General features: G+C 64.2%; 4 protein-coding genes across 7 annotated transcripts in view; 3 read left to right on the forward strand and 1 right to left on the reverse strand.

The window, feature by feature from the left end:
* Nucleotides 1–19,473, reverse strand: part of GPSM1 (G protein signaling modulator 1) — a 26,948-nt gene extending 7,475 nt beyond the window's left edge. The window contains exons 1-11 of one of the 3 annotated variants that reach the window (XM_039219643.1): nt 19,285–19,473; nt 11,935–12,156; nt 11,088–11,223; nt 10,369–10,511; nt 9,646–9,769; nt 9,337–9,452; nt 8,431–8,586; nt 7,561–7,669; nt 6,294–6,417; nt 1,297–1,367; nt 367–543 (exon numbers count right to left, since the gene is read on the reverse strand). In XM_039219643.1, coding sequence (XP_039075574.1) covers nt 367–543; nt 1,297–1,367; nt 6,294–6,417; nt 7,561–7,669; nt 8,431–8,586; nt 9,337–9,452; nt 9,646–9,769; nt 10,369–10,511; nt 11,088–11,223; nt 11,935–12,156; nt 19,285–19,349 — 1,443 coding nt within the window. In that variant the 5' untranslated portion in view covers nt 19,350–19,473. Of the gene's footprint in view, nt 1–366; nt 544–1,296; nt 1,368–4,725; nt 4,799–6,293; nt 6,418–7,560; nt 7,670–8,430; nt 8,587–9,336; nt 9,453–9,645; nt 9,770–10,368; nt 10,512–11,087; nt 11,224–11,934; nt 12,157–14,316; nt 14,481–19,284 lie in introns of those variants that run through there. The other 2 variants (XM_039219642.1, XM_039219644.1) reach the window with 2 other exon arrangements.
* Nucleotides 19,474–30,560: 11,087 nt separating this feature from the next.
* On the forward strand, nt 30,561–67,629 carry CCDC187 (coiled-coil domain containing 187). The gene is made up of 24 exons (XM_039219657.1): nt 30,561–30,914; nt 31,449–31,978; nt 32,077–32,175; nt 34,482–34,577; nt 37,757–37,906; nt 38,450–39,495; nt 39,752–39,846; nt 42,227–42,807; nt 43,125–43,269; nt 46,331–46,552; nt 50,832–51,066; nt 51,415–51,564; nt 52,416–52,513; nt 52,636–52,727; nt 55,984–56,069; nt 56,623–56,810; nt 57,767–57,854; nt 59,148–59,294; nt 60,202–60,365; nt 62,632–62,795; nt 63,191–63,321; nt 63,604–63,713; nt 64,205–64,281; nt 64,698–67,629. The coding sequence occupies exons 1-24, from the start codon at nt 30,853–30,855 to the stop codon at nt 66,428–66,430; spliced, it is 6,489 nt and encodes a 2,162-aa protein (XP_039075588.1). The 5' UTR covers nt 30,561–30,852; the 3' UTR covers nt 66,431–67,629.
* A 4,966-nt stretch (nt 67,630–72,595) lies between these two features.
* On the forward strand, nt 72,596–99,892 carry QSOX2 (quiescin sulfhydryl oxidase 2). Its single transcript, XM_039219630.1, has 12 exons — nt 72,596–72,914; nt 85,226–85,326; nt 86,154–86,202; nt 86,946–87,051; nt 87,180–87,270; nt 88,586–88,731; nt 89,786–89,920; nt 90,179–90,308; nt 92,159–92,281; nt 92,961–93,111; nt 95,487–95,675; nt 97,481–99,892. Exons 1-12 carry the CDS (start codon nt 72,596–72,598, stop codon nt 98,026–98,028), a joined length of 2,088 nt encoding a protein of 695 aa, XP_039075561.1. The 3' UTR covers nt 98,029–99,892.
* Nucleotides 99,893–101,570: 1,678 nt separating this feature from the next.
* LHX3 (LIM homeobox 3) lies at nt 101,571–108,793 on the forward strand. Of its 2 annotated transcripts, none has more exons than XM_039219668.1 (6): nt 101,571–101,658; nt 105,635–105,806; nt 106,367–106,569; nt 107,064–107,215; nt 107,292–107,463; nt 108,375–108,793. In XM_039219668.1, the coding sequence occupies exons 1-6, from the start codon at nt 101,571–101,573 to the stop codon at nt 108,791–108,793; spliced, it is 1,206 nt and encodes a 401-aa protein (XP_039075599.1). The 2 variants fall into 2 exon arrangements, with proteins under 2 accessions (XP_039075599.1, XP_039075598.1); XM_039219667.1 differs by lacking the exon at nt 101,571–101,658 and adding an exon at nt 103,519–103,612.
* The last annotated feature ends 26,726 nt before the right edge of the window (nt 108,794–135,519 follow it).

Genomic DNA, 135,519 nt, shown 5'->3' on the forward strand with positions numbered 1-135,519 from the left:
CAGCAGAGGCCCCTTCCCTCTGTCCCCATCTGTCTGACCACCCGCCCATCAGCCGTCCCCCCACACCCCATCTATCAGTCTGTCCGGCTCTGTCTGCTGTGCACCCGGGGCAGGGCTGCTGGCCGGGCCATCCCCCAAGCCCATCCTCCAGAGCCCCATCCACAAGGCCTCCTGTCCAGCTCCTCAGTGGCCAGGGCCGTGCAGAGGCCGGACGCGGCTGGCAGGGCGCGCTCTGCACTGAGTGTCCCGCGCCGTCGATAGGCGCTGTGCCCACCAGGCCCTGGGGCAGAACACGGCCACGGCCTCTGCCCCCGGGGGTGGCCCAGATCGGCAGCTCGGGATGGCGCCCAAGCAGAGGTCGCCTACCGTGCGAGGCACCTGCACCCGGACGTCCGCGCTGTCCAGCGGGGAGTGGCCGCCCTCGCGGGGCCTCTCAGCAGTCTCCAGCCCCTCCTGGTACTTCCTGCTCCTCACGGGAAGAGGGAGCATGTCCCTGCCCGGCCCCCGCCACTCCCCCACCTGGTGGCTGTCTCCATTCTGCTCCTGGGGAGGGGGAGAAAGGCCAGGCATGGGTGGGGGCTGCCGGCCATCCCCAACCGATGCTCCCACCCCAGGACCCTGAGCAGGAGTGGGGGGGGGGGGGCTGGTGGCTGCAGTGGCCCTGTCTCCCAGGCACACCCGGGCAACAAGGTGCCTCAGGGAGGGGGAAGAGGGCCTGAGGCAAGGAGGCTGACCCCCCCACTGAGCAGCCTTGAGCCTTGTCCCACCACAGACCTCCCCAAGGGCACCCGCAAGGAAACCCAGTGCACCCCTGGGAGCCAGAAGCTCAGAGAGGGGAGCTCACTCCCGCAGGGCTGCAGAGCACCCACCTCCGGCAGGCACAGAGTGGGCCCAGAGCCCCCCCACCCAGTAACAGCTCTGCTTCCCCATGGGGCAGTCTCAGTGGACAGGGAGCAGACGGGCCAGGGGAATGGCTGGGACACTGGGGACTGTGGTGGGCTGGGGGCTTGGGGGCCTGCAGTGTGTGAGGACTGTGGCTTGTCCCCGGGGCAGACATGGCTGGCGAGACCCCGGGGTGAAGTGGGAGGAAGCAGGGCCTGGTGGGGGCCTCTCTGGGGGCAGATGGCCAGTCCAGGGTCTCGGGCTGCAGAGAGAGTGTGCTGTCCCCCATGGCGACGACGGGGTACAGACGGAAGCTGGGGTGGGAGAGTCCAGCACCCACTACACCCGCCTCATCGCCCTGCTGCCCACACCCGGCTCCCAAGGGCCCCGGCCGCCGCCCTCAGCCGCACTCACCCGCTCCAGGGGGAGCCTGAGCAGGCCCCAGGTCTCGGCACTCAGCCTCTGCGTCCTCTTGGGCCTGGCACCTGGAAGGCAGGGGCCCGGTCAGCCCAGTGCCGACCCCCCACCAAGAGCTGCCCGGGGCCAGGCCGGTGCGCCCTGGGGCCCGCAGACGAACCGCCAACCTCATGGCCCCCAGGAAGCAAATAGAGGGTCTGCGTGACCTGGTGCGCCCCAGCGACGACAGCCAGGCGTGGAGATGGGGGTCGGGGGGGCCGGCAGGGGGCTGGCTGTGCTGCTCCCCGTCAGGTCTAGGACCTCTGACCCCGCCCGCGTGGGGCTTCCCACCTGCCTTAGTTCACGGTTTCCTCTCCTGGAATGTTCCTCCTAGCTCCGTGCAGATGGAGCCTCAGATCCCGCCCAGCTGCCCCCATGCCTGCTCTTACAGGACTCCCTTCACCACTCACCCTGCATGCACACGGGCAGCCCGGGGTGCTGAGCGCCCTCCACCTGCAGGCATGTACTGGGCTCCACCCGGGCACCCCAGGGGCCCCTCGTCCAACTGGGGGGCCGCGTGAGGCTGGGTGAAGCGAGCAAGGCCTCTAGCCTGGCCCGATGCCCCAGGGGTCACGTCTTGGCAGCACTGGACCCTGCACCCATCACCCTCCCTCAAGCGCAGTGCCGCCGTCAGGTCGAGCCCGCAGGCATGTCGTAGGCAGCACAGAGGAGCCCATGGGGAGCACCTGTGGCGCCTGGCATATGTGGACACCCACATCACGGGGAAGGCCACCCTGGCCCTGGGTCCCACTGGTGATGCCCGCAGCAGACGGCATGGGGCATGTGCCCCCCCAGCGGCAGTGAGGCCAGGCAGGGGCCCCTCAGCACAGCCCGCGCCCCCACCCCGGGCCCCGGTTCTGAGCCCACACCCACTGCCCAAGACACAGTCCCCGAAGAGGGGCCGGTTCAGGAGGTCAGGCGTGCAGACCCGCCGGAACCAGATGCCCAGGGATTCCGGGAACGGGGCCGGTGTCCAGCACCCTCCGTAGGAGACCATGTGGGCAGCTGCTCGCTACTCTCCAGAGGCTGTGGTGGAAAAGCAGTGATCTTAGAGGAGGGGCTTCTGTGGCTGCTGTCCCGGGAGTCCGGGGAGGGGACACCAGGCAGCTCCTGGAAGCGTTAAGGCAGCTCCACAGGTCCCGCCCTCCCCCAGCAGGGCCCCATCCTCACCCCCCTTTGGCCACATGGTCTGCACTGGGTCTGCCTCGGCCCCCTGAAAATAGCCCCTGGCCACAGGCACGGAGCCAGAGCCTGGGCACACAGCCTGACCCCGTGTTGTGAGGCCCCGAGAGGGGCAGGGCCCCCACTGCCCATCCCCGTGCCAGATTAGACAGGCAGCTCTGAAGGGACCATGGGGTCATTCCAACACCACAGTGTCCGGGGGCTGCCTAGCCTGGGGAGTATCAGAGGGGACAGCTGAGTGGCCCTGTCCGGACCGACAGGCCTCTGTGCATGGCCCTTTACTCACCACAGCCAGCAAAAACCCGGCTCCATCTCCCGCCATGGGCTGGCAGGAGGCCCCTTTCTCGGCCACCCCCTGACACCCTGGGGGTCTGACTTGACTTCCCCACTCCGTCTGCTGGGGCCCGCCTGGCTGGACCGGCAAGCCCAGGCCACCGCGGCGGCTGCAGTGCTCCTCTGAGACACGGCTTGTGTCCAGCTCCAGGGTGGATCCCCTCCCGGCCCGGTAAATGCACCCTCTGTGTGGAGTGGGCTGCAAGCACTGGGGCGTTCAGACCAGAGCCACGCTGGCGGGCTTCCCGCTCCGCCCACCCCAGAGGGGAAGGTCTGGAAAGTTCCCTGAGCACCACCCCACTCCCGCCTGAGTCTGACCAGCATCATTTCTACCCCCACCAGGCTGGCCCGGCCCCATCCCCCCCTCCAGCACACAGCTGCCCCGCTCAGCCTCCTAACTCTGCCTTCTAGCTGCTAGGCCGTGTCCCCCCTCCCCCAGCTCCTTCCCGCCTTCCATCTCAACCTCCAAACTCCTGGCAGCTCCGCCTTCAAACCAGATCCAGAATCTGACGCCTCCTCACCTCCTCACCTTGCTGGGACCTGAGTGTCACCCCCCCCACCTGCCTCCCTGCTCTCTTTGTCCCTTATACATGCTGGGGGCCACAGGGACGCCCAGGGCCTGGGTGAGATCGTCACCCAGCTCACTCAGCAGGGCCCCCTGGCATGGGGAGGGGCTTGCACAGGGGGAGAGGCTCCCCCAACCCCCACCCCGTGCTCCTCCTAGCCAGCCTTCCCCAGGCCTTAGGGCCTTTGCGTGGCTCTCCTCCATTTAGGCTCAGGCTCGCACCCTCCTTCCCTTTTAGTCTTTGTACAGATGTCACTGCTATGGGCCAAACATTTATGTCCCCCGAATTCCACGCTGAAGACCCCAACCCCAACATGATGGCATCAGCAAGTGGGGCCTGAAGAGGTGATTAGGGTTGGCCAAGGGGGTGAGGGCTCCGCTGATGGTGCTGGGCCCTTATGAGAAGACACTGAGGCGCCCCCTCCAACCGCACAGCCAGCACCCCGTCTGCGTGCTGGGAAGGGGGCCGTCACCAGGACCCGCCACGCTGGCACCCGGCTCTCAGGCCCACAGCCTCCGGATCCGCAGGGAAAAAACATCCGTTTTTGTAGCTGCCAGTGTGTGGTGTCCGAGGCCGAGCCGAGGGAGACAGCGGCCTCCACGCATACCCGTGTCACTCCCACCCAGCCGGACGGCGTTTCTTTCTCCGCAAGCCCTTCTTCATTTCCGAGCCTTATTTATTTGTTTACCATTGTCTGCCACACACTCATCATCCCTGGCTACCTCTGCGGGACCTGTCGGTGTGCCCTGAGCCTGGCTTCAACAGGGCTTGGGACACCTGGGGGCCTGGGAGGCCTGACCCAGGCCCAGGAAGCAGTGACAGGGAGGTTCCCCCTGCCCACCCAGACTCGACCTGGGGCCTATGCTGGGGTGGGGGCTGCAGGCAGACTGCATAAAGGGCCCTTGTTTCTATCAGGAGAGAAAAGCCCCCTGGGTCCTGGCCTCCCTCCAGGAGCCAGCCGCGGGCCACGCCCCCACAGACACGCCCACCACAGACACGCCCCCGCGGGCCACGCCCCTGCCCCAGGCTTCTCTCCTCCCCGAAGCAGCCTATGGCATCCTCCCTGGGCTCCAGATCCCAGGCTGGGTTCACACCCTTCCAGGCGCTTATCTGGTCCCCCTTCAACCCTCCCCCAGCAAACTGCCAGGCTCTACACACACAAGGGCAGCATCCCCACCCCCGATGGGCAGTTTCCAGGCCAGCACCCACACTCAGTGTGCAGTGGACAAAAGTGGGTGAATAATGCGGCCCCTGAAGGAGACTCCAGGGGAGCCCCGTCCACCGGGCACTGGCCCCCTACACTCACCGCAGTGGGGGGTTCCTCCACAGCTGCCCAGACTCAGCAGCCGCATCCCAGGGCCTGGGGCCTCACACCTGCCTCCACGGGCCAGAGCAGGCTGCTCTGGAGAAAGGCCACTGCCCAGCATCGGCTGGTGGCCCAGCGCTGGCAGCCTGGCAGGGAGGGAGCTTCCGGGGGCCCTGGCTGGGAAGGGTCTGGACACAGGGCAGAGCCGCGGGGCCGGCATGGGGAGGACAGAAGCTGCCTTGTTCCCAGCACAGCCCAGCCCTCCACCCGTGACGTGCCCCCCTTTCCTCAGCTTGGAGAAAACGGAAAATGGCCGGAGAACCTGGAACTGGCCACGCCCCCCCGGGAGACTTTCCAGAAGCCCTCTGGGCCCAGCCCTGCCCCCACCCACTTCTGGGTGTCTCAGAGGGTGGCCTCGCAGGGCCAGGGGCTCCAAACAGAGTTGCCCACCCCTCAGAAAACCCCTGCCCAAAGGGTAGCTACCATCTTGTACATCCTGGAGCAGGGTGGGGGGCAGAGAGGGAGCCCTCCTCCATCCCACCCCCTGCAGCCACAGCACCCCAAAACAAGGGTGGCTGGGAGTCCCAGAAACCTTTGCACCCACACTTCCATCTCAGCCCAAGTGGGGGGGACACATGCCTCCCATTGCTCAGGACAGGCATCGTTAGAAACCCCGGCACCCCCCTCCCCCCCCCACTGAGGCCAGGGGCCACTTCCCGGGGCCTCATTCTCCGCAGGCCTGATGGGCTCCGGGCTGGGGCAGGTTGAGTAGCCCTGAGGAACACAGCCATGAGGGTGTTAGGGCCAGACTCCCCCAGGCTGGGGTTTGTGCAGGTGGGAAGGGGGCAGCTAGCCCCCTGCCCAGAGCCTACTCCACACCCGCCTGCAGCCACTGGCAAAGCCAGCTCAGGGTACCCCCTCCCCCCATTTATCTATTTGCTCTGCAAGGAACATTTTGCCCCTGGGTGCCTAGTGATGTTGACCCGTATGGGGCTACAGGCAGCCTGGGACTGAGATCCCAGGGCCTCACCTGATTAGCACCCCGAGCACGGCTCAACATCGCTGGCTGACTCCGCCTCCCAGTGCCCCTCTCCTCCTCCTCCTCCTCCTGCTGGCCAGGTGATAAACCTGGGGGGCTCAGGGTGACTTCAGGCCCTTGCTGCCCCAGAGACCGTGAAGCACTGGCCTAAAGGCTTCCCGTTCAGGACGCACCTTCCCCCACACCATCCCTGTTCCTGAATACCCCATGCTTTCCAATCTCCAGATTCCTAACTTGACCTGGGGAAGCAGGGCCCCCCATCTGTGCTCCAAGCACCCTGGACACTCAGTCACCTCCCACGGCCCCGGGAGCTCCAGGGCAGGGCAGAGAGGTGGTGCAGACAGACCCCCGGGACCAGGGCCCGCCACCCTCACCGGGCAGCCCTGCTAGTTTTCCTGGGGGCAGAGCCCACCTCCTGGCAGAGCACCCAGAAGCCTGGCACTGTCCCAGGGTCCAAGCACGACCCACACCCCACACACCCCGGGTGGCTCTCCCACCTCACCCCTGCCCACCCAGCCCAGGAACTCACCCTGGGCCTCGTAGCCAGCCAGGTCCGGCTTCTCCGTGGCCGCTGGGCTGCTCAGCCGGCCCAGCACCAGCTGCAGCTGCGCCACGTTCATGCGGGCTGTGAGCTCCCCGTTGCGGTCCCCGATCTGTAGCCAAGCAGGGCCAGGCTGGTGGGCAGGAGGGCTGGGGGACTCCCAGGGACAGTCACTGAGCCCTGGGCCTCCCTGTGCCCCAGGGGTGCAGTCTGCTGTTTGTCCCAGATGGCGCCCTTGACACCGCAGAACGCTGGGGCCTTCAGCAGCCAGCCCTGTGCCCCATAGGGCCCTCCGTCCTGAGCGTACTCCCAAGGGCAGGGGGCCTGGTCCAGGTCCTTCCTCGGCCCTTAGAGCCCCGCGTGTACCCCTCAGCACCCCCAGCTCAGAGCAGAGGCTCAACAGGAGGACCCGTCGCAGAGAAGTGAAGTGCATCGCGCGGGGCAAGCCAAAGGCTGAGCGGGGCGGGGCTGGACCTCAACTGGAACGCAGGCCCCTGGCGTGCCCCTGCCTATGCTCAGGGGGCTGGGGGCCGGCCCCGCTGGTGGCCCCGATGAGGAGGGGGGGGCTCTCCTGGCCCAAACCTCCCCGCCCTGCCCCACCACCTGGGGCAGGGGTCCCCTGTGGGTCTCACCCACAACACACAGGGGCCGTGGTGGGTCTGGGCAGGTGCTGGGCATGTGCTGGAGGGAGGGGGCCATGCCGCTGCGGCCAAGGAGAAGGATGGGGTGAAGGTAAGAGGAAGGCAGGCTAGAAACCAGGGGGCTGGAGGTCACCTGTGATGCTCGGCTCTGGGCTACCCTGACCACCGTAGGAGGGTCTCAAAGACCCCATCTACAGTCCCCAGGAAGGTGTCCAGCTGAAGGCTCCAGGGCAAGAGCCCCCCAGAGCAGCCTGTGGTAGGTCATTCCCACCTCGGCCGGGCCCAGTCCCATCGGGGACAGAAGCTGGCTGTGCCCTGCCCACAAGGAACGCTAACACTCCATGTGGAAAGCAGGCCCCACTCCCCTCCCCCTCACCCCTGGCTACAGCAGATAAGCAGCCACCAAGCATCTGAAGGCAGGAGGGTGGGTGGGCCCCCGCCCAGTGCACACGGACAGCCTAGAGAGGACAGAGGGGCAGGCCAGGCTAGAGCCCAGGGCGCACAGAGACTCCCGGTCCAGTTGGAAGCGGCCTGGGCAGCACCTGGGGGGCCTCCAGAGCCAGCTGGGGCAGCGGTCAGGGGCTGGGAGGGGAGGGCAGACCTCCCTGGCTTACCTCCTGGGAGATCTCCAGGTGCTTCTTGGCAAAAGTCAGGGCCTGCGCCGGGCTCCCCATGGACACGTAGGCATTCCCCAAGCTCCAGCATGCCCGGCCCTCTCCCACCCTGCCAGGGAGGGAAACCAAGTCCCGTCTGCAGCCCCCAGGCAGCCAGGCCCATCCGGGCGGGAGCACAGCCCGAGGGGCCTCGCTCGCCCCCTAGTGGCCGGTGAGGTGCTCACCCCTGTGGTTCCCTCCACCCTCCGAGGCCTCACTCGCCCCCTAGTGGCTGGTGATGGGCTCACCCCTGGGCTCACCTCCCTCCCCCTCCCCCCCCCAGCTCCCTCCATCCTAGGGTGTGGAGCAGTCCCTTGCATCATTAATCTTTCAACTCAGGTGAAAATCACAAAATGTAAGTTTAACCGATTAAGAACTGCTCAGTGCGTGGCAGTGTGTGCTTATAATCCACAGCCATCACCGAAACACCTTCGTCACCCACAAGAGCAAGTGCTGAGTGCTGGTCACTTCGAGACCCCTGCCCCAGCCATGGCCCACCCCACACCCGTGTGTGCAGCTGTGCATCTCAGTCCTGTGTCTCCTCAGGCACTGATGTCACGCAGACATGGGGAGGCTCAAGGGGGCCACCCCCAACCAGCTGGTGCCACAGCGGCCGGCTCAGCATCCACTCAGTTTCGCCTGGTCCCACTTAGCGGGCAGTGTGGCCCAACGATGGAGGGAGGCTGAGGCCCAGGCAGGCCGCCCTGCTCAGAGTCACTTCGCGGTCAGCGGCAGGCCAGGGCCTTGCTGTAAGCAGCTTGCGGCTTGGCCCACGGGGCCCATCCGGAGCCCTCGGGGCCTGCCCAGCCCTCCACGGTCCCCAGGGCGCACCTGTCGGCCAGCTCCTGGGCGATAAGCAGGTGCCGTAGGTGGTACTCGGCTGCGCGCTCATAGTCCTGAAGCAGCGTGTAGGTGTTGCCCAGGCTGTAGCAGGCCTGCGCCTCCACCGCCTGGTCCTTGAGCTGCCGGGACAGCTGCAGCGTCTTCCTGAGAGAGGGGGAGGGTCAGCCCCCACAAGGAGGGTTCCAGGAGCCCTTGCCGGGGCGGGGGGCTCGGTGAGGGGGAAGCAGTCTGCCTGCTCACAGACTTCCAGCCCCGGGATCCCACCGGGGTTTCTCTGCAGTCTGGCCACGGCCGGACGCACTGGCCAGTCACCTCACCACCCGGAGCCTCTGCCCTGCAGGGAGGATGGGGGGCGCAGCACACCCCAGCTTGGGCGCCTGACGCACGGGACCTGGCGCTGAACACCCGATCTGTGCCTGGTGGTCGCTGCTCTGCTCCTCAAGCCGGGAGACAGCTGGCTCACAGAACATCCCGGCACAAGCCAGGGACCCCCCGGAGCCCATGCTCTGCACCCTCTGGGTCCGTATGCAAATGATTATCCCCACAGCCCAGAGAGACTGTGGGGAGCAAAGACCACTCTGGGGTTCCCCCAATAACGGCTCCTGGGAGGCCCTCAGCTGAGGTTAGCTGTGCTCCTGGCACAGAGTGGCTTCTGGCCGCACTTACCAAGTAAAGGGCACCGTAGTCCTTCCTGTCCCCGGCAGCCCCAGGACCCGGGTTTGTCAGTCTGCCCTTCCGGGATGGCCCAGAACCTCCCACCCCCGTCTGGCCCCTGAGGAGGCTGGGAGGTCAGGCTCTCGTCCTGAGCTTGGGCTGGGGTCCAGGTGGCCCCCTCCCTCCAGCTGGGCGGATGGGGCCGGGCAGGGGCGGGGCGGGGCGGGTGGGCCTGCCTACTTGTAGTACTCAGCGGCCACATCAAAGCGCCCCAGGAAGATGTGGGCGTTGCCCAGGTTGCTGTATGCCCTCCTCTCGGCCGCCTTGTCTCCAAATTCCTTAGCGATGGCCAGGCGCTGAGGACATAGACCGGAGGCCTGGGTGGTCACGGAGCAGCCCCGGGACCCGATGTGGATGGCAGGTGCGGCCTCCCCGCCCAGCGTGGCCAGCCCGAAGCTGCATGTCCGGAGAGAGCAGCCTGGGACCCTGCGCCAGGCCCAGACAACTCAAGGCCGCTGCCCGCCCCCCACCGCCCCACAGTGCATTCACCTCCTTATGGAAGGTCGTGGCCTCCATGAAGCTCCCCAGCAGGTAGTGCGTGTTGCCCAGATTGCCGTAGGCCCTGCCCTGGGCCGCCCGGTCACCCAGCTCCTTCACGAGGGACAGATTCCTCCTGGGGGTTGCATCTGTCTGAGCCGGGGGCCTCTTGGCACAAGGGAGGCAGGGGCCTGTGACCCACCCGCTCGGCTAGCAGGCAATGAGCAGGCAGCCTCTGCTCGGCTCCCGCTGGGACGTGCCCCAGAAAGAGGGCGGCTTGGGACCCCTCTGGCCCTGGAGCCACTAGAAGGGGGTGCTGTTGGAGCTCCAAGGCTCAGGTCAGGGGCTCCCCCGCCCCACACTCTGGTTTCAGGTGCAGCCTCCGTCCTCCTGCGCCAGGGCTCCCCCACAGGGAGGCTCGGCCCAACGCCCCGGCCCTATTTCCAGCCACACGTTTTCTAAACGCCACACATGGCTTTTGCTCGGCAGTTTCCCTGCTTCTCTGCGCTGCTATGTGGGACTTATGTGCAGGAAGCCCCGAGGGCCTGAAGGCGGGGGCGGGCGGGGTGGTGAAGGGGAGCCGGCCTGGCCATCGCCATGCGGGGGTCTGCAGAGAGGTGATGGGGCCGGAAGTGGGTGCTCCGTGTCGGGGTCGCACACCCACCGCAGTGGCTCAGAAAGCGCTCCGGCCAGACCCCGCCCCCACCCGTCGGGGCCCCCGCCTGCCCCACTCACTCATAGAACTCGGAGGCTCTGCGCAGAGGCTCCCGGACGTGGGGCGGCAGGTGCCCGGGGTCCTGCGCGGCGTTCCAGGACAGCTGCTTGCCCTTGGCGTGGTACACGTTGCCAATGTTGTACAGCGCCCTGGCCTCCCCGACCTGAGGGTGGCACCGAGGTTGAACCTCTACAGACACGGCCCCCAAGAAGCCCACTGGCCCCGGACCACCGTGCCTGCAGCTCCCCAAAGGCAAGGACCTGAAGGGGGGCCATCACCAAGTGCAGATGTGGGAGTAGGCCCGGCACCCCAAGAAGGGGTGGGGGCGTGCCTGCACGTGGTTGCCACTCTCCGGGCACAGGGCAGGCGAATGCCGCCTCCTAGGGAACAGGCCTGGCCCCTCTCGGATGCAGGGGGGAAGGGAGGCGCTCTCGGCCAGGCCCAGACACCTTGAGCTGTGACCGGGGGCAAGTCATCTTGTTTCCGGGCCTGTGAGGGAAGCGGGGGTGCTTCCCTTACGGGGCCGTGGGGGGGAAGGTCACACACAGAGCAGGAGGGTCAAGTGTCCGGTGAGGGGCGGGGTCCCTGGCTGCTCTACTCCAGCTGCTACGCTACCCAGCGTCCCTCCGGAACCCGGAAGGAGCGACCAGGGCTGTTGGCAGATTTGGGGGAGCTCAGTGAGAGGGAGAGCCCACTGGAAGATGGGGGGCCAGGCCTCAGCCCGGGAGCGCTGACCTACCTTGTCCCCCTGCTCCTGGGCGATGTCCAGGTGCCGCTGGCAGCACACGACAGCCTCGTCGAAGCGGCCGAGGACCTTGAGTGTGTTGCCCAGGTTCCCACTGGCCTTGGCCTCCCCCATGCGGTCACCGATGGTCCTGGAGGGCAGGAAGGGGTGAGGAGCCTGGCCAAGGGCGGGTGGGACGCTGAGCCCAGCCAGGAACCCGGGCGAGGGCCGGCAGGACCAGCCTGGGCCAATTGGGGCCATGCTGGGCAGGGGTCTCGCCTATGGCAGGTGAGGTACCCTTGGGCAGCCCGGGGGCAAGGAGCCTAGCTGGGGGTCACTTCTCTGCTGGGCCCCGCCCGTGGCTGTTGGGGCTCAGAGAGACGCCCAGATGGAGACCAGGAGAGCTGGGTGGCCCGGCAATGTGAATAACTGTCGACACACTGGCCAGGTGTAAGGACACTGGGGCTCGCTGGCCGGGCAGGGGCCAGTGGGCGGGGCTGGGGAGGAGCCCCGAGAAGCTCCGCCCCCACCCGGGTTGGGGGGTCCAGCTGCTGATGGGCAATGAAGGAAGGGTATTCAGGGACCAGAGCAGCTCAGGGAAGGTCTGGAGGCCAGAGGGGAGACGTGCTCCTGCGTGTTCCTACACAAGTGGGGGCCCCCTCAGTCCCTGAGACAGGCACACGTGCTCAGGGGCACACTCAGGACACCAGGCCACACCCACGCGCACCGGCATGCAGACACACACGCCCCTGGGGGCACGTCCCAGGAGCCCGCCCTCTCCCAGGTCGGGGCACCTGCGGGTCAGGGGCACCCAGCACCCCACTCCCGCTGTGACTGCCCCTCCATGCGGCCGCGCACTCACCGGGCCAGCAGCAGGTCATGCCTGTGGTACTCCAGCGCCCGGGCGTACTCCTTCAGGTAGAAGTAGGCATTGCCCAGCTGGCTGTAGATGGCGCTCAGCGTCTTCAGGTCCTCGGTGCCCACCTGCACTGCCGCCTCAAAGAAGGCCGCGCCCGCCTTGAAATCCCCGGCCTTGCAGAGGCGCTCGCCCTCCAGGGCCAGCTCCAGACACGAGGCCTCCATCCTGGGCAGAGACAAGAAGCCACAGCCTGGCCCTCACGCGGTCAGGCAGGGGCCCCGTGCTCCTCCGTCGTCTCGGGCGAGGCCACGCCTGTGCACACAGACGTCCGCATCTCGGGAGAGATGCCCAGAAGCAGGGGCAGGGGCTGACGGTGTGGCGCTCACCTGTGCCCACCCCTCCCGGCACACCCCCACCATCAGGGCTCAGGGGCACCGGGCAAACGCACGAGTCCGTGACCCTCAGCCCACGACGGCCAAGCTCCAAACACAGCCTCCCCTCAAGGCTCAGCCGCCGGGGCAGGGACCCCCCAGGGGCCTGGGGCCATGTCCACCCCCCAGAGCAGCTGCAGTGGCCCGCGACAGCCCGCCTTCCTCACCAAGGCCGACCGAGGCTCAGAGAGGTTCAGGGAGCCAGGCAGGGCCACACGGGCAGGACCTGACCCTAGCCCTTCCCTGTCCCCCATCCTCGAGGGGCCCCCCACGCTCCACCACCCTCTCTCCAGGGTCACGGCTGAGGGTCAGCCAGCCCCCAGAGCTGAGAAGCGTCCAGCTGCTGGCCATGACGGCCTGACGGACAGCTGCTCCCCCTACGCCCCCGGCGCTACTGCGGGCGCGTGGGACAGAACCGTGTCCCAGGGTAGACCCGACCCCTGGGACACTGCTCCAGCCTCCTGCCCATGAACCCAGCCCAAGTCCACGGGCCCAGGGCCCCACACGAACACCAACGCCCTGGCTGGAGGCTGGGCCGCCCCTTCGTGCCTCCGCCTCTGGGCAGGGGCTTCAGAGAAGCCGTCCCTTACCCTTGGGCCCTGCTAGCCCCCGAGGTGGGGTCTGGGCCCCCCAGCTGCTACCCTGGGCCCTGTTCACTGGGGGCCCCATGACCTTTGGCAAGCTGCCCTCAGGACACGGCTGTCAGGGGAGCCTCGTGTCTGGCGGTCACTCAGGCTGGCCCTGGTTCTGGCCCTCCCTGCTGGGGGCTCCTGGGTAGGACACTTCATCGCTCAGAACCTCAGCCTCCTCTTCCACCCTATTCCAGCCGGTCCTGTGAGCTCCAGGCTCAAGGCCTGGCCCGCTGCCCTGCCCTAGGGCGGGAGAGCAGTCAGCGGACGACACAGCACACAGATGCCGTGGGGACGGGGGTAGCGGGGCCCCAAGCTGGAGGGGGGGGCCCCCGGCAGGTGGTGGGAAGAGCCCAGTGACCATACTCACACCCCTGGAAAAGTGGGAGACGTGGTCTGCGCGGCCGAGGGCCAACCCAGGTCCCCAGAGTCCGTGGAAAGCCCACAGGGTAACTGAAAGTGTCCACAGCAAAACAGCGCATGGGTCCCCAGGCCCTTGCCCCCTCTCTGCCTTGTTAGGGTCCGGCAGCGACCGGCCGTTCCTGGGGCACAACACACAGAGCCCTCGACACACCAACAGGTTTTATCCAGGGTGCTGCTTCTCAACCACTCTCACCAAACATGCCCTTGATGCAAAGCCCGCCCCCAACCTCGACCCCAAGGTGGGGGCCGCGCCTCCTGGGAAGGTGGGCTCTAGGACCCCAGCACCGCCCTGCCTCCCCCAGATCCAGGCAGAGCCTGCGTGGCCTCCCAGAGAGCGGGGTGCCAGAACGTCGGCCTCCTACCCATGACGCCCAGAAAGGCTTCCAGATGCCTCCCGGCAGCCCTCTCCCACGGCCAGGGCCGCACACCCCACCGTCTGACACCCAGAACTGACCTCTCCGCCCTGATGACTTGGGAGGACTGGGGCGTGGGTCTGGGACATTGGTGTTTCCAGAGCCAAGCCCGCCCCGCTGGCTCTGACAGATAGGACTCGGGGCGCGGCCTCCCCCACCCTGGTGTCCCTGCCTAGCTAGAGATGGGCATCACCACCACCTCGAAGGAGGCCTCTGGTGTGGGAAGGGCCTGGGGCCCAAAGCCAAAGAGGTGAGGGGTTCACTGATGAGGTGTCCAGCGCGGCCAACCCAAATCACAGATGGGGGGGGTCTGGCCCGGGCCCCAGAACGGGAGGAGGCCCCCTGGAGAGGCACCAGGCAGGCGTCCAGGGCTGGAAGCCCCGCCCCCTCCACTTACCCCAAGAACCTCGCACCACATCTGGACCCCAGCCCCCCCAGGCACCGCCCATCACCCAGGTGCGCCCCCCACTCCCCTCCCCCCCACCGCACCTCTTCCTCTGCAGGTGACGCATCTTCTCCACATACAGCCATAGCTCCAGGCCCACGGGCAGCAGCAGTGGGCGGGGGCGGGGGGCTCCGTACACCACTTTGCACACGGCCTTCTCTGCCAAGCTCAGGGCCACAGGCTGGCCCTCCGCGGAGGCAGCCGGCATCGCGGGGCACCAGGCTTCCCTCCTGGCTGGCCAAATCCCACCCCACCTTGGCCGTTGGTGCTGGGGACACACCGGGCTCGTGGCTCCCTGCCCCCCACCCCCACCCCAGAGTGGTGGGCTAAAGGCTCCGGCGTCCTAAGTTCCAGGAGACCCTGGGTTCTTGGGCAGGTCGTCTGGGGCCTCTTGGGGGCTGAGATGGATCAAGGGATCAGGGCAGCTCAGAGCCGAGGATCAGCAGCGTCAGCAAGCAGGGCAGGGCCTGGATGGGCCGGCGGGTGGCGGGGAGACTCTTGCTTCCAGACCCCCTGCCCCGCTCAGCAACGGGCTTCAGGGAGGCAGAGGGTCCAAGGCTGTGAGGCTCTAGGCCCTGGGAAGACGGTGGGGGGGGGGGGGGTGGCTCTGGGGTCAGAGGGAACTGGGGAGCCAGGGAGGGCCTTGCTCCCTAAAACCACCTGGAGTCCGAGAAGACGAGGAGTGTGAGGGGCCCAGGGCAAAGGCCATCCAGATATAAGACCCCAAGGCCAGCGCCAGCCTGTGGGCCCCGCAGGCCCTGCCCACTCAGGCAGGCGGAGTCTTGGGAGGAGCCGGGCAGGTGACGACAGAGGCGGGTACAGGGGCCTAGCCGCCTGCCCGCACGCACGAGCGTCCAGGTGGTGAGCTGCCACCTGTCCATGCCTCGGACAGCTCAGCTGAGGGGCACGGGGCAGGGCCTGGATCACCTCCTCCTCACCCTTACCTTATGAACAAACTGGACCCCCAAGCCGCACCCCCTCAGAACCACCGCAGGGGCCCCCTGAATGCAGGCCACCCTCTCCTGTCTCCCGAGCCCTGCAGGCCTGGCCAGGCGCACCTCCCTGCTCAGGGTAGAGGACCCCAGAGCTCTGCCCCCCAACACCACCTGCCAAGCTGGCCTTCCCGCCCCCAACCGACACATCCACCCTGCAGGGCTGCCTGGGGCCTCTGGACAGCCTGTCCCCCTCAAGGGCCACCAGAACCCCACTGTCAGGGGCTCCAGGCGGGGCTGGCCAGAGTCCAGGGCCCCAGGGCCGTGCTCTCAGCTCCCCAGCAGCCTCGCCACCCGGACCCCTCCCACCTGGGAACAGAGGCTTCATTGTCAACCTGTGGCCTCGAGCCTCCCCAGGAGAGACCAGACCCCACCCCTCTGGGACCAGCCTGTGGGGGTCCTGCCCGCCCAGATGGGGCCACCACCCCCTGCACCGAGCCACTCTGATGCCGCGACCACCCTGTGTACCCTTCCTTTCAAGGCCCACCAGGCCAACCTTCCCAGTGGACAACCACAGTGGCCGGGAAGCGGGTTCTGTCCCCCAGGCTCCCACCGCCTGCCCACCGGCTTACCGGTTAATAAAGGTATCGACTCCCTGGGGGGCCAGCCTTGCTGTTCCAGCCACCGCATGGTGACCACACCCCCAGCCTCGCCTGGGCATCCGAGACAGCACCCCAGGAGAAGCCACCAGCCCAGCCGCACCCAGACCAAACTGCCCTGCTCTCCACGGGGGCTCCTGTCCCCGCCTCTCTGACTCTGTGGGGCTCTCCGGTGCTGGCCACCGCGGCTGGTCCCCAGGCCAGGCCCCGGCACCCGCTGCACATGGCTAACGGGGCGCTGTGTCCCCTGAGCCCCATTTGCTGCTAAATAAGTCACCGTCTTCCTTCTCCAGGGATGTCACCCACAGTCTGGGTCACTGCGCAGAGGCCCCGGGGCCCCCGCCCACCCCTCCTGTTGCCCCCAAAGCAAAGCCACACTGACTCCCTTCAACAAGGAGATTTGGGGACAGCACAGGGTGGGCAGCATGGTGGGAACCAGAATTGCCGGCGGAGGGGCACCAGGCTCAGGAAAGCACCTGAGGTTGTGCTCCCAGGGAGCACTGGGGCCCGGCCATTATTCCCCAGAGACCCTGCCGGGGCCAGTGCCCAGGGGCACCCGGGGAAGGAGCTGGTAGGGACAGGTGGGCGGCAGGGCGGTGCGGTCTGGGTGCCCAGCCCACTCCTGAGGGTGCGCCTGCCACGTGCCTCATGCCTGGGGCACACCTCTAACAGGTCGCCCCACAGTGGGGGTGCTCACCGCCCCTCTCCCCTTCCCAGTTCCCGGAGCACTCAGCTGCTGGCCTGAGGGGGACAGGGAGAGGGCCACCCTTGGCTTCCCCATTTTTAGGGGCCTTTTGGCCACCTGCCCCTCCCCTGCACCCCATCCCCCAGGCCCTTGCGCCAGAATCCCTGCCCCAGGCAAGTGGGCCCAGCGCTGAGCGTGATCGTCCCCATCCTCCTCTGCCTCCCTGACCCGGCCCCTCCCAGCGCCCTGCGTGGGGACGTGCTGGGCTCAGAAGCACAGTCACGCTCAGGCCCTCCCGGGCCCAAGCCCATTTCTCCCTGAACCCCACTTTATAAGAACTGAACTGCTTTTGTGGGGCACCCGGGTGTCTCAGTTGGTCAAGCATCGGACTTCAGCTCAGGTCATGACCTCACAATTCTTGGGTTTGAGCCCTGCATCGGGCTCTGCTGACAGCTCAGAGCCTGGAGCTGCTTCAGATTCTGTGTCTCCCTCTCTCTCTCTCTGCCCCTCCCCCACTCACTCTCTCTCTCTGTCTCTCTCTCTCTCTCGAAAACAAATAAACATTAAAAAAAGAAAAAAAAAGAACTGAACTCTCGGCACTGGGCGGGAAACTGGCATGGGCAGGGGAGCCCCTGGGGGCGGGCTGGGCCTGAGCTGGAGGCCCCCCCACTCAGCCGTCTGCAAAGTGCTCCAACCAAGCTGATGCTGTCACGGGGCCCCCACGTTCCGGGCTGCCACAGGTGGGCTTCCCCGGCCCGAGTCAAGGAGGTAGACAACCCTGTCTGCCCAAAGGTGCCGCCACCCGACCCTCCTCTCCAGCCAGCAGCACCCACCTGTCAGATGCCCCCCTCCCGGCTCCCCCACTCCCTCCCTTCCCGCCAACCTCCGAGAGCCAGCTCTGAGCGCCACCAGCCCTGCCCGCGGCTGCACATACTCCCTGAGGGCCTCCTCGCGGGCGCCGCCGGAGCGCCGGTGGCTGTGCACCCCAGGTCTGTGCTGGGCTTGCCCCTTCGAGCTCAACGCAGGTCTTGGCTCGCCAGGATGCCAGGCTGGGCCCGGGGCCTCTCCCGGCATCCCCTCTGAGCTCGGTCCCTGCCGCACTCCCTTGGGCCAGCGTCCTGCCTGGCATGTCACAGCACCAGCCCGTACCCCAGACCCCCAACGAGACTGCGGACGCGGCCTAGCCCCTTACGGACCCCAATACTCAGCGGCGCAAGGGCTCCAGAACTAAAGCTACCCCTGACACACGCGCGTCCACACACATGCCCACGCACACACGCACACACAGCCAGGAGCCTCCAGATCAACCCCTGCCGTTCCCACCGGGGTGCCACGGAAGGGATCCCCCGGGGCAGGCCTCCAGCAGCAGCTGCCAGCAAACCCATCCGCGCACCCCTCCCCCTATGTGGGGCCCAGGAGCCAGGCCGGGGTGGGGGTGGGGGGGCAGCACTCAGTCCTGGGACCACACAATGGGGGCTGTGTCTCTGATCAGTGGCACAGAGACTGAGGTGGGAGGAGCTGGGAGCCCCCCCCCCCCACTGCCAGGGCCTCCTACTGCACGTGGGGGGTGGTGCCCACAGAGGCCTGCTGCTGACGCACCGCCCAGCCGGGGCTGGAGAATCCTCTCGGGCAGGGCTGGACCCCTGGAGGGCCCCGCAGCTGGGGACGCTGCCAGGCCTGCGTGATAATCATGTCCGGCCAAGCTGGGGACCTGTCAGGTCCCCTGGAGGCAGCCAGGCCTGCCTCTGGGGGTTGTGGCCAACCAGTGGCCCCTGCCCAGCACTGCTGTCCTGGGCACCTGTGCCCACTGGCAGTCTGTTCCCCTAGGAGGACCCTGGGCCCACCCGGGTCGGGCACATGGCATCACTTGTGGACCACCCCCGACAGTCACCAAGCAGGCATGCAGGGCAGGTGGGCAGGGCCGCCCCATCATCCGTGACGAGAGCATGAAGCACAGAGCACGGGGTGCTGGCATCATCCAGGAATCTGCCCAGAGGCAGGTGTCTTCTCAGGCCGCCACACACCCACCTGGCTGGCGCTGCAGCCCGGGTTCGGGCCTGCGATCCCCTGAACACAGACTCGTGTGGGTCCACGGGGAACAGGGCCCCACCCATGACAAAGCCTGGTCCCTTCAGCCATGCTGCCTCCCGAGAGCCCAGACCCTGGCCGAGGGGAGGTGGTGCCAGGCTTGGAAGTGCCACACACCTGCTGTGCCAGGCGGCCCAGCTGTTGGGGGGGAGGGGGGAGCACAGCTGCCAAAGAAGCCGGGGGTCTCCCAGGCTCTGTCCCAGGGCCGTGGGGGGGCCAGCAAGCAGCAGCCCAGCCCACCACCCTGACCACCCGCTAATCCTGGACTCCAATGGGCACAAGGCCTCGGTGGACCCCCATGCCCGCATGCCCTCCCCCACCCCCGGGGTCCCCCACCCCTTCACCTCCTCCTCCCCCGCACTCGCCAGGGGGGTGCGCCCCCTACCTCTGCATCCCCTCCCCCACCCCGGGTGGTCCCCCCACCTTGTATCCCCTCCTTCCTCGCACCCCCCCACCCCGGGCGCCCCCCATCCCAGCACCCCTTCCTCCCCCCGCGCCTCCACGACCGCCAGCCCGCAGGGAGGGCGCGTCCCCGCCACGTTGCGCGCCTGCCGCAGCCTTTGTTCTGGGCCTCCCGCCTCCAGCCGCCGGTCCCGCCCGTCCGCCGGTCCCCGCACGTCCCCGCAGGACCCCGCCGACCCAGCCTACCTGGAGTAGAGGCGCCGGGCCGGGCCGGGCAGCTCGTCAGCGGCGGGCGGGGCCGGGCCGGCCATGGGGCCGGGGTCGCCGAGGGCCGGGGGCCGCACAGCCCACGCTCGCGCCGCCCTGCGCCTGTCCCCGTACGCTGTCCGCCGCCCACCTTCCACCGTCAGCCCGTCTGTCGGTCCGTCCGCCCGCCCGCGGGAGGCGCCGAGGAAGTGATGCGCGCGGGGCGCCGCCCCTCCCGCCGTGGCCGTGACGTCACCGCCGCCCGCGCCGGGAGGGGGGCGCGGACGGAGCCGTGGGCCCCTCCCCCCTGCGCGTGGCCGGGGAGAGGGGCGGCGCCTCCGAGCGCGCGCGCGCGCCCCCAGCGCCCCCCCCCCCGTCCCCCCCCACCAGGGGGCACGGGGGCGAGGGCCTGGCGCTGGCCTGGCTGCCGGCCCGGGTTCTCTGGGACCTGCGAGGCGCCTGGGTGGCAGTGCCCTGCTGGCCTCCCCATGCCCGCGCCGGGGCTGTGTGAGGCCTCCCTGCCTTTGTTTGGCAAATGGCCAGCCGCCCTTGATGGTCCTCTGCCTTCCTCACCCCTTCTCGGGACCGGCAGCGGGGTGCCCGCCATGGGGGATGACTGTCCCTACTTTAGAGACACTGGTGGCAGCTGATGACGGACACTGTCGCGTGCCCCCAGGTGAATTCCCTGCTCCGAGGAGCCAGGAGATCCGCCCTTACCAGGACCTGGGTGGCCTGACCCTGGGAGCCCCCGACCCTTCTGTTGCTCGCCCCTGAAACCTGGGGTCACCACATTGCCCTCCCCACCTTGTGAAATGCGAGGACCCTCTCTCGGCCACCCGCCTGGGCCTCCTTAGGGCCTCCTCCCAGGGCCTGGGTGCCTATGGGGCTCCTCAGCCTCAGGCCCACAGCGGGCGCTCAGGGCACCCCTGGATCTCCCCGGCTTTGTGCTGCTGGCCTCGATCCCAGCCTTGCAGGTGCCTTCAGACTCCCAACCTGGGCAGAGTCACTGTGTCCCACGGGACAGGACAAGTCTGGGAGCAGGAAGCGGGCTCCTGTCCCCGGGGCACCGCCGCCCCTCCTGGGAGAGCTGCCCTAAGGTCAGGGAAATGCCAGGGCCTCCCCGCTGGACCCTCTGCAGAACTGCCGCCCACAGGCCCGCTGGCTTCAGGCAAAGGCAAATGGCAACAAAAACAAACACAAGATAAAAAAGAGCCTGTTGGCCGAGGGCTAGTTTGTTTTTCCAGGCAGCGGGAATGAGAACCGTCTGTGCCCGGGGCGCTGGCGGCTTGGCGGCCCAGCCTGCTCGCCCTCCCCCACGACCACAGGAGCCAGGCAAGGCCTTGCTGCCTGATTTGTGGGTGCTGCTGGTGTGGGGGAGGGGCAGAGGAGGGCAGTGGGCAGGGCACCCACCCTCCTCCAGGCCCGCCTCCTTGGGGTGCCCCCTGAGCCTCCTTCTAAGGGCAGCGGCCGCCTTGGGCCCCACCTCTGCCGGGCCTGAGCTGAGTGTCCCCGGGAGGCCACCGCCGCTAGCCCCCATGGGTCCCATGGGTCTGCGGCCAGGGGCCTGGTGCCAGAAAAGCCCTCATAGGGATGTGACGCGAATGGCGGAATTGAGGAGAAGCGTGTGGCTCTGTAGCAGTCACCACAGGGACTTCTTGAAGCAGGGAGCCAGGGTCCCTGGGCTGCAAGAGCGTCAGCTTTATATCAGAACTTCCCCGGGGGAGAGGAGCCTTCCCGGATGCCGTGCGGTGAGCCGGCCAGGCACCTGCCACCCAGTTACCTGCCAGCCACAAGTCCCTCTCCTTCTCTGAGCCTCCGTTCGGCCACCTGTGGGAATGGGAGCATCACTGGTCCCCAGAGAGAGGGGACTCCTGGGTGACAGGTCTGGGTCAGGAGGAGCTCCTGGAGGCCACCCCCATCCATCACCACCTGCCACACACCTGCCTCCCTCTCGCCCACGTTCCCTCTGCGCGCCCTCCCCAGCTGTGCCTCCCTCTTCCCAGCCTCCCGGGGGGGGGGGCACCTCCTTACGTTCTGCCTTGTAACCACCCACCCACTTGGTGATGCCCGTGCTCCAGCACGACCGAGTGCTCCCGTGGGAGGCCGTAGGCACCCCCCCCTCCATCCATCCCTAAGGGGCCTCCTTCCCAAAGGAGCGCTAGAGGGAAGAAAAGCGCTTTCCCATTGGGACACATCCTCGGAGGGGTGCAGGGGGCAGGCAGAGGTAGCGGTGCTGGGCCCCGGCCAGTCCGGAAGGCACCAGCGCTCGAAGGCCGACACCCGGGGTTTGGTGCCAGCACGCCCGGGGTGCTGCCCTCGTCAGGAGTGCACAGCCCCGCCTCCCCCTGCGGACACCTGCCACGCGCCTGCCCTTCACCGCCCGGCCTTCCCTGGCGCCCTGCCTCGTGGGCACACCCCGCCCGCCGTACGGGTGTGCAGGCAGAGCAGGGACGTCTCAGGCCTCCAGGCCGGGCTCCAGGGCAGCTGACTTAGCCCTTCCCAGATCAGTCCCCTTGGACCCGCCTGGCGGGAGACGACAGAGGATGGGTGCTGGGTCCCTTCTGAGCCCCTGGAAGCAGGGAGGCCTGGTGGACTCTCAAGGCTGCAATGGGCTCCGGATAAAGGCCAGGCCGGCTGGAGGTGGCCGCTGCCTGGGGCCATCCCAGGGACAAAGGACAGCACCCAGGCTTCCGAGGGGGTGGCCACCTCCGAGGCCCCCCACGTGTTTGCTGCGGCCAGGAGTAGCCTGGGGTGTCCCCGCAGCTTGCGTGGTAGCTCCCCGTCCACGGCCTCCCAGACCCGCTTCCCCCCTCCCCTGCAGGAGGACTGCCCCTGGGGGGCCCAGCGGGGGCGCAGGCGTGCTGAGCCGAATCAGGACCTAAATGCTCCCGACCAGTCTCTGCCATGGACTCCAGACGGAGAAGGAAAAGGGAGACAGGGAGGAGAGAGAGATTCGCACACACACGGTCGGGTAAGGTCACTCAGGTTTACTACATTCCCAGTGACGCCATTACCCTGAGAAACAACTTATTGTCCTGCAAAGTTGTAGGGCAAGTGCCCCCCACCCCACTGCCCTGAGTACCCCTGGGGTCAGCCATAGCCATTTCCTCTCCTGGGAGCCTCAAAAGTGCCTGGAGAGTGGGGTCTGCAGAGGAAGTGGGTCCACAGGCGCGGGCCGCGGGGAGCCCGAGGGAAAGGGCCCGCCCGCCCCCGGGGCCCAGGGAGATGACGCGCGCCCAGGAAATAGCTGGAGGTCCGAGGGAGGTGAGGCGCCGCCTGTGTCAACGAGCGCCATGTGGCCACGCAGCGCTCCCGCGGCTCTGGCTGGCAGCTGCGGGCTTTGTCACCGGGGCCCACGTGCAGCAGGCACGCGCGCCCTTGGCCGCGGCAGGTCTGTCTGTGGGGGCTCCTCCCCGGCTCGTGTGACTGAAGACCCCGCCCCCTGCCTCTCTAAGCCCCCCAGGCCTGGCAGATGGGGCACACTGAGAGCGGGAGAAAGGCAGACAGAGGGGCGCCCGGGGGGCTCAGTCGGTGAAGCGTCCGGCTTTCGCTCAGGTCATGATCTCGCGGTTTGTGGGTTCGGGCCCCGCGTCGGGCTCTGTGCTGACTGCCAGCTCAGAGCCTGGAGAGCCTGTTTCAGTCTGTGACTCCCTCTCTCTCTGACCCTCCCCTGCTCACGCTGTCTCTCTCTCTCTCCTAGAAATAAATAAAAACATTAAAAAAAAAAAAGGCAGACAGAGACACAGAGTGATAGGGAGACAGAGAGAGACACAGAGTCACAGAGACAGAGGCAGAGAGATGGAGAGAGAGGAGGTCCTGACACCTTCAGGGGAGAGTCGGGGGGTCTGGGTTCCCAAGGCGGTGTGTGGTGGGGGGGGGTCTTCACATGAGCCTAAGCCAGACGGAATTAGGAAAGCAAATCTCCTGCCCCAAATAAATCCAAGGAAGCCCCCCCCGGGCAAACAGAAAATACAGTGGGTTTTTCCCTTTTAGGGGCTCTCTGCCCACAGCTCCCCATTCCAGGTGCGCCACTGGGGACAAACGCCACTTGCCTGCATTTGCGTCCACCCCACACCCTCCCGCTGGCTGACCTTGGCCAAGCTCCCTGACCCTTGGGGTGCAGAGCGCAAATGAGACGCTCGGCAGATACCACTGAGATGGGGTGAAGGCCTCTGTGTTCACCTCATTTCCTCCTGAGGCTCCCGGGGAGGGTCCTCCCTGCCTCTCTCAGCTCCTGGGGCTCCAGGCGCCCCTTGGCTGCTGGCCGGGGCCTCTGCCCTGCCCTCAGCAGGCCCTACCCTTCTCCTCTGGAAGGGCCTGCCGTCGATGCAGGGCCACCTGTTCCAGGACAGTCCCTTCCTGAGGCCCTTCACTTAACGGCATCTGCAGACCCTCCTTCAAATCGGAGCGTGTCTACCGTCATAGGGGACGTCTTCTGGGGGTCCACTCACCCACTGCACCCACGTCCCAGGGTTTACTCTCGACCCTCGCCACACGACTCGGGTCACGTAACACACGTGACTTTGTGGCCTCGCTTTCACGGCGCATCGTACCGTGGGCGCTACCCGGGCATCGCAGGAAGGTTTTCACGGGCAACACAGGCAGGGTTATGTGACGTGCATCCCGGCCCCTGCTGGGGACGCTCCGCCGCACCCTCCTCTCACCGCTGTCCGCTGGAAGGCGCCAGACACCACCAAGCCCTCACGGGTCCGTGAGGAAACCTCTCTCCGTGGGGACCCTGTCTAGAAGGTAGGGACAGCATGGGGCTCGGGACACTGCAGAGCCATGTGGATGTGGCCGCTAGAGCAGGGGACATGCAGGGGAGCCGGCCTGGGCCTCTCCTCTGTCAGGCAGAAGCCTGGGGATTAAAGTCCTGCAGTGTGGCCCCTGACGTGGGCCTAGAATGGGTCATCATGCACCGTGCAAGCGACAGCTGTCACCGTGAACTTGCTCCTGTGCGACCTCCTCCAAGCCCCCGGGCTGGGCCCCTCAGGCTGCCTGGCCCACAGGTCGGGGCAGACGCGGGCACCCCGTGCGTGGGGCCAGTGAGCCGGGGTCTGCCTGCCTCCCTGGCACAGGGGCTGCCTTTGAAGCCAAGACCAGAGGGATCACGGGTGCCTCCGAGGCCACCAGGCCGAGGGACGGGGCTGGCCTGCTGGGGACCTGGAAAGTTGGTGGGAGGGAGGAATCCCCAGGGCCAGGGCTTACAGGAGGGGCCCCACCCTGTGTACCCACCCCCTCCCCTTCCCGTCCCCTGGGGCCTGGGCCCTGGAGCGCTGGGTGCTCCCCACCTGAGCGTCTCCTGCTGCACCTGGGGTGTGGTCACAGAGCCAGGAGGAAGCCAGGTCCCCGTGGAGCCACTCGCTCCTGCAGGAGCCCCCCCCCCCCAGCGCCCCGCCACACTCACACCTGCTTCTCTGTGGAGGCCGGACTCCCTGAAGGCCCCGCCTCCTGCCGGGTGCCCTTCCCCCTGCCCTTGCACCCCCACCCCTGCTGTGGGCAGCCAGGCCGGCTGGAGAGGCCCGGGGCTGGGACGGCACGGGTGCACCGCGGCACAGGGTGGGGGGAGAATGGAGGGGTGCCTGGGGGACCCGTGTCCACTTCACCATGAGGATGGGGGCTCATGGGGGGCAGCGGGCAGGGGTGCCCACCAGGTTTACCTGGCAAATACCATGGGCAATCTCGGGAGGCACGAAGCACTGTCCCTGGGCCGGCCAGACGGGTCCCTGGACGAGCTGCGGGCTGCCTGCCTCGGGGGGCTCCTGGGTAATGTCCACCATGTGTCCAGCAGCAGTGAGGAAAGCAGGAGAGGGGACCACCCCTCCTGCCGGCCCCCTCATGGGGTCCTTTCCCAGAGTCTCTGCCCAGCGGTTCCCCCACGAGGCAGCTGCGGTTGCCATGGAAACCCGGCTCTCCCAGCCCTCTGTGGCCTCAGGGTGGGGCTGTTTTCACAGCTTGATTCTTCCCAGCCGTCGGGTCCCTAGTTCCCTAATTCCCAAATCATCTGGTCAGGTCTGTGGGAGACGCTGAGCCCTGGGGTCCTGTGAGGGGTTTGCAGATTCCCCTGGTGTGGGGCGCCCGCCTCTGGGGCCCTAATCAACCTAGGGGCAATGATTGAGGTGTAGGGGGCCGCAGACTCAGGGTGGCACAGCGGGAGTCCGCGTGAGGCCCTAGGGAGCCCCTGTCTGAAAAGCATCTGGAATCCTCTGGTTCTCCAGACTGCAAACCCCCCAGGACGGAGCACGGACTCTTCCTGAGCGGGTGGCCCGAAGAGCGAAGACCAGGCCGGAGGGAAGGAGGGAGAGGGACCCCAGGCCTCCAGGGCCCCTCCCTCCCCCTGCAAGACCAATCATAGCTCAGAGCCAGGCTGATCGGAAATTAGGAAGAGGACCCGCTGGGGACAAACCAATCGCATGCATTTACTTTTGAGCCCCTTGGGAGCCCCATTAAAATGACAGCAGCGAGTTTCTCTGTTTGCTTTTCAGGTTATAAGCTCCCAAAGACAAAGAGAGCAGGAGGGGGGAGGGAAGCAGCGCAGGCGCCTTGGGGGACAGGGGCTCTGGACCGCCCTGGACGCACCGCCTTCCTGCCCCCAGAGCCGCGGGGCCCAGCGAGGAGGAGTGCCCAAGGTGTGTGCCCCCTGCCCACGTGCAGGATGCGCCACCGAAGTTCCACGCGCGTGGCACTGTTCCCTCGGGGCTCCAGGAAGCCAGCCTGGAGGAGGAGCTTGCGTGGAGGGACGCTGGGGTTTCTCTGGCAACGTCAGGGCGGGCCTCCCGGCCTCCTGCACACCTGGAGGTGCGGGGCCCTGGCGCCCATGCTCCGCTGGAGGCTGGCCTTTGAGCCACGGCTGCTACCCGGCGCCCACCCACAGACGGGGAGCCCTGGGCTTTTCAGCGGGTGAGTACCCTGCAGGGGTCCCCCTGAGCCGCCAGGCCTGCCCCAGGCCCTTGGGGGAGGCGTGGGAGGGAGCGCAGGCAGGTTGGGCAGGGTGGTAGCCTGCCCTCCGGCACGGACGTGTCTGGGCGCCCCGTAGCCATCTTCCTTCTGTCCCACTCTCCCGGGGAGGGGTCTTCCCATTTGGGGACCCCCTCAGAGGGCTTGGGGCCTCCTTGGGGGCAAAGCCAGGCTGCCCCTGGGAGTGCGATGCCCTCCAGCCCTAACCACGGGGCCGCCCTGCCTCTGGGTTCACATGCCGCTGCAAGGCTAACGTTAGACTCCCCCCTAACGAACTGCCCTCAGTTTCCCCATCTGTACGTGTGGTTCTGCATTTGGCCTCACTTGGCGAGTCCGTTATCTGACAACGAGGCCAGCTCAGCTCAGGTCCTGTCCCACTAACTCCTCGGGCAAAGGGCCCCGGCCCCTCAGGCCGTGCTGTCCGGCTGGAAGGCCACCATCAAGGAGTGGGTGCTAGGGCTGACTCAGCGGGCAGGAGACCCACAGCCGTGGCCCCCAAAAGCCACGGTCCCCAGTTGACTGTTCTGAGCCCTTTGAGGATGGTTTTCGTGCCCTGGGGGGGGGGGTGTCTGCGTCCACGGGCTCCTTTCCTGGGGTTGCGGGTCTCTGCTCCCTGACTGTTTGCGGGAAGTGGTAGCGAGGGCAGGTCTCTGCTCTGTGTTGTGCGACTGTGGGCAAGGTGACAATGCCTAGGCTGTGGGGAGGAGCCCCGGGTTGCCTGGGAAACACACTGCGGGCAGGCCCCGCCCCTGGCAGGGTGCCCCAGGCCGTGCCCGGCTTGGGAGACGCTGTTGCCCACTACTGGGCACTGGCCGTGTGACTCGGGCCTTGGAGGAGACCACGCAGGCCTGAGGATGGGGGTGCGGGGCACGGGGAGCTCCCTGCTGACTTCCCTGTGGGTGTGGCTGTGAGTCCCTCTTGGCAAGACCGAACGGTGGCGCCAGCGTCCCCCGGGCGGTGGGTTAAGTGGGTTCTGGGTTGTGTAGCCGGGAGGTGGCGGGGAGGGGGTACGGCAGCCTCGCCTTCGGTTCATCTCCTTTGCACCTGTGGTCACCTCTGCCTGTGGAGCCCGCCGCTCGCGGCCTGGCCGTGTGTCCGCGTGTCCGTGTGTCCACGGCATTCTCTCTGCCCCGCCTCACCCACCGGTGCTTGCGTCTGCCTTTCCCGCTGACGCCCGCCTCCCAGCCTCCAACCGTCTAGTCTTGTGTAACCTCGTTCCCCCACCTTGCCGCCGCCACCCTGGGGGCCTGGCGCTCTCCTCGGGGAGGGGCTGGTGGGGCCGCTGCGGCTGCCGTGGCCGGGAGAGTGGAGAGGCTGGGGGGCCCCGGGCAAAGAAGGCCTCTGGCAGCGGAGGTGCAGCTACCTGCCCCACAGACGTGGCAGCGAGCACGTGTGCTGTGCGTGCGGGTATCACGGGGGCGCGGCTCTTGTTGCCCGCACAGCACCTCTCCAGATACGACCCAAGTGGGGGTCGGCCTCCAAAGCGCTTCCGTCTGGACCTCTAAGGCCCTGCACCCCACCTTCTCGGGGCCCCTGCTGCGTGGTGGCTTCTGGGCAGGGCCTGGTGCAGCTGGAGACTAATCAGGGTGAGGGGCCGGCTCGGGGGTGTTCACTGCGGGGATCGCTGCTTCCCCGGGGCTGGGTCTGCGCACGTGGCCGTAGGCGCCACGTCCAAGTCCGGGCCAGTGCCGGCTACACTGCGGTCTCAACCCTGGGGCCCAGGGTTGTGGGCACCCACGGGCCTGTCTCCTTCATGGTCCACTGACTCTGTCCCCAGGCCCGCTCGGTCTGCTTTGGGCTTGTTTCCCTGGGGACGCGCTGGGGAGAAGTGAGCAGTGCTGCTGTCGCCCCGCCCCCCCCCGCGCCCCCACCCCACCCCTCCGGCCAGGCGGGGCTGCGGAAGCAGGGCCCGGGGCCTGGGCCAGAGCCACATCATGGTCTGCACGGGACCGTGGGCTGCGGTGCTGTGGGGGCCCAGCAAGGGACGGGGCGCCTGTTCCACACAGGGCCCTGCCACGCTGGGGGCTCTTACAGCCACGAGCATGTGCGCACAAGGCCACTCCTGCACCCCCCGCAGCGGTCCCTGGCCCCCAGGGGGAGGCAGAAGAGCGGGGACCAAGACAGACCAGGGGTGAGGGGACCTCGCTCAGAGAGAGTGGCATTGGTAGGTGTGAGCCAGGGAGGAGGCAGGGGTGGTCAGGACGGGGAGCACATGTGGCAGCCAGGGCGCCTCGGGGTCCACACGGAAGCAAACCCCCAGCAGGGCCTACCTCGTAGCTCAGGATTAGCCGAGGTGCTGGGGCCTGATCTGCGTGGGGCGCCCCCCCCCCCAGGCTGTGCCCTCTGCCCGGGGCCTTGCGGGACGTGGCACCCACGCTGCTCGTGGCCCCGGCCGCTCGTGCTCACCCCGGCAGGTTCAAGGGAGCGGAGGCGGTGTGTGCCCACGTGGGTCCTGGGCAGAGAGAGGGCCTGGGGGCTCGAGTGTCTCCTGACGCGGAGCCGGTCCAGAAGCCCGGACGGTGAACCAGGTCTGTGGGGGTGTGGCACGCACGGAGGGGGTGGGGGCCCGGGGTCGGGGAGGAAGTTCTGGGCTTGTCGCCGCTCACCAGCGATGACGAAGCTGGTGTTGTTTTCACGCGCACACATTTGTTTGTGATTTCGCTTTTATCAACTCTGCGGCGGGTGTTGAAGCCGACTGCTCCGTCGTGTGTGTGTACGTATTTATGTTTATTTATTTTGAGAGAGAGAGAGAGAGAGAGCAGGGGAGGGGCAGAGGGAGAGAGGGGATCCCACGCAGGCTCAGCGCTGTCAGCACAGACGATGTGGGGCTCAAACCCACGAAGTGTGAGATCACGACCTGAGCTGAATTCAGGAATCGGGCACTTAACCCACTGAGCCCCCCAGGCGCCCCCATTGCATTTATGATTTAGCTGCTTCCTGAGGAGGGAAACTGCTTAGTACCTGCTTCTGCTCTGAGACCCCTTCCCTCTGCTCTTTAGGGAGCAGGGCTAGAAAGTCAAGGGGATGCTGGGGGACAGTGGGGAGGGGGCCTGAGGGCCTGGCGGGGACGTGGCCGCAGTGATGGGGGGGCTCCATCGGCAGGGCAGCAGGGGTCTCTGCTGAGCTGTCTCTGCGAGTCTCCTCATTGTCCACGCTGTAAGGGTGGTGTGGGGGACGCTGTAGTCACCCCCGAGTGAAGCCACGGTGTTCCCAGTCCCGCCACCGCCGCTTTTAGCAGAGGCGGCCCGCAGGCCCAGGGTACCCCGGCACCTCCCAGGAGCACACTTGTGCCCTGAAGCGAGGCTCCCCTGTGCCACCCCAGTCAGCCCTCTGTGACACTGACCCCTCACAAACATCGTAAAAGAACACAGGGTGGGACCAGCCGCATCGTGGCCTCAGCGGGGAGCCGGCCAGCAGGGGGGGGGGGCTCCGGCAGAGCCAGACAGCGGCCACGGTGCCACGCAGGGGGACCTGCATGCCATTGGTCGGGGCCGCCAGGTGTGGTCGGGGGCCCGGGGGCCAAAGGCTGGATCTGGGGTGCTGCTGGCCCTGTGGCCCAGAGTGCAGAGTCGTCCCGACCGCAGGAGGAGCCGCGCGGGAGAGAGGGGACAGCACCCCGCATGCAGGCGGGTCCCGTCCCTGGGGTGCGTCCTCTCTTCTGCTGCTGGCTGGACATGGGGCCGTGCCCACCGCGACAGGGCCCTGCTGGGCTCAGCACCGCGCCCTGTGCCCTGCCCCTCCACCAGCCGTGTCCGGGCTTCCCAGGGACAGGCTCTTAGAACACGCCTCCAGGAGGCCCTCCATTCTGCCTGAAAATAGGGGGCCTCTTGCTTTCTCCGGGGCATCCTGAACTCGAAGTCTTCATAACCCCCTCAGCCCCCCCCCCCGCCCCCGCTGGTGCATGCCGGCCGCCCTGCTCAGCGCCCCCTGCTGGAGTGAACTCACCAGATGCTCACAATACCCAGAGGCAGGGGGCAGGGTGGGGTCTCTGGTCGCCCAAGGTTACTCAGCTGGCTGGGGACGGAGCGGGGATTTGAAGGCGCTCTCCTCCTCGGGGGGGCCATGCCAAGCTTGGAGCCAGCTGACTGCAGAGTCCACATACTCCCCACCACACCGTCCTGCCAGGGTCGTCGAGGAGGTAACAGGACGCCCCCTGCAGGTGGGCCAGGCTGGGGCGCGCCTGGGCTGGCTCCTCTCTCCGCACCCGGGCTCCCCGGGCTGCGCGCTTGAGCCTGACAGCAGCTGCTGCCCCCAGCCCCCCACCGTGCCCCCACCCCGGCCGAGCCCGACCGCGGCCCTGGCCAGCTCACCCACCGCCTGCGCTCCCGTGTCCCTGTCCCGGAGGAAGGTGGGGCCTTGCCCACGGCCCCAGCAGGAGCCCAACACCTGTGCCCAGTCGCTGAGTGATGTGGGGTTATTGTGCTGTCACAGGCCACCCAGAATTCTCTCCCGCCCTGCTGAGAGGCAGCTCCTTAGAAAGCCCCCACCCTCCGGCCATCCCAGCCCAGGGCCCGGCAGCCCACCATGTCCGCCCAGTTTCCACGACCATCCTGAGGGGCTCCATCGTGGTCCAGGGGACTGGGGCAGGCCAGCCAGCCCAGCCTGCACAGGATGGACGCCGGGCCCCAGGCCAGCAGGCTGCCCCGTGAAAGCACCATCAGACCCCAGGGCAGGTGGTGACCGGGAGCTCCCCTGACTCTGCCCTCGGCCTGGCCCTGGGGCCACGTCAGTCTCGGTCCCAGGAATGCTGCCTGCGGCCGAGGACACATGACCCAGCCCCACCCCAAAGACAAGTTTGAGGCCCGGGGCAGGCCAGCCGCGGACGCAGGTGCCTGTGCCCGCCCGCTGGGCCAGGCGGGGGCTTCCTTCCCCAGGAGGACAGCCCAGTCAGCATGAGGCTGGAGGACTCAGGGGCCAGAGTGCCTCTGCCGCGTGCCTTCTCCAGAGCCTCAGTTGCCCCATCTGCACATTGGGCCGATCGTGGTGCCCGCCGCATGGCTCCAGGTGGCCGTCTGAGAGGACGTCACAGCAGCGCCGTGCATGGGGCATTTCACCGGTCCCTGCACCTTTCTCAGCTGTGGGCATTCTGAGACAGGAGCGGGAGGGGGCAGAGGGGCGCTGGGAGGGTGGGCAGAGTGTGAGACGCTCTTCTGCTCAGCGCGGCCCGTCTCCACTCCTGACCGGCCAGTGTGCTCCTCTCTCCCCAGGGACTGCGGGCTCCATCCCCCTGTGGCTGACGATGGTGTCATGGCTGCCCTGAGGCGGACCCGGCCCTCCCAGCCACCAGGTGACTCCCGGGGGGCTCACCACATGGCCTGGTCCCAATACATCGAGCAGCCCGGCCCCCAGGAGAGGGCCTCCAGCCTCCCGCTGTGGTCTGAAGGCGAGGAGGCCAAGGATGGGGACAGCTCGGTGTCATCCGGCCGCCTCTCTGGCTCCTCCGGGGGCCATGGGTCCTGCACATCTCTCCCGGGGCCCTGGAAGGAGAGGCCCCCACAGGCGCAGGGAGCCCGGCAGACGCCCAGGGAGAGCAACCCGCGGCTGGAGCTGCTCAGGGACAAGATCCGGGCCCAGGCGCGGTGGCAGGCCAGCTGTGCCTCCCTGGGCACCTCGACGCCCTCCAGCGCCTCACGTCTCTACAGAGCCTGGAAGCCAGACCCCCGCAGGCAGGCCGGAAAGCTGGCGCACCCCGACCCGGCCCCCTGGGGCATACTTGGGCCCGGGGCCTCCGTCAAAGGTGCTGTGTCTGAAGCCTTTGGAGCGGCTGCCGGACGGGGAACTTTTCCTGGAGCTTTGCAGAACCTGTCTCACGATGCCCCCCTCACCTTTCTCCAGGCTCGGGCTCCCTGAGCGAGGCTCTGTGTGGAAGGGAAGACAAGGCCACCGCAGGCCCAGGGCGAGAGCCCTCCAGGGCCCCCCAGCGCCAGGCCGCAGGTGAGGGGCTGTGCAGGGCCCGCTTTCCCGGCAGCCAGTTTGGACGCTCGGGTGGCCGTCAGGGCCGCACGGTCCGGAACTGTGTGACTGGCTCTCTTACAATCGCCCTCAGATGGGGACAGTGGAGAGGGTCCCAGCCCTTTATGAAAGGGCCGAGCAGGGATCTGGGCCCAGGCTGCCATTCTCTGGGGGCAGGACTTCCAAACCTCGGCCTCCCCCTCAGGGAAGGAATGCAGGCAGGCCTGCAGCGCAGGCTGGAGCTCAGCCCGCACAGAACACGTGATGTCTTTCCTGCGCGGTCACGCAGCAGCCACAGGGCCGGGCCTGAGCCCGCCCTGCGCCCGAGGCCAAGCCGTCTTGCAGGCAGGCTTCCCCCGGATGGCCCTACCACGTCTGGGAGGTGCTGAGGGCCGCTCGGAGGCACGCGGGCTTCCTGGAGGCGGGCACACTCCAGGGGCCAAGGGAAGAACTAGGTTTGGGCTCACTCTTTCAGTCAATAGATAGCAGGGGTGAGGAGGGAGAGGCAGACAGGAGCCGCTCTTGGATTTGAGGAGGCTGGATCGCACCCCTGACCACGGGAACCGGGAACTGCAGTTTCGGGCAGAGGGCCACGGTGAGCCTGCGCTTTGGCAGGCTGCCACTGTTTGCAGGGGGAGAGGGGACAAGGGCGTCTCTCGCGTGCAGAGAGACAGCCTCACTCCAGCAAGACTTTGGGGGCCCCGAAGTGGGGCAGGGGAGGGCCTCGGGGGCAGAAGTCAGGCTGCCCTGGGACGCCCGAGGCTCCTGGGGTCTTCGGCACAGGGGAACAGTGGGTTTTCCAGGGGCGATGGTGGCACCGAGGGTGGGGGAGGTCGGTCAGTATGGGATATAGGACCCCTGGGGCGGCAGCCACAGGGCCGGTTTTGGCTGTGTCCTGCCCCAGCTGAGCGCAGATGCAGGCCGAGGCCAAGGTGCCTACTGATCAAAGCCAAGGGGGTGGGGCCCAGCTCCGGGGGGGGGGGCTGCTCTAGGCCGGCTGTGGCTCACAGAGATCACCCTGCCTTTCTTCTCCTCCACCCACGGGACCCCTGCGGCCTCAGTTCACCTGTCTACCCCCATCCCACGGAGGCCACTGGGGCCGCCCCGCCAAGGACAGGACGTGGCCATTGGTCACTCAGCACCTAGTGTCACCAGCCACCAGTTCTTGAAGTCATGTCTCCCCCTCCCAGCTTTAGAACCCTCTGGAAGCAGGTGTGCGGCAGGGCTGGGGTCTTTTCTTTTTTTCTTTTTTACTCATGGTAAGATCCATGTAAGATTTACCGTCTTAGCGACTCCTAAGGGCACAGTTCAGGGGCATCAAGCACATTCATGCTGTCGTGCAGCCGCCCCCTCCGTCTGTCCCCAGAACGTGTCTGTCTTCCCAGATAGGACTCTGTCCTGTTGTTACACACAGACCGGCCCCACCCCCCCCGCAGCCCCCCAGCCCCCACTCACTGCGGCTGTGGCTCTGGCTCCTCCAGGGCCTCCTGTGAGTGGATCCTGTAGAATCAGTGCTTTTGTGGGGCCTGGGGGCCAGAGGCCCCTCCTGCCGGCGGGTTGTGGGCACTGAGGACAGAGGCACCGGAAAAGGCCTGGGGGCCTGGAGAGTCCTTCCGGCCAGTCTTTCCCCGAGCGCCCCTGCCCTGCTCACCCATCACTGGCTGATTGGCTTTTTGGTGCTTCCCGGACACAGCCCCCACCCCAGCCGTGGACAGGGACAGCGAGGCCAGTGGCAAAGGGAGAGGGGGCCACACTGGCACTCAGGAAGCTGCCCCACTCCTGTTGGCCACTGTGCTTGCCTGGGGACTTGGACAACCTCCCCCCCTCGGGGTCTCCGTGTCCCCACATGTCCAGCCAGGCTGGACCCCACCATGCAAAGCCCCTCCCGCCGCCTCCCCTGCCGGGCCCATGTCCCGTCTGGCCCGCCGCCTCTCCGTGGCAGCCCACTCACCTATTTATTCAGTCCACAAACACGAGAACGAAAGGGGCGGAGACGGAGCAGGAGACTCAGATGGGAGGCTGTTCCTGTCCTCAGGGCCTCGCGGCCCCAGGCTCTTGGGAATTTGTGACCGGTTGGGGCGTGAAGGGGGCCCTGTGCAGACCACCAAGGGGGCAGACAGTCACGTGTGGCCCTCTGGCCCCACGCTCAGCTGCCCACCGTGGCACGGGCCCGGGGAGTGGGCAGGACGGGCGCGTGGCTCTGCAGGGGCCCGGGGCCACCAGCGTGGTTGGCCGTGTGTCCCTCACTGCTCACCCTCCGTCCCTTCCCTCCTCTCCTCTCCCTGAAGCTCCACGGGAAAAAACCAAAAGAATGAAGAGTAGTCCTTGCAAAAGGGAGAGAGCTCCCGGGTCACCCACCGCCAGAAGAGCTGTCAAGGACAAAGGTAAGGTTTGTGCATTCGGGCCCCGGCAAGGCCTGGGGTAACGGGGTGTGACCCCAGCTCACTAGGTGGGAAACGGCTTCCCGTTCTGGTGCTGCAGACGGCTGGCCGCCCCGGGGGCCTGGGGCGCTGTGTGCACAGGGACCTGGGACGGGCAGGGGCCGAGCTAGAGTGGGGGGTCTGCCCCGCATGGAGGAGAGCTAGGGTTGGCGTCCGCACCTCGGGGGGACTGTAGACCCCGGCCGTCACCGGGGGGCTGCGTGGTCCCCGCCTGCGCAGGGTCATCCCCGTGAGGAAGTGCGAGTCCACACCCCCCGTGCGGTAGGCTGTCCTTGCAGCTCCCCTAGACGGAGACGGCCTGTACGGACACGGAGCCACTCTCCGCGGTGTAACGTGCCTTTTCATAGTCTGTTCTCCCCGGCATCGCTCGTGGTGGGGGCAGGGGCGCTGGTGAAGGGAGGGGTCGCCCTATGTGCCTGGCTTGGGACCTAGAATCCAGGCAGCAAGCCGGGAGCACCCTTCCCCCCAGGGCACCCGGTGATAGGAAAGGCCTTGGGTACTGTCACTGTATCCCAGCCCTCTGGGGACGTGGGGCCGTCACACAGGGGTGCGCGTCGCCGATCACACCCCAGGAGAGACAGGGAGAGCTGGTGATGGTGGCAGGCCTGAGGCCGCACCCTGGGGCCTGGGCGGAGCGGGGAGGAGGGGGTTTGGGGGGTTGAGTCCAGCAGGGACCCAGCTGCCCTGGCTGGGCCGGTTTGTGGCCCTGCCAGTTTGGTGCGGGTGGAACGAGGGAGGTGGTATTCCTCTGGGGCTTAACTGTTCCCGGCAGTCACCGTAGAGTGGTGGCACTCAGCACCGGCTCTGTGGGTGCCTCCTGCTCTCTGGACATCAGCCCAGGACCCTCACAGCACTCCTCTGGGGTAGGCAGGCTTGCTCCCATTCCGTAGATGGGGACACTGAGGCTCAGAGAGGCTCAACAGCCTGCCCAGTGGCAGGTGCTCTGCCTGTCTTTCTGCTCCACGCCATCACACCGCCACCTCCACTCTGGGACAGCACGGGTTGCCGCCGGCCTGGGTGGATGGACGTGTCCCTCCTTCGCCGCTGGCTTCAGGGGCCCTTGAGGGAGGCGGGGGCGGCCGCGGGGGCAGACACATCTATTCAGCAGGGTAAGAGGCGACGGGAAGGCAGGGTAAACCTCCACTGGAGCCTGACAGTGAGGGATGCTGGGAGCCAAGGAGAAGGTTCCGGAAGGCCCACTGAAAAGGCACAAAATACAACAATTTTCTGCATCATTGTCTCCCCCCCCACCCCTCAGCTTTTTGGTTTGTTTTATTTTAATGGCTCGCTTGAAAAATGACCTGCTTTCTGTCTGACACTGGGTCAAAGGGCGTGCCACCGGCTGCATCCATCATCGTAACCACCGTGTCACCCTGACGGAGCTGACCATTAGTTTCTGTCAGTGACCAAGTCACAGCTGAGCTAAGGAGAGATGAGCTTGGGTTCAAAGGTCAGAGCCGCAGGACTTGGGAATTGGATGAATTAGAAATTTGCTGTAGTTAACAAAAAATTAAATCACAATAGTTATAAAATATTCATCCATTCCGGCTGGAGGAAAATGAAGCCCAATATTTAATTTCAGATTATACCACCTCACTTTGCATTTTTTATCATAGATTAAGTCGGCCGTGGAACTCTGACAGGGCACTTGGGGACTCCATCCATTTCCACAGATTAAAAACCCTCTCGTAAAAAAATTAATTGCCATTAAACTGCTCAGCGGAAGAAAAAAATGTGCCCATCAGGACCCATTTATTGACCCGGACCCCTCTGGCGGGCTGATGGGGATGAGCGGCCAGTGATGGAGGGGGCCTGTGGGGAGGGTCCCGGCAGCGGGCAGCCCCCTCGTCCAGGGCGGGGGTCCCTGCGCCGGGATGCCCGTGCACCCTCCAGCCCCCGGGCGCGGCCAGCAGGCAGTGCGGCCTCAGCCCCGGCTGTGGTCTCAGAGCAGAGCCCTGACCTGCCCGGCGCACCCTGTTTTCACGCCGGCCGTCCTGTGGGGAGACGGGGGAGGGTCACTCCCCCGAAGCCCACGGCTAGTAATCAGCAGGGCCGCACTGAAACCCGGGTCTGACACTCCTGAGACCTCGCTTTAACCCTGGGGTCCCAGGGCTCTGGCCTGGGGGGTGTGGCCTCAGGGGGCGCTTCCTGGAGGGGTGTGGCTTGCGGGGGGCGTGGCCTCGGGTTAAGCCCTGGAGGGGCGTGGCTTACAGAGGGCAAGCTCTCGCGGTGGTGCAGCCTTGGGGCATGTCCCGCGGAGGGTGGAGGCCTCGGCTTCGGGGCGTGGCCTGGGGGGGCGTGGCCTGGGGGGCGTGGCCCCTTCCCCTTCCTGCAGCAGCCGCTTCAGGCTTCTGGCTCTCTCTGGGTTTGGGCCTCGGGAGAGGGATCCCGAAGTGCTGGGGAGGGTCCTGACCCCGTTGGTTGCCTGGCCCTGGGGGTCACCTCTCCAGCTGGTCTCCGCTCTAAGGCACTCTTGCCTGGCAAAACCCGGCCTGCGCCAGCGCCCTTGTGGATGGGTTTGTAGTGATGGTGGGGCTGGTATTGGGATTTGGTGAGTGTAACCTGGGCTTATGAAGAACTTTGATAAGTGATGTTTCTCAGGTGATGACATTTGTTAACAAACCCTCATTTGCATTTGGGATGTGACGGGTGTTTGTCCGTCCACTTCGGGACCTCTTGTGCTGGCCTGGGCATCTTCGTGGGGGCCACCCGCTTTGCTGCCCAGCCACACCAGCGTCAAAGCAACCGATTCGACGCGGCCCAGTGCGGATGGCCCCCCACGGGCCCTGCCTGTGCTGGTGGCCCTTCATTATCCCTGTCTCGTGACTATGGGCCCGTGTTTACTGAGCACGTCCGTGCACCTGGGCCTGTGTCGCTCACCATACAGGCAAAGCCGCGGGGAGCAAGCTTCATCGCCCCATTTTCTGAGGGTCGGAGAAGTCAGGTCACCTTCCAAAGTCATCCTGGGACTCAGTCCTGCCTCTTGCTGCCTGGTGACCGAGGCTCACCCCAGCTCCTCTGGAGCGTGTGAATCGGGGCTGCTGGGAGCCTGTAAGCTCCCCGTCTGGGCCGGTGTTCTGAGCCCCGACCACTCGGCTGTGTGTGCATTTTCTCTGTTTAAGATTCTGAGTTGGTTGGCGTTTGTGCCTGGAGGAAAGGACCAGCCCTGGCGAGGGCCCTGCTTGGGCCCCCTCCGGCCCTCCCCAGGCTCCAGAGCGAGGCTCCCTCGAGAGACCTGGCCTCCGCCGCCGCCGCCGCCGCCACGGAATTAGGTACCCGGGGCCTCGGCCTCTGGCTCCTCCCTGCTGTGCCGTAGCGTCTGGGCGGTGGGCGCGGAGGGCGAAGGAGGGACAGCCCATGCGGGAGCAGCCTCTCCCCCGCAGCCTGTCACACGCCCTCCAAACCTGCCAGCAGACAGGACTTGGGGGAAACCATTACATGTGAAAAGCCTAAGAAAAGGATTTCTGTCCCCAAGAGACACCGGTCAGGCTCCCAGGAGGCGAGGCGTTCCCGACTGAGGGAAGGCAGGATGGGAGCCCAGGGTTCCCCCGCCCCATCACGCTGTGTTCACCACATCTGGAGTGGGCAGCTCTGCGCCAAGTGCCCGGGCACAGCCTCGAGTCACCAGCATGTGGCATACGTGCCTGGAGGGCTTCTGCAAACCCATGCTGGGTGCAGGGGCCAGGAGGGGCTGGGAGCGGGCCCGAGGGCACCTCTGCCGTCGGGTGGGGGGGGGCGTGGAGGGGCTGGCGGTGCTCCCCGCCCCCACCCCGGCTCCTCCAGCTCCTGACACCCGTGACCGCCTGTGTCTGCAGGAGACAGCAGGAGAGCTGGGGCCGCTGAGAGCCCCCCTGCGCGCCCCCGGATGCCCGGTCCAGCCTCTGCCCGCGGTGGCCTGCGGGCGTCTGCCGACACGGCCAACCTATCTTCCTGCGAGCAGCCCGTGACCATCCAGCACGCCTTGGCCGTCCTTAGAGACCTCCGCCGGCAAATCCAGGCTGGGCTGGAGCTGGCCCGGAGCCACCACCCCAGGGGAGGGCCAGAGCTGGGGCGCTCAAAGCTGGGGCTGCAGGACCTGGCAGGGAAGAGGAAGCAGCAAGGCCCCTGCAGCACCCGCCGCGTTCCGAGCTCCTTCTCGGAGAGTCCCCAGGCTGGGGCGGAGCGGAAATGCGCCTCCTCAGAGAGGCCTGGCAGCTTCCCCACGAGGCGTCGCTGGAGCGCCTTGGCTGGGTGGGAGTCCTATCCCCAGATGACCTGGGCGGCCCAAGGACAGAACCCCTCCTTGCAGAGGCCGGGGAGCCCCCCTGAAAGGCTGACCTCCTTCCCCCAGCGGCCCTGGAGCGCCTCGGCCGGGCAGGCCTCCCAGCCCCAGGGAGCCTGGGCCACTCATGAAGACTGGGAGAGCCCTGCCCGAAGACCATGGAGCCCGTCGGCCCCGCGGCCCCGGAGCGCCTCCTTCACGCGCAGCACGGGCACCCCGTGCAAGGGCACGGGCTCCCTCCTGCCCCCCTCGGAGCTGAAGCACGGCTGGCTGAGGCCGGCCCGAGGGGCCCCCGGGATCGCCCCCGGGAAGGAGAACGAGGTGAGGGTGCCGCCACCCTGCCCGAAGCCCCGGGGGGTCCTGGGTCACCCCCACAGCTCCGAGTCCCTTCGGGAGTTCATGCGCCAGAAGACGCTGGCCCGGAGGCGACAGGCCCTGGAAGAGAAGGCCTCGGCCGTGCGGGCGCTCGAGCTGCGAAACCAGAGGCTGCAGGATGTGTACAAGAAGCAGAGGGAAGCCATCCTCGGCAAAGCCGTCCCTGTGGTCTCCCACAAGACCCCCGGCATCGTGACCTTTTTCCCGCATTGTGCACAGTCCAAGGTACTCGCCTGGCGCCGGTGAGGAGGTGGAGCTGGCCAGCTCAGCGCCGAGCGTCCGGCGTCCCCAAGTGCCTGCCTCCCTGGGAATGGTGGGGCTCTGGAGGGGCCCCACTGCCTCTGTCCCGGCCCCTAAAGAGGGGACCCCCAAGGGGTGCAGCCTGAGACGCTGTGGAGGTCAGGGCTAGTTCTGGGACTGAGACAGGATCTCAGGGGCTTCTGGCCGGGGCGAGCTCTGACTCTGTTCTCCTCTGCTTTAGGGCCTGGAAGCCCCCGGGAGCCTGAGGTCGCCTGTGCTGGAGTGGAGCAAGGTGACCTCCGGCGTGGTGCTGGGGGACCAGGAAGCCCCGGGCAGGTGGGTAGGCAGGCAGGGGCTGCAGTTCCCGGGTGGGGCTCCCCCGGGCGGCGGCGGCTTCCCCTGGCGGTCAGGGCTGCCCCGGATTCCGCACCACATTAAGGGAGCCATTTAGAGCGCCCGACGCGGGGACATGGAGCACGTCCCCAGTGCTGCGTGACCACGTCCTCTCTCTGCACACAGAGCATTGCCTCACCCCGAAACGGAGCCCCCGCACCCCTCAGCATCGCTCCGGTTCCTCGCTGCAGCCCCAGCTCCCCCTGTCGGCCTCCCCCCACAAGGCCCATGTTAGCGAAGTCTGGCGGCGCGGGGCTGCTCGCATCTGGCTTCTCTATGAGCATGTTTTCTGGGCTCACCCCTGTCGTCACGGCCAAAGCCTGTTCGGCGGCCTGACGGGCACAGTGGCTCATCCAGTGGTCAGTTGGTGGACGTTTGGGCTGTGTCTCCCCTGGCTGCTGTGATTCGTGCTGCTGCGAATGAATTCATTGAACTACTATTTCGTGTCCCTCGTTACGCACCTGGGAGTGAAATTGCCAGGCAACTTCATGTGAAAACTCTGTTTAAGTTTCCAGGGAACTGCCAGATGGTGTCCCACGCCGGCTGCCTCACTTTGTGTCCCCACCAGCGACAGAGGAGGGTCCCAGTTTCTCTGTGTCCTGCCAACTGCTTTTCTGGTTTTTCCCTCTTGTTTTTCCCTCTTGTGTATTTTAATGGAGCTGAGCAGGGGTCTAGAAAGCCCCTCCCCGGGGTGGCATCTTAAAGCTGGGGGTCAGGAGACCATCCCCCACTTAGCTTGGAGCACGTCACGTCTGGGCACATTGTGACGAGGATTCGGGTCCCAGGTGCGCAGCTGAGTGAGCGTTCACTCTCGGAGCCTCACCCTGAAGGAGAAGCCGGCCACTGCCCAGGGCGGACCCCTCCCTCAGTGGAAAGGCCGGCAGAGGGCTCCTGGCCACCTTGACGTGATGCCCGCGGGTCCATCCCCTGGACAGGGAGTGTGGGTTCTTCATCTTGTGTTCTTTTTCCCGTCCATGTTTAAAAAAAATTTTTTATTGTTTTATTTATTTCTGAGAGAGAGAGAGAGACAGTGTGAGCAGGGGAGGGTCAGAGAGAGAGGGAGACACAGAATCGGAGGCAGTCTCCAGGCTCTGCGATTTCAGCTGTCAGCACAGAGCCCGACGCGGGGCTCGAACCCACGAACCGTGAGATCATAACCTGAGCTGAAGTTGGACGCCCAACCGACTGAGCCCCCCAGGCGCCCCTCCATCCATGTTTTAAAGACAATCTGGGGAAATACACATAACACAGATTTACCGTCTTCAAGCGCATTCACAATGTCGTGCAGCCGCCCTGCGTCCGCCCCCAGAACCTGTCCAGCTTCCCAGACAGGACACACGTTACACGCGGCCCCGCTCTCCGTGCCTGTGGATCCGACCCATCTGGGGCCTCCTGGGAGTAGATCCTTCAGGATCGGTCCCCTGCACCGGGCTCACCTCATGGCGCCCGTTGTCCTCGGGGCTCACCCACGTGGCAGCAGGGGTGGGATTGCCTTCTCACGGAATGCTTCCTGTTTCTTCACATCCTGTCGACACTGGCTATTTTTAATATCTTTCCATTTATTTTTATTTATTTTTTTTTTGAGAGAGAGAGAGGGAGCGAGTGGGAGGGAGGGGCAGACAGAGGGGGAGAGGGGGAATCCCATGCAGGCTCCGCGCTCAGCACAGAGCCCGACATGGGGCTCGACCCCACGACCCTGGGATCATGACCTGAGCCGAAATCAAGAGTAGGACGTTCACCGGACTGAACCCCCCAGACGCCCCTTTTACTGTTAAGAAGCAGGCATCTGACCGCTGTGAATGTGTGTCTTGCTGTGATCTTGATTTGCGTCTCCCTGACAACCAGCGATGTCCCGCTTCTTTGTCGTGTGCTTATTGCCTCTGTGCGTCTCCTTCGGAGAAATGTCCACTCAGGTCCTCTGTGGGTTGTAGATGCTGAGTGGCAGGTGTCCCTTATACGTTCTGGGTTCTGACCCTCACAGGACATGTGGATTTTAATAACTTTGTCCCGTTCTGCAGGTCAGCTTCTCACTCATGATTGTGCCCTTTGATGCACACGAGTCGTATGTTTTGAAGGACTTTGATCTATTTTTAATTTTGGTGCCTCGGCTCTGGTGTTAAACCCCAGACTGGCTGCTGGGTCTCCGTCACGGCCGGGTGTGGTCCATGGCTGTATAGACGCCCCGGAGCCATCCCGCCAAGCCATAAACAGTCACCGTGAATGGACGCCCTTGTCACAGATGCTCATCCCTGGTTACACGCCTCGAACTCACCGCCCAGGCTGCAGGCACCAGTCCTGACCCCTCCACCCTCTCTCCCTGCAGCTTCTGCCTGTGTTTGAACAGAGCCCTGAACCGCACTGAGAGCCTGGAGACAGGCGGCCCCCGGGACGGCGCCCCCATGCTGATGTCGGCCCACTCCTCCCTGGGCCCCCTGAAGCTCCAGGACCTCGCCACCCAGCACCCGCGCCCAGGGGTGTGCATCTACCTGGACCCCGAGGAGAGCGAGCACCTGGGCATGTCGGGGCCCCTGCACTTCCGCTACAAGCAGGCCCGGCTACAGGCTCTGGAGACCATGGCCAACATCCTGAAGCAACGGATCGACATCCTGACGGCCAAGCTGTACAAGTCGGAGGCACTGGATGCCCTCGGGGACCCGGTGGCCGGCCCCTCACCCTCACAGCCCAGCAGCATGGCTGCTGCCCCCTCGCCCCCAGCCCCCGTCTGCTCCGGAACGTTGGTGCCCAGCAGGGGCAGAGGGACAGCCCGGGACCGGGCAGACACGCAGGCCTGGCCCCTCGTCCCACCCCCCTGCTTCTCAGACAGCAAGACGCTGTCGTGGAGCCCGGACTGGGAGCGGCGTCAGAGCGTGAGCCCGGGGGCCCTCCGCGACAGCCAGCCTCACGGTAGGTGACCAGGTGACCGCAGCCCCAGCAGCGCCCAGGGGACCCCGCCCTCCCCGCAGGGGACACACCGATGACAATGCCACAGCGGGTGTGCGGGCCACTTGAAAGGATGTAGGGGGCGGTCCTGGCTGAGCCCGGCCACAGGCCAATCTTCCGTCAGCTGCAGCCCCAGCTGTGGAGGGGTGAGGCCTGGCCCTGGGGCTTTTGTGCCCACCACCTCCCTACCCTGCGCCAGAGACGGGCAAGAAAGCAGACACAGCCCGCCAGAACTCCTGACGTGGGGCTGGGGGTGTCTCTCCCTTGCCCCCCCCCCCCGGCAGTTTCTCCCCTCCTGCCCATTCCGGGGAGTGAGCCTGGTGTCCATCTCTCCAAAGCTTTCACGGAAGACGAATGTTTGGAGCTGGATAACAGGCTAGCAAGAAACATGGATGCCTTCCAGGCCCTCCGCCCCTTCATCAGGAGGTGAGCTTGCGCCCTCCACGCGCCCCGGGTGAGCCGCTGGCCACGCACAGCCCGTGCACAGGGGTGCACAGCAGTCTGGGTGCAGCTGGGTTGGCGGGGGGGGGGGGTGATGCAGTCCTGACCCCACCGTGAGAAGCCCCCCGGCCTGGGTCGGGGCCTGCTGGCTCCGGTGCTGGCCAGGGCAGGGGGAACGAGCCCAGAGACTCCTCTCTGGCTGGGCTGTGGGCGGTGGGCCCCTGACCCAAGGCCCCCGCTGATGGGTGGGCGGCCCCCGGGATGCACCCCCTCCCCACACACCTCTTCACTGGCTCCCGGCCTAGCAGACACCGTCAGCCGCACCTTCCCGTGTGATTGGCGGCTGGTCGAGTGTCCCCCCGCCCAGTTCCTGTGTCCCGTGTCTGTGTTCTCGGGAGCACCTGGCCACAGACCCTTGTACTGTCTTGTGCGGGGGCCTCCCTCCACCCCCGCCCACCGCCCAGCTTCCGTCCAATTGGTGGACCTGAATGATTACTGCCAGTAGGGGGCAGCATTGGGCTGGGCTTCTGGTTCTTGGCCAGCCATACTCCCCCCCCCCATCCCCCGAGCTGGAGGAGAGGCGGGGATGAGAGAATTCTCAGACATTAATCATGGGTGCCCCCGGGCTCCCAGGGACACCCCACATCTGCGTGTCCCACTGCTGGATGGCCACAGGGGCCCTGCACCCAGCAGCTCACGTGACTGCAGGGCATTCCCACCCAGGGCACCCCCACACCTGGGCGATGTGTCTTCCCATACCCGCCCCCTCCCCGCCCCCCCCACTCCCTCCCAGACCAGGCAGTGCTGAGTCGTGCCCTAGACGACCCAGCCACCCTGCTGTGGGATCAGGGCCCAGGGGCTTGCTGGCCCCTCAGTGTGTCCAGAAAAGCTGCCGGGCAGCCCTTGCCACCCTGCTCGCTTCTCTGTGGTGGAGTCAGAGGAGGAAGGTCAAAGCTCCGTCCAGCTTGTGGCCCCCAAGTTCTCCAGACCCAGGGCCTGGCCCATCTGCTGCCTCTCAGGCCAGCTTTTGAGTTTCTGAGTCCGGGTGGGACCACCCCCCCCCCCCCCCCCCCGCCACCGTCCTCTCCCTGCAGGGACCGTGGGGTTCAGTGCCGGCTGGGGCCCCAGCCCATCACCAGCACCCGCTCCTGCCCTCCAAGGGCCCGTCCACCCCAGCTCTGGAAGGAAGGGTGGTGGGGTGCCTGCCGCTACCCACAGGCTTCCCTGCACCTCAGGCAGTACTTTCAGGACACCGTGAGATGTATTCCCACTCCCATTTTACAGACCGGAAATCTGAGGCCCAGACGGGTGACTTTGCCAAAATCACATGGCTCATGGGAGGACAAGCCAAAAGCCAGACTCAGGGCTGGACACAGGAGCCCAGGGTTCTTCGACTACTCCCATTCCCTAGTCAAGCGGTTCTCATGCTGATCCCAGAGGACTCGTTAGAAATGCAGAGTCCTGGCCCGCCCCCCGCCTCCCGAACCCAGTACCCTAGGCCGGGCCCAGGGGCCTGTCCTGCTGGGGACGCGCTACACTGGGGTCCGCGGACCACTGCCCTGGAAAGTCTAGGCCAGAGGCCAGCAAGCCACAGCCCGTGGCCCGCTGCCCGTGTTGCTAAATAAAGCTTTATTGGCACACAGCCCCGCTCGTGCTTTACAGAGTGAGTGCGGCTGCTGTCATGGCCAAATGGCAGCGTTGTGTCCACGAGGCAGGGTCTGTGTGGCCTGCAAAGCCTGAATGTCTCCTGTTCTTCCCTTTATGAGGAGCCTTTGCTGACCCTTGGCCCAGACAGTTGAGGGGGACACTGGTGGCAATGGCCTTGAACTTAGCCTTTGAGGAGAGCCACTCAGTGGGGCCGGCGTCCTGTTCAGGAGGGGGTAGGAGGGAGCAGGATGAGAGGCCCCTGCAGTGACGGTCCCTCTTGTCCCCTTATGGGCAGGCACCCTGCAGCACCCCCTGCCATGTCCCACGGGTCTTCCTGGATTCAGCCCCTGGGCCCGTCCATTGCCGACTCCCCCCAGGACTGCTTCCTCTTTCTGGGACCCTCTGCCACACCATCTCCCCTGCAGGGCCAGGGGCTGCAGAGGTGGGGGCTGGGCGGTCCAGCAGCAGGTGCTCAACAAACACGTGGCTGCTGGAGCCCCCCCGCCCCCCCCCGTCTCCCCGGCCTGCAGTATGTCCTTAGTCACTCCAGGGGTCCTGAGTCCCCGTGCCGGCACAGACGGCCACACCCTGACAAGAGATGTGAAGTGAGGCAGAGCTGAGCCCCCCCCGCCGACACAGGCTCCCCGTCTCCTGGGCTCGGGGGATGCCCCACCTTCCGCCCTATGCTAGTGCCGGCCAGCCTGTGGGTAAGGGGTTAGCTCACCCGAAGGGCAGGCAGGTTTCCCAGCCAGTTGGCCTGTGTGACCCTTGCCTCAGTCCCCTGGCCGGCTTGGGCCCCTCCCTGGGACGGGGCAGCATTTCGGGCCACGAGCAGGTAGTGATGAGGGTTGGCATGCCTGCCCTGCTCCGCTCCGGGCCTGGCGACAGAGCTCCTTAGCAGATGACAGAGGGAGGGACTGACAGACATGAGCAGGCCCCGTGTCCCCCGTTCCCAGATGGCCGCCTCCCCCCTAGGGCCCGGCGTGGGGCAGACCCAGAGCAGGCACAGGCTTCCGGGCAAAGGGCACTCTGGTCCCGGGCGCAGCGTCCAGTGATGGTAGCAGTGATGGTAGCAGCTGAGCCTCGGCCTCCGTGCTCCGAGGGCTGCTGGTCCCCCGGGCCTGGGTCTGACGCCCTCTGAGCTGGGGGACGCTGCCGGCGTGGATCTGTGGGTGCCGCCTGCTCGCTGCCGCCATCCTGGCGCTCTGCTCACGGGCCCATCCCCCTCTCCCCCTTAGGCCTCTGGCCCTGGGCTTCGGCCCTGGTCACTGTGAGTCTGAGAGCCGCTTCGTTCAGGCCAAAAGAACCCGGGTCCCTGCCCCCCAGACCCCAGCGGCCTCAGACCTCATGGACTGTTCCCTGCCGCACCCTGCTCACACGTGTGTTTGCGTGTCCCTAGCTCACCCGGGGCGACAGCCATGCTAGACGCCACCTGTGGCTCCCTGAAGCTGGAGGAGATGCCGCCGGCCAGAGGGGCCCGCTCGGTCACGCCCTGGACCTTGCGAAGCTGCGGTAAGGGCGAGCCCGCAGACAGGCCCTGGGCTGGCTGGTCGGGTGGCCGGGGGGTTCCGCTGGGGACCCCCTCCACTGCCCGAGGCTCCGGTGAGGCCCTGCGGGTGTAGAGAGATCCTTTTCTATGTGGAGAGCATCCACGCAACAGTATTAAAGTTTTTTGGAGGCTTTCGGGACCCAGCTGCTTGCTCTGTGCTCCTGCCACGCCTCTGTCGTGACCGAGAGAGCAGGTGCGCGCCGGGCAGGGCCCTGCCTGGTGCCTGGCCCGGCCGAGGGCCGGCGCTGAGGGGCGTGGGCGGGCTGTGGGGGCGTGCCGGGTGCTCAGGGATGAGCCGCGGGGTCCTGGCGCAGCGGCTGGGAACCGGGACTGAGCGGCTGGGGAGGTGTGTGGAAGGGGGCCCGCTGGGCTCATGGCCTGGGCCCTCTGAGGGAGGAGGGGTCTGTGCCCTCCCCCCATCCCATGGCCAGCCCGCTCCCACCTCCTTGCTTCTTGCTCTGGGAGACTCTCCAGCCTGTGCTGGGGGCTGCGGGGAGCCTGACCCCCGGCCCTGCCTCTCCTAGCCTCCCGAGGCACCAAGAGCCTTGCCTGCCCCTGAATTCATTTGTTCATTCTGGTCTCTGCTCTTCCAACTTGTCCCCACTGAGGCCCCGCTGTGCCCAGTGCTGACCCGGGATCAGCCGTGCCCTTGACCCGCTGTGCCCGGTGCTGACCCGGGATCAGCCCTGCCCTTGACCCGCTGTGCCCGGTGCTGACCCGGGATCAGCCCTGCCCTTGACCCGCTGTGCCCGGTGCTGACCCGGGATCAGCCATGCCCTTGACCCCGCTGTGCCCGGTGCTGACCCGGGATCAGGCCCTGCCCTTGAAGCACCTGCGTTTTAGTGCGGGGCAGGCATCAGGAGATGCTTGGTGACGGCACACCACATGTCAGGTTCTGAGAGATAAGTGACAAGGAGAATCTTCCAGGAAGCTGGTAGAGATTTCCACCGTGTTTCCAGCCCCAGAAAATGCAGCCCAGAGGGGGCAGCAAGCGGCCCAGGGACGAGCTGTGACCAGGGCTTGGACACAGGTGCCAGCACTGTCTACCCCTTGCTGTCCTTCTGGAAGGCTGGCTGAACGGGGGGGGGGAGGCGGCTGGCTGCTGTGAGAGTCATGGGTGATCCCCCGTCGCATGGGGCCATCTGCCTCCTGGCCAGGTCCTACAAAGGGTCAGGCTCTCGCTTTCCCTCCGACAGGGGCAGCCCTCTCCTTACCCCTCAGCCCCATTCAGTGTCCCCACAGGGTGGCTCCTTGCTCTGGGAGGGACATCCGCTACGGAGGCCACAGTCCCAGAGTCCCCTTGAAAGGCTCGGCCGGGCGCAAGCACCACAGTCTCTGCAGTGAGGCTGGGGTGTGGACCTGGAGGCAGCTGCTTCGGTGGCCTTGGGGGACAGTGGGGAGGCCCCCCATCTCCTCCACACCCAGGGTCTTGGGTGCCCGGAGACTCAGTGGACCCACTGCCGGGATCTGGGCACAGCTATAGGCTCTGGGAAGCCGGGAGAGCTCAGGTGCCCCCTACCCCTGTTGACCATCAGATGGGGTGATGTGGGGACTCGGAGTTGAGCGGAAAGCACTTGACCTTGAGGACAGCCACTGCGGGCTCTCTACTTTCACTGCTGTTGGGCAGCTGTGGGGCATGACCCCTCCTGGGACACAAGGCACATGTGCGCCCCACACACTCGCTCCCCGAGCCATGTCTGCCCAGGGTGTGGGTGCCAGGAGATGGTCTGCATCTGGGGGGTGAGGCAGGGGGCCTTGGGGGGAGGGGCGTGAGAGCACAGCTAGGGGCGGAGAAGGGGACCCTCTCTAATCCCGAAGGGAAAACCACCAGTCACTGGTTGGAAGGACAAAATACTTGTGCTGTGGACCCACAGCACCCAGTGTGAGCTTCCTCAGCGACTCCCTCATGGGGCCGACAGGGCAGCCTGGACACCGGGGCGAGGATGGACCTCCCTGCAGAGCTGCTCCCTCTGCAGGCACCTCTCAGCCCGGCAAGGGGCTGGGCCTAGTTAAAGGGCTCCCTATGCCAGCCGGCTGTGTCCCCAGGCCTCCCACACACCGCTTCCAGAGAAAGACAGGATAGAGCTGTCACCTTGAAAACTGTCTCAGTCCCCTGCTCCGTGCCCACCTCCACAAGTGTCCCCTCCAGAGCCTCTGAGGTCTGGTTGGGGAGGAGCTGTTGGCCTGGGGCTCCGGCAGCTTCCACAGGCTGAACCGCAGCAGGCTAGCTGCCGGGCCTTGCAGGAAAACCTGCTCCTCTCCCTGGCTCCGCCTTCAGGCTGCCTCTCCGGGAGGCGGGGAGCCGGACGGCGTGCGGGGGAGGCTCGCCCCGGCTCTCTCGGTCCCTCCTGCGTCCCTCCTGACACGCTCTGTAGGGCAGGGGCTGTCTCTCCGTGTGCGGACTGAAATTCTCTGGCAGGATCTCTTTATCCTGGGACTGCGGGCGGCCCCCGAGTCACTGGAAACCTGAGTTGCTCCTGCCTGGTGTGGCGGAGAGCAGGATCTCCAGTAGCCCGAAGCCAAGCAGTGAGCACGGCTCCAGCCAGACACCTCCTCCAGGAAGCCTCCCCGATAGCGGGGTCCCACTTGCTCTGCAGGCCGCGAGAACTCACTGCTGTTCCAGCCAGTGGCCGCCACGCGCATGTGCCTGGGGAATGTTTGCCAAGAGCAGGAGTGAACTGAGCGCCCTGAGCACCCCAGACCGGGCACCGTGTGCCACACATGGGTCTCGCTGGCCTCACTGTGCCTGGGATCAGGCCCGTCCCTGAGCCCCTGCTTATGCAGAAGTCTGATGCTCAAAGAGGCACCATGGCCTCGAGCCAGACCCATGGCGGAGCGGGGATTCGAACCCAGCTTATCCCGCTGGACCAGCGCTGGCCCGCACAACTGCCTTTCGAGACTCCGCCATCCAGCACCACGTTGTCCGGTGGAAGCTTCTGGGTAGAGGGAAGCATTCAACATTCTGGCTTATCCAGTAGGGCAGCCATTAGCCATAAATGACCGTCTGGCCAGTGAAATGGGGCCAGTGGGACTGAGGAGTGGAATGTGACGTTGACGTCCCTTTCATTTAAGTTACAATGACAGCGACATGTGTGGCAGCCGGCGGCTGCGGCCGTGGCCCCGCAGGGAACCCAGCTCAGGCTCAGTGGCTCTCCCACCCCGCGCGGCGGGTCCTATCAGCCTCCTTCTGGCTTCAGGTGATGACTCCCCGATCCCTCACTGCAAACATGCTCACCACTATAATCACCGTCACATGCCCATTTCGGGGACGGCTTGCTTTCCCCCAGGCCACCGCTCAGAGCTCAGGGGCTCGCAGCCCGTGTCTCCCTGGCGACCATCTAGGGTGCTGGCGCGGTGTGGCCGGGGGTGACAAGGAACACCCCTCCCCGAGCCTTCAAGCCTCGCGCGTGCCCGCAGGAAAGTGGGTGCGCACTCAGGCTGGCGGCGCCTCGGGGGTCCCGGGCATCTTCTCCAGCTTCGGCTTCTCTCAGTGGCCACAAAACAAAAGCAAAAGAGGATTTTTCCTTCTCGAGGGAACTTTGGCTCAGAAGAGACACTTCAAATGGGTCTCCCGGATGCGTCTTCATTTCCCGGCTGGCAGGGGGAGGGGAGGGCAGGCCTGTGCTCAGCACAGGTCACACCTAGCTGCTCCGCCTGGCCCCGGAGCCTCAGAGTTTTTCTCACTGCCGTGGCAATGCCCAGGGGCTGGGTCAGTCGCTCCGCTCCAGCCGTGGAAAAGCTGAGTGCTCGGATCTGGGAGGCGAGCGCAGGCTGGGGGTCGGTATTCTTCCTGCACCCTGGCCAGCGACGACGGAGGGGCTCACCCCAGAGCCACCCACAGACCGGACGCCTTCCTCTGCCCCGTTCCACCAGCACCAGGCCCAGAAGACGGGAGGCAGGCCATGGAGGGAGCCCGCCGGCCGCCCCTCCGACCATGGAATCGCCCCTAGAGGCAGCCTCAGGGGGTCCAGGAGCACCTATCACGTGCAGAGCCCGAGTGGCCCTTGGGGTGACCAAAGGGAAAGAGGCGCCCTTGGGGCCTTCCGGATCCAGGCGCGGAGGCTGCGGTTTTCGTGCCCCTTCTCTCCGCGCCGGGCCCCATGCCCCTGTGTTAACAGGCGCCCGGCCGGTTGTGGTCATGATTTCGGTAGTAACCGCGGCCACCCAGCCAGCCTGTGTCGGGTCACCTCACCACCAGGGAGGTGGGAACCTCTGCTTTTCCCACCGAGGCTCTGAAGGGCTAGTGATTTGTTCTAGGGCACCGGCGAACGCAGGGCCAGCCCAGGCCTGCCTGCTGGCGAAGCCGGGGTTCACGGCTCCCGCTCGCGGCTCCCGCTCGCTGTCTCTGCAGCCTCAGGCGCGGCTCCCCGCGGGCGGTGGCTGAGGGTCAGGCAGAGCCGTCCGCCTGGGGCCGCGGCCGTCTGCCCCGGCCCTCGCTGCCCTGGACGCTCGGGAAGGGGCTGTCGCGCTGGGACTCTCCCTGGCAGCCGCTCACCTGCCCCTTCTCTGCGGCTTCCACAGGTCGGCGTTCCGAGCACCCTGCCAGCATCCCCCAGAAGTCCCTGGGCTTTCTCAAGTCACTGCAGGTGTGTCCCGCCCCGTTCTGTGAGGCTGACGGCAGCTGTGTCCCCTTTAGGCCTCCTTGGGGGGCCCTGGGAACAGCCCCGCCCCCCGAGGCTGAGCAGAGAGGCTCCAAAGCAGGGCTGTAGGAAGTGAGAGACAGCTCGACCCGCAGGGGGAGGCCGGGCAGAAAGGAGGGGAGCGTGCAGTGGGGGACAGGCAGCCCAGGCCGAGGGTCTCCCAGGAAGAGACGGGGAGGGGGGCAAGCTGCGGGCTGGGGGGGGCCACGAGTGGGGGCTTTCGAGGCCACCCCTCCGAGAAGTATCCCATTCCCAGAGATGGCTCTGGGAACCATGATGCCCTCACGGGCTCAGGGCTTTTGGGGAGCACGGGGGCAGCAGCCTGAGGCCCCCCAGCCATCCCGGGGCTCGGCGGCCCCGCAGCTGGGCCGGCAGCGGGCAGAGCGGGAGGTGTGGGAGACGCAGAAGGCGCTGGACGAGCTGCTCTTCAAGCACCGACTGCAGGTCAGCCGGGCTCTTCACGGGCAGGGGCCCCGCGTGGCCCTCCTCGGGGGGGGGGGGGCCACCTGCCTTCGTGGAAGGTCAAGCCGGGGAGGGGGTGGACACAGTGCTGCCTGAAACGGGGGCCCTGCCGGTGCCCGGGAGAGGAGAGCCAGCGGCCGCACGCAGATGCTCGGGGGACGCTCTGCTCCACCGCTGACCTGGGGGCGCCTGGCTGAGGGGACAGACGACCGCCTGGGCCCCCACCTGCCTGTGTCCCGAGTGGCACCCAGGTTGTGGGCTCTCCGTCCGAGTGCACAAGCTGATATGTGCAGGACACTCACAGCCCTGCCGGGAGGGGAAGGGGACCCACGTCTCCACACACCCCCACCCCCGTGCCCCGCGCTCGCTGGTTGGGACGGCACCCCGGCATCCAGCCCTGGGGCAATGACGAGCTTTCTCTTCTCTGTGTCTTTGGTCAGGGGACTGCTGGATGGACTCACTCATAGTGCATTTGGGGAGGCATTCCCAGGAGGGTGGCCCAGCCTGGCATGTGCCTGTGTGTGTGGGCAACATACCCGCCCGGCCCCCACTTCCCTCTCCTTCCCCTCCTTCTTCCCAGCACCACCACCGCTGCAGCCGGGACGCGGGGCTACGGTTCCCGGTGTCCTTCGTGGCCAGCCCCCCGGCCATCTGATCCCCCCACTTTGGGGCGCTCCAGCCCTGGCCTTGCTCTGTGTCCACGGGCACCTGCCGCCCTCCCCCACCCCACCACGTCCAGCCCTGTCTGGGGGGCAGGGAGGGACCGTCAGCCTCCCGTGGAGGCCTCTGAGGTTGGGGCCCCCGCGACACACCCCACCTTCCTGTTCTTACAGCAGCTGATGGGGAAACACTCCACTGAGGCCAGGCCAAAACCGGCGTCGGAGTGGGGGGAGCCGGCGACTTGTCTGAGCACCGTGACAGCCAGACCCAGGTGGGGCCCGAGGGGGGCGGGCCACCACCACCTCCCAACACAGAAGACGGAGGGTGTCGGGGACGGCACTGTGGCTGGTGAGGGGGGCTGTGCTCCAGTGGTCCCCACCCTGCCCCCCGCAGATCACACCCCACCCAGGTCAGAGCCGCGGCTGCGCCCTCCCAGGACCCTCAGGAAGGACAGCAGAATCAGGAGGGGAAGTCGGCCCCTGCAGGTGAGAGTCCTCAAAACCACACACACAGCGGTGCGCACACGCGCGCACACACACACACACACAGCGGCACGCACACACGCACACGCACGCACACACAGCGGCGCGCGTGTGCACACACACGCACACACGTGCGCGCACACAGCGGTGCACGCGCGCGCGCACACACACACACACACACACACACACAGCGGCGCACGGCCCAGGCAGTGACGAGAGGCTCTCCCGGCGCCCTCTGCGTCTCACCCAGGGCTTTCCTGAACTCCACGATACCTCGTTACTATGCTCAACACCTGGGCGGCTTTTAGCGAGTCTGTGCACACCCGTTCCCGGGGCTCCCTCTTGCTTTGTGTAGACAGGATTCCGCCCCTGGATCGCAGGCCTTCTGCCTGAAGGACCTGCTTTAACACTCCCGGCGTGGGGCAGCTGGCAACATATTCTTGTAGCTTTTCTGTGCCTAAGGATAAACTAGTTTCATCTGTGTTTCTGAAATACCCTTTGCGGAGTGTAGGGCCCCGGCGGACGGTGTCCCCCTCCGGCTGGCAGAGGCGCCCCCATCTTCCGGCTGCGCTGTCCCTCACCCCAAGCTGCTGTCAGCCTCGCTCTTCTCCCCCTTTCCTCGGGTCACAGCTTTGTCTCTGTTACGGCCTTGGAGCTACTTGCTGCGAGGCGTTTGCATGCACTTTCTCTTTATGTGTCTGGTGCTGGGGTGCGTTGCCATCCGGGCACCTGTGGGTTTATCATGTGCCTCCTGCTTGGGGATGTTCAGCTGCAGTGTCTTCCGTCTCCTGGTCACCAGGCCTCCACTCGCTGGGTCGTTACGATGCCTGAAGCCACGTGCTCACAGGGCTCTGTTCTTCATGTTTGTTTCTTTTTTCTTCTGTGTTGCCTTGTGGAGAGTTCCCACTGCTGTGCCTTCAAGTTCAATACTCTTTTCTTCTGCAGAGACTGATCTGTCAATCTCATCCAGTGTCTTTTCCTTCTCGGGTATTTGGGTTTTCATGCCTAAAAGTTCCATTTGGACACTTTATTTTTTATATCATCCATGATCCTACTTAACTTTTTAAACACATGGGATACAGTCATAAAAGCTTTTTTTAAAATTGTTTAACGTTTATTTATTTTTGATAGAAACAGAGGATGAGCGGGGGAGGTGCAAAGAGAGAGGGAGACACAGAATCTGAAACAGGCTCCAGGCTCTGAGCTGTCAGCACAGAGCCCGACACGGGGCTCGAACCCATGAACTGTGAGATCATGACCTGAGCCAAAGTCGGATGCTTAACCGACTGAGCCACCCAGGCGCCCCATGTTTGTTTATTTTTGACAAGAGACAGAGCATGAGCCGGGGAGGGGCAGAGAGAGAGGGAGACAGAATCGGAAGCCGACTTCAGGCTCTGGGCTGTCAGCACAGAGCCCGAGGTGGGGTTTGAACCCATGAGCTGTGAGATCATGACCTGAGCTGAAGTTGGATGCTTAACTGACTAACAACCCCCACCCAGCACCCCCAAGTTATAACAGCTTTTAAAGTCTTTGTCTGGCTAATTCTACCACCTGGGTCAGTTTCAACTGATTGTTCTCGTTATAGCTCATGACTCTTCTTTGCACGCCTGACGCATATTTTGACGTTTACCTTGCTGGGAGCCCCACACACAGTTGTGAGCTTTGTTCTGGAAGCCTTCCTGGTATTGTTTCCCTAATCTGTTAGGTGGGTTTGAAGGAGGGCTCAGTCTGGGACCAAGGCAGGACCTTCTGTGTGCCCCGCCCTGAGACCCGTGGATCACAAGGTTTTCCAGCCCAGCTAGGGGAGACAGGCATAGCCCCCAGGCTCTGCTCCTTCCAGATGCTTCTCTCCCCAGCACAGAGAACTTCCTCACATGCTTTTACTGCCAGTTCCCACTGAACGCTCGTGGGGGACGCTCCAAATCTCCAGGTTCACTCAGTGTAGCTGTCTTCTCTCTGGTCCTTTTCCCACAAGCTTTAGATGCCTCGGTCTCTCCAGACTCTCAGCTCCATCTCGTCTCTTCTGGGGGTCCAAGAGGCTCTGCCTCAGTTTCCCCTTCTTGCAGTGCAGCCTAGAAACACTCCCAAGGCAGTAAGCTGGGGCAATCAGGGGTCTCACCTAATTTGTTTTCTCTGTCTCAGGGATCACTGTGCTATATGGCCTGATGCCCAGGCTCTGAACAATTGTTCTTGCACATATATATGTGTGGAGATTCATATATGTGTGCATGCATATACATAAGTAATTTTTTTTGTCTTGCTGCTTTTTTAAATGTTTATTTATTTTTTTTTTTGAGAGACAGAGAGAAAGATAGAGTGCGAGCAGGTGAGGGGCAGAGAGGGAGACACAGAATCGGAAGCAGGCCCCAGGCTCTGAGCTGTGAGCACAGAGCCCGACGCAAGGCTCAAACTCACGAACCGTGAGATCATGACCTGAGCTGAAGTCGGACGCTTAACCGACTGAGCCCCCCAGGCGTCCCTATTTTGCTACTTTTTGAAGTCATTTTTAATGTTTTTTTTATTTATTTCTAGGAGAGAGAGAGAGACAGCTTGAGCAGGGGAGGGTCAGAGAGAGAGGGAGTCACAGACTGAAACAGGCTCCAGGCTCTGAGCCGGCAGCCAGCACAGAGCCCGACGCGGGGCTCGAACCCACGAACCGCGAGATCATGACCTAAGCGAAAGTCGGACGCTTAACCGACCAAGCCACCCAGGTGCCCCTGAAGTCATTTTTAGTGGCACAGTAAATCCACGATCCGCTCCCTTTTACTCTCTTGGCCGGAAGCACAAGTCCTCAAGTTAACTTTCTAAAACCATAGAGTCCCTTTTCCATCCACCCAGGGCAGAGGGACAGCTAGCAGCGGCCAAGGCCAACAGCTGCCTAAGCACCTGCAGCCTCAGCGCCGGCGTGATGCTGGGCCTCGAAGGGGCCACGCTCCGGCTCTGGGCCTCAGTCTCTCCTTCCTGCAAAGTGAGGCAGTGGGACCAAGTCATCCCGAGGCCCCTCAGGGTCTGGTCGTTTGTATGATCAGTGGGCTCCACGCAGCTTCACATCGGGACAAAAGGGACAATTAAGCCCCCCTGGTGTGGCCTTGTGAAGATCTGGGGTGAAGCTGTGCGTACGTGGAGGGTATTAAACTACTCCAGACCTCCTACCTTCGAGAGGCCGTCCTGCAGAAAAGGCCACCGGAGCCCTTATGTGACCCAGCAGGCTGCCCAGGACTCCTACACGGCCCCACCACCAACTGCTTTCTGTCCTCAGAGCTCAGGCAGGAAGAGAGCCCAGCCCGAGCCCCCACCCAGCTGCCTCTGGCCAGGGTCTACGGTCAGGACAACCCCAACCACCAGGTACAGGGAGAGGTACTCTGGGGAGGGGGGTTCACGGGAGGCACTGGCATTAGCTTTTAGACCCAAATACTCCCTCAGCTGCCTGGAGCTGACAGGCGCTGAGACCCCCTCTCCTAGAGCCGGCACTCAGAGGATCTCTGCTGCAGATCCTGGGCTGGGGGGGGGGCACCTCCTACCCTTCCAACTGACCCCTGCCCAAGCCCCTTCCTTCTGCCTGGTGTGGTAGGTGAAAGCAGGCATTTCAGCAAAGTGCTTCAGGCAGGGCTGGCCCCCACCCATCAGGTTGCACATTTCAGGGCAGGTGGCCCAGTCTTTCCTCAATCCTCTCAGCCTGAATCAGGCTGGGCACAAGACCAAGATGATGCGGACCCCGCCTTGCCCTTGAGAGCTCACAGTCGGGTGGGGGGTACCCCGCCCCAGAAAAGGAGGCACGACTAGGGGAGGGGGGGAGCGCGCAGTCTGGGAGGGCTGCAGCCTCCTCCCCTAGGCTGGGCACCGCTGCCGCCCAGCGAAGCTGGTCCTGGACCGGCCCGGTCGGTTTGCCCCGCCGCAGCGGAGCCTGCCGGGGCCCTGGAGCACGAACCCCGGAGCCTTCGGCCGCTTCACGCTGCACATGCTCGACCTGAGCCTGCGGGATGAGGAGCTGCGCGCGCGGCACCAGGCCGCTATACTGCGCCTGCGCGAGAAAGTGCTGGAGGAGAAGATGCTCACCGAGCTGGCCTGGCTGGAGCATCAGCGAGAGTGAGCGCACGCGCGGCCCCGCCCCCGCCCGGGCCCCGCCTCCCGCCCGGGCCCCGCCCCTCAGCCCCGGGTCGCCCCGCCCCCGCCCGGGCCCCGCCTCCCGCCCGCCCGACTCCTGCACCCGTTGCGGGGAACACCCCGAACCGAAGCAGATAGTAATGGGTGTTTGCGGAAAGTTATATAAGGCACTCAAGTCCCCAAAACAAACACGTAACCATTTAAAGCACCCGTAGTCCCACCTCCCCCAGACAGCCCCTGCGAATTTTCCAGGCTGTCGTGCCAGCCCTCGTTGCGGGAGATACACGGGGCTGTTTTACAGCTGTCCAAGTTCACGCCCCGCTGTCCTGCGACCTGGGTTTCCACTCGCAAGTCACGAAAGCTTTCGGAGCCCGTGTAGCCGCTGGATCGTGCGGGGGGGGGGGCGCGGGGCCCCGCCCCGACTGACCGCACAGCTCCTCAAGACCCCGTGGTGGGGCCTCCGCTGGCCACGCAGGAGACACGCCCCTTAAAGGAAATGCCTGGAAGTGGGGCCGCAGTGTCCGGGAGGAAGCTCTGTTTAAGCTTCTTGCTTTTCCCTCATTGGCTTCCCGAACGCATATTCCATATAAGGCCCACCCCCTGCCCTCACCCCAGCCGTCTGCGGGAGTTCTATCCCGTGATGGGCCCCCGCGCCCCTCCCCAGGGGACCCCTTGGGTGGGCTACAGCTCCCGGGTGGGAGGCGCTGCCCTCCCTTCGTGTGTCAGGCCCGAAAGTGGTCGTGAAGAGTGGGTGGGCAGTGACAGGCTGGATCAGCCACAGGCCCCCAGGGGTCCCCGGCCTTCCCCTAGAGCCTGGCACCGCCTCCTAGAGCCTTGCAGTGGGGGGGGGCACCCCAGGTCCACCTGGCTGGCCTGTTTTCACACCCCCTTGCTGGACCCGAGGTGGACAGTCAGTCCTGCCCTGCGTCCCCTCTCAGGTGTCTGTGCAGCAAGGGGAAGGACACAATGCTGGCGGCCTTGGCAGAGAGGCAAGAGCAGGCGCTCAGGAAGCTTGAGCAGGAGCAGGTAAGGGTGGCTCAAGCCCGGCCGGTGGGCAGGTGACCGGCACCAGGTTGGTCCGGCCACCCTCAAGCTGGGAATGTGGACCTTCTGCACGGCACCTTGATCAGTCCCCAGCCCTCACCACCCTCCAGGACCGCTCAGGACCCTGCAGGGCATGGGGAACGCCCAGTGGCAGGGGTGGGAGCGGTGTGGCCTGGATGGGGTGTGGCCCCATGGCCTCTTGGAGCCTCATGAGCGGGAGAGGGACAGCAGTGTCTGTTGAGGGGTTTTAGGGACTTTAGTACAGTCAGCACTGACCAGGGTGAATGTGTACCACTGCAAAGAGGCTCCCTAGCCGCTCCCAGCTCAGTTTCCTTGCCTGGAAAATGGGCACAGGGGCCGCTGTGCTGGTGATCTCATCAGTGTCCCAGCATGCCATGTGGTGGGGACTGGTGTTAATCGCCCCCCACTTTATGCAAATGAAGAAACCAGGGCTCAATATAGGGAGCTTGCCTCACTCAGGGATTCTCAGAGGGGAAGTGAGGGGTAGTGCTGGACTTTGGGTTGGCGGAAAACTTCCGCCCTAGATGGCCGGTATGGGCCAGGGAGGTGAGGTGGTGGATGTGGGGCATGGCAGGTGTTGGGGGCCACAGGAGGAGACCCAGAGGCGAAAGTGCAGGTGACACCATCTGTTGGGCTCACCCTGACCGTGAGCTGTGAGGAGGTCCAGTTATCAATGGCAATGAGGTTCCGTGCTGCAGGCAGAGCCGCTATGGGGGAGGCCGGGGTCCGGGCCCCCAGCCACTAGGGCTTGCGCAAGGCACCCAGCTCAACAGAGGAGGTTCTCAGGGTGGTTTCCGAGCCTGTTTCCTCTAGGAAGGCCTCCACCCCCCAGGTGCACCAGGCAAGGTGGCCACCGAAGGATGTGCCGCCAGAGACAAAGCAGGGACCAGAGGACAGATGGGGACAGTTTAACAAAGGGACAAGTTCAGGGGCTGGGGGCAGTGCCCAGAACCTGGAGAGAGGGAGGGTCGCAGGGGGGAGGGCAGGAGGGCAGCCGGCTTGTGCTAATCTCGGTTGGGCTGCCCAGGGCACAACACCCGGCCTTCCCTCCTGCTTCCTGCTAAGCCCCCCGTGGGCTGCCACGCTGAACGGGACGAGAAGGGCGGCGCGTCTGGAGGGGCTCAGGGAAGCCCCGTCGGAGCCCGGCTGCCCCCCCAGACACCCCTCATCCTGTTGACCACGCACGCTTCTTTCCAATGTGTGCCTTGGTGCGGGCTTCGGGGGGGTTGCTGACGTCTTCTCTGGCTGGTTCAGAGAGAAATCCGATCCCTGCGGAACATCCACCTGTTTTCACACCAAGAGAGGAAACTTCTTCTGCAGCATCAAAAAGACATCGTCTCACTGCAGAGATCCATGGCGGACCTGCGGCGGGAGCTTCAGGCCCGGACCAGGCTGCCTCAGGTGGGCGCCCTCCCTGGGCTGGAGGCCGGGAAATGCTCGTCGTCACCTGGCTGTTCTGTGGGACTGTCCCTCGTAAAAATGCCTGTGACCCAGGGAGGGGAGGGACAAGGAGAGGTGCAAATAGAAGGCAGGGGCCACCCAAGGAGGTTTCCTGGACACAGTGGCCCGACTGGGCTCTGGAGGAGGAATTCTCACCCCCCCAGCCCCCGCAGCGGAAGTTGCTCCAGGCCCAGAGGTGCAGGAGGGAAGCCCAGTGGGAAGGAGGGAGGTGAGGCTAGAGCCCGGAATGGGCCAGGGCTGTACTCACCGCGGGGCGGGGCAGGTGGGGGCTGAGGCAAGAAGCAGAGGCGGCCTGGGCTCCTGGGGGGCAGCCCCTTGTGGGACCCCGAGCATCAAGGGTATCCTTGCTCCAGCTCCCCGTCTCTACCGCCTGTCCCATGGAGGGGGCTGTGTGGACACAGAGCAGGGCCGCTGTCCCCAGCCTGAGCGCTTCCTCTGTTGCGCTGGAGACGCTGTGGCCCCACCTGGTTGGATGGGGACGGAATGAACTGGGTTCTCTGGTTAGCAGTCGCCCTGCGGGGGGAGCAGGAGGAGGTGTCTTCCCTACCCCAGGCCGGCCTGCAGGAGAGGTGACCCAGGGCTGCCTGGTACCAGAGCACGGCCTTGGATGTGAGCTCAGTGACCCGGGGCAGCCTCGGGCAAGGACTCCCCGGCCTGTGTCTGCCCCCGCCTCGGGCCGTTAGCACGGGATGCAGGGCCCCTGCGGGGCTAGGACCACCTGCTTCCCGGGTGAAAGCGCCCTGTGGGGCACGCTGGGCACCGCGCTGGCGTGAAGCTGCCTCCCACTTTCCCTGAGGGGAGCGAGCCCCGCGCGTCCGTGCCAGCTCCCTCGGGCTGTCTCTCCTAGAGTTCCGGCCTCGGAGTCAAGACCACTCAGACGGAGAAGTCCAAAGCAAGTCTGCAGCCGAAGGGCCCCGCACAGGGCTCCTCGCGCCCCTCGACACCTCCCAGGCCGGGCAGCTCTGCCAGCCACTGCCCCCGGACAAGCCCTGAGACCCTACGAGTCCAACAGTGAGTTGTCCTGGGCGGACCCCGCCCCGGTGCTCACCATTAAAACCCTTTTCTGTGCTTCGTGGCCCCGTGCTCACGGCTGCTGGGCCCTGCACCTGTCAGCCCTGCCGAGCGGAGGGGTGTGTTGGGGGCACTGAGGGGACCCTGCTGCGGCTGGCTGGCCCATGGGGATGTGGGCGGAGGCCGGAGCCGCCCTGGTCCAGCGGGAGGGGCACAGGCAGGCACTGGCTCCTTCCTAGCTGTGCTGCTGGCCGGGGTGTGGCCCTGGGGTGTCCTCGTCTCATCTGTTAACTGGGGACGGGGCTGCCACCATCCCCGAGACAAAGCAAGTAGACAGGCCTTGCTTCAGGGCAGCGGGCAGCACCTGGGTGGCCACTTGGCTGCCAGGAACACCCCCCAGGCTGGCATGGGGCCCTTCTGCCAGCTGTGGCGACCGGGCCTTCTCTCACGGGCCTGGCCACGTGGCTGCTGGGCTCGTTTGGCAGCAGAAGGGCCTCTCCCGGCACACTAGAGGGGCCCTGCCCTGGCTGAGTCACCGTGAGGGCAGAGGGGGAGCCCGGTGAGCAGTGCCTCCTGAGCCAGAGCCTCGCCGTGGGAGAGGGCAAGCTGCTTTTCCCATCAAGAGCCTCCAGACACGCCTGCGCTGGGACCGCCTCCTTCCTCTGTCTTAGTTTAAATAATCCCAGGGCCGGCTGCCCACGGCCAGACTCTAATTACAGAGGAGCCGCCCCCCCCCCCCCCCCCCCCTTGGTGCCCAGGAGCTTGTTCTCGAGGCTGCGGGGGGGGGGGGGGCGTTAGCACAGGCGGGGGGGGCGGGGGGGCCTCCTTGGCTGTCCTCATCACAGCAGCCATGCGCCGTCACCGCTGGAAAGGTAGGGAACAGAAAGGCTGTGCGCACGTAGGGAAGGTTTCAGACGTCTTCTAACCGCCGACCTCCCATGGTCTGCTGGGGCCAAGCTACGCAGAGAACGAGGCGCCTGTCGATCTCTTGCTCCGCCCCGAGGAGCTCAGCAGAGCTGCCTGGGGGCCAGGGCCCAGGTGCAGCCCAGAGCTCTGCCTGTGGAGCCACGCCCCTGCACTCTGCCCGCCCGGGCTTCTGGCCTGAGACAGAGCATGGGGAGGGGTGGGGAGGGGCAGCAAGCCTTTCAAAGGGCTCCAGGGGCCCGGTCCAGTTTGAGTTAGCCTGTTGCGCTCCTGTGGCAGCTCTGAGGGGCGGTGATGGGCTCAGGGACATGCCCCTTGTCTGTCCTCAGGTCCCTGCTCCTGGGGCCAGGTAGGGGCCTGCACCCGGCACACACTGGCGCAGACGGGTGCCTCCCAGGCCTCGCCCCCGAGAGCCCAGAGCTCCAGCCCCTGTGTCGTCTCCCCCTGCAAAGGCCCCCAGATTCTAGGCGCTGAGGAAGGCCCTGCAACGCTGCTCCCTGTACACCCCCCGACGTGGGTATGAACCCGGGGGCAGGTACCCAGCACCCCCCGGGTGAGCTGTAGCTAGTGCTTGCGGAGAAAGTAACAGAAACCAGTCAAGCCGCACCGGAGAGAGTGGCCCGTGCCCCGGCTGGCCCTCTGTGGGCACTGACCTTCTGTCCAGGGGTCAGGAGACCTGCCCCCAGCCGCCTCCTTGAGGCTGGCATGGGGGCGGTTTCCCGATGCCCGTCAGTGTGCCCAGGGCATGGCAGCGGGGCTGGGCATGCGGCCTCCCGGGACTCAGGCGGACCCGGTGGTCTGTCCCCACGCAGAGCTCTTTTTTTTTTTTTTTTTTAATTTATTTCTGAGAGAGAGAGTGTGAGCAGGGGAGGGTCAGAGAGAGAGAGGGAGACACAGAATCTGAAACGGGCTCCAGGCTCTGAGCTGGCAGTCAGCACAGAGCCCGACGCGGGGCTCGAACCCACGAACTGTGAGATCATGACCTGAGCCGAAGTCGGACGCTCAACTGACTGAGCCCCCCAGGCGCCCCTCCCACGCAGAACTCTTGATGGAGCACCGAGTGCTGGGGGACAGACAGACGCATCGGCCCATCATGCCCCAGCACCAACCCTGCGCCTCACCGGCCCCCGGCAGTGGCCCCGTCTGCCTGGGAAGCTGCGTTGGGGGGAGGGCCCAGGACCTGTTTTTCTGCACCCGGGTGGTGACCACTGGGCCACCAACCACAGCTGTCCCCTGGATGTGATGCACGTTGTTCCATCCGTGGAATGTCGTGGTCAGGGCTTGTCCCCCGGGGAGGGCACAGCCAGGTAGGCAGTCACAGCCCCCACGCACTGCCTTACAGCCTTCTCACCGAGCAGGCGGACGGGACGCCCCCCCAGGCAACCTCAGCTGCGGACAGTCACCGGCCTCCTCCAAGGCCTGTGTGGGGAGAGGACGCACCTGCGGCCAGCAGCTGGCCTGACGCGGGGGGTCTGCTGGCAGAGAGCCACTGCCCTGTGGGCCAAGGTAACCAGGCACGGCAGCGGCGGTGGGAGCGGAGGACAGATGGGCACTCTGTCAGTGGGCCCTGGCAACTGGGGGCAGCAGCGGGCTTGAGGTCAGACAGACCTGCGTCCTGGCACGCCTTACACGTGGTGTGACCTCCCGCTCCGTGTCTGGGAGCACAGCGCACCTCCACAGGAGCATCACCTGGCTGCACCTGGACGGACATTTCCAGGCGGCGTGGGGTGGGCGGGCTCGGAGGCCATCCTCCCCTCCCTCCGTCTGCTCCCCGGTGCAGTGAGGGCCCAGCTCAGGGCGTGTGCCCCTTTCCCGAGGCTGATCTTCATAATTCCTCGACACTGTGCCCCCATGGCCCCCTTTCTGTGCCCCTCAGTGCTGACAGTCCCTTTGCCTCCCAGGAGACCCCCAGACCAACCCCAGCCCCTCGCCAGCAGAGAAGGCCCGGCCTCTGACGGACAGCTGCGTACAGAAACTCCAGAGCCCAAACTGCCCGGGCGGAGGGGGTCCCTGCGGGCCCCTGGAAGCCAGCGTGAGTCGAGGCTTGGTCCTGCCCTGGCTGCAGGCAGAGTGGGGGCCTGGCCTTGCTTTGCGGGGTCTACCGTGCGGCTTTGGGCGGGGCCACCCTGTCCACCAGATGGCGGAGTTGATGGGACGGGGCCTCTGGCCCTTCCCGGCTGGATTCCTCTGTAAGGGGATGGTCTTTGTTCCTTATGGCAGTCCTGGGAGCACAGGGCTTCGTCCACGGCTAAGGGGCGGGGACTGACGGTTTAGGGGCACTGGCTGCACTCTGGCTGTGGTCTTCCTCCGACAGGTGCTTGAAGGCCGCCTCAGCCGAGCAGGGCTGGAGCTGGGGCTGGATCTGGCCAGCAGCCCTGTGGAGGAGCCCCACAGGATGGAAGGCTGGTGGTCAAGGGAGCAGAAGTATGCGGTCTGGGGGGCTGCCTGGGCCCAGGGGGACCCGCGGGCAGGGGCTGGGGACCTGGGGCGTGGAGACAGATGCCCGTCTTCCGGTTGGAAGAAACCCACTCTGTCCGGGTGCCCCTCACCCTGACCGGGGCCTCAGTGCCCCTCAACCCACCCCCACGCCCTCCTGAGTCTGACCCCGTCTGTGGAAGCTCAGACGCCACCTGGGGAACCGGCCAGAATCCAGTGGGGGGGAGTGGGGGGGGGCTTCCAGGGAACACGTGCCCCTGAGCCTCTCAGAAGCCAACACCCCCCCAGACCTGATCCCGTGGGGACTGAGGCCAGAACCCCCTAAACATGGGCCCTTGCCGCCACCGAGGGGCACTCGTGGCAGGCATGGGTGTCAAGCTCAGGGGGAGTTGGAGGCCCCGAGCCATGGGGACAGGGCCGAGGGGGATGGGGCCCTCTCCTGGGAGCCCCCTGGGACCTCGGCACCAATGTGCTTTCAGGATGGAGACCCGTGTGCCGGAGGACCCCTGCGGCCCCTTCTCTCCACCGGAAGCCGCCCAGCTGCCCGCTGCTCCAGGTGAGGCCCCGCCTGCCCCGGGAACATGGACTCCCCACCTGGGGCTCATCGGCCACCAGCTCCTCAGCCACCCTTCCCCCAAAGCCCCACCGGGGAGCCCTGCCCCGACCAGCCCCATCGCGGTCCAAGTGAAGGCCTGTAGGGAGAGCCCCTGAAACAGGACAGCTGCAGCTCTGAGGCCGGGTCCCCGAGTCACGGAGACGTCCGCCTCGACGTGGCTGCCTTGCTCGTGCGGGCGGGCGGGCGCCAGAGCCAGCGGGTGCAGAACCGGAGGGCTGGGCCCCGTGGACATTCCTTCCGCCTCCATCTGGGCCCTTCTGGTCCTGATCCGCTGGCTTAGGGGCCGTGGGGTGTGGGCCGCGGGGGTGGCAGGGGGTGAGGGTGGGGGCTCACCCCGAACTCCCCCTCCTCTGCAGCCTCCGCGCCAGCGCCACCCTCCCGGCGTGAGGGCAGTCCCGTGCCGCCGCTCAGGGGCCCCTCGGACCCAGGCGCTGAGTCCGAGGCTGCTCCCCGGAGCCGGAGCCGCTCGGGGTCTCGGGCAGGGTCCCGGGCCTCCTCCTCCCCGAGCGCGCGGTCCAGCTGCTCTCCCCGGGAGTTTCAGAGAGCGTGTGCCCTCCTGGTTCAGCTTTCCGAGAGCTCCGTCTCCCTGTCAGACTGGGAAGCCGGGGACACCCCAGACACGGACCCCGGCTGGTCCGGCGACTTCTCTCCTCAAGACTCCTGGGGGCCCCCCCGGGGCGGGGGGCAGGTGTCCTGGGAGAGGCCGGAGGGTGGCGGGGCTGGGCCCTTGCAGCAGGGCGGGCTGCCTCCTCCCCCTGATGCCGCCTCTCCAAGGTCAGGGTCAGAGCTGTCAGAGGCGTCCAGCCTGGTCTGGGACGAGGAGAACCTTCTGGAGCCTGGCTCTGGTGCCAAGCTAGCCTCGGGATGCTCCTCATCTCCCGGAGGCTCATCCTACCTGGAAACCAGCGGGGCGTCCAGCCCTGCACTCGCTTCCTTGGGCCCTGGGGAGGGGCAGGAAGCGTCTGGAAGCACTGGGAGCCTCATCAGTGGATCCGATACAGGAGAAGCCAAACAGATGTCCCCCGAGGCTGCCCCCATGCTTCTCCCGCCCAGGCCCCCTTCCTCCAGTGACTTAGACCTGTCCCCTTCCTCTCCCTTGGGGTCCCTGGCATCCGACAGGGTGGGTTTGGGCAGAGGAGAGACCAGGCCTCTGCAGGCCTCACTTGGCTGCCCCGAGGGGCCCTGGGATGCTGCCCCGAGCCTATCCAGTGACAGGGCACCACGGCAGCCCTGGTCTGAGCCTGAGGTCCCTGTGACCCCGGGGACCCCTCCCGGGGACCCTGGCCGTCCAGCGGCCCCGACGCCCCAGGGCTGGACCCCCACACATGGGGGGCGTGGAAACTCCCCTGTCCCCGAGGAAGCCGGCCCCGCTCTGTCCAGTGGGGTCTTGCCCGAGATCCTGTCCCCCGTCGACGAGGTGCTGTCCTATGGCAGTGCCGACCTGTCCTCCGCCTGCAGGGACGCCCGCCTCCCTCCTCCGCCGCCCGCCCTCCCAGCAGAGGATTTGGCCAACGCCACCAGCCCCGACTCAGAAGACTTCCCTTCCCCGCCTGAGGACACCATGTCCCCCAGGGGCTCGCTGGGCCCCCCGGGGGAGGATGCCTCCATTAGAACCGGGGAGTTGCCCTCCTTGCCTGCGGAGGACACACCTGAGGCGCCGTCCCCAGGCCCCCAGGAGTCAGGGCTCCGCCTGGGGGCAGGCAGACAGGGCGGAAGCCTTAGGGACAAATTGGGTGAATCAAGTTCTGTTGCCGGGGACCAGGCTGTGGGCAGCAGCCAGTGGTCTGAACCGGCCCGCTGCCTAGGGTCCCCCTTGTGTGGGGGGGCAGGCGATGGCCCGAGAGGGCTCCCGAGACTGCCGGTGCAGCCCCCAGCCCTGCCCAGAGCGGCCCTCACGGCCAGGGAGGCTCCACCAACCCTGTCACCCGGCGACCCAGCTCCTGCTCCGGGTGCGGGCCCCTGCGCTGACCCGCCGGACGTGGAGGGGGCCGAGGTGGTGGATTTGGTCTCCAGCCAGCTCAGCAAAAGGATCCTATGCGACTCGCTGGCTGTGCTCTCGGAGCTGGCGCAGCCGGCGGCCCCTCGATAGAGGAGCTGCCGTGTCCCTCAGGCTGGCCTGGCGGCCGCTGCACAACCCCAGAAAGATGGGGCCTGTGGGGACACGCAGTGCTGTGGTGCCCTTGTGCCATGTGGGCGGTCGTGCATGGGAGGCCCTGGGAAGCCTGGGCCACCGAGGGCAGAGCCGCCATGGCCCCTCGAGTGATCATCTGGTGCTGGGCTGAGGCCTGGGTGGGGACGTGGCAGCAAGAGCACTGGGCTCTGCGTTTTTCTGGACGTTGGGTCCACTGCATCCATCAGGCGCCCAGAAGGGCCCTTGATCCAAAGACTTTAAGGGGCAGGAAGGTAAAAGGTTGTGTGGGGCATGTTTAGAGGCTGGCCGGTCAAGGCAAGGTGTGGAGGTCACGGACTTGACAGAGAACCATCCGGAGGGGAGCAGCCCCCAAGGATGAGCTGGAGACCACGTGCCAGGAGGGAGAGCCATCAGCAAAGGCCAGGAGAAGAGAGAGAGTCGTTCTGGGGGGACAGGGAAGCAAGGGGTGGTGGAGGCGGGCCAGGGGTCACCTCTGCGTGGACTCACACCCCAGGCTTCTGGAGGCCGAGGGGCTCCGTGTGGGCCGGCTCCGCTAGGGCTGTTACAGATCCATCAACTCAAGGGCCGGAGGCCCCCAGCCAGCCCCGGGCCTGCCCTCCGGCGGTAGGTGAGCCAAGGACTCCCGGCGGGCTCAGGACTCCTGGGAGAGGCCAGCGCCCATTTCCTGGGGGCTGCCCATCATCGAATGAGCCCTCGGGGACACAGGGTGACCTCGGAGCAGGGAGCAGTTTGCAGAGGTGCTGGCAGGGTGCTGCTGCCTCTAGGGCTTGGCGCCTCCCGTCCAGGGTCACAGGCCTCCCATCTTCAGTAGAGGAATTCCTGAGACCACATTTATGGACCCCTGGGGACACGGCGACTTCCGTGCACTCGCCGGTAGCTGGGGGATGTCTCCAAAACGGGCCTGGCCAGGCCCTGAGTTCTGCCTGTGCCCACCACCTTCTAGCTCGGGAGCAGGGGGCCTCCTCCAGGCAGCCCTCCACCAGGTCCCAGCTTTGGGGCGGCCTCGGGTATCCAGGCCAGCTGCTCACCAGACCGACCTTTGTCACACGCTGGCCCATCCTGTTTCACAGCTCAGGGAGGCACCAGCTGAGACGGTTCATGGTGATTTCGGAGGATACCCCCCCCCCCACTGGGGAGCGCGGGAGAGGCTTGGACGGGGGCGGGGGGGGGGGAATGTGTGCTTACTGTGCGTGTAGGATTTCAAAACAGGTTCTGAGCTACAGCTTTCCTATTGATTTCCTTCTAGTTTTCTGAACAAATTAGTCTGTAATTTTTTATTTTTTTCCTATTTATTACTGACCCTTTTGGATTTACGAGGCCGGGTGTGAGGGATTATGTATTTTACACACAAACGTTTGGCATGGTAATAAATCTCCCACCTCAAAACCCCGCAGATTTGCCTCAAACTCCATCGTCCCCTTTCTGGTCGCCGTGGGGGGGCCGAGGGCCTCCCAAATGACCTGTGTGGGGGCCCCCCGCACCCGGGGCCCCTCGTCTACGACAGCGGGATCCAAGGGAGCCCACGCCACAAAATAACTTACGTGTTTCAGGTCAGCGTGGTGGAGGGTGTCAGAAGCCCTCCGTCTCACGGCGAGCGCACGGGCTCCCAAGGCCAGTCTGATATTGACCAGGCGCAACTTCCAAACCAGCATGCCGCTGCCTCCAGGCCCCACTGTTCTCGCCTTGGCTCAATCCCTGCTAACCTCTTGGGCCGATAAATCTTGGTACCAGCCTCCAGAAAAGTCATTATCCTTCATAGAAAACGATTATTTCTCAGTTAAAGCCCACATTTAATTTTGCAGTGATCTGTCTCGTTCAGCAGCTCCTCTTAGCTGTATCCTCCTGCATAAAATGCCCACGAACGCACCTTCAGCATTTCAAAAGCCAGGTCACCAGCCCCGCTTTAGGAAGCCTTTTGATCCCTTGCCGTGTGCGGCCATAAGAGCCACCCCTGTGAGATTCAGCAGGGGCCACGAGGGCAGGTACGCAGAAGTGACAGCGGCGTGCACCCGTCTGGATGGTGCCTTCCTGTGCCAGGGCCATCTGGTTCCCCGGGGGAGGGGTGGGAGGCCGAGTGAGCAGGCTGGGTCCCCACCCCCAGGCCAGGTTCTCTGGCAGTGAGGGGACATGGCTGTCCATTGAGCACCCACACAAAACCAGTTCAGTGGGTCAGACCGGTCCTGTCCGTGCTGGCTCCCCAGGCAGCATCCGCCCCCCGCCACCCCGGGAATGTCTGCGAGTCCCAGTCTGTGCCTGCAGCCCTACTCGCACACCCTAGGCTCAGACGCCAAGCTGCTTCTCTATACCTATCGCCCCAACAGCGTGCCTTTGCTGAGACCGTCCCTCACCCCCATGAGCACAGCTGGGAGCAGAGGCAGTGTTTGCAAAACACGACTGCAGGTTTAGGGCGCAAGCGCACGCCCGTGCGCCCGGGCCTCCCAGGACTGCCGTGGGGCCTTCTCCCCGTGTGGGGCCGTAACAGGACACGGCCGGGTGTTCGATGATGCTCGGAGCCCTTGCCAAGTCCCGCCCTCCGCCTCTGACTGGGGTAGAAGGGACCCCGTCCCGTGCCTCCGTGTCCACCATCCCGCTTTCTGCCCGGTGTCACTGGGAGGGCAGTGTTCTGGAATAATGCTCCTGGCAGGTCTTTGGGAGCACGGGCGCTGTTTCTAATGCCAGGTGGAGGCGGGGCCTCGGAGGACCGGCCGCTCCGGAGTCAGGACTGCGGTAGGAGTTCAGAACTGCGCGCGGGGCGCAGAAAAGGCACAGGTGCGCTGCCCTCCGGGGCTCGGGCCCCTCCGGCCGCCACACAAGCTGGTGTGGCTGCGGCACTCAGAGCCGGCAGGGAGCCCCGCCTTTGGGAGCATCAGGGGCACTCAGGTTTGAGACTCCCTCTGTCAAATATGTGCCACGTGCTCTTAACCGTAGTCCGTGGCCCTCGGAGCCTCAGTTTCCCCCTCTGTAAAACAGGAACACAAATGCCTCACTTCATCAACTCCAAGATGCAGACCTTCCCACGTCGGAATCACCGTGAAATCAAACGTTTTTCAATTGGAGGCACTCTCACGGGGTGGAGGAGCGGATCTGGGGGTTTCCAGGGTGCGGCCATGGGCTTTGAGCCCCTGGGAAAGTCAGCGGAAGCTTGGAAGCTGCTAGCATTGCCTTGTTTCTCAGATTCTAAGATACAACCCCCTTCCCCTCCCTATTTTAATGTTTCTGAATTTGGCTGCATTTTACAAACAATGTGTTTTTCCTAAACACCTTTTATTAAATCAACATGGGCTGAAGGGCCGGGGGCGCTCTGGGTTTGAGAAATGACCTGTGTTGTGTTCAAGGTGCTGAGCAAAGCCCGGTGCCCCCGGAGCCGGTGTGGGGTGAAGTAGCACCGGCCATGCAGACTGCACCAAGTGGGCTCACAGTGTCCCTGGCATCAGCCTTCCCTGTTTCTCACGGGGTGGGGCTGGTCCTGGGGCGGGGAGGCCCTGCTTCGACCCGCCTTCGCACGGCAGGAAGGGGGCGCTCACCGGGCACTCTGTGGGAGGATGGCTGGCAGAGGAGGGACCGGGAGAACCCTTCAGGGGGGCAGCACACACCCCACCCGCTGGCTGCCCGAGACGCCCCGCTGGCTCCCTCAGCACGTGGATGGGGACAGCGAGACCCGGGAAACAGCTGTCACAGCAAGACTTGACCTGGGAGGGGGAGAGGCACAGTCCCTCCAGGTGGCTTTGGGCGTTTGCTGGGGACTGAACTGTGTCTCCCCAACGTTCGTTCATGGAAACTTGACCCCCAATGTCACGGTGCTAGGAAGTACATTTGAGAGGGGATTGGCGTTTGAGGCTCGTGCGAGTGGGGCCCCACAATGGCCCTAGCGTCCTTATGGGAAGAGACCCCAGAGAGCTCCCTCTCTGTCCACAAGCTCACGAGGAAAGGCCACGTGAAGACATTGCGAGAAGGTGGCCGTCTACCTGTAGGCCAGGAAGTGGCATCCCGCTGACCCTGATCTGGAGTCTCCAGCCTCCTGAGCTGTGAGAAACGAAGGTCTCGTTTAATAAATGCCTGTGCCGTGTGGGGTTTTGTTACGCAGCCTCAGCTGGCTGAGACGGTGTTCAGAGTTAACCCCCTCCTGAAAGGGTGTGGTGGGCGTGAGTGCTCGGACCTCACCCAACAGCCCGCCCCCCATGGTCTTTGCCAACTGGATGACCAGACGCTGGTCTGCGTGCTCAACAGCGGTCCTGTGACTTCATGGTCATGCCCTCAGGCTGAGGCCAACAGTCTACCTGGTCACAGGTGGGGGGGGTGGAGCAGGGACAGGTGAGCCTGAGATGGGCTCCACCCTGAGGGCAGGAGGGGTCCCAGGGGTACCCAGCAGAGCAGGAGAGCATAGGGGGCTCCCTTATGAGGCGGGGGCAGCACCTTCCATGGGGAGAGGCGGAGAGAGGCTGAGCTGGTCAGGTGCGGGGTGCAGGGACCCCTTCCAGCCTTGTGTCCCTGGCGCCCACGTGCACGGGGTCACCTTCCTCCTTGCACCCCATGGAGCGTACCCTGGCTCTCCCTGACCTGTTCCCTCTGCCTGTTCTGCAGGGCCTCTCCCTCCTGCTTGGATCTCTGCTCCTTCCCCGCAGACCTCCCGGGAGGAGCCCCCCCCTTCCCTTTCTCTCCTCCAGCCTTTCTGTAAACACTCCAATCACACCTTGTCCCTGCGTCCCTCAGGACACCGTGTCCAGTCACTAGGGAGCCCCCCCCCGCCCCGGAGTCTGTCATTCTTTCCTCCGCACACCTGCCCTTCACCTCCCTGCACTCTCTGCCACCCTCCCAGCCCCAGCCTGCTCCTCTGCCCCCCACCCCCACCTCATTTGCTTCAGCCCAGGGCTCAGGGTGTGGCCAGTCCTCAACCAGCCCAACCTCTGAGCCCAGGACTCCCAGAGCCAACCAGCGGCCTGGCACCTCCCTCAGATGTCGGAAGGTCAAGTGACCCAGAGCAAGCTTGGATTGCCACTGGCCCCAACCTCAGGAGCTTGCAAGTGCTCCGGCCAAAACCCTGCAGGAAGATGTGACCCCTCTGGGCACACTCTGGATTTGATCCACCACGTGTCTTACCTTCACACCACACCCTAAGTCTGACAGTCACTGCACTGCTGCCCAACCCTCGCCTGAGTCCCGCCATCTCTTGGAGGGCTGTGACGGCCTGTCACCGGTCTCCTGCTTCCCCTCTGCCCCTAACACACGGCAGCAGAAGGGCAGAACCACATCTCTGCTCAGAATCCTCTGATGGCCATGGCTTTCAGAGCACAGGGGCCCAGTCTGCAGCCTGTCTCGTGAGGCCCCGCCCCTCCCCATCTTGTTCCTGGCTGCTTCCCTGGTTCTCTCTCTCCCCGGCTGCCTCTGCTCCAGCCTCGCTGGCCGCCTTGCTGTTCCTCCAACGTGCATGCGCCTTCTACTGCAGGGCCTTTGCACACGCAGTTCGTCTGCCTGGGCTGCTAGGAGCCAAGGGGCCTGAAACAAGAATTTGAAACTTCCAGGCAGTGACTGTTGCTGATTCATATCCGCTCTGTGACCCACTTCCTTTCTTTTTTGTTTTGGTCACACAGTTCAGAGAAAATGTTGATATGCATAGCAATCAGGAATAGTAATTTAAAAACCAGGCCTCCTGTTGAATTAAGCAAAAAGTCACAGGAAGCTTTACTTCCTAGGGCTGCAAAGGTCGCCGGAAAGTCCTAAACTTGAGCACCATAACACATCTGAGTTTGTGTGGGTGTCTTACTACCTTTCCAAGAGACAAAATCTCCTATTAAAATGTCAAGGTCAGGGGAGCAGACACTCTGAAGCCCCGATAAAACACAGGACCCCCAGTTAAATGTGAATTTCCGATAAGCAGCCAATCGTTTGTAAGCGTAAGAACTTCCCGTTAAATTTGCATCTGAGATACGGGACGTTTTCTTTTGCTAAATACGGCGACCATGGGGGGGCGGGGCCAGGTCCGGGGGCGGGGCCTGGGGGGAGTTCGGGGGCGGGGCCGGGCGCTCGGGGGCGGGGCCGGCGCTCGCGGCGCACGTGACGGCGGTTGCCAGGGTGAAAGGTCAGGCGCGCCGCGGCACTCCCAATATGGCGGCGGCCGGGGCGGCGGCGCGCAGCCCGGGAGCCCCGGCGGCGGCGGCGGCGGCGGCGGCGGCGGCGGCCCGAGCCCGGCGGCTGCCCCCGCTGCTCGTGCTGCTGGCGGCGGCGGCGGCGGGCCCGGGGGCGGGCGGCGCGGCGCGGCTGTACCGCGCGGGCGAGGACGCCGTGTGGGTGCTGGACAGCGGCAGCGTGCGCGGCGCCACGGCCAACAGCTCGGCCGCGTGGCTCGTGCAGTTCTACTCCTCGTGGTGCGGCCACTGCATCGGCTACGCGCCCACCTGGCGGGCCCTGGCCGGGGACGTGCGAGGTGAGGCGCGCCCGCGCGGAGACCCCGGCCCCCGCCCCGGGCCCCGCAGCCGCGGACCCGAGAGCCCTCGCAGGGAGCCCCGCTTCCTCCAGCCTTTGTCCTCGCCGCCTCCTGACGCGCACCCCGCTTCCGTGCCCGGGACCCCCGTTCCTTTGCCGGGCCCCCTTCCCCTGAAGCCCCCTCCGTCGCCCTCCTGTGGTCTGGGTAGTGGGTGCTCAGAGCGAGCCGGCGACTCGGACGCGCGTCCAGACGCCCCGCAGACCTCCGTGCGGCCACACGGGACCGTCAGCCTGTCGTGGGAGGCGCCTCGTCCGTAGAGGCGCGGCCTGCGGTTGACCTGACATCCCCCAAACCACACGTTATGTTGTTGGGCTTTAATCACGCCGCCACCTGCTAATCAGCCCCCCCTTAGCCGCCCGCCCCGGTGGCAGAGGTGGGGGGCGGGGCTGCAGCTCCCCACCCGCAGCCGCCGGGCTTTCAAATGGACTGTGAGTCGCTGTGAAGCCAGGCGTCCTCAGCAAGAGTGAGGTTTGGCCCGACCCTTGCTGGTGCTCCGCTAACCTCTAATTACTGTTTCCACGCGGCCCGAGGGGAACAAATTGCTACACTTTCTTCCTGCGCTTTTGCTTTTCAGTCTCCTGCCCTACGCAGTTGTGATTTTCTCATAACTCAAGAGGTTCCCAAACTCCTTAAAGACCTAAGTAGGGTTTTTGTGCAGAATTGTAAAAGATTATCTTTAAGATGCGTTGTTCTCTGACCTCGGGGCGTCGAGGCCTTTTGATTCTGAAGGGCCTGTTCTTTGATGTCATGTTTGCTGAGTCCCAAGTGATGGGCACTCTGGCCGGAACGAGTTCAGGGACCAGGAGCCGGACACACAGACTCCTTAGTAGGTTCTCTCAAAGCCTTTGCTTCGGAAACAAACTCTTAAGAGTGCAGAGAACTCCAGCTCTCATTTGTCATTCAGTGGCAGACACAGATGTCTAAGTTAAAATTCAGGTGGCCGTGGCTATACATTTGCCACCTATTTTGTGCTTATTTTGATCTTCTCATTCAGTGTCTGAAATATAAATACAGTAAACCAGATTCGATGTCCTCAACTATTCTAGTTGAACCAGCATGTAAGGAGCCTGAAAATTGCCCCAGGAACTTGGAAGAAAGGTTTCTTCTGGAAGTGAAAGTGGCAAAATCCATACCTGATGGTGTGATTAACTCAACCCTTAGCTAAATAAGGTTATTTTAAAAGGATTGAACATTGCCCACGTTGGGCAGGAAGAAGGCCTGAGACGGAAGGGAGATCTGGCTGAAAGTGAGAACCAGCTGTGGCCGGAAAGATGGTGGGGACAGCTGTGGGGCACCGGGCAGAGCATCCCGAGAACCAAACCGCTGCTGGAGGCAGAGGCCTCGGCGCCGGGGAGCGTCCCACTTGGGGTCCCCAAAGAAAGGTCACCCGGGGACTTGTCAGGAACGCGCCGTCAGCCCCAACCCAGCGCTGCTGGGTCAGAAACTGGGCACGAGGCCCAGCATCCTGTCAGCACAGGCCCCGTGGCTGGAGACTCACCGTCCTCAGGGCCGCCAGCCCTGCAACACACCTGCGGGGAAGGGCCCGTGGCCCAGGGTGCCAGGAGACGTGACATACGAACTCCCCCTCGTGGATGTCCCCTGCACACAAGAATGCCCCAGTAAAGGAATCTACTTTTTTTTAATGTTTATTTTTGAGAGCCGAGAGAGACAGAGCATGAGGGGGGAGGGGCAGAGGCACCCCTGGAGTCCACTGACTCTTAAGCCTTTGCTTCCTACGTGATGGACCGCAGAGAGAGGGGGAGACACAGAATCCGAAGCAGCTCCCAGGCCCCGAGCTGTCAGCCCAGAGCCCGACGCGGGGCTCGAACCCACAAGCCACTGAAGTCGGGCACTTAACCGACTGAGCCCCCCAGGCGCCCCCGGAGTTCACTGACTCTTAAGCCTTTGCTTCCTATGTGATCGGCCGCAGGGCTCTTTCAGTGCCTAATCCCAGCGCACTCCCAGCGGAATCACTGGGAAAACGCAGCTGCCCCCAGGGGAGCAGATCCCCACTGCCCCCCATGTCCTGTGTGAACACAGACTTCCCCTGCGCTGTCACCCCTTTGGCGCCGTCAGTCACCTGTGAATTGGGCTGTCCAGTCCCCAGGGCACACAGACCTTGCACTGGGCCCCCACGAGTGCCTCTCCTCACCCCTCCTGAAGTGGAGACCGTCCAGCCGGCGATCCATAGCCACCCCCAGCCCCGACACTGCTGTGGCTTCTAGAAAGTGGCTCTCCTCCCCCGTGAGGTTGCCTGGGGTGGGGGCAGCGCTGTTTCCCTGGCTGTCCCTCCACGGTCGCCTCCGGGGTGGGGGGCTTCCACTTGCTCAGAACGGACAGAAAGCCCGAGGGGTGGCCTTGAGAGGGTGAGGCTCCGCCCTGGCCCCGCAGCCCCCCTGCTCACAGCCGAGGGGACTCTTGCTTTCCTGAAAGACTTAGATTGAACTTTAGCAATTCACTGACATGAAAATAAATGTTTTTCCTCGTGACAAGGTGGCTTAGCAAACAAAAGGTCTACTGTTGGGTGTAGCCGAGTGTTGCCGCAGTGCTCGTGCGGGTCTGGCTCCCGCCTGTCACTTCTGAGTCCTCAGGAAGACAAAGCGCCGCTGTGTTCCTGGAAGTCGCTTAGCCCTGAGCTGTGGCATTAGCAGTTTGTGACGCCGCCTCCTCTCACGGTGGACAGGAGACGCGTGGCCCCCGCGGCACCCCCACTGAGCCGGCCCTGAGGTATCTCTGCAGGGATGGTGCTCAGCTGGAGGAGCCCGGCATCACTGTGGCCTCAGCCTCCCTTACTGGTGTCTCATTCGTGCCCGTGTGGAAGAGGCAGGGCCAGGTTTTCTTTGATGGGCCCTGGAATGTTCTACGTGAGGCTGGAAGGGGAGCCTGAGAATTAACAGCAATCACCTCCTCCTCCGCCCAGCAAGCAGGTAGCAGGTGGGAGGCCCTGAGGCTGAGTGAGGCCGGGTCCTTCACTTCGGGTCACATGGCTCAGCGCCAGGCTGGATGGCTCACTGTGTGGCGGTGGTGACGGGCACTCCGTTGTGGCCGCCCCGGTGTCCACGCTCCAGCTCCTCACTCACCTCCTGGCCTTCTCTCTCCGCCCACTCAGCCGGGCCGCAGGCTCCTGGAGATGAGCCTGGGCTGCTGGCCTTCCCCACGGGCCACATTCATGGGGCAGGGGGACTGAGTGGGGAGGGGTGCTGCCGGCAGGGGTGTGTGAGGCGGGGAGCCCCAGGAGGCACTGGGAGCTCGCCCCCAAACTCTGCAGAGGGCGGACAGAGGGTTGGCGGCACGCAGTGGAGACATCAGCCTGCTGTGGGCCCTGCGCCCCGTCTGCATAGCTGTGGTTTTAGCCCACGGGAGATGTGCCGGGAGGCCCAGGCTCTGTGAGGACCGCAGCCAGGGGAGCGCCACCGGGCCACCCCAGGGTCGGTGATGCCAGCTCGAGAACCCAGGTCATCAGTGTGGGCCAGGACAACGAGCAGTGCAGGGTGACTCGCGGCTTTTCCTTCCCCCCAGACGGTGTCATGAGCCTTCAGCAGTTCCCCAGGAGATGCGCTCAGTGTGGGGACGGCTATGTCCTATTGAGCTCCCTGGGCCGCCCACCCTGGCCTGTGTGCGGGTCTAGTTTCCCTCCACAGTGCTGAGGGGGGAGGGCATCACGGAGAGCCCCCCCCCCCGCCTCCACTCCTAGAGGAGGCTGGGACAGAGCACCCGACCCAGCCACCTCCAGTGCTTTCTAGCTAACTCGCAATGGCGAGTCAGTCTGCGTGTCAGTATGTGGGCTCAGTTTCTACCCAGGCCTCTAGATCAAACTTGCCCTTCAACTTGGAACCTGTCTAAAAAGACCTTGCTCACTTGGGACAGGGCCTGCACCGGGAAAAAGCTCCTGCGGTGGCTGGACCGTGCCCCTCCCCCAGGCCCACCACGATGCAGAAGCCACGGAGCAGCTCTGCCTCTTCCAGGCAGCCCTCGGCTCACTCCCTCTGAAACCCTGGAGGTTAACTACTTGGTACCGTAATCATCTAGAACTAACTGATGCCAGACTGTAAATCAGACTTCTATGGGCACTTTCATTAGAACTTGACCAGGACTGGCAAGAGGTCTAATCCTGTAGGTTAAGTACTGTGGTCCCTTGACAAGTAAATTGAGATACGTTGTAGTTCGCTCTCACAGAGAAGCCATTATTTCCCAAGTGTTTTTTGAGCCTGTGGTCCTGAAAACAAGCTTGTGAGCAGAGCAGAGCTCAGCTACTGGACTCCTCCCTGCGTGCCTCCCTCCCGGCCGGCGCCCCCCCCAGGCTTGTTGGGGGTGCCTGATATTGTCCCCAGAGGAGGCGGTTTGCATTCAGCTTAGAGTGTTTCTCTCCTTTGTGCGCTGGGATCCAGACAGGTGGGAAAGGCAGGAGGGGGGGAGGGTACGAGTTGAATGAGGCCGACACCCTGAAGCCAAACCTTTGAGATACTTTGCATTTTATTTGATAAAATAGACTGTGTCTTTTGTGTTGCCGTGAATGCCTCCATCTGCCCCTGCACTGACTGCTGGGGTCTCCCTAACTGAAATTCTCCCTCATCTGCTGCCCTCACACGCCTTCCCGCCCCGCACGAGCAGGCTTCCTTCCCAAGACAGACAAAGGCCCTCCGCGAGCATGGCCAGCGCAGCCTCGAGCCGGCCGGGCGACATGCTGTATCGAGGGGTGCTCTGCAGCCACCCTGGTGGCTGGCTCCCTAGGGGCCGGGCAGCTGGCTGCCCCTGGCACAGTGCATGGCACTGTCCTCGGCCCGTCCGTGCTCCCTTGTGCTCCCCGCTCCCTGTGCAAGTAGAAGTTGGTGTCTGCCCTGCACTCACTGCTTGTGGGGACCCGTCCTGAGTTCCGCGTGGCGCTGGCAGGTGCGGAGAAACCGTGAGCAGCACTGGGAAGGCCCGAGTGGAGCCTCGTTCCAGAGGAAGGGGCACTGAACGGAAACAAACAAAATGAGGTTAATCTTAGGAAAATAACCAGGATGATTGGATTGGCACCGGGCCGTGGAGGAAGGCCTCCGGTGGCATTTGACACTCAGCAGATGAGGGGCGAGGGACACATTGCAGCCAGTGCCGAGGTCCTGAGGCAGGCAGGCCGGCAGGTGTCCAGAGGGAGGTGCCTGCGGCTGTTGTGGCTGCAGGGTGGTGGGGCGGGGAGGTGCCCACAGGTCAGGCAGCGGGAGAAGCCGACGGCTCTGGCTTCGTTGGCTGGATGAACCGCGTCCTTATTCCTGAACAGCAGGGAAGAAGAATGGCTTCAGCAGGGGGTCATGTGACCTGGTTTTTAGGTTAAAAATCTCTGGCTGCTCCCTGGAGAGCCAGGGCCAGCGACCGGCGGGGGTTGTGGTTGGGGCGATGGCGGCCAGATTGGGGTGTGGGCCTGGGCGGGAAGGAGGACCGTGGTGTCCCCACAGCATGTGGGCGTCTCGGGGCGGGCCCTTCGGTTTGTAGGCAGGTGTCCAGGTAGCGTTCCCGGTCTGGTCACTCTTGCCAAGTGAGGTGCCCCCTTCTGGGAGCAGCAGGCACGGGGGGTGTGGCCTGTTTCCAGAGAGCAGCGGACGCCCGTCACTTTCCACGGTGAGCTGGTGTTCCTCCACGTCCCGTCATTAAGAAACATTTAAAACCTGGAAATAAGAGAAAAAGGTGGGTGGCGTGTCCTCAGGGTCCCGGGGGCTTCGCCTCGCTGGCTCCCCGAGGGCTGGCTTCAGGGGGGGACCTTGCAGGATGGCGTAATTAGGGCTTCGGCTCTGAGGCTGCCCGGTGACTCGGACCTTCTGTGGTAGGGGGCAGGCAGCTTCTGTCCAGGCTGGGGGTTTCCTGCCCTGTCGGGACTGGAGGGCCTGCCTCGTAGCCGGGCCTGTCCTGGTGGGCGCGGGCCGATGCCGCACCCTGACGGGCCCTTCCGTACTCCGTTCGGGAGCACCTCGGGTTCATGCTGTGCTTCCCCGAGTCACGCCAGCTCTTTGAGAACTAAGCCCTGACACTGGCGCGGACGGGTTCGGCGTCACACTCGTCAGTTCAAGTGCCTTCTTTATCAGGAGGTCCTGCGGCGTTGTGATTTCTTAAAGGCCCCACAGAGCCTTTCAGGAGCATCAGGCTTGCGGACAGCCCGCCTCTCCGGGTGACACCGCGACTCTGGCCCTTTGACTGCCGTGATGAGAGTAAGCAGTAGGTTAAAACCCAAGGTTTCTCTTTATGTTCTTCACCCTGAAACCCCCAGTGGCTGTGCCCTATTTCAGAGGGAGGGTCCACCTCCTGGGGGCCTGGGAAAGTCGAAGGCACTTTGGAGGCTGAAAAATCAGTGTCGGTGACCGCCGTCTGCACCGCCTTATGTCACCATAGCGGCGTCTGCAGCCCAGACCAGGCGTCGCCCCACTGCCCTGTCTCTTCCTCGCCTGGGAAAGCAGCCAGTGCTGGCTCCCGCACTTCCGGGGCATGGGGGCGGGGGGACCAAGGGGCCTCTTTCCGTCGCATCCTGGGGCGCCGAGTGGAGACAGCAAGTAGGCAGGGGTGTCCACAGCCTGGGCTGGGTAGGGTGTGCGGGCCGAGGTCAGGGGCTTGACTTGCTGAGTCAGAGCCCTCCGCCCTGGCCCTCACCCTTGGGGGCTTTGTCGGAATGTTGCAACTCTGCCCACGACCCGTGCCCAGTTCCTCCAAAGTCTCTGGGGCCAGAGACTGGTGGCTGAACGTGAACACCTCGGGCTGGGCAGGGCTGCCCCGTCGGCCCCGAGCCCGCGCGCTGGGCTGCAGACAGACCCAGGAGGAGCCATGTCCACCTCACTCGCCGGAGCTGCCGGAGGAGGGTGCGTCCTGGGTGTCGCGGGACAGCACGCGCTCTGCGGCCTCGCTGCCACCAGGACCCTGCGCTGCCGCCATGGTGATGCCGTTGACCCCCCCTCCCCCCGCAGGCGTTTCTGGGACAAAGGACAGACTCCCTCCCAACACCTGCAGCTTCACAGGGACCCCCCCCACCGACTCTGGAGCTGCTCCCATGGCCGCCCTCCCTGCCACCTGCTGGTCTCCGCCCAGAGCTGTCTCCCCTCCTGTCCCGTCCTCTGGGCCCCGGTGGGCAGTCGCCAGTGTCCAGTAGGACGGTGGTTCCCGAGGTCGTTGGGAGCTCGCCGCTGCTCGGCCGGCCGTGCCGAGTGCTCAGAACAGTCTAGCAGCAGACGCTTCCCAGCTGTGAGCGGGACGTGGCCCTTAGCCCCCCTTCCCTCACGGCCGCCCGTGGAGGGTGGTTCCCTGGCTTCTGTCTTCCAGGCGCGGCGGCTGAGTTAGAGTCTGCGAGCCTGGGAGGAGACGGAGCAGGGTGTGGGCTGCACCTCTGCCTCCAGACGGAGTCCTCGGTGCCGCGGCACACAGGGCAGGCCACCCCGGGGACACCGGGAAGGCCGAGGAAGTGGGCTCCGGAAAGGGCGCGGAGGCCAGGACACGCCGGCACGTGACTTCTAAGAACCTGGGCGGATGTGCGGTGCAGCTGCTGGGGCCACGTGGGAGGTGAAACGCACCAAGGCCACGGGACCAGACAAAAGCGCTTCTCTGGATGGTGTGGCCGGTTGAGGGGGAGCTTGCTCCCAGGACCGTGGGGAGCCGTCCTGATGGAGGACTGGCAGGTGCTGGCTGCCTGCACCCAGGACGGCTCCCAGGGTGCTGCCACCGCCCACCGCCTCTCCTGCGACTCCGCCCAGGCGTCCCATCGGTCAGGTGGAAAAGCTTCCCCACCCTTCCCTGGGAAGGTGCGTAGCCTGCAGGTTAAATGTGTCACGAATGTCCTGAAGCAGAAGGGGCCTGGGAAGTGAGGACAGTTAGCCACCTCGTTACTGTCTCAGGGTCAAAGGATGGCTCAGCTTGGGGGCAGAGGGCTCCCCGTGGCCGGGGCAGCTGGGGGGCCGGGTGGGGGGCACATGCTGGGCACCCTCACTTATCCTCGGGGGCCTTTGAGCTCGGCTCTGTCCCCTGTGGAGGGGGGCGTGGTGACGGTCACATCCCAGGCTCGGGTGTGAGGCTTAGCTGAGACCGCATGGACCAGAGCGCATTTAGCTCACCGAGTACCACAAAGCGCCAGGGGACACGGCGGCGTGCTGGGCGGGGCGCGGCCTGGTGGTGCCGGGGCTTCTGTGCGCGCCGCCTGCGTCCTGCTCAGGCTGGGGCTCCACACCGCCCAGCAGGGTTCCTGCGCACGGATACGGCCGCCGTCGAGGGAGGGAGAGACGGTGGCGGTACAAGGAGGGGCCATGTTCACAAAGAGCGGGTTCCCTGTGCGTCTAAGGGGAGCGCCGTGTGCAGGGCTCGCTGAGGAGGTAGGCGCCGTGGGGAGGCAGTTGGCTCCCTCCACGTGTGACCGCGCAGGGCCAGCGGGGCGGGAGGGGCGGGTGGGGCCAGGGGAGTGTCCCCCCATCTGCAGGTAGTAGGGTGGAGAGAGGAGACTGCTCTGGGAAGGCGCTCCCGGCACCTGGAGGAACCTGCCGGTCGGCGCACACCTGGCACGTGTGCTCTGCGGCTGCAACAGTGGGCGATGGGCAGTGATTCTGAGCCCAGGGCGCGTCCCTCAGCCTCTCCGACCCCCAGCCTCCTCATCCGTCACGTCCTGCCTGTTTCACAGGCTTCCGTGGTAGGTGATGTAAGAAAACATAAGGCTCTGTGTAGTTTCCTTTGTTCTGGAAGCAAGGCTGGTGGAGGGCGTTTCTTGCCGGGTTAACTGTGCTTGGTCAGGGAATCAGGAAGGCCTCTCTGTGGAGGTGACATTTGTGTTGAAATTGACAAAGCAGCAAGCACAGACCAGAGGAAAGTGTGCTCCACCCAAGGAAGAGCAGGTGCAAAGGTCCTGGGGCAGGAGTGTGCTCAGACCTGTCTGTGGCTTGAAGGGAGGAGTGAGGGAGGGAGAGGAGGGTACAGGTCAGCTGATGAGATGTGCCGCAAAGTGCTCCACCTGGAAAGGTCCCGGGGACACACAGGAAGTGATCTCACCTGCAGACCATATGCCTTGCTGGGGGCTAGGCACCCTCCGGGGCCCCTTCCCACCAAGGTTAGGATTGAAGGAATCCCGTGATTCAGTTCTGAGAAGGCACAGGGCTCTTACCGTGGAGGGAGCTGGGGCCTTACATGCTGGGGCCTTGGGGGGTACGGGGTCCACCAGAAGGAGCAGAGCAGCTGGGGTCGGGCGCACAGGAGGTCTGGTGGGGGCGCTGCCCAGGAGCACAGGCTGTACCCTGTGTGCTGAGCGCTGGCCGTGCGTACGTGCCAGGGGCCAGGGACGGGGGCGGGGGCGGTTTCCAGACCTCGCCCTGATCTGGGGCCGGGTGCTGCAGAGCCCGACAAGCCCCCCGGGGGCGCAGAGTTGTTGGGCGCGGGGCCGACAGCCATTCCCCCCAGCCCTGTGAGAAGCCTGTGTGTTCGCGTGGCCTCTTGGTCTCCCGCGCTCTCGGGAGGGTTATTAAAACGTGGTCGGCACCACCGTGGCCTCGGGTCAGACTTGACTTGGCGTCATAGTCAGCTGCGGCGCCGGGACCCGTGGCGGCCGATCTGTGGGTGGAGGTCGTTCACACCGGGGGCTCCGGGAGGTGGAAACAAGCAGAACGCGGAGCCCGCAGACCACATGCGCGCGGGCCACGGTCTCCGTCCACACCGGGGGCCCGGCTGGGGGCAGGCTTGCCTTTGCACGGAAGACGAACCGAGTAGGAAAATCTCAAGAACGAGGAGGTCGGACCGAGTCCCGCCGTGAACGCCAGAGCACGGGGAGCCTCTCGGAGCACGTTCTTAGCGTCTTTTTTTGTGTCTAGTCGGCTTGCTTGTACCTAGTGCTTGGTGCCAGCCCTCGGGGCAGGTTTTCACTTTCTTACAAACCTTTTCTGGGTAGTAGGTGCTTTTTTTTTTAAGCGTGAACTAAAAGTGTGCCATGGAAATTCCCAATAAAAAGTGAAACCCTGCGTTTGTGAGGCAAGAAAGAGGCAGCAAACAGGAGGTGCTTTGGCCAGATGAGTGGGGACAGGAGCAAGGATGACAGGCTGGGGGAGGGCTCCCCCAGCAGGGAAGCTGCAGGGCGGGGCCACGGCGCGGGGGGGGGGGGGCCACGCCGTGGGGGAGCCGCGTGGAGCCGTGCCATGGGGGGAGCCGCGTGGGAGGTGGGGGGCCGTGCCGTGGAGGATGCCACTCACACGGTGCTGAGCCCGTGCGCTGGGCCATCTGCTGCACTAATTGGATGAGAGTATTAACTGTTCTCCCTTAGTCCCATGTAATTTGAGACTCCAGCAAGAAGTGACCTGTGATTCAGGAAGGTCCCTGTGACTCCCGTTCTGTGCAGGTAAAATGGCCTCGGGGCTGGAGCCGGTTTCAGGGAAGGAACAGGCGGAACGGTGCTTGGCCGTCGGTGTGAAAGACGGCTGTGCTTGTTTTCACTGGATCCTTCATGCCATATTCCTAATATTGGTAACTTGTGGGCACCGGGGGGGCGCGGTCAGGTGAGCGTCTGACTCTTGATTTCGGCTTAGGTTGTGATCTTAAGGTTCATGGGTTTGAGCTCCGAGTTGGGCTCTGTGCTGACAGCACGGAGCCTGCTTGGGGTTCTCGCTCTCCCTCTCTCTCCGCCCCTCCCCGGCCTCTCTCTCTGTCAACATAAATAATCTAAAAATACATGTATTGGTAAATCTGGTTTGTAATTCTGGAGGAGAAGGCCTCCTTTTAAGCACAAGTGATATTCTCACTCTTTCCAGCGTATTTCTAACGTAACTTCTGAAGTTTAGGCTCGTAGCCGGTACCCGGAAAGACCCGTGATGTGATTTGTCACCAGATTACTGGTTTAAGCCAGTCTGATCACAAGGTAGCGAAGAGCCGGGTCAGTATCTTGGGGACGGCAGTGCGTCCCCGCTCAGAAGCCATCGGCCTGCAGGACACCGTGAGCGGCAGCCAGTGCCCCAGGCCAGTCGTGTGGAGCGCCTGGGTCTCCACCTGCCTCCCTGATGGGCCCCGCCTGGGCCATGTGGCCGTGGCCGTGCAGTCCCCTCAGGGGCTGGGGGTGCTTGGCGGTATAACCGGAACCATGGGGAAAAGGATCAAATGTTCATTTGTTTTTTAATTTTTGTTTAAGTTTATGTATTTATTTTGAGAGAGAGAGAGAGCACGTGTGCACTGGGGAAGGGCAGAGAGGGAGGGGCTGATGCGGGGCTTGAACTCATGAACTGTGAGATCATGATCTGAGCTGAAATCAAGAGTCAGGTGTTAACCAACTGAGCCACCAGGTGCCCCAGGATCAAATGTTTTAAAGACAGAAACTCACTTTTTGAGGATGTTGAAGCCATGCCTTTGAGCCTGGTGACCACTGGGCCCAGCCGAACACCTGTCTCCTTGCAGACCGTGCCTCAGGGTCTCCGTGAGCTAGGTTCCTTTGTACAACAGGGTCCCGCCCACAAGTGAAGTGGGGGAGGGATGGGGCACCCTGTCAGGCTGCAGCCTTCAGGAGTTCGTGCGTTCAGGGGGCCATCAGTAAGAAGGAGGGCGGGCAGAGGTCACCCACCTCCTGGTGAGAGCGTGCATCGCCGCCTGGGAAGCCATCTCCCCAAAGGTGTGCAAGTTCCAGAAGATGCAGGGGCCGGGGGTGCAGCCAGCACAGCCCGATGGTGGGAGCTGCGGGACAGAAGACCAGGGTCTTCAATGAGGATGTGCAGGGTTTGAGGAGCGGGAGGTGAGACTCACCTGCCAGTCGGAGGCTCCGGATCCGACGCTCACAGGGAAAACAGAGCAGTTAGGGAGCCGTGAGCCCAGAGTAGAGAGGGTGTCTGTGTGACTCGGGGTGACCGGGGCCACTGCTGGCTGTGACCTGGGGGCGGGGCTGTGGCGGGAGCGAGCCTGGGGGGAGCAGATAGCTGTTGACGCTGAGCTGACAGTCGTGGGGTGGCATGGCGCCCCCTCGGTGGTTTTCCCTTCCGGGACTTTCCCTTAATGCAGCCAGTAACCACGGGCAGAACGTAGGTTTACCACGGCTGCTGCTCTGCCCCCAGGACCGGCGGCGGGACAGCGGGAGGCACTTCCCAGACAGACCCGCTGGTCAGGCGCCGGTTAGGAGCGGGAGCAGTTTGCATGTGGGCGGTGACGGGAGACCCTGCCAGCCCGCGGAAGCTTTGTCCCCTCCCAACCGGTGCCCACCAGGGCTGGACGCTGGCCTGCGGGGTGAGGGCCGGTGGCCGCATGGATGAGGGCCGGACCCTGGCACTGAAGGCCCCGTTCCTGCTTTTCAGACTGGGCTGCTGCCATCCGGGTCGCCGCCCTGGACTGCGCAGAGGAGAAGAACCATGAGGTGTGCCGAGCCTACGACGTCCACTTCTACCCCACCTTCCGGGTGAGCCCGTCCCCCCCCACCTTCCTGGTGAGCCCCGCCCCATGGCTGGCACCAGAGCTGTTCCAGGTGTGGCTGCTGGGAGCACTCACACGTGGCTGACCCGTGACCAAGCCACATCTTCTGTTCACGGGCCCAGTGTCACGAGGCAGAGAGAGATGGGGGGGGGGAGAGAGAGAGAGAGAGAGAGAGAGAGAGAGAGAGAGAGAGAGAGAGAATGCCAAGCAGGCTCCACACCGTCAGTGCAGAGCCTGATGTGGGGCTCGAACTCATGAAATTGTGCAATCATGACCTGAGCCGAAACCAAGAGTCGGACACTCAGCCAACTGAGCCCCCCAGGCGCCCCGATACTAAACTTTTTTTCAGTTGTGAGAACTGGAAATATCTTCACCCAGTATATAACGGTCTCTTCACGGTCTTTAACATCTTTTTTAGTGAAGAGCGTTTTTAATTTTCATATAGAATCCTTTTCTTCCGCACAAAGACGCTCAGCAGCATCTTCTCCCTGTAGATCCTTTGTGTCTTAGAGCCGCCCGTTAGGATGCGTGTTTGATGCCAAGAGTCAGGGAAGGCGCCGGATGAGCCGTCTGGCCTCCAGCCGCGTGGGGGCAGGAAACGTAAATAACCGAACTCCGGTTGGTACCCCCCCCCCAGCGCTGTGGAAACCTGACGCCCGCGGGCGCACTCAAAGCCTGCGGCTCGTCATCAGTTAACGGGATCCCGAGCAGACGAACTAAGCTCTCTCTCTAAGACGATGGTCGCTGTCTGGCCTAAATGTTTGCACAGACGCCAGGTGAGGCTTTTCTTATTTGTCCTGTGTCTCCCCTTAGTATTTCAAGGCATTTACGAAGGACTTTTCAACTGGAGAAAACTTTAAAGGTAAGGACGTCAGCTTTCTCTTACTCTCTCAGGGTCGCCTCCTAAAGCTGTTAAAGCAGGGGTGGTTCAGGGCACAGCGAGCCCTGCCCTGCTGGGTCCGTCTGCCCCCCTCACACACACCTGCGCAGTCCCGTCCCACCCACCTTTCTTTTTTGTTTGTTTGTTTTATTTATTTCTGAAAGAGAGAGAGCGTGAGCAGGGGAGGGTCAGAGAGAGAGGGAGTGACAGACTCTGAAACAGGCTCCAGGCTCTGAGCTGGCAGTCAGCACAGAGCCTGACACGGGGCTCGAACCCACGAACCGCGAGATCATGACCTGAGCTGAAGTCGGACGCTCAACCGACTAAGCCACCCAGGCGCCCCTTAAGTAAACTTCTTTATTCAGAAAATATTTGGAGAGGCGCACAGATCACCAGTGTTCACCTCATGCGTTTTATGAATGAGCCGCCCTGGTAGCCAGCGCCCAGGCGAGGCTCCAGCACGCGACCGGCCCGTCCCCGGCGGCAGCGGCTCTGCATCCGAGGTCACGGTGCCTGCCTGGAACGTGGCGTAGGTGGAACTGAGGCGCGCCTGGCCGCTGCGTCCCCACGCCGTGGGGGGATCCGCCCCCACTGCCCATCTGTTCCCACGAGCCGTCTCCCGTGTGTGAACCCACCGCCGTCTCAGGGCGGCCACCGGCGAGCCCCGTGCGTGCCCCGTGGGGCCCCGGGCTGCGGGATGGTGACGGCCGCGTGGCTCCCCACAGGGCCTGACCGAGAGCTGCAGACGGTGAGGCGGACGATGATCGACTTCCTGCAGAACCACACGGACGGCCTCCGGCCTCCGGCCTGCCCGCGCCTGGAGCCCATCCGGTGCGTGCCTGTGTGCGGAGGGGGCGTGCGTGGAGCGTGCATTTGCGCTCCGTGACGCGGGCCCTGGAGTGCGACGGCCAGCTCACCGTTCTCGGAAGCCCTAAAAGCCTCTTTTTTTCTCTTAAAAGGCCCAGTGACGTTCTTTCCCTCCTGGACCGCCGCGACGGCCGCCACGTGGCCATCTTGTTTGAGAACAACAGCTCCTACGTGGGACGGGAGGTACCACGTCGCGTCTTCCCCTCTTAGCCTGTGGTGGGACACGGCGGCTGTGCGGGGACGCCCGTGTCCACCAGCCTGTGCTGCTCCCACTCCTCCCTCCTCCATCCCGGGAATGTGGGCGCGATGCTCGGCGCCGTGGCCGGTTTGCGGGCTGCCGGCAGGGGCGTCCGAGGTGAGGCAGCGGGCTCGCGAGGGCAGCCTCGTCCTCGAGGTTGGGTCGAGGGGGCCCCCACACCCCGTTTCCAGGGCACACTGCCTTTTCCCTTGAGGCCCTTCTTTATTTCTTACGCGCTGCCGGCAAGGTTCTCGGCTGGGCTGTGAACGCCCAATTTTTTTGCCAAACCCAAGGGTCTGTGAAGCGTGTCTCCTGTTGTGGCGCTTTTCTGCTCTCGTTTCTCACGTGCGGCTCCCAAGCCTTCGCCTCTGGCCCGACACGCGGGCTGTGACGGGAAACCCTCCCGGAGGAAGCGCCTCGCAGGCGGAGCCCGCGCTCCCCTCCTCTGCTCCTGCTGGCGTGCGCTCGGCGGCGGCGGCTGCAGACATTAGATTGCCCGCCTCACCCCTCCCCGTGCGCCTCACCCCTCCCTGTGCCCTCCGGGTCTAGTGGTGACGCGACGCAGTCCCGCCTTCGCTGGGGTGAGGACTCCCAGCGGGAGAGTGTGCCCCCCCACGCCTCCCTCACCTGTGTTCTCGGGCGCACGGGAAGGGGGTGCGCTCCCCGGGGCAGGTGGCTGCAGCCTCCCAGGAGGGCCCCCTGCCACTGGGCCCGAGCGTGGCCGCCCCCACAGACGCATCGGCTCCCGGGAGTCCGGGAGCGTCGCGCCTGGTGCAGCGCCTCGTTCAGGACACGCTGGTTCCGCGGGTGACAGAGGTCAGGGGATGCCAGGCCACCTGTCACACTGTCCCAGCTCCTGAGATGCCACTCCCTGGTCCTTCTGCTGCTGCGTCCCCGTCGCCGTGCCTTCAGCTTAAGCAGGATGGGACAGGGACAGTTGAGGGAGGTACCGGCCAGCCGAGAGCCGGCTGCCCTCCGGGGGCTGACCGTGGGCGCGTTGCTGTCGGGGATGAGGTTAGCCTCCTGGTGCGCGGCCCCATCTCCCGGCGAGGTGGTGAATGTGTGAGGACGTGCTGGCCCGGAAAGCCCAGGGCAAGTTCACCGACAGACGTTTTCTTTGAGAGTCTGGGAGGCTGCGTGGCCACCTGCACCGCACGCCTCACTCCATTACCTGGGTTCATGCTGCTTTCGCGCTGGGTCAAGGTGACGCCTCCTGAGACGCGGCCATCCACAGCGAAGTGTCACTTTGTCCTTCCCCAGGTGATGCTAGACCTGCTTCCGTACGAGAACATCGTGGTGAAGAGAGTGCTGGACGTAGACAAAGCCTTCCTGGAGAGGCTTGGGGTCACCTCTGTTCCCTCCTGCTACTTGATTTACCCAAACGGGTCACATGGATTAGTTAACGTGTAAGTTTGGCCTCAGAGGTGTCTGTGACACCTGCTGGCATCTGGGGGACCCTTCCAAGTGTGGGAGCCTCCTCTGGGCCAGATGACATGCACCTCCTCCCGGCTGCGACCACAGAACCCATCCGGGCGCCGTGAGCTTGCACTGGGCCCACGACATAGTAAACAGCCTATGGGAAGGGTCACCGGTGAGAAGGCGAGCCAGGACCCCGGGGCCTGTGGTGGCTGCAGCGGGCCTGCCGGAGCCGACTGAGCGGTTCTGGCCGAGTCTCCGCCCCGGGGCTCCTGGTTCAGCTTCTGGGAAGCGGGTTCCGGAGCCTCAAGCCCCAGTCCTTCGGGCGTGTTTCTGTTCTCAGGAACCAGAAGTCAGGGAAGGATGGTGGCCTCTGCACAGTGGGTCACCAGTGCCAGGCTCTGACAGTGAGGTCATCGGGTCACACACCGGGGGCTCTGGCCTGCAGCAGAGGCGCCCAGGGCCAGGCCCACGCCAGGCGGTACCCTCGACGGCTTTCCCTCAACAAAATGCCATTTTCTTTTCTTTTTAATTTAAAAAAAAAATTTTTTTTTTTTTTTTAAATATCTGAGAGAGAGAGAGAGACAGTGTGATCAGGGGAGGGTCAGAGAGAGAGGGAGACACAGAATCTGAAGCAGGCTCCAGGCTCTGAGCTGTCAGTCAGCACAGAGCCCAACACGGGGCTCAAACCCACGAACCGTGAGATCATGACCTGAGCCAAAGTCAGACGCTTAACCGACTGAGCCACCCAGGTGCCCCAATGCCATTTTCTTTTGAAGAAAAATGTTCATTTTCTATGAAAAGCGTCATCTGTACAACCTATTGGTGTCAATTGACATCTGTGCCTTATGTTCTTCCTGGAACAAGCGCAGGTACGTGTGACCCGCGGCTACTCTGGAGGCGCTCCTGACGGCCTTCACATGTCCCCAGAGCGTGCGCTCCCCCCGCCGCCCGTCGACGGGCTGCACCGCCCCCAGACCCCCTGCCGCCCCCCGCAGCCTTGCTCTTGGATGCCCCGCTCACACCTTGTGCCCTTTCTCGCAGCGGAAAGCCTCTCCGGTCGTTTTTTTCCTCTTACTTGAAGTCGTTGCCAGATGTGAGGAAAAAACTGCTTTCGTTGCCTGACAAACCTAAGAAAGCAGACAGTCCTGAAATCGTGGTTTGGAGAGAATTTGACAGGCAGGTATTCCTCTTACACCTGAGCTGTTGGGGTGGGTGTGGCCATGGGCGTGGCGTGGCGTGGCCGCAGTGGCTGCGGCTGTGTGGCTCCTTTGCACGTGGGACTCACTCAGAAGCACACCTCGGAGCTGTCAGCTGTTGAGGGGTTGCCAGTGTCACTCTGTGGGGTGTGGGGGTCCCTGTGGGCTGGAAGCGAGGAATGGGAACGCTCAGAAAGAGGAAGGTGTCCTTAGCTGGCCTGACGACGTCCCCTCTCAGGTCGAGGCTGTACACGGCAGACCTGGAGTCGGGGCTGCACTACCTCCTGAGGGTCGAGCTGGCGGCGCACAAGTCCCTGGCGGGGGCCGAGCTACGGACTCTCAAGGACTTCGTTACTGTCCTCGCCAAGGTGCGTGCCGTCTGATCCGGGCCGCGGGGGGCTGGGCTCCGTGCCTGGGGACCTGCAGGGAATGAAGCCGACCCCAGCTGGCGGCTGCTCTTCTGTCCAGCTGCACTGCACGCACCCGCTCTGGCCTTTCTTCAGTCCCCGCTCACCTCGCACCCACCATGCACCTACCGGGTGCCCACCCAGCTCGGGGCCCCCGGGTGTGGCGGGGCCTCAGAAGGAGCCGGGACCATGGTGTGCCTGAAAGGGGGCACTCCGAGGGCCGGCGGTGCCCGGGCAGGGGGCAGGGCGGGCTGAGGAGGAGAGAGGCTGCGGAGAGGGCCCAGCGGCCGGGACCGGAGCGGCGGGGGCGCGCGAGTTAGCGGCCGCTGGGGGGTGAGGGGCCGTCGGGCTTTCGGTTCTTCGGTTCTGCCGAGGACTCTTGCTCCGGGGCCAGGAATCCAAGGCTGAGAATTCCCTGCCATCTCTTCCGTGGGCCAGAGCAGCGGGCAGCGGGAGGTCACCCCTCCCCGAGGGGGCCCCTGGGGCCCCTCTGCTCTCTCCTCAGGGAGGGGCTCTCGCAGTGGCCTGGGGACAGAGCCCTTTGCTCCCGCATTGGAGCCACAGCCTGCCTCTTGTCTAGAAGGTCAGCAAGCTCAGCTTTGAAGGACTTCTCAGGGGGCGCCCGGCCGGCTCAGTGGCATGTGTGACTCTTGCTCTCAGGGTTGTGAGTTCAAGCCCTGTGTTGGGCATAGAGATGGCTTAAAAATGAAATCTCTATTTTTTTTTTTAATATTTTTATTTATTTCTAGGAGAGAGACAGAGAGAGACAGTGTGAGCAGGGGAGGGTCAGAGAGAGAGGGGGTCACAGACTCTGAAACAGGCTCCAGGCTCTGAGCTGGCTGTCAGCACAGAGCCCGACGCGGGGCTCGAACCCACGAACCGCGAGATCGTGACCTAAGTGAAAGTTGGACGCTTAACCGACTAAGCCACCCAGGCGTCCCAAAAATGAAATCTCTAAAAATAAAAAAAATACAAGATTTCTCTTGCTAAATGTAAGAGAATTCACTTGCTTGGGTCAGTGATTCACGGTCAACGCCAGGCAGACAAGGTTTGCTGGTGTCGTGCGACCTTTGAGATAAGAAGGCAGAGTTGATGCCGGAAGGGACGAGTCGCACAGCGTGTCTCCAAGGAGGAAACCGAGGCCGTGTGGACGGGCGTGGGCCCCGCCGGCCTCCGTCCTTCGCTTTCAGCGAATCAGAAGCGCACAGTCTCCCCGCCTGTGTCCCCCTCTGTCCGGCATCCGGGAGGCCCGTGGGTCCCTGGCCCTCCCAGCCCAGTGCTGGCCAGGCCACAGCGGTCCTGATGCGGCAGCTCCCACTCGGGTCCTGAGCCCGTGGCAGCCTTTACTTTGCACACTTGACATGTGACACGTAGTCCTCGTCCCTCAGGGCGGGGGGCCGGGGGCTGGGGGGCGGGGAGGCAGGTGCACGGACGCTCCGTTACCAGCACTCGGCTCACTTCTGCGGAAAAGCCTCAGTGGGCCATGCCTCTTCCACCCCACGTAGTTCCGCAGTCAGACGGCAGAGGGGAGGCGGGGGGGGGAGCGCGTATTACAACGGGGCACAGGGAGTAGTAAGTAGGCAGAGCTTTCAGAAAGGACCCCGCATCATCCGACACTGGGGAGCTGTCGTCAGCTGGGGCGCCCAGCCTGCGGCCCCTCCCACCCCCTGCGCCGCGTTCTGGAGAGCCCCCGCCCCAGGCCTAGGAGGAACGCGTGTCGGGCACACCCCACCTGGTCCCGGTGCCCCGGGACGGCGCTGCCGTGGGGGCATCTTCCCCGACGACCTCTGATGCCAGTCCTTCTTGTGCAGCTGTTCCCCGGCCGGGCGCCGGTCAGGAAGCTACTGGAGACGCTGCAGGAGTGGCTGGCCAGCCTTCCCCTGGACAGGGTCCCCTACGACGCCGTCCTCGACCTGGCCAACAACAGGATGCGGGTGAGCCCGGCCCCCCTGCCAGCGCTCAGGGCCCCACCCCCAGCGCACGGGGAAGGAGGGGGCTGGGCACGGGTGCCGTGTCCCCCCCACGGTGCGCCCGCGGTTGTTACCGTCCCTGTCGCCGGGTTGCTGTCTGTGCCAGCCCCCTGCCTGTGGCGCTGTCGGCTCCTGGGGTCGCGGCAGATGGGCGGTGAAGGCACGGGCGGCTGGCTCAGAGCTGCGCTGGTCCAGGTGATGTGTTATGTCAGTTTTTAGCAAACTCCCGGCCAGGAGACGCAGGGCGTGGACGTGGCGTGGATGCTCGAAGCTTCCGCTCGGCTGCAGACCCGTGGCCCCTCCCTCGTGCTGGCTGAGAATGTTCCGCAGCTGGGGTTCTTAGTGGTCAGGCCGGAGGCATCGTTCAGGCTTTTGTGGGTTCTCGTCTGTCCGGACACAGAGGAGCCCTTCCCCCCTCCCCGGGCCGCACCGCCCTGTTTGACACCTTTAGGAGAGCCGGCACCAGGCTCTCTCACTTGTTTGCTACTGGATTTAAATACACCACGTGCGAAGGTGTGCAGCTGGCGGAGTTTTGATAAACTCGCACTCTGCGTAACCACCACCCAGTCCAGGCAGAGGACGCTCGTCAACTACGTTAATGTTAACAATTCAATCATGTCTTCTTCTATCCCCCTCTTCTCAGATTTCTGGAATATTCCTTATTAATCACGTAAAGTGGGTTGGATGTCAGGGAAGCCGACCAGAGCTCAGGGGTTACACGTGTGCACTCTGGAAACTGTTTCACACTTTGACCGTCCAAGCCGGGGCCCATCCGGAAGCGCTGGACGGCACAGGTAAGCCGTCCCCGCCCGGGCCCAGGCTACGGGCCCAGCTGACACAGCCCCCGTGCCGGTGCCGGCCTGGCGTCGTGAGAGGCTGTACGCGAGGCCAAGCATCACCAGGGCTGCCCCGGGGGTCCCCTGCTACGGAGGCGGGGAGGGGAGCATCCCTGCCAGCCCCTGGGTGGGTGCTCCAGAGCCGACCGGCCTGCGCGTGGCTGAGCCGCAGGAAATAAATCTGAGAACGGGAGCACGCTGGCCAGGAATTCCCCCGCGGGGTGAGCACTTCTTTTTTCTGCTCCAGGGAGTACGAGCCTCAGTGAAACCTGTTTGGAGATGTGTGCTTATCTCTTGTGCATAACGACCTTGACCCTGACCCTAAGCCTGACCCTGCCGCTTGGTTTGATCTCAGAGTGTCTGTGCGCCAGGAGCTCAGCCGCGGCTTCTGTGGGCCCAGTGTCGGCCGAGGCTGGGGTCTCTCATCTCAAGTCTCCACTAGGAAGGGACCCCTCCCCTGTTCACTGGAGGGGTGGTGGCTGATCCAGGGCCTTGCTAGTTCCCCACCACGTGGCAGCTGGCCTCGTGGGCCCCTCCTGTGTGGTTCCCTGGGGGAGCGGTGAGCCGCCAGCCCAGCCCGCGGGGAGGGGTGATCACCAGAGACCGCCTGCACCAGAGGTTAAACACCCCAGAGATTGACTTGGCTTGAATAGCTTTGCTTATCAGGAAAGCGTGGCCGGATTTTGCGACCTACGCGAGGCACCGAAAACTGGGCTGGATTGTTTTACCCCCCTTGGATCCGGGTGCATGTGCGCCTCCCCCGCGAAGCGGGCCCCTGGCGGCCGTGGGATTGGCCGCCTGCCGTTCCATTGTGGGTTCAGTTAGGTGGTTCGCTGCTGTGTGTACCGAGCACAGGCAGGCTGTGACTCACACTCCGATGCTTTCTCCAGTGCGACTGTAAAATTCTAGTCTTTGCTACGTAACAACTCAAACCAGGCACTGGGGCTTGAAAGAGCCACCATTTTGCTTGCGTGGGTTCTGTGGCTCGGCAGCGTGGGCGGCCCCAGCTCCTGCCTAGGCCCACACTCAGGAAGGAGCCTGGGGCCTGGGCGAGCCGGCACAGGGCATCGCTTCTGTCATGACCTGATGGTCCAATGGACCTCGTCCAGCCTGGATCCATGGTGGGGGGCGTCTGCCCGGCGGGGGTGGGGAAGCGGCAGAGGCGCGTCGCAGGGGCATGTGTGTCTTTGCAAACCCTCACCACCCCCACCCCCGGCTCTCCTCGCGGTGATGTTGCACGCGCACTTCTTGGGGACCTTGTTGGGGGAGGTGGGGAGTGCGCCCTGCTGACAGGCTGGCCAGGGGGCTCCGTGGCGGGGCACGTGGTCAGAAAGATCTCCAGGGCGCAGACGGGAGCTGTATCTGAGGAGCAGGTCTCACACCCGAAGAACTGGGTCAGATGGACCCAGCCGGATTAGGTCTTGGCGGTTTTCCACTCCTTAGTGTCTGTTTAAACCCCATCGACTAACAAGCTGCTGCATGCTCTAATCCCCGCAGGTAGAGCTTACGGTTCTTGCCCACTCTACAGATTAGGGTGGCCGGCCGCGCAGCGGTGCGGTGGGGAGAGGGGGAGGGTTACCCAGTGGTGTGTGGCAGCTGGCGGCCGGCGAGAGGGCAGGCGGGCACGCCTTCGGTGTGTGTCCTCACTGCATGCTGCCGCCCCCCGAGACTGAGGACGTGGCCGGGGGCTCAGCGGGGGCCTCTCTCCATGAGGCCGCCAAGACTAACGACAGATGTGGGGACCTGGGCCGAGGCCTGGCCCTCCCACCCAGACCCACAGCCAGCGGCAGAGAGAGTTCACCCCCGAGGGCCTGCTGTTGATTAAGACGGATTCAGTCTCAAAAGCACATCTTTTTTTTTCCAATTATTTTGCTGCATTTCTTTTAATGCCGACATTTAATCTGTTCTAATCTCAGTCTTGTTTGTTGGCTCAGTCCCCGTATTAGTTGTCTGAAGGGAACCGTGGGCGCCAGCCCCGTGCCCGCCCCCCTTTGGGTGATGTGAGGGGTCCTTGTTTTCATGCGATGCTGGCTCTTTCCTTCTGCTGTCGGGGGGCTGTTTCCTGAACGAGCACGTTGCCCATTCACAGCATCTTCGGGGAGAGGCTGGCCCACCCCTCACTGAGGCCGAGCCGCCGCTGCCCTCACAGTCCCTGGAAGGGGATGTGCTGTCTGCCCTCGCCACATCCTGGAGCGCATCTTGTGTGTTCGGGGCAGCCCCCTCCAGGCACAGGCCACTCCTTCCGGCCGGGAAGGCGCCTGGGCTCGGGCTCCCTGCGCAAAGCCTGGAACGCGCCCCCACGGGGCCGGCGGTGTCTGCCTCTCCCACTGCAGGTTTTGAGGGGGACCCGCAGGCGGTGCTGCAGACCATCAGGAGATACGTTCGCACCTTCTTTGGCTGTAAGGAGTGTGCTGAGCACTTCGAGGAGATGGCGGAAGAATCCATGGGCTCCGTCAGAACCGCGGACCAAGCGATTCTCTGGCTTTGGAAGAAGCATAACTTGGTGAACAACCGCCTCGCAGGTGAGCAGCGGGCGGGCGTCTCGGCAGGGGTGTGGCCACGCACACACCCCCGCTTCCCACTGCACCTACCACGCGCGCACTGCTGACACCTGACCTTTGCCCCGCGCTGGCGGCCCTGGGGAGGGATTGCCAAACATGACCACCCTCCAGCCTGCCAGCGCCCTTGGCTTTCTGGACTGTTCTACCGCTTCTGGGCTCCCGGGCTGCGTGGAAGTTGACCCGCTGCTTCCCCTGGGGTCGCCGCCAGGCCCCGAGGACATTTGACGCTGGCAGATGTGGAAAATAACCATGTGACCGTGAGCCGTTTTTTTGCGATTACAATCTGCTCTCAGACTGAAAGCAAACCCCTGCAGGCAGTTTTGTTCAAAAACGAAATAGGACGCATCCATCTTCTCAGAGTTAAGTAATTCAAACTGTTCCCAAATCGGTGGCAGATTAAAATTAGGCTTAAAAATAATTCCACCGACAAATAAATCTTAATAGAGATGAATAGAAAATACCACTGAACTATTGGTTTTTAGTTAATCCACCGCATTATAAAACATATTACAACTAAAGCACTAAAGAAAATTGGGTTTTCCTTGCACTCAGAGCTGACGCTGCGGCTCTGGCCATGTGGCCGCGGCACCTCTGCGCTTGCTGGGATTTGCCCGTGGATGTCAGCTGCGGGGCGAGGCGCGTCCCCGGGGCCCCGGTTCAGAACCCCCACACTCTGTGGGGGCCCCTGTCCCCGCCTCACACAGGAGCCCACGCAGTCAGCCGAGCCGCTCTCGCCTCCCGCCAGGCCCGGCGCGCCCCTGAACAGTTGTGTCCGTCCTGAGATTCTGTAGCCGCCCCCACACGCTCCCCAGTCCCACCTCCGGCCTCTGGGTTGAGACCCGGAGGCCTGCCCCGGACCCGCCTGTGTCTGCGGCGGTAACACCAGGTGTGCGGTGTAACGTGAGTGTGTGTGCGCATCCTCGCCCGCCACCCCCGGCCTGGGCCAGCGGGCAGAGGAGAGGGTCTCACCGCCCCAGACCCATCAGTCGGAGTGATTTTGTCCATGTTTACTCGTAGAAGGACTTGGAGGGCGGCAGGGCGGGGGCCTCTGGGAGCCGAGGAGCGCCACGTGCCACGCCTCCCGTGCCGAGCCCGCGCGGTCCTCCTGTCTCTGGCAGAGACCCAGAGCCTGTGCGGCCGTGAGCACGGGGGCGGGCACAGGTTTACCACGTGGGGCCAGCGCCAGCCGGGGGCACGTGCAGTTCACACCAGGCTGTGTGGCTGCGCCTTGTAAGAAGCCGGTTGGCACGTGCCGAGGAGGGAAGTGGTCGCCTGGCCGTGGTCTCGGCTGGAGCGGAACCAGGAGCGGGCTTTGCCGGGCGTCCTGCACACGGGCTCTGAGGCTTCCCTGGTGCGGGCAGGCCTCACTCCCAGAATCACTTCTGGAGATCCTTTTGGGGTTTGGGGTGTGGGAGGGGCCTGCACACGCCTGAAGTCCCGTGGGACCGTCCGCACAGCCGGCGTCGGGGGCAGGCGCTCCTGGGGCTCATGCAGCCTGGACCGCAGGGCACACCTTCGGTGCGGGTGGGACACGCGGGCTCGAGCGGGGGCCTCCAGGTCACAGGGGTGCAGGGGAGCTGGCCAGGTACGTGGAGCCGTCCCACCGCTGGGCACCGGGGCAGCCACAGGTGCCACGGAAGACACGGCGTTTATCCAGGGCGCTCGGGAGCCAGGTGCCCGTGCAGGAGCCGGGGGAGGGTTCGCCGGGCGTGCGCGGTCAGGTCGCCGCAAGGCACCCAGACTCTTGCTCCCTTTCCTCCTCCCAGGCCATCTGAGCGAGGACCCCAAGTTTCCCAAGGTTCCGTGGCCCACCCCGGACCTCTGCCCAGCCTGCCACGAGGAAGTGAAGGGCCTGCACAGCTGGAATGAGGGCGAGGTGCTCCTGTTCTTGAAGCAGCACTACAGCCCCGACAACCTCGTGGACACATACGCCGAGGCCCAGGGGGACGCCAGCGAGGGGGGCGGCCCGCCCAAGGGCGGGGCGCGGGAGAGAGGCCGCACTTCCCCGGACCGGCCCCGGGGAGACCCGCGTGCCGAGAGCGCCCGTCCACCCAGCGTGCCGCCTCCCAGAGCCCGCCTGTCCGAGGGGCCCTCGCTCAGCCTGGACGGGAGACTCCGGAGCGCGAGCGGGGCCGAGGGCCGTGGGGAGGCGGAGGCGGCCGTGCCCTTCCTCGGGACGGGCTTCTCCAGCCTGGACATGAGCCTCTGCGTCGTGCTGTACGTGGCCTCGTCCCTGTTTCTGATGGTGATGTACTTCTTCTTCCGCGTGCGCTCCAAGCGGTGGAAGGTCCGGCACCCCCGCCCGTCCGTGTAGGACCGAGCGGGTCCACGGAAGCGCCTTTAGGAACAGCCGCTCCGCGCCACCTGCAGCTGTAATAATTCAGATCAGGGATTTTATAAACACTTCAGACCTGGGTTCGTGTCAGCTGGCGTCTCGGGCCCCAAGTCCTCGTTTAACAAAAGGCTTCCCTGCGGAGGACCAGCCGCCGTTTGTGGGGCTCTGCCGCCCGCGGGTCGTCCCCGGGCGCTCCCGCAGGCTCCCACAGCAGGACGACGTCTGTATTTTTACCCTCCCAGGTCTGGAAACACGAATGGGAGTCCCGGCCAAACAAACAGACTCCTCCCCGCCTGCCCCCCGCGCACCACCCCCGGCCGCCTCTCCAAGGCGTCGGGTCCTCAGAGATTCGCTGTGTCTGCGCACTTTTCAGTTGCTCGGTGGTTCCCGCCGAAGCAAGAGGGCGGCTCCCTGGTGCTGAAGGCGCCCCCAGCCTCGGGGACGGCCTCTTCGTCACCTCCCTGCTCTGCAGAGTGTGGAGACAGAGGGAAGGGAAGGGGCGGGTTCGTGGCATTGCTGCATTGCAGGAAACACCCCCACAGGCCGTGTGGCGTGGCGGCTGGGGACACGATGGTGGCAGAGGCAGTGCCTTGGCTAATCGGGTGGCAGGACGGCTGCCCCAAACTGCCCATCCTGTGACACTGAGGGCGGAGCCCCCCCCCCCAATGTCGCGTGGTGCAGCGCCCGCAGGACCTGCTGCCGAGCCAAGAGGTTAGGAGCCGAGGGCCCCAGGGGTGACCTGTGCTGCCCCCAGCACTTTTAAGGCCAAATTTCATTTCCCTGAAGCTGTTTTATGAAGGGTCCTGGCACAGGACCCCAGTCCCCGGGTTCTGGCGATCGCTTTTTTTTTTTTTTTAACCATTTAATAATTTTCACACATTAGTTGTAAAACCAAATGATTTAGAGGTAAGTTTGCCTCTGAAAACGTCAGACAAAACGGACTGTGCCGTGTGTCTGTCTCGCACTCAGATGTCCCTGTGCCCGTGTCTGTGAGGTTGTAAATAGTCTCTCCCACTCTGCCTCGTGTGTGCTCTGTTTACTCACTGCAGCTGGGCACGGCCACGGCCCGTGGGGGGGGGGGGCTGCAGCCCTGGGGCTCCGGGCTCTCGTGCCCACAGGGCTGGCGGAGCTGGGTCCCTCCCCCCGGGAGCTGGGTCCCCCCTGGGCGGCCGCCAGAGCGACCTTTTTGTTTGACCCTTTTTTAACCCCTGGAAGCCTGTGTTTCGTAGGCGGTTGTGTGCTTGGATCACTGAAGCAGAGTATCGTTTCCTTTCATTTAAAAACTCGGGCAGATTTACACACAGAATCCGAAGGGAAATACTTCGCACCGTTAATTAAACTGCCTTTTGGTTCACGTCGGCTGTTTTGTCCTCCTCTAAGTAAGGTTCTTTACGTGCTGCGAACAGCACGAGGCTGCGAGAGAGACCCTGTGGCCCTAAGGTCACCACTACTTGAGGGACAAGTTTGTGGCTCCCTGAGGGGCCAGGTTCCCGGCAGCCCGCGGGCAGCAGGGAGAGGTGGGGTGCCGAGACATCCCTGGACGCATGTCCTGTGGGCGGGTGTGAACACGGCCACACACCTCACGTGGGTTGCTCAGAACCGGGCACTGCCTTTAGGCAAAATTTAAGGTCTATTTTCTAACGTAAGTATTGAGACTAATGAATAGACTAGTTCAGTAATTTAAATGGGTATTTATTTTTAATGGAAGGATTTTGATTAAAAAGAAGCTAATTGACATGGAAATGTCTGGAATTTCTTACCTTCGAGGTGAATGTTTTGTATTTAAGTGAACTGTACTGTGCATATTTTTTAAATAAATAAATCTGACATTTGAGAAAACTAATTCTTTTGAAACCGTGAACTCACTAGAGCAGTGACCAGAGGTCGAGGTGCAGACGGAGCCCTCCTTCCCTTCCAGAGTTGTGGACCGGGCACCTGAAATCCCGGAGCCTCTTGGACTGAACGAGAGGCCTCGGGGAAGACAGCCTGAGGGCGGAAACTAGATCGGTTATAGATGGTCTCGGGGGCCCAGCTACCCCGGGGGGCGGCCGCAGGACAGCAGCTGAGAGCGGAAACTAGATCGGTTATAGATGGTCTCGGGGGCCCAGCTACCCCGGGGGGCGGCCGCAGGACAGCAGCTGAGACGCACTTGAATTGTAGGACTTAGTGCACCAGGGGCGCCCCAGTTAAGGGAGAAGGGACCCCGGCCCCCCAGCCGCTGGCCCACCAGTTTCTGGGCCTGACGCCCCAGCATTGCCTTGTACCCCCAGGGCTGCGCCCCTGACCGCTGTTGGCTGCCTCAGAGTCTGAACTATTTTGATTTCTTCTGCTTCTACATTTTCTTTTGCTGGGGGTGGGGGGAAAGAGTCCCCAGTCGTATGTGGCTTCCCAGAGACCTGCTGGCTGCGGTTTCTGTGCATGCACTTCCCAGCCAGGCTGTGTGGAAGCTGGGAGGTAAGCCCCTCCCTGGCGCAGGCAGCCCCTGGTGTGCCAGCTGGGCGGGGCACTGACCAGTCCACCATTCCAGGTCTGTGCGGGGCCGGTGTTGGTGCGGATCCACCATCTGGTGACCCCTTACAGCCCTGAAGTCCTGAGGACTTTCTGTTGGGGGCTCTCCAGGCGCCCCTCCTCCTTAGCTGCCCTGGGGGTGGAGGGTGGGGGGCTGCCAGCAGCAGATCTGGGGAAAATTGCGAGTCAAAAGCTTATGAGTGCAACAGGTTCCTCAGGCCAGCCACAACGGCTGAATGCTGAGACACACCTGGAGCCAGAGACTTGTGGGAGCCTGGGCTGGAGGCCATTGGGGCTGGAAAGGTCACCTGCCGAGTCCTGGACACTGACACGCAGGGCAGGGGGGAGCACCCACTTATTTCAAATCCCCAAGCCTCTGGGCTGGGCTGGAGCTCAGGGCAGAGCCAGCGGAAGAAGCTGCCTGCACCCCCAAAGGGAGGGAAGGGAGGGAGGGGATGAGGCTGGCTGAGGGACGGGGGTCCTGGGGGGCTGGGGTGGGGGTGCGGCCTGGAGCCTAAGAGGAAATGGGTGAAAACCTGGCGGAGGATGGGAGCGCTGGCAGAGGGACCAGAGACCTAAGGAGGGGAAGAAGGGGAGGGGGAGGGCCTGAGGGAAAGGCCGGGAGTGCGGTGGGGGTGGGGGACAAGGGCCTGGGGAGTAGGGAGGTGGGCAGGGCTGGGGTGAGGCTGGCGCAGGGACAGCGGACCCAGGGAAGAGGGATGGTGGGGAGGCCGGCTGGGGGAGCAGAGTGGAGGGCGGGGCTAGAGGACGCGGGGAGGGCTGGGGCACAGGGGGCGCCGGGGAGGTGGGGAGGTGGGCGGCCGCGCGCCGTCTTCAGCACCGCGGACAGCGCCCGGGCTCCCAGGCTCCTGCCCGACCGACCGCACGCACAGGCTCACGGTCCGAGGCTCCCGGGACCTTGGGGTGCTCCGAGCCCTCCCAGGGATCGCAGAGGACGAGGGAGGAGGGCGGCCCCGGGGCCAGTCGGCCTCATCTCCAGCCTGGCAGTCGCCATGCTGCTGGAAACCGAGCTCGATCGAGCCGGAGATCGGCCCGGGGCCCCCGGGGCCGCTGCCGTCTGCGCCTTCGGTGGGACTCGGGGTAAGGCCCCCCGCGAGCCCCTTGGCCTCCAGCCAGGGCCAGAGGACTCACAAAGGGAGAAACAAAACGGCAAAGGCAGGAGAGTCAGGCAGAGGGACAGCGGGGAGGAAGGGGCCCAGGACAGCAGAGAGGGGGAGAAAGTCTGGAGAAACCAAGGGCCGGGAGGGGGGCAGCACACACGAGAGATGGGAACAGGGGCAAGGGGAGGTGAGTCTGGCAGGTCCGTGGGCAGAGGGCGCGGAGCTCCCTGCAATGGTTCCAGAGGCCAGACCCAGGAGTGGGGCCGTGGTTTGCTGGGGCGCGCCCAGAGAACAAGGTGCCCTGCAGGCGCGGCTGGGGCGAAGGGATAGGGCAGAGCCAGGGGCGCCGATTTCCTCCAGAGACGCCACGCCCCTAAACTGTCCCACACAGTCCAGCCCCGACCTCCTAAACGCCCAACAGTGCAGAACTGGGACCCCTGGGCTGGATCTCCCGCCGGAACCACCGTCCCTAAGGGCCACTCGATCGCCATGGACGTTGTGAAATAATGGAGGCATTGTTGGCAGGCTGGCCAGATGCTGAGCGTGTGGGGCGGCCACTTCCGGGCCCGCTGCCCGCCTGCCCCTTCCCCACTCGAGCCACGCACGGTCCCTGTAGGCAGGCCTCCGCAAGCAGCTGACACGCCACAGGCGGCACCCCAGCACACCCGGCACCCACTCGGCTGGCCAGCTTGTGCACCCTTGCCCTGTCCTCTGGGTAACAAGTGTCCTATGAGCCTCTGCTCAAAACCGTGAGGCTTCAGGCCGGCTGGGACCTGGGAGGGCACTGTGCCTGCCCGGCAAACACCCTTCCAGACGGGTCCCCTTGTTAAAGTGCACAGACCAGGCAACTGGAGGCCAGGAGAAGGAGCACAGCGCAGCCTGCCCACTACCAGTTCCAGGAGGGGGGGCTGAAGGCTGGGATAAGCCCGGCTCCCCCCCAGCACTGCCCGGGGCCCCTGCCCTCACCGTGCCCGGGCGGCAATGGTCCCACACTGCCGTGTCTTAATTGTCAGCCTGGGGACAGGATGTTGGAAGGTGAAGCGTGCGGCCCGCGCGCTGGGGCGCTGTGAGTGAGGAGGGAAGTGAAGGTGGACCCCCGACTTTCCCAGCTCTGTCGTTCCTGACCTGAATCTTATCTGCGTGTCCAGGCGGTGGACACCGGGTGTACTGCCGAGAACCGCCCTTCTTCTCTACGCCCATTCTGGTGGCCGGGCCCAGGGTGGGGCTCAGAAACTGGTCAGAGCTGGGAGGTCTGAGGTCGTGTCTGGCTCCTGGCGGCTTGGCCGAGAGCCTTTGGGCGCCACACTCGTCCTCTCTGGGTCTCGGGTCGCGTTCCTGCCAACCAGACGTTGTCACCAAGTCTCCCAGCCCCGGCTCTCAAGCGGGTGTAGACGCGGCTCCTTCCCGGCCCGCGCTCCGGGACCCACAGCCTACCCGCGCGCGTGCACGCCCGAGCCCAGGCCTCAGCCCGCGGCCCACGGCTCCGGGCAGGGAGCTGCGGGGCCCAGGCAAGAGCCTCCTCCCCTGACTGTCCCCGCCCTCGGGCCGGGCCCTCGGGTGGCGCCTGGGCACCCAGTCCCCGCGCGAAGGCGCGCAGCGCGGGCGGACGGCGGGGGCGCGTCTCGGCCACCCTCGGCCCCGCCCCGCGCCGCGGCCCCGCCCCCCGGCTGCTCCGCCCTGCGCGCGGCCTGAGGCTCCGGGCCCCAGGGCGGCCCGCGGGCGCGGCGCCCAGCAGCGCGGGGAACCGCTCGGACACCAGCCCGGGGCCAGCGAAGCCGTGGCCTCGCCGGGCCCGGGAAAGTTCTGGGCGGGGGAGCAGCGGCGCCGGGAGACGGGTCCCATGGAGGCGCGCGGGGAGCTGGGCCCCGGCCGCGAGCAGGCGGGCGGCGACCTGCTGCTGGCGCTGCTGGCGCGGAGGGAGGACCTGCGCCGAGGTGGGTGCCCAGGCTGAGCGGCTGCCCCGGGAGACCCAGGGGTCCTCGCTCCTCTCCGGGCCTGGCCACGGAGGTGGCGGGAGACAGGGGGCCGGGGCGGGCGTGGGTGCAAGGGCCCCAGAGCGAGTTAGCGTCGGGGCCCCTGGAGCTGCGCTGTCCGCTGCATGGTCGCCGCGCCGCACTGCTCGGGCCGGACATTCCGTGGGGTCCCAGGGCCCATGTAGGAAACCCTGTCCCTTATCAGGAGAGCAGGTGGAGAGGGTCCCGGAGAGGCCCGGTCCCACCCAGACCCTCCACACTTTCCGGGGGGAGAGAGTTAGAGGCAGGGGCCGGGCGGAGCCGAGCCCAGGGCAGGTCGCGCCTGGTGGAGACGTCTGCCCCCACACGCACCTGCCCCCTGGCCGGCTCTCGGGACCGTCTGCGGGAAGGACCCAGCCTCCCCGGCGGCGGCAGCCCTGCCCTGGCTCCCCGGGGCTTCGGCTCCCAGAGCAGGGCCGTCAGCAAAGGTTCTCCGGCCGCGGAACCAGGGATGGAGAGGAGGCGGGCCCGGCGGGGTGGGGGGCGCAGGGACGGAGCAGGTGGGAAACAGGTTGCATGGGGGGCGGGAGGGGGCTCATCCGTCTCCTACTTATTTATTTATTTTCCCGACGGTTCCTGGGAGGGGTTGGCCGCAGGGGCTGGGAGGAAGGAGTGGGAGGGCGGAGGGGAGGGAGGGAAGGGAGGCGGGCTCAGGACAGCCGGCGGCGGCGGGCGGGCGAGGCTGGGCCCCGCGGGCGCTGAGGGTAGGAGCCCCCGCCGGCGCTGGAGCCGCCATGCAGCGTAAGGCCCGGGTCGCGGGGCCGGGCGGGGGGCGCGCGGCGGGCCGGGCGGGGGGCGGGCGCTGTCCGCGGCCGCGGTGCTGAATCCGCGCGGCGCCGGCCCGTCCAGCCACCAGCGCGAGGCCGGCGGCCCCGGCCGCCCGCGAGGGGGCCCGCGTCGCGCGGCGGATCCCGGCGCTCCTGCATCCGGGGCCGCGGTTTGGCCCGACGCGGGATCGCGGCATTTACGAATTCCCTGCCTCTGAGGGGGGAGGTCGATCCTGTTATTTCAACCTGGGACCAGGGAGGCCCTTCTCCGGTCCCCACCCCCACCCCACCCCACCTGCCACGCGCCGTCCTGGAGCCCGAGGGGCCGGCGGCTGGCCAGGAGAGCACAGCGAGGTGGGCACCCTGGGTGCGCTCCTTCCAGCTCCTGCTGCTGGCTCTCTCCTCTCCGGAAGACCTTTTCTAAATCAACAGGGAGACTCACCCCATGAGCACCCTGAAAAGCTCTTCAGTGGCTCCCGCAGGCCACCCCAGACTTCCCCAGGCTGGTTCCCCCAGAGGCCTTCAGTCTCACCGCAGCAGAGCTGAGCGTCCGACTAACTCTTGTCAGTTACCGACTATTGAGTCTGACGACAACGATGCGTTTGTATCCCTTGCATAAGTATCCCCCAGGGCTCCCACAGATGAGGACGCCAGATTTTGCCTTGGCAGACGAGGCCACGGCGCTGGGCAGCCACACTTAAACACGCAGTCTCCAGCTGCAATGATATTTAAGTGTGCAAAATGATGATGAGGACTGGGCGGTGGGCACCCCACAACCCACAGATGCCTTGCCTCCTGGTGACAGTAGAGAGGCCCTGGGGCGGGATTTTCACTCAAGCTTCATGTGCACCCTTCGTGCTAAATGGGAACGTTTTGCGGTTAGTGGTATCGGGCCTAACAGGACGGCCTAGGCACCTTCCTGCTCAAGGGCACACTTCTACACCGATTTCAGTTTTTCCCAATTTTAACTGTGTGCCCGGCTCTGGACCTCGCTGCCGGGCACTCGCTACGGTTGGGGAGCAGCGAAGCAGCCGCTAGCGCCACCTGGGGAAGAGGGAGTGCAGGGAAACGGGTGTCCCTGGGCAGCCCTGAGCCCCCGGAGGCTGGAGCGGGAAGGCGACTTCCGCGCTGCCTCTCCGGGCGGCACCCCTGACCCCGGCGGCTCCTCGGCCTGCAGAGATCCCGCTGTGTGCCGGCTGTGACCAGCACATCCTGGACCGCTTCATCCTCAAGGCTTTGGACCGCCACTGGCACAGCAAGTGTCTGAGGTGCAGCGACTGCCACGCGCCGCTGGCCGAGCGCTGCTTCAGCCGGGGAGAGAGCGTCTACTGCAAGGACGACTTCTTCAAGTGAGTGTGGCCGGAGGGCATGCGGGGCGGGCGGGGGAGAAATCTGCTCCCAAAGAGCGGGCCCCTCCCGTCACCCAGGTGGGGAGGGCGCGGGCGGGGGGTCCCGGGAAGCTCCACACCGGCCTGGCTGGTGCTGCAGTTAAATTTTTCCTGAGTAATTAATTTTGTAAATCATGGAAACAGTCGTTCAAAACGATAACCCAGGTTTGGAGAAGTTGATTGCGTTTACTCCCTCTCAATTCTGGTCTTGTTTTTGTCCTTAATGCTTGGGAGGGGGTGCTTTCCAGGCACAGGTCTCTGGGGCCTAAGGCACCTAGCCCGTGGATCCAGCTTCCTGATGGACACCGAGGGCCGGGCGGCTAGGCTCCCCAGGGCCTCTGGGTCCCTTCCCGGTATTCCGTGCGGCTCGCAGAGGCTGCCTGGCGGGTGATTTAGGGGCAGGGCCGGGGTGAGCCTCCCTCCTGAACGCCCAGCACGGCGTCCCGCTCGCCGCTCTCTGACCCGCTCCGGGCGAAGGAGCTGCCGACGCCCCGCTGAAGCGCGCCCTGTGCGCCCCGCAGGCGGTTCGGGACCAAGTGCGCCGCGTGCCAGCTGGGCATCCCGCCCACGCAGGTGGTGCGCCGCGCCCAGGACTTCGTGTACCACCTGCACTGCTTCGCCTGCGTCGTGTGCAAGCGGCAGCTGGCCACGGGCGACGAGTTCTACCTCATGGAAGACAGCCGGCTTGTGTGCAAGGCGGATTACGAGACAGCCAAGCAGCGCGGTCAGTGGGCGGGTCCACCCACTCTCCTAACCCCCGTCTGCAAAACGAGGCTGGGGCCCGTTGTTGGGGCGCAGAGGGATCCCCACGTCCTGCGCTCGCCGCAGCGCTCTTGCTCAGGGGTGGAAACTTAAGCGCCTTCCCTCCAGGCCCGCAGTGGGGATGGGGCTGGAGCCGCGTGGGGACAGTTCACAGAGCGGCAGGGGTCTTAGCGGCCTCCTCACTCGAGGGCGAGGGAGCAGGGAAGCTGATCTGAATTGTGTGGATTATCACCCCAAACCGACGACCGTGAGGATCCAGCCCTACCCACAGCCTCGGAACAAAGGGGAGCCCGGGAGGAGGGGGGGAGGTGCGGGCCGCGGGGTCGCAGCTCAGCCCCCCTCCCCCCGGGGCCACCGCGCTCGGGCCCCATCTTCCCCGGGGTCCCCGCGCCCGGACAGGGTTGGGGCCGTCGGGTGGCCGAGGCACCCGGCCTCACCCCACTCCTCGCGGTGCAGAGGCGGAGGCCACGGCCAAGCGGCCGCGCACGACCATCACAGCCAAGCAGCTGGAGACGCTGAAGAGCGCCTACAACACGTCGCCCAAACCCGCGCGACACGTGCGGGAGCAGCTGTCGTCCGAGACCGGCCTGGACATGCGCGTGGTGCAGGTCAGCGCCCCGCGCCGGCCGCGGCCCCGGCCTCTCCGCCGCCCCCGCCAGGCCGCTCACCCGCCCGACCCCGCAGGTGTGGTTCCAGAACCGCCGCGCCAAGGAGAAGAGGCTCAAGAAGGACGCCGGCCGGCAGCGCTGGGGCCCGTACTTCCGCCACATGAAGCGCGCCCGCGGCGGCTCCAAGTCCGACAAGGACAGCGTCCAGGAGGAGGGGCAGGACAGCGACGCCGACGCCGCCTTCACCGGTAACGGCCGCGCCCCCGGGGCGCCGGAGCCCCGCACCCGGGAGCCGCAGCCCGGGTTCCCCGCGCCCGCGCCCTTGGGCACCCGCAGCCGGCAAATCTCAATTTCCCCGCTAGGGGACCGTTAATGGACTCCCCCCCCCCCCCCCGCCCCCCCCCCCCCCCCCCCCCCCCCCCCCCTCGGTCCTGCCCTTCGCGTCCCCCGGCTCCGCTCGCTGCCTCAAATTCAATCCCCCCCCCCCCCCCCCCGCCCCAGCCGTGGGGTCGGGCCCCTGGGGCGCTCAGCGGCTCCCCTGGTGGGGGGACAGCCCCCACCACCCACGTGTCCTGAAGCAGGCTTTCTCACGGGAAAGGGTCCAGACCACCCTCTGGTTCCTGGCCCTTGCAATGATTTTTAGGAAAGTGGGCAGCACAGTTCTGGGGTAAGTGGTGAAAAGTCTCGGCTGTTTGGAGTTGGGGGTCCACCCTCCCCTGTGGGATTTGATTGTCTCCGCCTCGGTGCCGGGGAGACCTCGTTCTTACCCTCTTAGTGCCCGTCGTCAGTTTATGCAAGTTTCTTTGGCTGCACTGTGACCTTAGCTAACTACTCACCCTGCCTCTCTGAGCCTCAGTTAAGCTGTCTGCAAAATGGGATTAGTGGTGTCTGTGCCCCTTTCCCAAAGCCGTCTTGGGGATTGTCCCGCAACCCTGGGTTTTGACTGGCTTGTTCCTGGCCCTGATCTCTCCCCCCCGCCCCCCCCAGGGGGTCCCACCATTCCGTAGATGCTGGGTGGGATTGAGCTAGCCAAGCACAGGGGAGAGGGCAGCGTAAGTTCTAAAGAGAAGGGGTGCGGCGGGCCACTGCCGTGGGAGGGGCGCTGAGGGTGGGGTGGAGGAGGGCGGGCCCTGAGCTGCGCGCTCCACTTCCTTTGCAGATGAGCCTTCCATGGGCGACATGGGCCCTGCCGGCGGCCTCTACAGCAGCCTGGGGGAGCCCACCCCCGCCCTGGGCAGGCCCGCCGGAGCCCCTGGCAGCTTTCCGCTGGAGCACGGAGGCCTGGCCGGCCCGGAGCAGTTCCGCGAGCTGCGGCCTGGCAGCCCTTACGCTGTCCCCCCGTCCCCAGCTGCCCTGCCGAGCCTCCCTGGCCCCCAGCCCCTTCTCTCCAGCTTAGTATACCCGGATGCCGGCTTGGGCCTGGTGTCCGCAGGGGCCCCCGGCGGGCCCCCGCCCATGAGGGTGCTGGCAGGAAACGGACCCAGCTCTGACCTGTCCACGGGGAGCAGCGGGGGCTACCCCGACTTCCCCGCCAGCCCCGCCTCCTGGCTGGACGACGTGGACCATGCGCAGTTCTGACCGAGGCCCCCGGCTCCACGAGCAGCGGACTGAGGGGTGGGGGTAGCCGGCCGGCCGGGAGCTGCACGGCCCTCCTTTCCTGGACCTCTGCGGGGCGCAGGGGACGCAGGCACCACCGGCAGCAGCGGGGGGACGGGATGAGGACCCCGAGAGAGGGCTCCTTTCTACGGAGCGCCATCCCGCAGCCCCGCCCTGGGCGGCTCCTCCTTGGACACAGGGTCCCCCGCAGGGTGGCCGCCCAGCAAGCCTGTTTTGTAAGCAAATTTCTCCCTTTGTGGACCAATTATCTGGACGCTTGCTGTTTCTAGACCCGAACCATCACCCGCCCAGGCTGGGTCTTCACTCCGGGCCTTGCTCCACCTGGAAGATGCTTTACTTTCTAAAATTTAAAAACTAGTATGAACCGTGCTTTTATTTCCCAAGCTCCATCTGCCTGAGCTGTGTAGCCCTGCGTTAGGTCAGAGATGGGTCTCTTCTGTCCAGGCAGGAGGTGGCTGAGGGGGGACCATGCCTGTGTCCTTCCTGGTCCCCCTGAGAACCTCCCTGACCCCACTCCCCACCTTCCCAGGAGCCTCCTCTCCCCTCTTCCCTAGGGCAGCTGGCTCTAGATCTTTCTGTTCTCGACTCCACTACCGCGCGAAGAGATGCCACTGGTGGAGTGCTCTCCTTCCCCACGAGCAGCCCTTTAGGGGCCTGGGGACCTCCCTCCGTAGCAGCCGCCCCCAGGCCCTCAGCGTCCAGGCCACGCCTAGCCCACCGATTTCCGTTGCCAAACAGTCCTGGGCCCTCCCCCTCAGGCTCTCACCGCCTGAGGATCGGGCGCCTCCTCTGCCGGCCGCGCGGAGCCGCCGCCCCAGGTTCATGGCCGCGGGTGAGGCCGTTACCCCCCAAACGTGCACCCCAAGCTACCTGTTGGTTCTGTGGACGTCCCGTGTTTTTTATTTACTCTTTGACCATCAGCTCTTTCCAAGACTTCAATAAATTTGTCGGTTATGGTCTAGAAGGTCTGTGTCTTGAGTGGGGCTGGGGGCGCGCGCAGGGGTGCAGTTCTCTGGAAGCGGGAGGCTGGCTGGAGGAGCCACTGGGCTCCTCCTCAGGATGGCACCTGGTGTCATTGGGCCCCTCTGTCCCTGGGTCTTGGCCGCTCTTCTGAGCGCTGGCAGGAGAGGTGGGAAAACGGCCGCGGCCGAGGGGAGGGCTGGGGCTCCCCTGGTCCCCGGGAGAGGCACCAGTGGGGGCGAGGAGGGTGTGGCGCAGCTGGGGATTCAGGGCACGTGGTCACGGGGGGCCTTGCCAGCTTGGATTCCGTCCTAGCCATCTGCTAACTTGCTGTGTGATCCTGCACAAGCGAGCTGCCCTCTCTGAGCCCTGTAGCCCTCCAAGGGCGGTGGAAGGAGAGTGTGCGCTTGGGGCCTCACCTCGCCCCCCCCCCCCGCCGCGCCCCTGGCGCCCCCCGCGGTGAGTGCTCACTGTGGGGCACGACCCGGCCCTGTGGCCTCCCCCGGACTGTTAGGGCTCGGGTGAGGGGAGCAGGGCGGGAATGAGCATCGTCTGCAGGGAAGGGGGGCTGAGGGAAGGGGGAGGGGCGTTCCTGGGAGGAAGGTCCCGGCAGCTCCAGGCTCACGTGCCCCCACAGGGCAGCCCCTGGGACGGGCAATGGGGAGGCACCAGGAGAAGATTCAGGACTGGATGAAGGGACCCAGAAACCATTCCATGGTGGGGAGGAGGGCGCGAAGCAGGGAAAAGCCAGAACAGGAGCAGAAGGGTCAGACGGCACCTACTGGGTGCAAAGGCGTGGCACCCACCTACTGGGTGCAAAGGCGTGGCACCCGGAAGTGTGAGCGGTGCTGGGTGGGCGTGGGGGATGGTGTCAAAGGTCAGGGCCGCCCAGGGGGTGGGGGATGGGGGGACGGGTCCTGTAGGGGAAAGAGCCCTGGGGGAGGGAGGCAGCCTGGCTGGAGCTGGGATCTGCGGCCTGGAGGCGCAGCCCCGAGGGGGCGGGCGTAAATTCTTAAGTCGCCCCCTCTCCCGCCTGAGCCACTCCCCCAGGCCACCCGGGACCTTTTAGGCGCTGACAGGTTAATAAAGTGCTAAGTGTCCCCACGGGGCGGGGGGGGCCTCCGCCTGTTGGCAGTTGCAGCCGAGCGCGCTCCAGCTGGCGGCGCGTCGATAATCCCGGAGCCAAGTCAGTGCCGCTGGGCCCGGGGGCGGGCGGCCTCCCTCCGGGACCCTCGGGACGGGCCCACCCGAGCGCAAGCGCGTGGGAAGCTCGAGACCCTGCGGGTGTGCTGGAGGGATCACTCGAGAGGTACCCAGGCACCTGTCGGATGTGCTCGGCCGTCAGACCACAGCCGCCCTGCCGGGTGCCCGCGCGGAGCCTCTCCGACCTCAGAGGCCCCATCCGAGCAAAGCGCCAGCCGGGCAGAAACGCAGCTCCCACGTCCCGGACCAGGACGCCTGTTAGCCGGGTGGGTGTGGGTGGCCCGGGGCTGGTGCCGCGGTGGGGAAGGGTGCGGAGGGGAGGCCCTGACCGCACTGCTAGCTGGGTGGGGGCACCCTGGAGCTCGCTAACCTTTCTGTGGGGGAAGGGTGCCCCTACTGTTTGTTTTTTTAAGCAGGCTCCAAGCCCAGCCCAACTTGGGGCTCGAACTCACAGCCCTAAGATCAAGACTTGAGCTGAAATCAAGAGTCAGACGCTCAACCGGCTGAGCATCTCGGGCTTGTTAACTTTTGAACACAGTGATGTATTACATTATCAAACGTGAATACCTGAATAGTATAAATAATATAATCAGCCAACACATAAAAGGTCTTCTCTTTGCTTAAATATAAAATTTACACAGGGGGTGAAACCTCAAAGGACGATCCCAAATCAGGGACACACCTCTCTCCCCGGGGATCAGGGGACATACCCGCTCCCCTTCCTGCTTCATCGCCCTCCCCACCACCCCCTGCAGGACTGGCCAGCTTGTTGGGGGACTGGCCCCCCAGATGTGGACAGGTGGGGGTTGGGGTCCAAACCCTGGGACTTGCCTGCTTGAGCAGCAAGACTATAAATCAGTGAGTTTTCAAAGGAATCAGTCTGGAGCGCTAAATCCCAGGGGCTGTAATGATCAATTCTTTAAGCCCATAATTGTTCAAATTACTCTGAGCAACATAAAACATTAATTTTGAGAAATTTAATAGAAAAAAGCTCTTTAAATCCACGACGAGATAAATGACACCCACCACTGCGACCTTTTTCCATACCTTGGTGACATTGAATAATCTGAAAGTTATTCACATTTTCATTCTTCGTGGGAAATGTTGACAAGCTTTTGGCCGTGGGCGAGGTGCACGGTGGCGCGGAGGGCCCCCTCCCCCTAATTAATGGGGGAGCCACGGCTTCATAAAGCAGAATTTTCATCAGTCTGCCTGGGCGACGTGCCTTCGCAGAGCCCACCCCTCCTGGAGCTGATGCAACAAGGGATCATTTTTTACCATAAAAATATTCCCTCCTGACCAGCGGAGCCCCCTCTCTGAATTCAAAGACAGGGCAGAAAGCAGCCGCTGCCGCGGGGGCGGTGCATGCACAGGGTCCAAGGCCAAACCAAAGAGAAAACTTGGGGTTCTGCAGGCCCCAGAGTCAGGGATGCGCGTGTGTGATGGGGAGGGTGGGCGGGCAGATGCGGGCGTGGAGTCGTCCCCGGGGCAGTGACGCAGCCCCCAGGTGCACGCACAGCCCTCGATCCCTCCGTTCTGTGTTCCCAAGCGATCCTCCAGGTGAGCCGCCCCAGCCAGGTGGCTGCATGTGCCGTGGGGCCACGGCTGACATCTGCGTGGGGAGCCGGGGCTCAGCCAGGCCCCGGGACATGGAGGGGACGCGGGGGGCGGTCCCGCGCTCCCTGCCGAGTCCCTCCCGTCTGTCCTTAGGGGTCTGTAGAGTCAGGCACCAGAGCCCGGGAAGCTGTGTGACCTTGCGCAGTGGCTCAACCTTTCTGACCCTGCACGGAGCGGCATCACGATCTCCCTCCCAGGGTCGCTGTGAGGGGAACCGCCTCAGATGAAGGGCTGGGCAGAGATGGACACAGCGAGCGCCTAAACCACCTTCCTCAGGTTTTGAGGGCAAATCCCACTGACACAGAGGAAACGGCCCAGGCAGACCTGCATCCCCAAGACTCGGGGCTCTGTGCCAGCGAGCACGAGCCCCCCAATCTCCGAGGCTCTGTGAGCCACGGGGGTCTGAGTCGGGGAACCTTGTTCAGTTGTCACAGGGGTCAAAATGCCCCTGGCTCGTGGCCTGACTGTGTCAGATCAAAGCTGCCGGAGGCCGGGGGGTGGGCGGCTTCGCGCTGGGACGTCCTCCCCAGCTGTGAGGGAAGCCGGGCTTGTGTGCGCGGGTTCTGGGGGCTCTGGCGTCCGCCCCACGTCTGAACGGAGCGCCCGGGTCGAGGTGCCCCCTGAGCCAGGCGCCGGTGTGAGGGCCCCGGGCCACCGCAGGAGTGCCTCGCGCCCACCTGCCCCCTCCAGCTGCTGGGGAGTCGGACGCAAGGCAGGGGATTGCTGGGGGAGGTCACGCACCCGAGGTGATTTGTTTGGGAAGGACCCCAACCCAGAGGGGGCCCCGTCCCAGAGGGTCCCCTGTCCCTGAGGTCCCCCAACGCAGAGGGGGCCCCAACCCAGGTGGGACCCCGGCCCAGGAGGGCCCCCGTCCCCAAACCTGAGAGCAGCATCATTCTGCCCCCCACATCCATGGCCTATCAGCTGTGGGCCGAGAGGGGACTCCTCCTCTGTGACGGGGTGATCTGGTCAATGAGACGCAAGACACACACCACGGGCCTCGAGGGAAATCGAGTCAGATCCAGAGTGAGAGGCCACCGACCCCCACGGGCCGGCCACGAGGCAGGGAAACCGGACAGAGGGCACGGAGGGCGGGGGCCTGGGCGCTGCTGCTGGGAACCCGGGGCCGCAGGCCACGGGGACAGCCCCCCGGCTCCTCGGACAGCCAGCGTTCCACTCCGGGGCGGCCCCGAGGAGCCCAAACGAACACCCGGATACGAACGTTCACGGCAGCACAACAGCCGAGCTGTGGACGTGGCCTGGTGACCACCCGGCAATAAACATGTAGGAAAAGGGGGCCAGGCTCGTGGCGGCTCAGCACCAGCCGGGACGGCGACGCGCCCACACGCGCCAGGGCCTTGAAACACCCTGTGGCTGAAAGAAGCCAGACACGGAAGGCCACGTGTTATATGATCCACGTTATAGGAAATGTCCAGGACACAGACACAGCCACAGACAGGAAGACGCAAGGTGGGGGGGCGGGGTGTAGGAAGCAGCTTCTGTCCTTGGCTGTGGAAGGTGCCGGAAATGGCCGAGCGTGGAGGGCGCGGGCGGCAGGGCCGATCTGACCGTGTGTGCACGTCACCTGGGCTGGGGGAGGGGGGACGGGCAGAAGGACACCCAGTGGTAACTGTGGGGGGGCCCCACTGCTGGTCGCAGGGGAGGCCCCACCATGGGAGGGGCACACAGAGGGTCCACGATGCCCCGGGCCCAGCCTGCAGGGCAGGGGGTGGCCCCGGCGGCCGAGGGACCCTCCCAGATGAGTGCATCTGGCCTGGGACTCGGTGCCCCCTCCCTGGGAAAGGGCTGGTGTCTGCACTGCCTGCAGGCCGGGTGGCCCAGTGGCTCCGTCCCGTCCCCCAGCCTGAAGCTCCACCAGAGGCCCTGGCCATTGCCCCGGGGCCAGCCCGCCCAGCCCGCCAGCTTTGTTTGAGCTCCAAGAAGGGCAGGGGTCGAGACCTGCGATGTTCCAGGGTGACAGGGTGACACACACCCCCTTCACATGCCCCTCCCCCATTTCTTTCTCTGCTGGGAGAATGCCAGCTGCAGACAGACGGGGCGGGCGGAGGCTGCGCTCTGCAGGCTCCCCTGGGCCTCCCTGGAGGACAGGAGGCGGGTGGCCGGCCGCCACCAGCTCTGAGCTTGGGGGGCCGGCCCCCACCCCCCGCGACAGCTGGCAGGGCCGAGAGAGGGGTGGCGGGAAGGACAGCGACCCCTGAGCCCCACTATGTGCCGGCATCTCCTGCGGAACTCTTTCTTCCGGGAGCCTGACGTCGCTGTGTCCGCACCCCCCCCCAAAGGGCCCAGGGTCCCGGCACCCAGACTCTCCCTGGGGGAATGTTCCCCCCACAGCCAGACCCATTCTGGGGCTGCCTTAGGGGCCTGGTGCCGCCAATCTCCCAGTCTTCCAGAAGATTCCTTCTCAGCTACGTCAGTCAGAAACCCGTCTGTAGTTTACAGCCAAGACCCCCACATGCCTTTCCTCGGGGAGGGGGCAGCGGCTCCTCTCTCCCTGACAAATGTTTCCATCGGAGCTGCGGCTAATCTTCAGAATGACAAGGTTTAAAATTTAATTAGCAGGTTCCTCTTATGCAAACTCTCCTCATTAAACTAAGTGTCCTATTAGTTAAAATGAAGCCTGGTGGGGGTTGGATTTGGATATATGGCTGCCAGGGCAGCGAGCGGCAACGAGGCAGGAAATCTGACGGCGGGTAGGTGGCCTCGGCTCCTGCCAGTTGGGCCATAACTTAGGTAGGTGGCTTCTCTCCCAGTCCTTCCGGTGACGTCAGGCGTCAGAACCCATGGGGACGAAGGAGCCTCTCGGGCTGGCGAGGCCTCCGCATCATCCAGAGGAAGGACATAGTGGGTCCCCACCAGGTCTCTGAAAGGCCGGCAGGCTGCTGGTGGGGGCTGCCTCTGTCCCCCAGGGGCCACTGGGCTCTCCTGCCCTGGGCCCTCCCCGGGGACCCCTCCCCTCCTGCCCCTGCTCCGAGGTCTGGGTCCCGGCCCCCATAAGGGGGAGGCCACTCTCAGTGTTGATAAAGTAAGGGGTGTGGCTTCTTTTTCTGTTACAGATGTAATATTCGCTCCTTGTAGGAATTTGGGAAATGTACAGAACTTGGGAAATTAGGGAAACACACGGGGTTCCTCGTGCATTTGTTTCTAGCTGAGAAGCCACCATGCTGTGGTTGCTCTTGCACTTCCACACGCCGCGCGCGCACACTACCATCCCGGCCCTGCTCGCACTCGTGCGCGCTCATGCCATCTTGGCCGCGTTCGCACCCAACTGCTCTGTCACCTGCTTCATCCTCACTTTGTGTCACACTGTGGCCATTTCCTGGGCCACCAAATGTCCCTCGAGATGCATTCTGCTGGTGGCCTTACCTGAGGTCTGGCTGGCTGTTTGACCACTCGCACTGTTTCTGCTCGGCTCCTGGGAGCGTCAGCTCCCGGAAACGGGGACCCTGTCCAGCCTGGGCAGGAGGGCCGCTTGCCAGGCTGACGGGCTCTGTTGACACAGCCTGGCCCCCTCCCCACACCCCAGAGCCTGGAGGTGTTATCCAGGACCCTCCTGATCCGGGGGAAGTGTGAGCATCTCATCTTCCCTCTCCAGGGCCTTCTCCCTGGACCAAAGGGAACAATCCCGTGCTGCCTTCCTCTTCCTTCCTAGAATGTTCCATGCCAAGGCCACTCCCCACCCCTGTCCATAGTCCCCCTCCCCCCCCCCCCCCCCCCCCCCCCCCCCCCCCCCGTCTCTGAATGGGATCTAGCACAGCTGTAGGGAGTCCATGGTCACCTTCGTGGCTTACGCGCCCCCCCCCCCCCTCCCCCCTCCCCCGCTCTCTCCTCCCCTCAGGGCTCCTGCTTTGAGAATGTGGAGTTTCTCAAAATGGAGTTTCTCAAACTACAGCCAAGGGGCTCTCGGGGTCCGGAGGGCTCTGTACACGCGTGTACGCCCATGTATTGGCCGGGCCTGCGGGTGGGGAGCCCCTGGGTCAGAGGCTGGCGCTGCTCAGCCTGGCATCTCAGGAGCGTGGGCGAGGACCGTGTCATTCTCCCCCGCCCCTCCCCTCCCTGAGCCCTGGGAGGCAGGCCCATCTCTACCCCCGTCGGAGCTGGAGGGCACCCGATGGGGTGGGGGCCGACTCCAGGGCGTGTGTCCCACGACCAGGCCTGTCCAAGCTCGCACCAGCCCGTTGGCTCGCAGCCCCCACCCCTACATCTGGCCGTCCTTCTCGTCCATCTGGCCCTTTGTGCGTGGGCCACAGGCGGGTGGCATGCACTCCGTGAGGGTTCAGGAGGGGCCTGGCTGGCCCGCCTCCTGTCACTGTCCTTGAGCAAATCCTCTGAGGACTTTCTCAACGGAGCTGACTCCTGGCTTCTGGGGATGAGAGGGGGTCCTGGGCCCAGGAGGCAGCGGTGGGGGATGGAGAGCTGGGGCGGGCGGGGCGGGGGCTGCTGCCTCTGGCCCCTGCCCGTGGTACTTTGGAGAACGACCCCCAAACAAGCCCTTGTTCTGCTAGGGGCAGGCACCTGCTAACCCAGAGGCTGCAGAGCCGTGTGCGGCTAAGGGGCTGCACACGCGCGGCTTCATGCTTTGGTCTTGGTCAAAATAACTCCAGCCCATTAGTCTGATTCTAAGGAAACTGTTTAATTAAATAACTGATTCCAACTTTTAGGTTAATCTCTTACTAACTCTGGGGGCCACACTAGAAATATGAGAAGACCAGTCCCCGCGTTCGTACGTGTGGTGTGTGTGCGGACTTCTCCTGACTTGTGGGAGTCGCCCTGGGTGTCTGGGGCACCTCGCAAGGTCGGAGGCTGTGGGTTGTGTTAACCGTTTAAGAAAACTGAATCGAGTTGTAAAAATTCCCTGACCTTGTTAGAGTTTGCTACGCTGCATAATGGAATCGTATTTGTAAACTAAACTTTAGAACTTACCAAACAGACTTTCGAGTTAATTGGATTTTTGAAATTGGATTTTTGAAACACCAAAAATAATTACACCAAAGAATCTTTTTTTTTAATGCTAAAAAAAAAAAAAAGAACATTTGGGAGCACAGAATATTGCTATTTAAGAAATTAAATCTTTTTAAAAATGTTTTTATTTATTTATTTTTTTGAGAGAGAGAGAGATAGAGACCGCATGAACAGGGGAGGGTCAGAGAGAGGGAGACACAGAATCTGAAGACAGGCTCCAGGCTCTGAGCTGTCAGCACAGAGCCCGACACGGGGCTTGAACCTACGGATCGTGAGATCATGACCTGAGCCGAAGTCGGACGCTTACCAGACTGAGCCCCCCAGGCGCCCCTAAGAAATTAAATCTTTGACGCCCAGCCTCACCCTGGGCCACTGAGCCTTCTGGGTTTGGGGGAGGCAGACCTGGTCCTCACCCCCCCTTCCCCTGCAGCGAGGCCCACTTCGTCCCAGAGCCCATGGGTGGGACTTACGTGGAAAAGGGCCTTTGCAGATGTCGATGTCACTGAGGTGTGATGAGGTCGTGCTGGGTCGGGACGGGTCCTGATCCAGTGACAGGTGTCCTGAGGAGAGAGAAATTGAGATACGGGGACACACAGGAATGCGGCCTCAAGAGGACAGCGGCAGAGATGGGAGGTTCGGGGACAAGCCAGGGGCCACGGGGAACAGCCCGGGAGGAACCAGCCTGCCCACGTCTTGATTTCGGGCTCGTGGCCTTCACAGGTGGGAAGGAGTACAGGTGTTTTCAGCCGCCCTGTGTGTGGGCTTTGCTAGGACACCCCTGGTCAGCCACCTGGTGCCGACACCACCCCCATGGTGTGGGCCCCTCAGGTCCCCGCTGCCTGCAGGGCACAGGGTGAGCAGGCCGCGGGGAGGGGTCCCCAGGGGCCTGGTGCCTCCTTCCATACCAGCTGGGCTGTCCCTCCCCCCTCCCGGCTGCCCCTCCCCGGCTGTCCCCCCCCCCGGCTGTCCCCCATCCCCGGCTCTCCCCCCCCCCCGGCTCTCCCCTCCCCCGCTGTCTGTCCCCAGGCTGCCCCTCCCCAGGCGGTCCCGGTAGCCTGCGGGCATCTGCAACTTCAACCTGCTGCCCGGTGGTGCCCTGACTGCCTTCCTACAGGCTGGGGGGAGGGGACCAGCATGTCGGCTGACCGCCCCCAACGAAGACCCCGGTGACCCTGCCCGGCTCTCCCCAGTCCGCCAATATTAGAAAGGATTTGTGTCCCCGATAAATAATGCAAAGTTAAATTACATCCGCTCGGGCTTAAATTTTCATATTCCTATTTCTCATCTCCATAAGAAATGGTGCTCCCGGGCCACACGGGGTGGCCTCTGCCAGCTGCCAGGAGGCTCCTAATGAAATTACTGCTCCAGGCGGCAGGCAGCCGGGCAGGGGTGGGGGCGGCCCACCCGAGGGGGGAAAAGGTAAAAGGCCGGAGTTCAAATTATTTATCTCCCTAATAATGTAACTGATTGCAGGCATCGAGCGGCCTCGGGCCGGGGCCGGGTTGGGGGGGGGGGTGATGCATGAGGAGGCGGGGCGGGGAGGCGCAGGGTCTTCCGGGGACCAACCCCACTGCAAGGGCGCAGCAAGGACGCGCCTCAGATGTGGTGCAGAGCCGGGATGTGGGGGCCACCTCCAGGGAGAGGTGGGGTCAGCACGACATTTCTGGGGCTCAGGCAGTGAGCACGGCCCGAGGCGCCCTTCAGGAAACAGGGCAGGCGCTTCCTCGGAGTCCTCACCCCTGTGTCCCGGCTGAAGGCAGGGGCGGGCTGGTGCAGACTGGCTGTGCCAGACCCGGGAAAGAGCTGGTGCTTCAAAAATGTTGGGTGCACAGCGTTGCCCAACCGAGGGCCTTCCCCAGTTTGCTGGCCAGGAGGGGAGATCCCGGGCCTGCCTGGAGAGTGCCAAGGGTCCAGACAGAATGACCTGGAATCCCAGAAAGGATGGGGAGAGGCCCCTGCTGGCTGAGTGCAGGCAGGGGGCTGCAGAGGGCAAGGGCGGGAAGGGCAGGGGGCAGGGGGTCCCCACCAGGGAGTGGCCCTGGGAGGAAGGGCACGTGGCCAGAGTTCCTGAAAGCAGCCCCCAGGCAGACCACAGCACAGCCCGGGGAAGCCCCCCAAAACTAAGACAAAGCCCTGCTGCGAGAGGGGCACCTGAGTATCTCAGCTGGTTAAGCGTCCGACTTCGGCTCAGGTCATGATCCCGCAATCTGTGAGTTCGAGCCCCATGTCGGGCTCTGTGCTGACGGCTCAGAGCCTGGAGCTGCTTCGGATTCTGTGTCTCCTCCTCTCTCTCTACCTCTCCCCTGCTCACGCTCTGTCTCCTTTTCTGTCTCAAAAATAAATAAACATTTAAAAAAAAGAGAAAGAGAGAGTTAAAATCCTTTGTTACCACTGTCAGGAAGGGGTCCGTACCCTGCGCCCTTCCCGCCTGTAGGGCCCTCCAGCCCCGCAGCTCGCTGGCCCTCTGTTCTGCAGACTGCGACCCGGGGGTCCTCGCTGGATCACCCAGGCCCTGGCGGCCATCCCCGGGCCCCCCTACCTGCGGAGGGAGCAAGGTGAACCAGGCAGCCCTTTACCTGGCCGAGTGCAGCGGCCTCTCTGTCCTGTATCTAGGTCCCGCACCCCACTTTTCCTCCCCCCCGGGGCCCAGCCCCCCTGGTTGAGCCCCAGACCCTGGTTGGACAGGCAGCACCGCCCCGGTTTCCTGCCTCGCCCTCGCCCGCTGCCCCCTCCCCTCGTATTTATGGGCACTTAATCTGTGTGAGCGGCCAGCCCCAATATATCTCCAAGTATTGATCAGCTTTAGGCTGATAGAAGTTCAAGCTCACAGGGCCTCGCTCTTTGACCCCCAAATAGGGTATGAATCTCAATCGGATAGACTGATATTCGCACACAGCTTCTACCCCGGGCTAGAGGCTGCAGGAAAAATCAATGGAGAGTGCTAATGACTCGCGATTTATAGAGCACCTGTCATTTTAATATTAGAATAAATGTTATATTGCGAAGGGAGGGGACACAGGGGGTCTCAAGGAAGATATTTCTTAGAGAGCCTTTTCTGCTGGAAAATGATGTGCGTGGGATTTTATGAAGTCAAATTTATAGACCTCATTTAGGCTTATAATTTAAAACTGCTTATGAGAAAGACATTCAGTAGAGAGCTGAGTGGGGGGCAGGGGCTGGACAGGCGGGTGGTCCCAGAGCTGGAAGGGGCAGGGAGGGCGGCCCCGGGGCCCAGGGTGCCAGGCTGTGGCTCCACCGGGGCCTGAGCAGTTGGGCATCCTGAGGTGGGGGTGGGCAGCCGGCGTGGCAGGATCAGTCCAGGCCAGCGGCCAGATGTGAGCGGGGACATGGGCGCCAGCCTGTCTCTACTGCCGGGCCACGGGCCTGGCAGAGGAGGTAACACCCCAAGAAGGTGAGCCTCCCTGCGGGCGTCCACCTCCACTCTAGGCAAAGCCAGGCATGTGTGTGCACCTGTGTGCAGGTCACATACTCACGTGGCCCTGTCCGCCCCGCACAGGCGCTGATGAACATGCCACGCACACGTGCACCCACACACCTGTGTCCACCTGCGCAGGTGCGCATGTACACCTGTGTCCGCCAGAGCAGGTGCACACACGTGTGCACACACCCGTGGCCGCCGGAGCAGGTGCACGCACGTGTGCGCACGCTCGTGGCCGCCGGAGCAGGTGCACACACCTCTCTCAAAAGCCTTTCCTTCACCTCCTACTTCAAAGCCACTTCCTTGATTTCTCTGCTCAAGAAAATTCTTGGCCCCAAGCTTCCCACCCCTAGAGGGACTCGAAGTCACCTGTGTCCTGGGCTGGGAGGAGGTCAAAGGGGGGCCCTAAAGTTTGTTACTTAGGTCAACTGTGCTGGGTGACTGGGGCTCCGGGGACACCACTGTCTGGAAGGAACAGGGCAAAGGCCAAGGGGAGCGGCACCTACGGGCTGATGCCGAGGCAGGAAGCAGCCGGCCCTCCCGCGGCCGCCTCGCCCAGGCAGAGAGGAGACGACCATGAGGCCTTGGGCCCCGGATGCTTGGCCCATCCCTGCCGGCAAGTCCCCTCCGAGGGTCTGCGTGACTGTGGGAGACTGCTGGGGCCGCCTGTGGCTGAGCACCTCCTGCCCCTCTGGGCCTCAGTTTCCCCAGCTGCGTCTGGAGGGTTTCCTCAGCTGATGGCCTGAGAGCCTTCGATTCTAGGCTCCAATCTCTGCTCCTGGAGAGGCCTGGTCATGACCCCGTTCTGATCCCGGAGGTCCCCTACCAGGAAATAGGCCTGGGGGGCTGTGGCCGGCCCTGGGGACCCCCGTGCAGGCTCCCCGTGAGGCCTGGCCTCAGGGGCTGGAATTTCCGGAGAGCTGGACAGGGCGGGGATTGGCCTTTTCCTAAGTGAAATCGTCTTCCACAAGGAGGCCTCTCTCGGTGCACAGCTCCTCGCCGGGAGCTGGGGAGAGCCCCCCCCAACTCGCTGCCAGGCTCACAGGCTGTCACTTAAGGCACAGAAGCTCGGCAGGGCCCAGGAAGACCCACTGCGCTTCCAGAAGGAGGTGACGACGCCCTCTCCTCCGCACACTCCCTGCACAGTGCCCGCGGCGCCCGGTGCGGGATGGGCGGATTTTACATTTCCGACTTTATTAAAGGTGTGTGTGGAGCTTGGGAATTGCTGCCTTCTCTCCGTGGCCAATCCCGCTCCTGGAGGCCATAAATCTCCGGGCCTATGATTTGTGACTCCGCACTCCCGATAAATTAAATCTTTCTTGATGAAAAGGTTGGAGCTCTCGGCTCTGCTTCAGGTCACTGTGCTTGTCCAGAGTGAGTGGTGAGGGGCCCGGGCGGGGCTCCCCGCTGCCCCCCACCAGCTGCCTGCCCACAACGGGGCGCAGGGCTGGGGGCAGCGAGGGGGCAGCAGGGAAGCGGCTCCCCGGCACAGCCAGGCCCTCAGTGGCGCCTTGCTGCCAGACCTGCAGACCCTCAGCCACCAGCGGACGTCTTGGCTCTTGGTCTGACACGTCTGCAGGTCTCCATGGCCAGAACAAAGCCGTCCTTGGTTTTCCCAGATGGCAGGGGCGCCCGGGACGGGGCTGCCTGGGGAGGCCTTTCCGCGCTGCCCAGGCCCTGCACCGCGGGCCAGCCCCGCGCGGTTCCGGAGTTGACCGTCAAGGGTCTTGCGCCTGGGGTGTGGGGGGCAGAGGCAGGGCCTGACCGCTGGGCTCCCGGGGCGGCTTCTCCCACTGCACCTCCCGGCCTCCCCGCCTCTGGGCGTCCTCTGAGCCTCGTTCCTAACCTGTGAGGTAAGACACAGCCACGGAGAGCTGGCGTGGTGCCCCACGTGCTGCGTCGCCGTGGCCCGGCAGCCGGGCTGGGACCCTACAGCTGCCCCAGCTTCTCCACAGAGAGGGCCAGCCAGGGACTGCCAGACTTCTGCACGGAGGCTTCTAGAACCAGCGAGGAGAGCAGCCCTCTCTGGGTTGGCCCCTCTGGGTTGGAGGTCCGCACCAAGGACAGCCTGACTCTGGCTGGAAGGTGGGGGCCGCCCTCTCAGAACAAGAGGGCGCAGACAGGCCTCAGACCCCAGGACGGCCTGAAAGCGGTTCGCAAAGTCCAGGACTTCTGACCCGCTCTGTGAGTTCCGTGCAGATCTGTCTCAGAAACCAAAAGGAATGAGCTCTGCATTTTGGAACAGAAAGATTTACGGCCTCGGTTAAGAGTTGATCCCAGGGAAAGTGCTGGAGAAATTGCTCTGCCACAGAACAAAATCCCACATAGCTGAGAAGACCCAGCCAAAGTCCACACGGCGGCCCCAGAGCTCGGGTTTCGGGGTGGCGTCTGGGGGGCCACATTCTTGCCCCGTAGGGGCTTAGGCGCGGGCACCCCAGACAAAAGCCTTAACCCCGGGCTTCCTGGGACTCCATTATGTTGATGAAACACTCAGGCCTTTTTGGCTGATTGCACTGGGGGGCGGGGGGGGGAGCCGCTCCTCCGCCCGGAAGTGCCATCAGGGTGGGGCGGGGAGCCGTCCAGGGTCAGCATCCTGGCTGCCGAGGGGAGGCCGGCCCGGCGGGAGGGGAGCCCCCCGAACGCTGCTAACGCCCCCGCCTAAACACAGGTGTGCCTTTGTCCCCACGCCTGCTGAGTTCCGGGAGGAAAGGGAGGCAGGAAGTGGCCCCTGCTGGGGGGACAGGGGACCCCTTGGGTCTCAAGTCCTGGAGGACTCAGGGTTCCCGCCCGGCAAGGGAGGGGGTGCTAGTCCTGGGCAGGGTGGCCCCGTCGGACAGACCGTGGGTGAGGCTGAGACGGGCACCAGGCTGGAGCCCAGCTGCCCCGGGCTAGCCCGAGGGGCTTCCCGACAGGGGCTCCTGGCTATCCAGGGCCATGTTCAGAAAGGTCACCCTGCACACACACACACACCCCCCCCCCAGCGAGCTCAGCGTCTGGACGGGCAGACCCGCCGGTGCCCCTGCAGCCGCCAGAGGAGGAAGAACTGGGGCTCTTGAGGGCAGGGCCGGCCTCTCTCCTGTTTGCCATGCGCTGCTGGCCGCCGCACCCGGCCCTGCCCACTGCCCGGTCCCTCACAGCCCAGCTCACCCCTTCCCCATCCCCCAGGGCCTTGGCTCCTTTCTGACCCTCTGGCCTCAGGGCCTTGGGACCTGCTGCGTTCTCTGGACACCTTGCACCTGGCTGACGCCACTTGGAGTCACTGGGGTGGGTCCCCGTCTGCGTGTGGGGGAGCCGGGTCCCATCGGGCCCGAGTGGGAGAGCCTGTGGCCATCGGAGGGGGTGAGAGGTGGAGAGGGAGCCGGCGGCGGGGCCCAGGGCGCGCGGCTCCCAAACCCCATCCCTGGGCACGTTGAAGAAGCTGCGGGAGCCTCTCCCTGAAGAGGAGAATGAAACCCCCGTGGGGGGGGGCGCTCTCCTCGCACCCGGGGACGGGAACGCCCTTAGCTCCAAAGGCAAGGGGGCCCCAGGAAGCACGCAAACAGGCAGGCCTCGCTCCGCGTCCCCAGCTCGCCTCGTTGACCTCACATCGCTTGACCAGTCTCGCCCTCCATGACTGTCACTCTCCGTCTGACACGCGAGCCAATGGTTTCTCTGGGCCTTTGTTTCCTTATGAAGGCGCCCTTGTCGTGAAAACATACATCAACACGCGTGCGTGCCTTCCTTCTGTCCGTCTGTCTTCCTCAGTTTCCTTCTCAGACCCGCCAGGGACGCCAAGGGGGCCAAGACTCCTCCCCACCGTGCGCTGGCGTGGGCCGGGCGCAGAGCCGGCTTCCAGGGTGACAAGGGGCACACACACCTGGGGCCCCCATAACCACGACCACACACCGGGGGCTTCAGACAACGGGATGTCTCCCCCAATTCCGGAGCCATAGTCCGAAATCGAGATGTCCACGGGCCGCACACCCCCCGCCCCCCAGCGGCTGGAGATGAGGGTCCTTCCTGCCCCTCCCAGCTCCCAGTGGCCTCAGGAGTCCCTTCGCTTGTGACCAATCCCCCAGTCTCTGCCTCCTTCACAGCTTCTCCTCTGTGCCTGCATCCTCGCCTTCTTTCAAGGATGCAGGGCCCACCCTACCCAGGAGGCTCTCGTCTCTGAGATCCTTAACTGATTACATCTGCGGAGGCCCTGGGGCTGCCCCTCGCTGGCACCGCGAGCCCTGGCACCGCGAGCCCTGGCCAGCCCCTCTGTAAGGTGGGCCGGACAGTCCTCGCTTAATCAGCAGCCTCTAAGAGGCTCCCTGACCACTTGCTCTGACCCTGGACTGAGATCAATGCCCCTGACAGCCCAGTGGGCCCAGGATTCAAAGGCCTCCGGGCCAAGCTGACAGTTCTGTTCTCCTGAAGCACTTAGGTCTCAAAGAGGTGTCCCCAAATGTCTGCAGAAAGCCCCGTGGCCAGCTGGAGGGGGGGCATTGATTCAAGCGACCTTCTAGAAATGTCTGCACTATCGGGCATCGGTCAGTGGGGAATGGATGGATTCGTGTCAGCAGTGATTAGCCAGCGGGCCCCTGCTCGGCCCGCCCACCCTGCTCTGGCGTGCTGGGTTTGGACAGAGGACCAAAGGCTTGCGCAGCCACTGCCGCTCACTCACAATCTCTTCTGATGGTGCCGGTGGGGGCCCTTCCCCCACCCTCCACACCCTCATGCCTGAGCGTGGGGGCTTCTCAACCCGGACCTTCTTTTTTCTTCATTAATTTTTTTTTTTTAATTTTAGAGAGAGAGAGAGACAGCGTGAGCAGGAGAGAGACAGAAAGAGGGAGACACAGAATCTGAAGACAGGCTCCAGGCTCTGAGCTGGCAGTCAGCACAGAGCCTGATGCGGGGCTCGAACCCACAAACAGCAAGATCATTCATGATGTGAGCCGAAGCCGGGCGCTTAACCGACTGAGCCACCCAGGCGCCCCCAACCTGGACCTTCTTATCTCCAACAACAGGTCGTAGCTCCCGGCCACAGGGTGGGACTCTGCTCGGCGCCAAGGGAAGCCCGAGACCCAGGGCATCTTAGCGGATGCCTGTAGCAATTTATGCTACAATCATTCACACCCCCATTTACAGATGAGTAAACTGAGTCTCCCAGAAACGACATTATTCACTCAAACTCATGGCCACTTGGGCGGCTGCGGGTGGGGAGCCAGGCCCAAGGCTACTTGAGCTGATGTTAAAGGCTTGCTGCCCACAGTCTCCCCCGCAAGTCCCCCCGCCGCCCCGTCTCCCACACCCACAAGCCGAAGTTTTGCAGCAGAGCCGGAGCCCCGAGGGTGGCCTGCACCTCCCCGGAGGTCCCCGGCAGCCTCCCCAGGACAGCCTCCGAGGCTGTGAGTGCAGGAGACAGGCTCCAGGGAGCGGTTTCCAGAGGCCTCGAGAATACCGTGCAGGGAAGCTGGGGACCCTCACAGCCCCGAGCTCACACCTTAGGGCCCCGGTGCCCCCGAGGGGGCTTGCCCCATTCCTGCCCACCCGGCACCTGGGGAGCCCGTGTGGGGGTGGGGGAGGAAGGCCGCTTTCAGCCACAGGGCAGCTCTGCCAAGGACCTGGATGCCAGCCCTGAGCCTGGGGCTCTGGGGGAGGGGAGGGCCGTCCTCAGGCTCCTGGGGCGGCATTAAACTGGCATTAAATTGCGCAGGACGGAAATCAGACCCTGCAGAGCCTACATCTGAGAAGGGGACATTCTTTGTTTGCTCCTGGGGGTAAATTCCAGCCTCCCGGGCTCCCCTCTGCTATTCTGTTGACTTAATTTGGCTTTTGTCTGGGTGGCCCTTGTGGGGATTACCTGGGGGTCCTGTTACACGGAGTTCAGGGTCCGCAGGCCAAGGTGAGCCAGAGGCTCAGTTTCCCGTTGTCCTGGTAACAACCTGGCCACTCTGGGCTCTGGCGGCTGCAAGGCCTGCCGCTGGGGGCGGGAGGGGGGGTGGCAGGTGGCTGGCGCCCCACCCCCCTGCAATGTACGGGTCAGGCAGTGGGGGGCATTCCAGCTGGAGAACATCTGTTGCAAAGGTCCTGAGGTGGGTAGAGGGAGGCACATTCCAGGAACAGGAAGGAGGTGGAGGCAAGGAGAGGGAAGGGCCAGATAGCTGGGGGGGGGGGGGGGGGGGGGGGGGGGGGGGGGGGGGGGGCAGGTATTGAGTCTATAAAATGGGTGCTGTGGGGGGATGGGCCGTCTTGAATGGGCTCCACTTTACAGAAGAGAAACTGAGGGTCAGAGTGGCCCAGAGGCAGCACCCTGGTGATGCAGTTAACGGGCTGAGCTGGGATCAGATCCCCCCCACCTCTCCCCCTGCGGATTTCAACCCGACTTCTGATCACTCAGCACCCACTCTAACTGGGTCCAGGCCAGAGCAACTGGCCAAGCAACCTCATACACATTCCCCAGGGCGGGAGGTGAGCCCTGGCACAGCCACCCCCCCCACCTCCCGCCCCACAGCTGGCTGGCCTCTACTGCCCCCTGGTGGCCACCCCAGCCCGGGGAGGAATCGACCCCACCGTATTTTACCTCGAGGCTCCCTCTTGGGCCCAACCTGGGATTCTGCAAACAGGTTCACCAAATTGTCAATTAAGTGAAAATCAATCCTGAGTCATTCATCACGGGCAGCCATCGATCGGGACCCCCAGGGAGCGATTGAGGCCAAGTGCAGCCCACATCTGCTGCACCCGGGCGGCCTCTGTGATCCATCATCCGGAATGGCCATGGCGCCCACGGGGGCTGGGGGCCTGGAAGGGCGGGTGGAAACCCACCAGGGCCCTCTGCACACAGGAGCCTCCTCTCCACGGTGCCTGACTCCAGGGTCTCTCACGAGGGGCCATAGCCCTGAGGTCATGGCCGGGACCTCTCAAGTGTGTGGGAGGAGGTCACCCCTCCTAGCCTCCCCTTCTGTCTGGCCTCCCAGCGGTGGGCACCCTGACCTCTGCTCCCCCATCGCCTCCGCCCCCAGCATGGGGCTGTGACCCACGTGGCACCTTAATGCATGGAGCCACGCTCCAGGCACCTCCCTCAGGGACACAGTCCAGTGAGGCCCCTGCCTGGAGGTCCGTCTCTGCACAGCGGGCCAGGGATTGCTTCCCCAGGAGACCAGGTCCCTCCCCGTCCCCCTCCCTGCACGTACCTGGAAGTCAGCAGGCCCCAGAAACACCCAGCTTTCCTTTATGATTCCTTTCTAATACAGCACTCAGACTGTTACTATTATTTTTTTAGGTTTATTTATTATTGAGAGAGTGCAAGTAGGGGAGGGGCAGAGAGAGAGGGGGACAGAGGATTCAAAGCAGGCGCTGTATTGACAGCAGTGAGCCCAACGTGGGGCCCACACTCACGAACCGTGAGATCATGACCTGAGCCAAAGTCAGATGCTTAACCAACTGAGCCCCTCAGGCACCCCTAGGCCGTTATTTTTATGTCAGGAGGAAATAAACTATCTGCACGCCGCCTGCAGTCAGCCTGTTTCCCGGCCCCTCGAGGGAGCTGCAGCAGACGACTTCTGGACCCTCCCAGCAGGCCATGGGCTGGGACCCCTGCATGCGGTCAGTGCTTGGGGGCCGTACATCCCGTTCTACAAGCCAGTGGTCCCTCTGGTGGTGGGGCCCCTCCGGGTACTCTAGTTGTCCCCACTGGACAGTTGAGAGTGTGACGGGGAGACGCCCAGCCCCTCTTCCTGGGCTTCAAGGTGGAAATCAGCACCTTCCTCTGCTTGAGCTCGGGATTTGGGCTGAATGTGGGGACAGTCCCATGAGATCTGGAAACAGCCAGGTGTCACGGCTCGAGGGCCTGTCCCGCTTTCACGTCTGGGGTCGGTTCTTAGCCGGGCAGCCCTGGCCGCCTTCTGTGGGCCGGGTACTGTGACACAAATGGGGGGGGTCCACCCCCTCACCCACGTGGAGCCCAGGCAGTGAGTAACTTGCGTTGGGGAAAAATGCTTTGATCAAAGGCACTCAGAGCCTCACTCATTCACTTATTCATGTATTCGCCTAGAAATATTTATTAGATCGTCAGAGGACTTTAGCTTCTAACCATGACAGAGCAAGAGGAGAATCTGCCCTTGTGCGAAGATAAAACAACAGCAAAATATGTATGTAGAAGAAGGGTTGTCCAACGTTGAAAGGGGCTGCTCGGGACAGCGATCTGGGGAGACAGGAGGCAAGCGAGGTGCGCCCCCAGTCCCTCGGCTTGCTGCCAGGCTGGGGTCGGGAGGGGCCCCAAAGAGAGAAGGCCAGAGGGAGAGCGGCCCCTGGGGTCTCTGGCTCGCCTGCCCGGCTTGTGCGTGTGCAGAAAGCGCCCGGGTCTGGAGAAGAAACAGGAGAGGAAGGGTAATCCCTGGAACTGACACAGGGCTGGGGGTGGTATGGGTTTCCAGCAACTGGAGTGAAGGGCCATCAGGTGGAATGCTCAGAAGGGTCTCGCCTCCGCATGGGGCAAAATTAGCCCCAAACTAGCAGTGCTCCGGTCTTACCCACAGAGCTCAAGGGCCAGCATCCAAAGGAGCAAACCGTTCCCAGTAATTTAACGACATCCCAGAGCCAAGCTCGGGAGAATTTACGGGGAAACAAATTATCCTCATGAGAGGACGTGGTGAAATCTACAATGTCTAGCACCCAAGCGAAAATTACCAGGTTGGCAAAGAAGCAGGACTATGGGCCCCGTGATAAGGAGAAAATCAATCCGGTGACTCAGAACTGATGCAGGAGAGAGAGTGAGCAAAGGCTGGGGAGCAGTTGCTCCCAGAGGCGCAGGGAAGGCTGAATGTGCGAGGGAGGGCGTGGGAGACACAAACACCAGACTCACATCTCTAGAGCTCAAAGCCCCCTGCGTGCAATAGACACAGAGAAAGAAAGATGGTGTGTGAACTTGGAGATGCGGCAAAGGAAACAGAGGGGAAAGGCAAGGAAAGCGGGCCAAGTGCATCTCTCCCTGGAGCCCTTGAGGGACAGGACGGAGAAGGGAAATTGCATGAAGACATAACGGCCCAAACCTTCCCCAAATTATAGAGCCTGTAAACCCACAGGTCCAAGAAGCGCTACAAACCCCAAACACAAGACATATGAAGAAAAAGGACACCAAAGCTCATTACATTTCCTAAAACCAGCGATGAAGTGTGCCCCGCGAGAGCCGCCATGGGACGGGCACATGACGGCCAGAGAAACGAAGGCCAGCCCCCTCCTCCACAGAGACAGCAGGTGTCTTGGGGGCTCGGAAAGAAAAGGTTCACCTCCGTTGAATTCTACGAATGGGGAAGCCTTTCAAAAATGAAGTGAAATAAAGGCTTTTCAGTCATGAGAAAGCTGAAAGCGTTCTTTACCAGCAAACCCAGCCTGCAAGAAATGCTAAAGGAACTCCTCAGACAAAAACCAGAATCATTCCCCATGGAAAGCTCGATGTACGCAAAGAAATGAAAAGCACAGGGAATGGAAACCACACGGGTAAATAGAAAATGCTTTCTTTCTAATAAAAAAATTGTTAAATAATTGATGGTTTCAAGCAAAAAGTGTAAGAATGTGCTATGGGTGCACGAGGCGCGGAAGCCCATCGCGGGGGCTTCGTGGATGGACGGAAGCGGTAAAATGTCACCCGAAGGTAGACTGTGTCGAGGGAAGGGCGTATAATCCCCAAACCACCAATAAAAACACAAAATAAAGCGTCATCAGTAATCAGCCAAAGGAGGAGATACAGTGAAACAGTAAAAGTACCTGATTAAGTGAAGGGGGCAGAAAGCGCAGGGAAAGGGGACGAAGCAGATGGAGGAACAAAGACAGCAGGCGACACAAACCGCCACAGTGACCCGTCTAACGGCCCCACGAGGGCTGTGTTCCCTGGCCCGTGCTTCCGCGTGGGTCAGCCTTGACACCCCGGGGAGAGAGAGAAGACAAACACAAAAGGCCCCAGAGCGTCTGAGTCCGTTTTTAAGACCTACTGAGGGGCGCCTGGGTGGAGCATCAGAATTTCAGCTCAGCTCAGGTTCTCACTGTTCGTGGGTTCGAGCCCGGCGCCCGGCGCTGTGCTGTTGGTACAGAGCCTGCCTGAGAGTCTCTCCCTCCTGCCCTTCCTCTGCTCACTCGCTCTCTCTCAAAATAAATAAATAAGCATGAAAAACATATTTGTAAGACCTTCTGAGAATAGTCCAATTGATAGAAACAGAAAGTAGGACACAGGTCACCGGGGCCTGGGGGTGGGGGAGGGGAAGTCAGCATTTAACCAGGATGGAGTTCCGTTTGGGAAGATGAGAAAGTTCTGGAAACAGACGGTGGTGAGGGCTCCAGAGCAGTGTGAGTGTGCCTGGAGCCCCTGAGTGGCACACTGAAAAGTGGTTATGGTGGCACATTTTATATATTACATATTTATCACCGCAATTTAAAAAATAATACGATCTTACAAAACCCATTGAATTATACAGTTAATTTTTTAGAATATTTAAGTCATCTGGGGGCGCCTGGGTGGCTTAGTCGGTTAAGCGTCTGACTTTCGCTTAGGTCATGATCTCGCGGTTCGTGGGTTCGAGCCCCGCGTCGGGCTCTGTGCTGACTGCCGGCTCAGAGCCTGGAGCCTGTTTCGGTCTGTGACTCCCTCTCTCTCTGACCCTCCCCTGCTCACACTGTCTCTCTCTCTCCTAGAAATAAAAAAAAAAAAAAAAAAAAAATATTTAAGTCATCTGTACACCCGACGTGGGGCTCGAACTCTCAACCCCAAGATCCAGAGTCTTATGCTCCTCCGACTGAGCCAGCCACGAGGCCCAAATGGTACAGTTCAAATGGGTGCAGTGTCTGGTACGTGAGCTATGAACTGTCTCAATAAAACTTTAAAAGAAAAAGACAATGATTGTCAGAATTAATACAAAAATCACTGTGGCCTCCACACCAGTGGCCTCCACACCGGTGGCCAGCAAGCACCGCCTCACCTGCCCCCGGCCCAGCCCACCTGTGCCAGGTAGCCCGTAACGAGAAGGTGCTGTGAAGACTCTCTGGAAGGGGCTGGAGCGGCAAGGCTTCTGGGGGCCGGGGGGCCCGTGGGTGTCAGGGAAGAGGCTCGCTGCGGGAGAGCTCCCGGCGGGACCCAGCGGGGCCCATCTTCACGACATTACTTACAATAGCAAAGAAATAGCTTCCTCCCAAACGTCTAAATGTCGGGGAAACTATTAAGGGTTTTATGCTACAAGCAATCCATTGAGGATTTCTGCAGCCATTAAGAAAATATTTTTCAAACAGAGTATTGACTAACTTGGAAACACGTCTGTTGCCTCGAGTGGAAAACAGGAAATAAAACGGAGCACGTGACGCAACGGCGGCGGCACCCAGTGCGGGCACACAGGCCGGCGTCTCGCCGCCGCGGGGAGGAGGCATCCCAGCCCGGCCGCGATCGCGAGTGTGGCTCGGGGACCGCCGGCTCCCTCCCGCCCCGCCTGGCCCTGCGGCCTCCCCAGGGCAACACGCTGGGGGGCACCACCCCCCCCGTGGCCCCTCCTGACCCGCTGCCCGACAGCGCTGCCCGCGGCCCGTGTAAGGGCACGTCCACAGCAGGCCGCGCTGTGGCTTCCATGCACAGATTCTGCAACCGCGAACAAATGAGCATCTTCCTCGAATCCTCATGAATCTTCTGTCCTGACAAACCCAGAGGAAGACGGGGGCGAAGGAGAAAGGGGGCGGGAGGGAGCCCCCGAGTCCCCTGCTAATGCTCTCAAACTGCTGTTTATTGAAATGAGGCACCAGGGATAAGCCAGGGCCGGATCGATAACCGTCTGTCTAATACAATCAGCCGAGGGCCGCGTCCCCCCCCCCCCCCCCCCCCCCCCCGCCAGGTGAAGGCCCAGAGGAGAGAGAGGCTGGAGTGGCTCCCCCCGCCCCCCGCCTCATACCTGTGGCCTCGCTCCCGCTGTCCCCCCAGGGACAGCTGACCCTGGCCTTGTGGGGCGGAGACCCCGGCCCCTCCCAGCTCCCCAGCGATGGTGCTGCTCTCCGTGCACCCCCTCCCCCGCAAGATGACATCTGAAGGTGACCACCACCCTGACCTCAGCTGAGCCCAGAGCTTGTCTCAGGCAAGAGCCTGCCTGGTTCTGCCCCAGGCAGGACCATCTGGGGGTGGGGGCGGGGGTGGGGGAGGACCGAGGAAGGTGGGCCGCAGCCAGTGATGCCAGACAGTGGCTCTGAGTTCATCGGTCCTTGGAAACTAGGCCCGTGGGCCCCTGAGCCCTGGCTTCCCGGTGACAGACCAGCCCAGGCCATCGTAGGAGCGTGACGGACACAGGTCACAGCCTGCTGCACACGCCACGTCCCTGCCCCAGCGCGAGGGAGCAGGTGCCCCGAAATACGGTGGCCTTGAAGCGTCGTGCCCTTGCTGGCGGGGATGAGCACCGCTTCCCGGGGAAGGGGAGGGAGTTGTTTGAACCCCCCCACCCCCCCGTCCTGCCAGGATCTCAGGGGCTGCGAGATCTCGAATGCTGGGCGTGAGGCGGGTCCGAGGAAATTTCACATCAACAAATCGCACGCCAGCTCTGTCCGACCTCGAGGGTCAGCTCGCACTCGCCCTTAGTGGGCGGACACTGTGGAAGGTTTATAGTTGGTGCTGCTTTCCAGAAGGTTCCGTGAGACAACGTCCTGCATTCAGCTCCTACCGATGAGAGGGGAGCAACCAACTGAGGAGGCTGGTTGGCAGCCCCTCCCCCCCAGGACAAAGGCTCTGCTTCCCGCTGCACGAGCAAAAGGGGAAAGTGACCCCCGCCAGGTGTCACTTCTCCAGTGGGGCACAGCGCCTGCAGGCAGCCTCCCCTGGAGCCGCTGACCTGAGCGGGTTGCTGTGTCCCCTCTGCAGGGACCGGGGGGGTACAGCCAGCAAGACGGGGCCTGGGTCACGAGGGAGCTGCCCTCTGGCCCTTTCTTTCCCCGGGAAATGACTCCCCGTGACTGGTCCCACGCGCTTTCCCCCGAAGGAAAAGCACAGGACAGGGGCGTTGGGGAAATGCCGCTTCCTGAAGGAGGGGAGGGCCACTTCGCCCCCTGGTGACCCCCGACCAACCTCTAGGTCGGGCACCTCTCCTCTAGGCACCTGCTCCTAGCGGCCTGGGCTCCCGGGCCCCTCGCTTAGGGCTCCCGCCACAGGCAGCAGCCCGCGTCCCTGCAGACAGAGTGGCCACCGCAGGGATGAGGGCACCGAGGGCGAAAACTCCAGAGCCCAGCCCCACAGCCCTTCGTCTACACTTCTGGCCCCCGTTGGCTGTCCACAAATCTGGGGAAGACGTGGTCATGCCCACAGTACGTGGTGGGTGTGAGGCTCACCGGAAGAGCAAGGATGGCCACCTCCCCGACCCGGAGACCCCCAGCCAGTGGGTCTGGGGAGGGACAGGGGTCCGCAGCCTCAGTAACTAACTCCAGGCAGGTTGGTGATCCGAGGAGCACCCTGGCCTGGGGGTCCCCAATACTCAGCTCTGCCCAGTGGTTGGTGCCCTTCTGGGGCCGGTCCCCTCGCAGGCTGGAGTCCTGGGCTCAGGTCCGTGCACACCTTCCACAAGGCCAAGCCCTCCCTGGGTGTAGATCTGCTTCTGACGCTTCCTGACTACCTTTCCCTCTGGCCTCAGTCTCCCCATCTGCAGGGGAGGGGTCTGGGCGGCCCCCGTGGGTCTGGGTGCTGACGCAGACGGCACGCGGGCGCCCAGGAGGGGAGGTTCTGCTCTCCGCTCCAGGGGAGGCCAGGTGGCCGTGGGCTCCTTTGTTTTGAGCGCTCGGGCCCGGGCACAAGCGGGCAGGAAATACGGGGCCCGCGGGACACAGGCTGGGTGACGCCAGCGGCGCAGCCCCCTGGGCCCTGAGCGCGGGGAGAGGAGCGGCCGACTCCGAGAGGAAATCAAAAGCAAATTATTTTCGGGATTATGGCTCTCGAGCCCCGGCAGGATATGGCCCATTTTTCAGAGCAGACAAAGCCATTTTCTGAGGGATCAATTTTGCCCGAGCAAGTCGCCTCCTCTCAGCCCACAATCCATCATATTTCCCCATTTGCAATTTCTTGTGTCTGAGTGTTTTAAGTTTCCTATGAATTATTTCGTAAAGCTTTCTTTCCTCCCGCTGAAGCACGGCGCCCCTGCCCGGCCCGGAGCCGCGGGCTGCACGCTCGGTCAGGGGCCCGGCACCGTCAGCCGCGGTCACGGTCACGGCCGCGGAGGCCCAGGCCCGGGTGCAGGCGGGCAGGCCGGCCGGCGGAGAGGGCGGGACGGTGGCGGGGAAGGCGGGTGCAGGGAAAGTTTTGAAGAGATTTATTCTGATGTGCTGCTGAAGGAGGGTCATCCTTCAAGAGGCAGGGTGTATAAAAATTTCCCGGCCTGTTGATTGGTCTGTCACAGTGATTTGTGGCTCTTCCCCCGAGGTAATGGGGAGCAACCGTGCCCATGAGCGACAGCCGGACAGATTGCTGCGCCGAGCGGGCGGGAGGCCGCGGCCGCCGGCAAGATTTATTGACCTCGACCCA

Source organism: Hyaena hyaena, unplaced genomic scaffold, assembly GCF_003009895.1.
Source record: "Hyaena hyaena isolate Hyena2069 unplaced genomic scaffold, ASM300989v1 scaffold_823, whole genome shotgun sequence".
NCBI lineage: Eukaryota > Metazoa > Chordata > Mammalia > Carnivora > Hyaenidae > Hyaena > Hyaena hyaena.

Excerpts from the sequence above, each read along its gene's own strand:
- LHX3 (XM_039219667.1), top strand. The coding sequence starts at position 103,519 with ATGGAGGCGCGCGGGGAGCTGGGCCCCGGCCGCGAGCAGGCGGGCGGC. Across the intron at positions 103,613-105,634 it reads GAGGGAGGACCTGCGCCGAG|AGATCCCGCTGTGTGCCGGC; the intron begins GTGGGTGCCCAG and ends CTCGGCCTGCAG. Across the intron at positions 106,570-107,063 it reads CGAGACAGCCAAGCAGCGCG|AGGCGGAGGCCACGGCCAAG; the intron begins GTCAGTGGGCGG and ends CTCGCGGTGCAG.
- QSOX2 (XM_039219630.1), top strand. The coding sequence starts at position 72,596 with ATGGCGGCGGCCGGGGCGGCGGCGCGCAGCCCGGGAGCCCCGGCGGCG. Across the intron at positions 87,052-87,179 it reads CCGCGCCTGGAGCCCATCCG|GCCCAGTGACGTTCTTTCCC; the intron begins GTGCGTGCCTGT and ends TTCTCTTAAAAG. Across the intron at positions 89,921-90,178 it reads GTTTGGAGAGAATTTGACAG|GTCGAGGCTGTACACGGCAG; the intron begins GCAGGTATTCCT and ends GTCCCCTCTCAG.
- CCDC187 (XM_039219657.1), top strand. The coding sequence starts at position 30,853 with ATGGACGCCGGGCCCCAGGCCAGCAGGCTGCCCCGTGAAAGCACCATC. Across the intron at positions 39,496-39,751 it reads CGCATTGTGCACAGTCCAAG|GGCCTGGAAGCCCCCGGGAG; the intron begins GTACTCGCCTGG and ends CCTCTGCTTTAG. Across the intron at positions 57,855-59,147 it reads GGAAGCTTGAGCAGGAGCAG|AGAGAAATCCGATCCCTGCG; the intron begins GTAAGGGTGGCT and ends TGGCTGGTTCAG.